Here is a 144,179-nt window from a genome sequence, read left to right on the forward strand (position 1 = left end):
TCCGGCTGGTCCTGCTATCTGCCTTTACCATCCTCCGGTCTCCACCAGTCTTCCAAGATGCTGAACCACTTCACACCTCCCCAGACCCGAGAGGCCCCTCCCGAGGCCTGTCTATTCTCTGGTCTCATGCTCTGGTTAGAAGGCTCTTTGGGGGCTTAGCCCCTCTGGCTGTCTCCCTCACTCCAGAGTGACTCACCTCTGGGTCCTCACACCCAACACAAGGCCTGGAGCACAGGGCAGGTGCAGAAAACCCCCCAACTCAATATAACCTGTTGGGTTTGGGAAGTTGTAGGGGGCTCCTCCTCTGTGATCTGGGAATAATAAAGAATGCCACCTACTTTACAGGATGGGTGACTTCGGATTCCTTATTCCCCTTATCTGAGCCTTGCTTCCCTCATCCGATACAGTGGGAATAACAGTACCTGCCCTATACACTAACAAGAGTGGTTTATGCAGAAGGTTTTGTCTGTAAAATCCTCAGCTCAGGCAGGGCCTGTCACTGAGAGGGACTCAACCACAGCAACGATGGCGGCGATATTACTAGTAAGCACAACTATTTAATGGACACGTACTACATGCCAGGCCTCAGGCCGGCTACATTCTAGACATTTATATTATCCCTGCTTCAGTCCTGTGAAGTAAGTTCTGGTATAATCCTTTCACAGATGAGGAAACACTGAGGCTTGGTGAAGGGAAAGCACTGACCTGGGGACCCACAGGTGGCAAAACCTCGGCCCACACCTGGGCCCTGGGCCCAGCACCCCTGAGCTCTCCAGAGCCCACGCAGGAACATCCTCTTCAACTGACTCCTCCAAAAACCAAAGTAGGCACCAGCTGGTGATCTCTTGCAGCCCACACCTCACCCAGGTTCACCTCTCATAACTTTTTAAAAAGTATATTTTACTTATTTATTTTTAGAGAGAGGGGAAGGGAAGGAGAAAGAGAGGGAGAGAAACATCACTGTGTGGTTGATGTGTCACCTACCGGGGACCTGGTCTACAACCCAGGCATGTGCCCTGACTGGGAATAGAACTGATGACCCTTTGCTTCACAGGCCCGTGCTCAATCCGCTAAGCTATACCAGCCAGGGTCACCTCTCATAACTTTTAATAAGAGGTAATAGCACCAGGCAGTGGACATCAGCTTCATTTTTAATTATCTAATTTACATTTAATTTTCCCCACCAATGTGATGCAGTGTATTAATGTTTTACCTAAGAGCATCTATTTATGGCCTGAAAATATGTCCACAAAAACTATGGGCAATGCTTGTCTTTTGGAGGCCCCTGGTTCAGAGTGTGGGACACCAGCTGGGGCCTCAGGTCATGAAATCCAGCAACACACATAGTTCAGGACACTAGAATAATTAATGAACAAATGTCCCAGAACCCTTTCAGATCATGCTCCTTCCCCGACAACTCCATAAAGAATGATTATTGAGTACTTGCATGGCCAGACACTCCATAGGAGAATCTCATTTAATTCTTGCACCAATCCTTACAGACAGATACTACTAAATACCTGTTCCGCAGGTGGACAAACAGACATAGAAAGATAAAGTGTCTGTTCAGGGTCACATAGTAACTGAAAAGAAGAGCTGGCATTGCAAACTCAGGGTAAGTGACTCAAAGCCCACTCTCTGCACTGTGGGACTGGAGGCCCCCTCAGAAAATCTATGCTCTGGTTCTGCAGACACAGTTCTAAACTCTGAAACCAGTGTGAAAGTGTGTGTCCTGTAGTTCTCAGGATGTCAGCTGAATTGGGTGACAGGGCCAGCGGGGGGGAGTGGGACTCCCTGACTTTGGCTTCATAGCATTTGACCCCCTAGGAGTCCCTGAGATCCGGGTCTGGTTTTCCAGGCCGCTTAGTGCCCAAGGGATGTGGCTTCCATGGTGGATTCCATGGGCCCCAGGAGGGTCCTGGAAATAGCAGGGTCGCCCATCTTTCCTTCTCCCATTGGTCGTCAAATGAAACGGGGCTTCCTCTAAAGCAGAGCAGATGAGCAAACACTCCGGCTTCCAGGAAGGAAGGGAGACTAGGAAACCCTAAGTAAAGTCTGAGCTCAGGGCTGCTGCTAAGACACGGGGCCGGGGCAAATGGGCAGCGTGGGTGACCTCAGCCTCAGCCAGGACTGGGCAGGCAGGCCACCCCGGCCTTGGTCAGGCCCAAGGGGAAAGCAGAACAGATGGTGACTCCATACTTTGGCCAGGCCTTGGGCAGACAATGTGAACACTCTCCTGAACTTCAGCTGCATCCTGGGGGGGGGGGGGCAGGGTAGACTCTCTCCTCAAGCCAAAGCCAGGTGGAGGTGATCTGAACTGCTCCCCAGTCCCTGGCACACCCTCAAACCCAGGGACTCCTTTGAGAGATGTAAGGGTGCTGACCTCTGTACTACTGTGGGGCACAGACTTATTTTATTTCTTTTTAAATGTTATTTTTGATAAAATGTTTATCAATCAATTTCTATTTGTTTATTTATTTAGAGAGAGGAACACTGGTTTGCCGTCTCACTTGTTTATGCGTTCGTTGGCAACCTGACCAGGGCACACACAAAAGCACTCTTAGCTTATCAGGATGACGCTCTGATCAACAGAACTAACTCCCCGGACAGGACTCAGACTGTTTTCAACAAGTACCTACGGGTCCCAGGAACTCAACTTGCCATGCAGGACAAGAGAGGGCCACCCTGGAACCAAAGGCCTGGTTATCCTCCCTCAAGCCGTCCTTACCTCACCAGCCTCAGTGCCCTCAAATAGAAAAGGGGGATCATGACCCAGAGCCCTCCGCAGGGTGCGGCTGGGACGTCTGTGGGGGCTCATGGAGAAGGAGTGGCCGGGGCATGACCATCTACTCCATTCCTGAGCTTCTCCCCTTCTTGTCGCTCCCTCATTACAAAGGAAGGGAAACCAAGGAGCACAGAGGGCAAACGACCACTCCAAGATCACACAGCAAATTGGGGTCGGAGGTGGAAGAGGCACCCAGATCTGGGCTGCATGTGCGGGTGGGACTTCAGGAGGCCCTGGGACCGCAACGCTGGGTGGAATACGTGGCACCTCAGCACCTGGCCCAGGCTGTGTGTGTGTGTGTGCGTGTGTGTGTGTGTGTGTTGCTGGTGGGGGGCGGTGTGGCGGACAGGGTGTCAGGGGAGCTGCTGCTGCCGCCTCCCTGGTATTTTTAGCCTTGAGAATGAGCTGAGCTCAGGGCTCTGAGCAACCATAGTCAGTGAGGGAAATGGGAAGGTCCCTGCCACCCCTCCCTGTCGTTGCCAGCCAGCCTGGAGCTGATTTTGGGTAGGTGAGGGGGGCGCAGCCTGAAAAAGGGTAGAGACCTCAGGGACTGGCAGCAGTCCGGCCCTGAGACCCTGCACCCCAGCGCACCCCCGTCCAGGTCATCTTTCCAATGCTCCTTCCATGCAGTGCATCAGCACTCAGCCAAGCTGGCAGGGACAGGCACCCCCATCTCACCCCCTGCTACCCTCGGCTTCGCCTGCTACAAGCTCCAGGCCAGCTCTCTGCCTGCACCACCAGGTCAGAGCTGTGAGGTTCCCATGACAACGGATGACAGCAGCAGAGGCTGCTGGCCACAGGGTCAGGGGTGAGGGGGGTGTGGGTGGTGAAGCAGAAGAAGGGAGGAGGCCCAGCACAAGGGTGGTGGGAGGGAGTGGAGCTAAGGACCCCGAAATTACAGCTTCCTCCTGAGGGCTGAATGCCCAGAAAGGCCTGGGACTTTGGCTGATTGATGTTGGAAGGGACCCCATTACAGTGAATGGGAAAGCTGGCACAGGAAGGGCTGGCTACACCTTTGGTGGTGATATCATGAAGCCAGCCAGGGTGTAGGGCTTGGATGGAAGTCCTGGACCCTCGCTTCCCCAGTCCAGGACTTTGCAGCCTCTGGGTTAGGGTCTTGGGGGGCAAGAGGTGGAGCCCACATGTCTCCTTATCCCTATCTCTAGGAAGTGAACAGGTCCAGAAGCCCTCCACCCAGCCTGGCCTTTTTGTAACTTGGACTCCCTATCCTGATATACGTGGTCACGTCCCCCAAACCGATAGGTCACTTCTTGTCAAGCCTAGTCCCCCACTTTCTAACACAGTATAGGTTGTGGTTCTTCTGGAATGGGACCTGGCTCCTGCTGACTCCCCACCCCTGCCCCAGCAGCCCAGGGTGAGGTTGGGGATTTGCCCCACATACCCAGGTTGATTGGAAGCTTCATTCCAGACTCAAACCCCTCCCAAAGCTGCCCAGGTTCCAGAACCATCTTTGTTTCCGACTGTCCCCAAGACAAAATAAATCCCTTATCTTGGAACTTGAGGTTGACGCCACAGTCCTCTGAGCTCTCTCCAGTATGGCCTCCTCGCTGTCCCAGAAGTACCAGTCTCCAGGTCTCCTAGATAAGCAGCATAGTCTTTTGAGGCTTAGCTCCACTCACGTCTCCTTCCAGAGGTCGTCTTCGCTCTTCTCGTCCACTCAGATCTCTTGCTCACCAGGGAGTATGAGGCTTGAGGGCTCGCATGGACCTTTCACACAGGCTTTCCCATGCCACCCTCATAGTTTCTCCACGAAGTAATGTTTCTTGCTGGTAAGTAAACCAGAGACCAGAGAGGAAAACCCTTTGCAGAAAGTCACACAACTCGCGAGTGTCAACTTGGCGCCCAGCTGCAGGTCCCACTTTCTCTTGAGGCCCTGCTCTTGGTAGTCACCGGCCTGTGGCGCTACAGTTAAGGGTCCTCAAGCTCACACCCAACAGTTTCTTTCTCTAGCTCCTGACACACAGAGGGCCAACCCAAGCCCTCTACCTTTAATTCATCCGTTTATTTAACATTATTGAGCACCTAATGTGCCAGGTAGACCATCTCCTCCCCCTTGGAGCTCACCTTCTAGCTGAGAAGACCAGCGAGTGAACAGGAGGATTCATCTGCTGTGACCCCAGCAAGGCTGTACTGGGGGCACCTGAGGCCCTGGGTGTCCTGGAGAGGGGCCTCCATCCAGACCTGCAGAGTCAAGGCGAACTGCAACCACAGACTCAGCCTTTCTTCGGTCCTGCCTCCCAGGGGCACTTTTCTCGCACGTCCACCCTCAGTCCAACTGCAACCCCCAAAAGACTTTGTGAGCAGGTGGCTGACTGAGACGGTCAGTACACAGGACCGTGAGCCCAGTGCTTTATCAACCAGCACCTTTTATGCTATAGCTACCCAGGACCCCTCTTCTCTGCCATCTCCACGGGCCCCCCAGGATGGTTGGACGGAGCTGGCTGGACAGCAGGCCCGCCAGGCCTGGAGCCAACAGATCCAATGCACACCTCTTTGCACCTCCCAAACCCCAGCTCTGCTTTAGAGAACTGGCAGGCCAGTGGGACCAGTGATACCAGTGGGACCAGCAGGAGGGAGGGAGGCAGGCAAGGGTAAAAGCCTCCCCCTCCCAAAGGTGCTGAGTCAACCTGAGATCAGGGGGCAGAAAGAGGCCACCGAATTGCTGCTTGATCCTCAGGGTCCCTGAGCACCGAGGATCCGGACAGAGAATAAGAAAGTAACTCAGTCTTGATTCCCAAAATCTTCCCACCAGTTGGGCTGGGGGCCACAGGGGCTGCAGGAGGCAGGGCAGGCTCCTGACATGGGACCCAGCGCTCCTCCTGGGTGTGTGTGTGTGGTGGGGGGGGGATAGCAGCACTGGGTACCCTCGTGATGAAGCGGCGGCAGGGTGATTAATCTTGTGAGGACTGTGCGTCAGCCCCCAACCCCTCGCCCTCCCATGGCCAGCCCCGCCCGCTGCCCTGGGAGTTAATCTCCGCTCCGGGACTTCTCTCAGCCGCCGTCACGGCTGCATTAATTCTGAGGCAGAGCGAGGCAGGAAGGAGGACACTGATGGGGGTGAGGGGTGGCCTCCTCAGGAAGGTTTCCTGGTCGGCAGCTGGTGAGGAGGGGTCCCAAAGGGTGGGGCCTAGGTACCCTTTTGGGGTCATCCTTATTATCCCCCTCAGGCCATAGGAGCTCTTGCACCCCCAGCCTCTAGCCCTAGCTGCCAGCTGAGCCCCAAATGCAGTTTGCAGTTTTGACAGCAGATGTCTCTGCTATTATGATTTATCAAAATGCTTAAGGTAAATAATGCACACATATTTATACAAAAGGGGGGGTGGGAGAAAGTGGAGGGACTGAATGGGGTCAGGGAGCTTTGGGGCCAAGGACTCCAAGCACCCTGGCCTGCGTCCTCAGCCCTCCCCTCTCAGACCCAAGGCGTGACCCAAGTCTGGCCCTGGGGAAAGTGAGCTAGGGTGACATCAAGCCTGCCCAGTGCCTGCCCAAGCCTGGCAGGAGGTCAGGGAGTGGGTGGACCTGTCTTGCTGGGTCCCCGCCAGGCCTGGGAGGCAGCCACCTGGGGGAAGCAGCTGAGCCAGCCTCACACCTTGGCCGCGTTTCCATGGCTTCACTGCGTCCTGGCTCCCGAAGGCTCCGTCGCCTTATCAACAGCAGGCAATGCCCTTGCCCTCACTCTCAAAGCCACATCCCCCAGACCCCTGCAGCTGCCTGCGGATCCCGCTGTGGCAGAGCCAAAACTCAGCCACAGGCGGTGCCCCTCTCGGCAGGCCTGAGCTAGGTGAGGGGCTGGGAGGCTGGCGGGAGTGCCCCAGGAGGGTGGAGGGGGGGAGGCCTTGGTAGAGTCAGGCTGCACCTGCTCTGGGCCCCCAAATACCCAAACCCTGTCTGTCATCTCAGGGGAGGTGGCACTGATCACGGGCTACCCTCTTATCCCCCACCTCCACTCCATACAGTCTTCTTTGTTTCCAAACCTTTCCAGACTTAAGAACGTTTGGTTAACTATATTGGGTTTTCTGATTTGAAAAGCAGTATGTGTTTACTAAAAGAGAGAGAGAGAGAGGAAGGAAATGTAAAACACAAAAAATCAGAAAGTGCAGAAAAGTTCAAGGAAGTCAAGCTTGAGCCTCGTCCCAGATCTGGGCAGGCTCGCAGGCAGGGTGTGGGATGGGGGTGGAGGTTCGTTCCCTCCAGGCAAAGCCTGAAGCAAAACCAGGTGCTTGAAGGCCAGCTCCTGAAACTAGAGGAACCCGGCTGTGTGACCCCGTATCTACTTCTACCTCTCTGAACCTCAACTTTCTCACCTATAAAATGGGGTAACTGATGAATGTCCTCCTTGTGGGACTGTGAGGGTTAAGTGAGCTAGCATGTGCAGTGGACTGGCCCGCGTGGCACATGGCCCCGTGCCCGGTGAGGCAGGGGGAGACTGTTAGCACCTCTAACCAAGGGCAGAGATACCGAGTAGGAACACCCAGGGGCCAAGGAAAGGGGCTCTTTCTCGTGAGCCTTCTCTCACCAGCAGACAGCACTCCAAATGGGGTTGGAAACGCATTGGAAAAATTGGCCAGAAAGAGGAGGTAAGGCGTTCACTCAGCCCACAGCGGTTTTCTGGTGCCGGTGGTGCAGACCGCACCCCAGAAGTCAGGTTATGTCACCCAGAGTGATCGGCGTAGTAATGGGGGTGGCACAGGGACACTAAACCTGGCCCGCAGGGGTTGAGGAGTCTCCCGAGGAAACAGCTCACACCGCATCGCCTCTGACCGGGTAGCCTGCCACCGGAACCCACAGACCAGGTCCCCTGCCCCCAAGCCCAAGGGTCCAGCTCTCCTCCCCGAGACCTGCCCCATCTTCACGCCCTGCTGCCTGGAATCTGAGGCGGCCCTTGTTCTCTGGCAGGAGGGGAATTTAATGCCGCTGAGGGATGGCAGGTCGACAGGCAAAGAGATGAAAGTGTCCTCTCTGGCAGCTGGGTCAGCGGCCTCAGGGAACCCTCATGTTCCCTCTCCGTCCTTCCCAGCCATCTCCTTTCAGCGCTAGGAAGAGCCTTCAGAGGGCCCTCAGGGGGCTGTGGACCTCCGGGACAGGGCTCCCTGCAGGGCGGGGTGACCTCTGGGGGAGGGGCAGCTGGGCCTCTCCATGCGTGTTACCTGCCTGCAGGGTGCCTGGGCCAAGGTCTGTATTATTAACATGCCGGTGCCTGCCCCATCCCTCCCCCAGCTCGGCTGTCGTCAGCATCGCCTGTCGGCAAAGGGCTGTGGGTGGGCGGCGGGGGGCTGTGGCTGGCTGCACAGTGACCTCCATCCACACATCCATCTCTAGCACCTGGGAGGGAGTGGGAGCTGATGTTGCAATCAGGTCAGGCTGAAGCAGCCTTGACTACAGCAGTCGTGGCCATTACCACCTCCTTTATTCCCACAGCAGAGCTAGGCTCGGCCTGGGAATAAAGACTGGGACCCCGAGCCAGAATCCAGCACTTGGGCCACCAACTCCATGTCCCCACTGGAGATGCTGTTAAGTCTTGGCACTGCGAGGTGACCTTGTCCTGTGAAGTACCCTGTCAAGTGCCCCACCCCACAACCTCTGGTTGTTGCCCTTCTCGGGAAGAGAGGCAAGGGCATCAAGGGCACCAGCACGCACGTGTGCATGCACACGCAATGTGACTTTGACACATGGTGACCAAGAAGAGGACCAATGTGCCTAGATTCCCAGACCGCCGTTCCCTTCTCCCTGAGGACACTGACCCTTCCAAAGCAGCCTGATGCAGGGGCCGGACAGCCAGGAGCCACGTTCTAATCGGGGCTCTGCTACCCTCTTGCTCTGTGGCTTGGACATGTCACATACTCTCTCTGGGCTTCAGTTTCTCCTCTGGAAAACAGGTGGTAATCCCTACCCTGATGACTTTCTGGAGCCAAAGAAGCAAACTTATTCAACAAATTAAAACTATCCCAGGCTGAAGACATTCTCCAACTAGCCTGCGGCCACAGGGAAGTACCCACACAGAGAGCTTAGCTCCGCCCCACAATCACCCAGTACACTGCAGGAGCCGTCGCTTCCTTCTTCCTGCACAACATGACTGACCTCAGCAAGCTCATAGCAGAGGGTCAAAGGCCCAGTCTGGTGTGTTGAGTCAGGCTCAGGGCATGAGACAGGGGCCCCAGTCCAGGCGGGGCGATAAGGGCAGCAAGGGACTAGGTCAGGCCGATCACCGCTGCTGTGGGGAGGAGGGGGTGCCTGGTAGACACTGGGCAGGCTGGGGTGGGGGAGGCCTTTGGCGGTCACAGAGAACAAAGAGGCTGGGGTTGCCAGGATATTCTGTGGAGCTGAAGCCCTGTGGTGGGGCTGAAAGAGGGGCCATGGTAGCCGTGGGAACTGTGTCTGCTACCCCCACGCCAGCTCTCCCACCCAGACTGGGCCTCAGGGCGAGGCTGGGGTAACAGGGGCTGTCGGAGCCCCGGCTCTGTCCTCAGAGTTGCATGGCTGTAAGGGACGAGAGCCAGGAAATGCTGTAGACAAAGATACACAAGGCATATAGTGTCAGCTTCACTGAGGGTCCCAGGTGCACACCAACATACAATGTCATGAGCACACACCCAGAGTTAGATGGGCAATGTCACAGGATCACAAGCCAGCATCACACAATCACAAAGAATACTTAATGGCAGTCCCAGACAGTGTCACAGACCACATAGAGTCATCCAGTGTCTGTCATAGGGATAGGGTCTTGCACACCATGCGTTGTCGATGCTGCATATCCCATGTCACATGTAGAATCACTCAGTGTCACACATTCTGTTGCATCACACTCGGTCTGTTACAGAAGTGTACACCGTCCCAGGATTACACGTGCAATGTCACAGAACATCCTGGTGTGGCCACTGACATCATATACTAACCCGGGGCCCCAGGAGGTCTCACATCATAGTCTACCACACATTGTCACAGACCCATTTTCATGTCACAGTCACATTGCTGCACAAGGCCTCGCATGGTTGTCAGGGCCTTGAAGCATCTCTCTCTCTGACACACTCACACACGAGGCTGCGCAGAGGCTGGGTTGTCTCCAGTCACATGTGTGCTTCCAACCTATCACACCGCTCCCTGCCGCCCAGGTGAGGGCTCCTGGGTCACTAGGTCAGGCTCCTAGTGAAGCCGAGTGGTGCTGAGGGCCCCTCCCAGGGAAGGGAACTGGGCACGCTTCCCCACGGGGGAGCCCTCCTCTAAGTCCTTCTCTGCCAGACAGGAGAGCAGCAGGGCTGAGTCTGCAACAGAAAGGTGCAGAGGTGCAGGACACAGAGAGGAAGCGGCGTGAGAGGCGTGGAGACTCAGAGACACAGAGGAGTCAGAGACCATCAGGAGAGACGGCTTTAGACCCCGTGAGCCGGAGGACCGGGCAGAGGCAGACAGGGCTGGGGAGGGGGTGGAGCTGGGGCGGCTGGGTTTTTAGGGAAGACGCGCACCCTGGGCAGAGGGTGGGGGACATCTTAGTAAGACTCAGGTGAATTGTTTTAAAACAGCTGCTATTGACCAAGCACTTAAGATGAGCCCGGCCCCTCCCTAGAGTGATCTCATGTCATCCTCAGGCAACTTCATGGGAGAAAGACTATTATTGTCCCCGTTTCCCAGTTGAGGTAACTGAGGTCTCATCATGTGTTTCGTTCAGCCTCAGAGCTATCCCCACCTCTGCCGGGCCTCCTCCGGACAGAGGGACATGTCTAACTTTTGCACAAAGCAGAGCCCAGGAGGCTGAAGTTGGAAGAGGTGCGGGGCTTCAAGCTTAGAGCTTCTCTGTATCGGGGTGTGGGGTGGGCCCAGGAGCTGTATGGCTGGGCTGCAAGTTGGCACACTACAAGGTACAGACTGGCTGAGTCACGGCACACCCCGCCTTGGGGCTGGCACCGGAGCCGTCCACCCCACACCTGCAGGCATGCCAACAAGGGCTGGCCGAGGCCATCTGCAGCCTGTGTGTTGCCAGCAACCAAGTGGGGGCAGGCAGGGGCCTCCTGCCTAGGTGCTCCCAGCTGGCCAGGCTTCCACCCCCATACCCCCAAGGAGGACCCTCTCTGCCCCCTGGAGGTTCTGAGGTGCTTCAGTTTGCCTTCTAAAGGGGATGAGGGTGCCCCCCCCACCCCGGCTTCAACACCTCCCCCTACTTCCCGCTGGACGCCCCGTTCGGCAGAGCCGCCTGGAGAGATCACAGGCAGCCACATGAAAGGGAATTTTTCCCAGGCAGAGATGGAGTTGAAAGCTGCCTCCCACCGCCCCCTCCTGCCCCTGCTGTGTCAGGCCAAGCTGCTGAGCTCCTGGTGCTGGAAAGGAGCTTGTGACACAGGGGAAGGGGTTGAGGGTCAGAACCCCCACCCAACATGGCTGCTTCCTCTCCTCCCAGAAACAATGACAAAGACGTCCTGACTGCACACCTCTCTGCCCACTCAGCTTCCGAAGTTGCCCCTCCTCTCATCCCGAAAGCCCTCGCCCACCTGAAGCCAGGCCCAACATCTTCAGGAAGTACCTCCTCAAGTCTAGCCTCTGTCTCAACCAGACTCAAAGCAGCTGGGTAGGAAGAAGGCCTCCCTATCAAGCAGATGATAGGCCTTACCCTTCAGGCCAGCCTCTGCCACGCAGGGGGCTACCCTGGCCAGACCACGTGGCTCTGTGGGTGCCTTCCCCAGTCCTCTGAGGTCCCAGACAACCTTGTGCCAACAGACTTTCTTAGGGTTGGGATAGTCACAAGAGACAAAGCCAGGAATAGCCTGGGCCCCACTCCAAGAGCCCTCAGGCCTAGAGAGGGGTATATGGGGGTCTCTGTGTCCATGCTGGGTACAGCCAGGTCCTGGTGAACCTGAGCTAAAACTGTTCCCTGGGGACTCACTTCAGTGATTGGGGGAGCTCTAGATCCCTGCCAGGAAGGAGAGATAAGAACCTGAACAGGCAGCCCAGGCCCCACCCTGCTGGCTGCTCTGCACTGATCAAGTGCTGTTGGTTTTAGGTGAAGAAAAAGTGGCCCCAGGTGAATGAAGGTCCCCCAGGGTCTGAGGTGGAGGTACAGACAGGCAGGTGAGGTGCTGTAGCAACAGCCACTGCCCAAGTAACAAGCGTCTCTGTGCTGCTGTTCGGGCAGGCTGCTGTTGCTTGCCCCCCTTGTGGATCCAGACGGTGTAATTTCTCAAGAGATCCCCCCTCTGAATGTCCCTGGGTGATTCTTCCTCCTCCCCAAAGTGGTCCCAGACAACCCCTGCCCAGTAACAGCCCCCAAAACCGGAGCGCAAGAAGCCAGCAGTGCTTCGTGACACAAACATGCATTTGTTTTATTCACAAAACAGCCTGGTTTCCTAAAACAATACAAACAGCATGTTCATCAGCAGGAAGCTGGCCGCGGGCAGGGAGGCCCAGGCCGAGAGGGACCCCCTGGGCACCCACCCCCACTGGCAGGGGACCACCCAAAGAAGCCCTTTCTTCTGTTGCCACCAGCCACGTGGGAAAAGAAGGGACTTGTTTTCTCTAAGGGAAGTAGCCAGGATCAGGACTGTCCAGACCTGGCTCCCCAGATCTCAGTGGATAAACAAACAGAACTTCCATTTTTGCAGAATCACTGTTGGGGTGGGGGGGGTCCCATTGCGGGGACTGTGGGTGTAGCACACCTGGCCTGGGCCCGGGGGGCCGGGGGGTCTGCTCCCTCCCCTTCCGTGAGCTCCTCGAGGCAGCTCTGCCCACGTGGATGGATACAGAGGGGCTTCAACACGGCGCCATCGACATTCTCTTTATAAACGTGAGTGGGTTCTCCAGGCAAACTATGCACTATTTCATGGTCAGAAAGAATCAAAGGAAGTTTAAATGAGGGTGGAGTTAAACTGTGCTAAATTACAGTAGTGCTTATTAGTAACTAGATTTCAAAAGGTTACAGAAAATTTACATTCTCTACACAAAACTGCATCTCCTGCACAGACAACATCAACATCGACACGGGAAGGAAACTGATTGTCCATTCTTTGCCCAGGAAGTCTCGGTACTTTATAGATTCGTCTTTACCTCTCTTTTTGTTGTTCTTCCGAAAAAGCAGTTAAATTTTTTTTTCTTTTTCTTTTTATACTAGGGACGTGGAGATGTTAAAACGACAACAAAAAATATATATAAAAACAGGAATGAAATCTGTGAGAGAATATTTTTGGTTCTAAAGACGGGTGCAGCCGTTTGTCTTCGCCCGAATCCCTTGCCGGAGACCACGCGAGCAGTGACATTGCACGGAGAGGGCAGCTTTGGGTTCCCGCCGCCGTCACTGAAACCACCGGAAGGCGGCTCCTGTCGGAAGCATTACCTTCTGGCGGGGGCGGGAGACAAAAACAAGGAGAGAGTTCAGTCAGGGTCCGGCTGAGCCTGGTGCAAAGACGTTCCCCGTGGCCGGTCTCATGGTGGAGGGATGGGCATGGAGTAAAGGCAGCCAGCCACCCTGTGGAGTTCCGCCATCCTGGCCAGGCCAGAGAAGGAGCCTTGACCTACTGGGTCGCTGAAGGGCCTGGAGTTCCCTGAGGCCCCCTGAGCCACTGTGCCCAGGAGCCCTGCTTCCAGACAGGAATACCCTTTCCCTTGGTCCAAAGGCCACAAGCGCCAGGCAGTTGTGGGGCATCTGGGAGCTGTTTGCACGTTTCTGTCGAATGAGCGTGTAAGCACGTGCACTGGACACGTTTTTGGATGTACGTCTTGAGCTCCACTACAGTGTACGATGTGTTTGGAGCTGTGGTGGGTGGGAAGGATACCTGCTGTTTATTAAGAGGCTACGTCTCTGTGCGCTGGGCAGGGTGCGTCTGCGCCAGACCAGAGTGGGTGCCTTTGTGTGCGTACAGGTGTGTCCTCTGGGCAGGAGAGCAGATGTGTGAGGTCTGGGGCTCGGGGGCGGAGAGCCACGGCTGGGATGCCATTAATTGTTTTCCAACAATTCTGGACATTTGCATCAAGCCCACTCATAGAGGGGTGGGGACAGGGCAGTGACAGCAGGCTGAAAAGATGCTTTTGTACCCAGGCCTGGCACTACAACTAGGCTGCCACAGCTGGGGGCACGGGGACAGGCCCAGCCACGAGGTGGAGGGAAAGCCACGTGGGAACCAGCTGGCCTTCTCTAAGCCAATCCCAGAGTGAACAGGCTTTGCCCACATCCCGGGTTCACCCCCTAACTCCAGGCCCATAGGATCCCGAGCCATTAGCTGTGCAACCAGACTGATCTTGGGGCCCCCGGACGCCCCAAATCTGTCAGCTAGGTGCCTAGACCCAGGGTTTTCCAGGCCTCAGAGCAGAGCTGTCAGCACTGGAGCTGCTTTCGCCTTGGGCAGCCTTGGAAAAGGCTGGGCTCTGAAGCGACGAGTCGAAGGGTTACCTCTCAAAGCCGCAGGGCCCACAGAAGAACCGTCAAACAGGACGGGGGAAGAGTCCCAGAACCTTAGGTCACGGAGAGGAAGCTTTAGGACATGTGTGAAAGCTGGAGACTTGGGATGTGTATGGGAATCTCAACACCTGACCTGGAGTTCCAGAAGGGTGTTCAGAATGCTAGGGTCCCGGCTGGGATGCTAGGCCTCTGCCTGGAGTTTTATGCCTGCCTTGCAAACTACAACGTAACAGGATGTCAGGATGTGGCTCTGATTTGGGGGGCAGTGAGCCGGTGTCTCAAAGGCTGGCCTACAACCCCAGAGCCCAAGGTTTGGCTGGGTTTCCCCCAGACCCACGCGCAGGCAGGAAAGGTGGGGCTGGGGGTGGGTTTGGACTGCCAGACAGACACAAGAGCCCACACACCTCCCTCTAAGGCGCCGTTACCTCCAGAGCAGCGGAAGGCTTCTTTTTGAGTTCCTCACATTTTCTGAATTTGCAAATCTGATGGCCAGTCTTTCGGTTCCTACAACTGCTGCACTGCTCGCAGTTGATGCGCCGCCGGCAGGGCGGGCACATGCCGCAGCGTTTCCTCTTCTTCTTGCCCGAGCTGATAGCTGAGGCCAGCTCACCCTGCATGGGGTACTCGGCCAGGCCCGCCATGTGCAGCGCGCTCTCGGCCAGGAACACACCTGCCGGGGTCATGATGAAGAGGCCTGGGTTGATGGGGAAGGCGCCCAGGTAGGGGAAGTCGGACTGGCCATTGAGGGCTTCAGCACCCGCCACAGCCTCCATGTCGGGCAGGCCTGCGCCAGCCTCGCTCATCAGCGGTAGGTGCTCCTGCACCACGCGCTTCAGCATCTCCGTGGACTGTGCGAACTGCTGCAGCGTCAGCTGTCCCTCGGCTGCCAGCTCCGTGGCCCGCTCAGCCTTGCTCAGCAGGCTGGCCACAGCACCACTTTTGTGCTTTGAGGTAGGGTTGCTTTTGTCCAGAGCCATGGCTGCCGCCAGGTCGTGCCCATTGGCCAACAGGGAGGCAGCGGCTGCAGCCGCAGCAGCCTTTTCGGCAGACTCCCCGCCCATCATGCTGCCACCGCCACTGCCCCCGCTGCCTCCAAAGGAAGAGTAATGGGAGAGAGGGCGGGAGCGACGCAGGCTCTTGTTGAGGGGTTCACTGATGATGCCACTTTTGTTCCGACGTTCGGGGGGCGGTGCGTCATCTGCCACTGAGGCTGGTGCAGCAGCAGCCACCGCTGCACTCTTGTCAGCCACTCCGGCCTTGGAGCCACTGCCACTGCCACTGCCGCCATTGGCATTGTTGCTACTGCTACTGCCGCTGGTGTCCTGGGAGCCACTGCTGAGGCTCGACATGGTGGGGCCGAGGCCCAGACCCCGCTGCTGGGGGAACCTGCCAACTACTGAGGGTCCTCAGGCAAGCACTGGGCCCTGCTGCCCACAACAGAGATGCCTGGTGGTCCTTGATGCTCAGGGCAGGCACATGGTCCGGCGTCCACGTGGAAGTGTCTTCACTCTGTCAGGACAAGAGGACACAGGGTCAGGGCAGTAGTGAACACTGCCTCCTCTACCACCAACCATATTGCCACTGTAACCACCACAAGCCCGACTAGTTAGTTTTTTAGTATGTGCCGGCCCCTACCCGCCACCCCTCCTCATTAGGAATTCTTCGTTTGTACTATCTCAGTTGAGACTCACAAGAACCCTGAGAAGCGCTGGCCAGTGACACCCTACGATTTTATAGATGAGGGAGAAATGACTAGCTCATGGCTACACCACGTGGCTCTGTTTGCTCGCCACAGCCAGAACTGCCCTTGAGGTAGGTTTACTTTTGTCCACAGCCATGGCTGCCGCTAGGTCATGCCCACTGACCTGATGGAGGCAGGCAGTTCTTCCTGGGCTAAGAGGAGAGAGCTGGAGATGTTTGCTAATCTTGCTTCCCTGACCCAGCTACGGAGAAGAGGAGTTGGAAAAGCCTCTGGAGGGAAGATCAACAGAAGGTGTCGACCATGAAGCACGGAAAGCTGCCCCTGGATCCTCATTGGCTATTCCTATCCCACATCAATGGTCTCAAGGCTCTGGGAAGTCCTGCAGGTAAAGGAAATTTTAGATTTGTTTTTGTTTAAGAGTCTGCCATTCGTTTTTGTTTAAGAGTCTGCCAAACAGCTCACAAATCTCATTTCAAGGAGCTTGAACCCTGCTGCTAGAGGGCAGGTGGGATATGGTGCCAGAGGACAAGCCTTTGCCTGCAAGCGTGGGGGACACACTTGTGCACACATCGGCGTGCATTTCCTTCTCACTCCGACCTCGGACTCCACTCTTCTCTCTATTCAGGCCTCACTGCTGTGCTTCTGCTTGGCTCCCAGACGGACCCGGGTGTGGGTAGGAGAAACCTCTGGCTGGTGCAAGTTGGAGCTGAGAGTAGATGTGACCCTTCCCAGGAGAGAGCCTGTTCTGCTCGGGCCCCAAAGCGAAGGCACGTGAGCAGCCAGGCTGCTTGGCCGGGAGCTCTGGGAGGAACTTCCAGATGCAGCGGAGTGGCAGTTTCCTCATCAGCCCTGGCTCTCTAGCACTCCTTCCCTGTCTGCTTGCCTTGGCCCAGCAACCCCCAGGAGAGAGGCGGGAGGACAGGGCCCGGCCCAAGCAGCTGGCCGCTCAAGGAGGAGGCACACATCTGGCTGGGCCTGTCCCGCCCTGGGCTTGGGGGCAGCACACACTGCATCTTTGTCCCCAGGCAACCCCACCACCCCCCAGTCACAGGACTCAGCCTGTCCTGGAAGGTCATCTAGTCCAACCCTCTGCACTTACCGAGGGGGGCATTGAGGCCCCAGGCAGGCAGAGTCCCTGCCTCAAGACTGCTAAGGAGTGGGAACAAGGGGGAGAGAGTGTAGGCAAGGGAAACACTCTGTCTCCAGGATGAGGCGAGTGGCACGCGTCAGCAGAAAACCACTCCTTGCCCTGCCCTAGCGAAAGCAGATGAATGGTGAGAAGGAGCTGGGCACGCTGGCAGATTCCACCGGGACAAACCAAGGAAGGCCTCTCCTGGCTAGGCTTCAGACACCATGGACATCAGGGTTGTTGTAGTAAGAGGAAGCAGGTCATGCATCCCCAAGGACAGCTGTGCTCCACCCTACCTCCTAATGGCCAAGACCAGGCTGGCTCTGTGGCTTTTCTCCTCAGAGATCAGAATTCCCCTCCAGGCAGCAGTGACCCTGGTTGGGTGCTGGGGACAAGGGCAGCTGAGATCAGGCCCAGAGACCACAGCTCCAAGTCAACTCACCCAACCCTGCCTATGTGAGCTCAGCGACCCAGCCCCAGGCTACATTCCTAGCAGCCCCAGACAGGAGAAGGCAGGCGCCCTAGGGTTGGAGAGCTGGGGAGGGGAGCAGTCTGCGCCCCAGCCCCTGTGCGTGTCCCCCGCCTCTGCGGCCTGCTGGCTGGTGGCAGAAATCGATAGCGGCATTAACTCTGCTCTTGCTCAACTCCCCCTCCCTCTTCCCAGCTCCAGGATCTGGCTCTGTGTGCGGGGCTGGCAGGTCAATTAGAAGTCAGCTCCCTCCGACACAGCCCGGCCTGCGTTCAGGGCTAGCGCTCTGGCTGAACCTCTCTGCTTTTGTCTCCTTCCTGAGTCTCTCATGGTGGGGACCAAACCTCACGTTCTGTTCAGCTCAGGCCCATTCTTTGAATCTCTATGATCTTCCATTTTTCTGTCCTTCCTCAGGAACGACCCTCTCCCAGCCCTCCAGGTCCTGGGACACGCTGAGCTCAGGACCAGAGGACGTGATGTGTCATTGAACAGGTGCTGCAGACAGAACACTGCAGTTCGTCAGCCACAGACACTGAAGGTGGGGGGTATACACAAGGGGGACTGGCATCCAGGGCAACTGTCCTCAAACGAACATCTTGGTCCCCAAGGCCCTGTCCCTAGGATGTTCCAAATACGTCCGTGTACCTGACTCATCTTCTCCCCCAGACCCTGGAAAAAGCCGATGCCCTGGTCCCAGTGGACCCCTGACCGCAGGACCCATTTGCCCGAGTGATGGAACAGGAAGACATAAAAAGAAGACCATCTCCCAGGCCTCAGCCTTCTATTACAGGGCACACAGCAACCCTTCCCAGGCCAGGAAGGGCCTGGCAGTGCCAAGGCAGCAGGGGAGGAGCTGGGGCTGCGTTGAAGCGGAGCGGGAATGAGCGGGAGGGAAAGCTGGCGGGCAGGCGGGCGGCGGCGGGCGCATCCATCATCGGCCCTGCCAGGAACGCATCCAGCCCCCAAAAAGAAATACTGCGCCTGAGGAGGGACAACAAAGGGCTCCGTTTCATCAGCAATGTGGAGCCAGCGCCCCGCCGCCCCGCCAGGCGCGGTCAGGCCACAAAGGACCCCTTTGTCCGTGCAGGAGCCGGGCGGCGGGAGCTGGGACCAGGGGTTGACGGGCGGGGGGGGGGGGCGGGAGTGGGGGCGACCACTCTTAGAGAGTTGGGGGGCAGAGGGGGATATGGGAGCAGAAGGAGACAGGTGGTGGGGGCCAGAGGATCATGAAACAGAACCGGAGGGGTGGGTCAGAGAAGAGGATGTGGATAGAACAGGGCAAAGGGTCAAGGATGGAGGACACAACATCATGGGAAGCAGACACTGGGGGGCCGGGTTCAAAGAGACCTAGGGCACTAACTTCAGTCCGGGAGACATGAAACCAGAGCCCTGGGGGGAGAATCCCAGATTCAGGGACCTGGGGACCAAAAGACATACCCCACAGGTGAGGGAGGCAGAGGGGGAGGTTTGGGGGACACCGGATGGGACCCACCTCCCTAGGGCCCCATTCTGGCCTGAGGCCCCAGGGCCTGGTCACGGGGCCCAACTTCCTGCGGGCTCCAGCTCACTGGCCGAGCGAGGCACAGAGGGAGAGTCAGAGCTGGGGCCACTTTCCCGACGGTGGGGTCGTGCTCTGCCCCTAGCTCCAGCCCTGGTCAGCAGCCAAAGGCGCAGACCCTGCCCTCCTCCAACCAGTTCCTGCCCCCGAGTGACACGCTGGCTCCCTTAACTGGCTGACGGCCGCTATGAGCTAGCATTTACTGAGCACCTGCTGCGGCCCAGGCTCCGTGCTCTTCTGCTCTACTCATCCCCTCTCGTTTCTTGACTCCTTCCCAGAACCTGGGAAACAGGAACCATTAACCGATTTTGGAGAAGACAAAATGGCAGCGTGGAGAGGTTCACGCTGCCTGGACAAGGTTAAATAGCTAGTGCTCTTTGAGGTGGCACTTGAACCCAGAGCTCAAGTGTTAGCTGCCACCCTGCCCTGGTGACCACCTCTGCTCACCTTGGCAACTGACTAGCCCAGGGCAAGGTGACCCAGCCACCCTGAGACTGACTGCCCCCAACCCCTAGAGTTGTTACCGTGCCTGTCACCTTTACATGGTCGGGGGCAGGCTGTCACAGACCCCAGGGGAGGACCCCCACCTGGGGGAGTTGGAAATATCCAGGTAGGAACCCAGAATGCTGGGCCAGTGACATCATAATGACAGTGAGGTCAGGAGAGGTGGCAGCCTTCACTTACCTCCACTCCACCCTCAGCCCCAGACGAGCCGGGATTCACCCCCAGTAGGGCTCTGTCTTGAGACCCTGGAGCAAGCATGGGGGTGGGGCACTGTGGGGTGGGATGGTGCTGTGAGCACGTAGACATGCAGACTGTGGCCCACGGAGAGATGTGGTCCCATGACCTGGGTCACACACAGCCCCAGAGCCACGCAACAGCAGCCCCAGGCCCTAAGCAACTGGGAGACCGAGTCGGACACAGGTCCTCCTGGAGGGGTACACAGGAACCGGGCCACCTGATGTGCAACAACAGCAGGAAGGGAACCAAGGAGGGCATGGGGTGAAGGACTGTCTTGAAGGAAGGGACCACCAGCCTGAGAGTTAAAGAGTGAGGAGAGGTTCCCAGAGGGGACACCAGCCGAAAAGGGTCCCTAAGAAATGGAGAAGTAGGTGCAAGGTGTGCATGCAAGCCTGGCAGGGTCTTAACAGAGCAGGGCTTTGAGACCAAGGGCAGCAATTTTTTAAACAGCTTTACTGAGATATAGTTCACCTACTATAAAATTCAGCCATTTTTAAGTGGCTGAATAATTCAACAATTTTTAGTAAATTTACAGAGTTGGAGAACCATTACTACTACCAAGGGCACAGTGTAAGCAAGGGGCCAGCCCCTACCCCCTCCTTCTTTTGTGGGCTGGAGCAATCTCCCAGCCGTCCCTCCTGCTGAGGGGAGGCCCCCTGGAGGAAGCTGCGTTTCCGGGGAATCTTCCAGACCCTGAGGCACTAGTGCAGGGGAGCAGGAGCTGCCACAGCCTGGGCAGACCAGCTGTGCAGACCCGCACACCCTGGCTCATGGGACCCTTCCTCCGCAGTTCCATGTTCACTCCCAACATCCCTCCTCCACCCACTTACACTCCTCCACCCACCTTGGTGGGCTGGTCTCCCTGGCTTCCAAGGGCGGCAAGATGGACAGACGGATTAATGGCAGGCTGGCCAGTGGTGGCAGGGAGGGTAGACCACAGGTTATAGTGGTTGAACCAAGCTGAGCAACTGATGTGTGTGTGTGTGTGTGTCTGGGGGTGTTTCCATCTCTGATTTCCATGATTCAGCCTGGGGAGTTTCCAGAGGGAACAAAGCCCCACTCAGACCCAAGGAGATGCACATGGGACACTGGCCTTGGAGGCTGGGGGACTGCAAACCTGGCCACAGAGCACGTATCCAGCTATGGATGGACACACATACACGCTACGCACACAGCAGGTGGCCTGGGGTGGGATGTGTCCTCAATACCACTAGGGTCTCCCCAAGACCACTACCCTAAAGGTGACTGCCAAAGACAGAAACTGGGGCTGCTGGGGGGCCTGCGTCATGTCTCCTGGACTCCATACCCTGTGACGCTCTCACACCCCTTTGCCCAGGGCAGGCACCACCCCCTTGCCTGGGACTGAAACATGCTGCTGGGAAAACCCCAAGAGTACGTGGGGCTCTGTCAGTCCTCAGAAAACTCCCAAAACAGCTGGAAGGGGGGGAAGCTCATCTGAGGCACAGGAACTGCGGCAGGTGGTGTGCCCTGACCTGGGGCTCTAGGGAGTGAGATGCAGAGCCAGGGACACCTCTGATAAAGACAAGGCTTTCCTCAACAGCCCGGTTTCTTCTCTGGAAAAGCCGAAGAATGAGAAGGGCCATTCCTTGCTGCGTGACCTTGGCATATGGCCTCTGAGCCAGCTTCCCAACCTGTAAGGATAAGAGCTAACGTGTACGGAGGCCCCACTGTGTGCCAAACGCCATTCACGCCTCATCTCACTGACTCCTCATCTGCATTTTCCGAAGTACTATTATTGCCCCTTTTAGGGCAGGCAATTTGAGAGGCGGTTTTGATATAGAGAAAATGATGCCCTCCCCACTCAAAAGCCCCTGGATCTTAGCTAACGTGCCTCAAAGTGGGGATGTCTGAGCCGACACCAACATGGGATCGGGGCCCACACACTTACTTAGGACCTCCGCCCTGTTGGGCCTCACCACTGGGCAAGCCGGGAAAGGCCAGCTCGGAGATGCTAGGGACAAGGAATCGGGGGGCGGGGGTGTCTGTCCTTATGGGGCTTGGGGTTGAGTGTCACGACTGGCTAGGGCGCTGGAGTCCTGAGGTCTAGGTTCGTGCCACCATCCATTCCCTTCCTGACGACTGACTGACCAAGACTCACCCCCACTCCACTCCATCCCTCACTGAGCCTGTTTCCCATTGTAAAATGGTTCTTGCTCCTCACCCCAAACTGCAGGAGTCACTATCCCAGAGGGGCTCATGCAGAAAGAGGTAGAGAGATACTGAAAAGACTCCAGATAGTAACCCCTCCCACTCTCCAAACCGTGGGAGGGCCCCACAGGGTTTAATTGGCCCTTGATGTGATTTGCGGCTTGCAAAACTGAGGTCTCAGAGAGAAGGGTTGGGGGCAGCTCACATGGTGGGGACCAAGCCCCAGCTGACGTGAGGCTTACTGGGGTGGGGAGCATCTGGCCCCCACCGCCTCCATCTTCCCAGATGTCCTGATGATGGCAGGCCCTAATAATGAGTGTTTACTCTCTGCCAGGTGCTAAGCATTTTACATGCATTGTTTTTTTCACCGAATTCCCTATAACTCGAGTATTATCCCCATTTACAGGTGAGGCAACTGAGGTTCAGGGAAGTAAAGTCACCTGCCTACGGTCACAAGATCTGCCTGAGGTCACAAGGTCAATTGGTGGCAGAGCTGGGACTTGAAACGAGGTCTCTGCAACTCCAGGGCCTGGCTCTCCAACACTGGCCAGAGGCTCTGAGGCAGACAGAGGGAGGAATTCTGGCTACTCAGCCCTCATTCCAGGGGAACCCCCTGAGTTTCCCATGGGTCTGGGCTCTCAGGCTCTGGTCAGAACATGTTAGGGCACTGGTGCAGAAAAGTCTGCAGCTGCACCCTAAGGCCCAGGAAAAGACAGGGGAAGGGGCTGCGGGTGGGCCGGACGGGCCAGGCTGGGCCAGAGCTCCGGGCATTCCGGCGGCCTCCGCAGGAAGCAGAATGGGACGGAAACTGGCTCCTGCCTCCTCCCCCAGAATCCTGTGGGCAGCCCAGCCGGGCCGCACAGAGGCCCTCTTTGTGCCTGCCCCAACCCGCCACCCGCGGCTGGCCCAGGGTTTTGAGTTTCCTGGGGGGGGTGGGGGCCCTGCCCTGCTAAACCTCCAGCTACCTCCCCCTCTCAGGGGCGGTCACAGCAGGCCACAGCTGGAGGAGGAAGTGAGAAGATGGCCAGGGATACCCCAGAGACCCTGGGGGACCTGGAGTCTGCCCACATCTCATCTCCTGAACACTTACACACCCTTATTTGGAGCTGGGGGCAGGCAGAAGGACCCAGACACAGCGCCTGAGAAGACAACCCCAAGCCTGCCCTCTCTCCCAGCAGTCACCACGTCCATGGTGACCCACCTGGAACCCGCCCCCCCCTCCATCTCCGTGCTCTTGGGCTCGGGGGTGGGGCACATAGAGAGGCTGGCCAGGTGGGCAGGGCAGCCATCTATCAGCTGCCATTTCGCCCTGTCCAGGGGCTCTCTGGAAACACAGAGCACATCAGGGGGAGGCATCAAGATCACTTCAGCATTTCAGGGGACAAAAGCCCTTAGGTGGTGTGACTGTGCTCCAGGAACACTAAGCCCCAGGGAGTGAGCTCAGGCTGCCGTGTGCATCGTGAGGAGCAGCACTATGGACCAGTGTATCTGGGTGTACATGTCTGGGAGGTGTGTCAGACCCCTGTGAACGCTGCGTGCGTAAGAGTGTCTGGGGGCTGTGGATGCTCCAGGGGGCTGTAGGTGTGCCCAGGTGCACGCGTACAGTCTCAGGTGTCATTCTGTATGGGTGTGAGCACTGATGTAGACATGGCGCTTACATATCAGTGTAGGCAGAGGTCTTTGTGTGACCCGTGTACAAGTGAAGTGTGTGCTACCTACAACAGTGATGTGTCTGTGTGTCCCACAGTGAGTATGTACCAGCACATAGTATATGCACGGTTTACCGGCGGACAGGCAGGCTGTATATTTGTGGGTTCTTTTGGCTTGTGAGTGTCAACACATCTCTGACATGTGTATACCAGTCTGTGTGTGTGCACGTGTGGTATTGTGTGTGTGCTATGAGTAGTACCAGGGCCTCTGAGGGGTCCGGGAGTCTGAGGCCCGCCTGGGATGGGGATGATGTACACAGGAACTGATGACAGGTGCTGGGGCCCCTGTGGAAACAGGAAGCTGCCCACAGGTGCTCTGGGGCTGTGGTGGGGCTGGGCTCCGCCCAGGTTCAGTTTGTGGCCCTGAGAAACCAACTCAGTGTTTCACTAGCCTGCCCTAGTCATGGGGGTGGCACCTGCCTCATCTGCACTCAAAACCCAACAGCCCTGGCCAGTGTCTACCAGACTGCCTGGCCTGAGCGTGGAAAAAACTGGAAAACAAAAGCCCCCAGATCGCAGGCCCTCCCTGCAGAGGCGTGGGGGAGGCAGGCAAGAGGCGGGAGACTGGGGAGGAGGGAGGGAGGGAGGTGTCGCCGCAGCCCCGGAACACAAAAATAATGAGGCGAGAGGGGCCGTGGGGCCCAGCCGGCTGGTTCCGGAGTTGCTATCTGACCTTGACAGATGCCACAGCTGGGCGCCTGGAGAGGAGCCGCCGCCACAGTGCTGCAGCGCACCCCCCAACCCCCTGCTACCTCCCCCAGGCCAGGTTGACGGAGGTTCAAGCAGGCCCCAGCCACAGGAAGCCACCCCACCAGGTGGGAGCAGGGAGACCTGAGTGTTCCTAGTCAGAGGTGGGGGTGGGAGGGTGTGGAGACAGGGGAGTGGGGGCAGGGCCACTACAGGGCAGGAAAGACAGCAGGGGTCTCCAGAGGGTGCCCTGGCCCCCAGGTGTGGCTCTGTGTAGAGAACACAGAGTGTGATGTTGGCTGTGTGACTGTGAGACCGAGTGTGTGGGGAAAAGGGAAGCGAAATGTGTGAGTGTGACAGAGACAAAGATCATACTTTTGTGTGTGTCTCTGGGTCACACAAGGCTGGAGAGATGGGCTGGTGTCCCTGAAATGGGTGTGGCCACGTCACTGAGGGGCGGGCACCAGTAACTCCCCGACCCCTTCCAAAGCCATGGCTGTCCTAGCTGGTGCAAGCCATGCTGGGGCCAGGGTTGGGGGCCACAGAGAGCCACAGCACCCCCCCCAAAGTTCTTCCACTTGCAGCTGAAGAGGTGCCCCTTCAGCCCTTCCGGGCCTACCCTCTCTCCTGCTGTGCTGTGGTCTGGGCATGGACATCAATGATGGGTGTGGGGTGGGGCACCACCACTCTGGGGACACCAGCGAGGGGCTGGGGTGTGAGCTGCAGGAGGGGATGCTGGGCTGGAGGTGGATTAGCAATTCCGAGCACTGGCTGCATAATTAAAAAATCATTACGGGCGGGCGGGCGGGCAGGCAGGCAGGCGGGCAGAGCCGTGTGAGCTCACGCTCAGAGCGGGCGGGGGACACTGCCATGGTGCTCCCCCTCCCACCGCTTCCCCGAGGAAAAATCCCACCTGCTAATATAATTATGGAAAAACACAAGCACAGAAATTCGGTTTCAGCAAACAACGTGCCTGAGTGCCCAGGGCCTGCCTGGCCTTCAGCACAGTGAGCAGGCTGGTCATTGGTGCCCAGGGCTCTTGGCAGTGGGGCAGGCCCTGCTGGGTCCATACACCAGCCCCAGGCCTCCACCCCTTCCACAGCCCCCAAGACAGGGGAACAGGGGGCAAAAAAACCTAGCTCTTCAAGTCCCAAGTCCAGAAGAAAACTAGTCAGTCCTAACAGTTTACAAATGGGGAAACTGAGACTAAGCAATCTGCATAAGATCACTGTGTTTGTGGCAAAACTGAGAAAGAAATGGATCCTGTGCACAAAGGCAGTGCCTCAGGAGCTTGGCCCACCCCATCCTACCCCCGCCCGTGTCCCGCAGCTTCCATCTCATCAGCCATTCTACCAGCCGCTCCCTGGGACGAGCATCTCTCTCCCTGAGACTGAATGGGATTATCCAAGTCATCTTCCCCAGCGCGGCCCAGAGCTGACACAAGCCTGAACCCCGTGCTGGGGGCGCAGGGAGCCCCAACCTCCCAGTTCAAGGACAGGGCGTCCTGGGCTTGTCTGGGTTAAGCCAGGCAAGCAGAGCTGGCTCCCGCCTGGAGAAACGCAGCCAGCTCTGGGTCACGGGCCCCAGAAGGGCAGGAACAGCCGCCATCACCTCGGGCCTGGAGCGGGCGGCGCGGGGAGGGAAGCCGGCCCTAATTAGTCGGCCTGGGACCCGGGCGGGCGCCGGAGCGGCAGACGCAGCAGACGCAGCCGCCGCCGGAGCCGGAGCCGCGCAGGCACATCCGCGGCCGGCCGGGAGGCGGCGGGGAGCCGTGGCGCCCTGCGCCGCGGTGGGACAGCAGGCCTGGGAAGGCCGGGCCAAGGAGATTCCACACCGGGCTAGCTTGCCTCCCCTCATTCCTTGGTGCCACCAGGCACAGCAATTAGAGGCTTTCAAAGTTTGTCCTTAATTGGTTTCATTTTTGCCTCATAAATGATTCATGGCCCTGGAGGTCTGCGAGTGGAGGGAGTGGCAGGGGAAATTTGGGGAGGCTTTTGCCTGGAGCCAGGCCCCCTACCCCGGGCTGGAGAGGGGTCACAGCCTTAGCGCAGTGGATGACAGGCTGGGGAAGCCTTGGGCAGGTGGGATCCTCTAGCAAAAATAAAGAACCCAGGCCCTCTCCTTGGGCCACGGCCTAATTAGAAACTGCAACTTCTCTGCAGACCAGAGTTCTGCCCAGGCCCAGAGCCACTGCAGCTGCTGGGGCCCAGAGAGCATGAATAATAATGTGGTGGTAAAAAAAAAAAAAAAAAGTGTTAGTAATAATAACGACAGGGAACACCACTCAAGGAGTTTGTACTAAGTTCTAGGCGTCCATTATTTGTTTTAATCACCTCCCCACCAAGCACAAGCAGGAAGAGGCATCAGCGTCCCCAATTTTACAGATAAAGAAACTGATGCTGGGAGATGCCAGAACTCCTTACTCCCAAACCTCTCAGGGGCACAAGGCTCAAGGCTGGACACCCAGAACACTGCCTGCCAGGTGGACCAGGAGCTGCAGGCCCCAAAGAAGTCTGGGAAGACCCTGAGGTCTGTAGGGAGACACCGGAGGGCACCAGCAGCCCCCATTACCCACCTGGGGCCAAGTTAGCCCTGCCCCTCAAAAAGCTGTGACCTTGGCTGAGCAACATCCTCACAGGGCCGTATGTAAAACAGGAAAAGAGGAGCCCTATAATCCAAGTCCTGCACTAACTCTGTGCTGGGCATGGGAGAGAGATGCCATGGACCCCCACCCTCAGGGAGCTTCCAGGGCAGGGAATGAACAGACACACACAGAGAAGGGTTTAAAAGTCTATGCAGAGGACCCCAAGCATTCAGCCAATGGCCTAATGGGTTGGGGGGGGGGCACTGGCGGTGAAAGGTGGCATCAAGGAGGGCTTTTTGAAGGAGGTGGGGTGAACAGAGGAAGTTTCTTCTCTCTGACCCCATAACCTAGCCCACACAGGATGCTCAAGGAGTGGGTGTGGCCCACTTAAATCCAAGACTAGGGGTCAGTCCTTGAAGAAACTCAGAACTAATGACCACATCAGGGTGATATGGAACACAAAGTGCTCAGCTCAGCCTGTCCATGACGGTCACTTTCATCTGAACCTCTATAAAAGGTAAGGCCTACACCATTCACTGCAGGGCCCACTTGGAGCCTGGAGGTGAGGCAATGCTCTGAACAAATCCAGGAGCGCATGCTGTATGGACCGACTCCCCCTAAGAGGCCCGGGGACTCTGGGTTCCTAGCTGTGGCTCTTGGGTGCCTCACAAATATCACCTCCTCTTGTGTCCTCCAGCTCCTGTCCCAACCACATGCACCAGGTTCCCCCCGCAAACCTGCTGGTCTTCTCAGGCCCTGGAGCCAGCCCAGTCCCATTGGCTTCCTGCTCTCCCACCTAGCCTGGTGCCAAGGTCAGACACTTCAAGCAGTTACCTCCCCGCACTCCACCACAGCCCTCTGAGTGGTACATATGACCACCTCCGTTTTCCAGACAAGGAAAACGAGGCTCAGAGAATCTAAGGGACCTGCCCAAGGCCACACAACATCTTGAAAGCCCGTGTTCCTCACCTTGCTGGCCCTCTTCAATCAGTATCCCTTAACTGTCCCTGGCCTCGCCACCTCTTGCCCCAGCCTTAATCCTTCTTCTGTCTGGGTAAGACTGTACTGAGCCCCACTCCTCCAGAAACTAGAACTTGGTTGGGCTGCTGCCATCAGGGGCCCTAGAACCCTGGGGCATGGGGCCTCCTGTCTCAGCCCAGCTGGGTCACCCTGAGAACTGGGTGGGGTGGTGAGGGAAGCCCCTACATGCACACACAAATGTCCCAGGTGGGGTTTGGTGGGGAGAAGGAGGCGCAATAGTTCCAGGGGTGCCAGGGTGAAAGGGCTGGCCACGTTCCCTGGCCTTCTGCTTGGGAAAGAGTCAATTTCTAGGCTCCTGTCACCTACACTTGGGAGCAGCTGCCTGTGGGAGTGTTCTGCCCTTGGGAAGAAGACTAAGCTTTATACGACCCCTACTCCATCCTGCTGGAGGATACAGCTCAATGACTTGGCCGAGTCACATCCTCTCTGAGCCTCAGTTGTTTCATCTGCACAATGGGCCCAGCAATGCCCCCTGAGCCCTCTGGAAAACCTTTGGGTATAGGTTGAGAGATTTTCCTTGAGAAAAGGGATTCAGAAGAATTGGACAAAACATTCAGTGGTCTGTGTTGACTCGGGGCACTCGAGACACCGGGGTCAGCGCCCAGGAGGAGCCTGACACGGCCTGTTGACTATACGGGCAAGCGGCCGAGTCCTCGGGGTGCCAAGCGATCTCAGCAGGTCCAGCCGACAGACCCTTTCGGGGCACCTACGCTGGGTCGCAACACTGGCCCAAACTTTCCACCTTACTGCGCATCTGCTGCCCGTCCTCGGGCTACCCGGCAGGGTCACTGGGGTCCCTCTCTCCGGCCTGCCCCCACAAGCCACGTAGCTCAGGCAGGTCAGCACTAACGTCGGTAGGACCAGCTGGGCGTGGAATCTGCCACCTCCGGAACTGCCAATTAATTAACTTTTTTTGAATTAATTTCCCAAGCAGAATTCTACAATTGCACGTCCCCATCAGTCCAAGCTGGGCAGGCGAGGGGACCCCACAATGAGAAAGAATGGGGGGTGAGAAGGTGACCGTACCAGCCCCAGGTCAAAGAGGCAATGGGAGTTGGGTTTTACCCCAGTGGGGCAGTTGCTTGGATCCTTATGGATCCTGTCTGGCAGGGGAGGGGGCTCAGAAGCCAGAGTCCTCCTTCTACCAGCCAGGAGGTAGGGGGCTAAGAGAGAGCCGTGCCTGGGCAGCCTGTCCTGCCACCCCCACCCCCGACCCCGTGCCCCTAAACCACAGTGGGTCTCAGCAGGGCCCAGGAGCAGCACAGGCACTGAGGCCGAGGAGGCTGAGGCTGCCGCGTTCTAATTTCCCAAAGGGGCTGAGATTAATTAGCTCACACACAGGCACAGAGAGGGAGAGGAGAGTGGGAGCAGGGGAGGGCAGTGTCAGGCGAGGAACTGGCTGACGCTCCCCGCTGCCATTCGCCTGCCCGCCCAGCAGGCAGTCAGGTGGCCTTGACAGCCTGGGTGCTCTGAAGGTCAGCGGCCAAGCCAGCTGAGCCAGCAGACTGGCACTGTCTCCTTCCCAGAATCCCTGCGACCAAGGCTGGGGGTACCGCAATACTGTCACCACCATTGCGGTGCCAGGTGCTCTGTCCACACGGTCCTAGAGAGGTAGGCCCCATGACCCACCCATTTTACAGAGGAAGACACTGAGGTTCAGAGCTGTGTGGGGCAGTGACTGGTCAAAGTGGACCAAGCTGTGGATGGTGGAGGGGGGACTAAAACTCACGTTGGCCCAACTCTAGAGCCCACCCAGCACCCCCTGGATCCTGTGCTAGCATGAGGGGACTGCAGAAACCTAGAGGACCTGGGGACACCAGGTGAAAGGCATGCGGGCGTGTCTGACTGAGACTCACCCCTGCCTCAAAGAGTATGCAGAGCAGACTCAGTCATTTCACAGATGTAGAAACTGAGACCAGAAAGTCGAAGTGACTTGCCACACGGCACAAGGCCCCAAACCCAGAGTCTGCTCCTCCGCTTGAGGCCGGCCCTACTTCCAGCAACATAAGCTCAACTCAGTGACCTTTCGTGAGCCCCAACCCGGGGCCACATTGTGTCTGTCGTCTGGCTAACCAGCTCACTGCTGGGGGCGAGGGTGGGGTCACTGTGACTGTCCCTGTACCGAAAGGAAGCTATTTTCAGCTCAAGGGCACTCTCTCAGAGACTCCCTGCAAGGCTCCCCAGAGGGCAAAAGAGCCCCCAGGAAGGTGGAAGGTTAAGGGGTGGGGCGGTGTGTGACCCTGACCAGGCCCTAGGCTGCTGTCACAATGGAGTTTCCCGGAATCTGTCTGCAAGGAAATCCCTGAGGGCAGGAAGCTGCTCCCTGGAGCATCCCCTACCCCACTCTCAGCGAACCACTTCCCCTGCAGAAGCCAAGGCAACAGGGCGCACCCTCCCAAGGCCTTTCCATTCAAACCTGGGGAGTGCCACAGCGGAGGTCCCTAAGAGAGTCTCGGGCCTGGGCACAGGTGGGTGGGGGGCTGGCCCAACCAGGACCACCACTCATAGTGCGTGATCGTGGCGGGTGGGTGGGAGCCTCCAGAGGCAGAGATGCAGGACGTGGGCTCTGAGTTAACGCTTCTCTTCCACTCCATCCTAGGTGACCTCGGGCAAGTTGCTTGACCCTGCTGAGCCCATTCCCTGATTTGTGAAATGGACACAGTAACAGCCCCACTCCCATCAGGGTCCTAGAGAGAGCCAGCATGCAGAACGAGTTCAATAAATAACAGCTCAGTTATCATTTTTACTGTCTTCATCAGCCAGCATAAGATGAATGTCAAGGACAGCTCAAGCCAGGAGTGTCAGGGAACCTAGGCTGTAGCCCCGGCCTGGCCACTGTTTGCCTTTGAGTCTGACAATCCCTTGTGCCTCAGTTTCCCCAGCCCCAAATAAATAGAGAGTACCTCCCCTTCCCTGCTTACCTGCAGGAACATGGGGAGATGAGCATACAGTAGAGGTCTGAAGGCTACAGGGAGGGCAGCACTCAGCTGTCCAGGCTTACTCTTCCTTTTCTGGCCACGGGAAGAACACGCCTTACTTCCTGCCACCTTTCCTTTTCCCTCCTTCGCACCCCAGCCCTGCCTGCTCTAGGTCAGCACTCCTTCAGGCTCCTACAGCCCCAGCAGCTCTTCCACACTGGCACGTGCCAGGCTCCTCACCACACTGCAAAGGCCCCATGTGCCACCTGGAAGTCCCTACCTGAGACTAATGTATGGCCTGCCTGTGTGTTGGTGGGTAGCGGCCAGAGAGAGCCTTGGCCCTTTCTGTTTTGTCCTATTGTGAAGTCGCCAAGAATGTCCAGACACTCAAGAAGCCCAGGTCCTTCTGCCCTAGGTCCAACCCATTCCCACCCCTCCCTCTCCCTGTGACCCAAAAGTCAGCCTCCTTACTCCTATACCTCAGCATTCCCATCTGAGACCAACTTCAGAGAAGGCCAAATCCAAGACATTCTAATTAAAGAGTCCATGTTGTGGGGACACCACTCCCAGGAAAATGCCAGCTTTGCTGGAGCAGACAGGTGGGGGGGTGGGGGCAAAGGCTGGAGATCCAGGTGTGACATGATAAGAACCACGCCCCACCACCTACTTCCAACCCTATGGCTTTGAGACACAGAGATAAGGCTCGGATCCATTTCACAGGTGGCAAAAGTGAGGTCAGAGAGGTCGGCAGACTGGTCCATGATTACATAGCAGGCAGTGACCAAGCCTGTCCAACTCCAGGGTCCATGGCTCAGGGTCATGGACCATGACCACGGTCATTTTTTCCCCCTCAGAATGCTTGGGCCCCTATTTCCTCCCTGGCCATTGTCCAGGCCTTTATGGGAGAAACCCCTATGGCCAGAGAGTGGAAGCCAGCCTGGGCTGAGGCCTTAAGCTACCTGCCCCTTGACCCCTGTTAGGCTATCTCAATCCCATGGGCCCAGAATAATCTGTAATCTGGGTGTTAGATGACCAAGAAGCCATCCCCATTGGACTCAATTCTCTCATCTGAAAAATGGTGTATTTTCCAGTACATGAAAAATGGGTATGCCCCCAGTTCTGCCTCATCCAGGCAAGGCAGGTCCCAGCCCCACGGGCAGCAGAAGCTTAGAGGCATCCCTCCAATTCAGCGGCCCGGGCCCTCCTTGTACTCAGGCCAACTCTACATCCATTTTGCAGGCCAGCAGACTACCAACTAGGGGGAAATAATGAGAGGCTTGGGAACCAAGGGGACAGAGGAAAGCAGGTGCCAAGGTGAGCAGAGAGGATGGGCAGACACACTCCTGGGTCACAACTCACTAGATAGGGGGTCTCATTCCTCCCCGAACCTCTGGCACCCCCCAGTCTCCCAAGGATTGCACTCCAAGCTGGGGAGGCAGCTGACTACTTGGCGCTCCCGGAAAAATTGATTGTCCATGGCTTTCCTTCTCCAGCCTGTCCTCTTCCTAGCTCCTCTACATCCCTCCCTACCCACCCACAACCCCGGGCTCTGCCATGGCCAGAGCACCCCATCCTGGAGGCAGGGTCAGTTTAACAGTGCCACGCCTGATATTTGCGCCTCCTCCTGAGAGGGCCAGCAGGTCTGGAAGGCTGGGGGGAAATGTCTCCCTTTTCATGCCCACCGTACAGAATTCAGCTGCCTGTACGTGGCCGAGGGCTGGGCCTCCTTTGAGCGAGCCGAAACCAGGGGCATCTGGGTGACAGGAGCCCCAGCCAGCCATGTGCGTGCCCCAGGCTCTACTGTGTCTGTGCTCCTGACCCAACTCTGGGGGACCATCTGCATGGGAGCTATGGCCTGAGGACGGCTGCCTGAGCCTGTGACAGGACGGGGCACGCACACGACCGCCTCAGGGACCAGTGTGTGGGATCCCCCCGAGGCATGTCACGCACATGTGTGACTGTGCATGTCCATTTGCTGATATATGTGCCCGTGTATGCATGCATCAGAAGCTGGGGCCACGAGTGTAACAGCGAGTGTGCTTCTGCAGTGTCTACAGCATAGGGAATCAAGCCTGTGCCATGTGTGTCAATTGTGTGTGCAGGTCATGTGGAACTGCGTGAGCGGAGTGACTGTGTCTGTCCCAAGCGTGTGCCCCAGGGTGTGCCGCATGGGGCCTGCATGAGTCTGTTCTGCCTGCCAGGCCGCAGGGCCTCCTGAGGCTGCTGGGGATGGGGTGACTCACGTCTCCTGAGCTCATCCCGAGGCCCGCCCGCCCAGCTCACCCTGCTCTGCTGGGCTCATGGCTGCCAGACGCGGCAGGGAGGCTGGCTTGATAAATAACCTGCTGCTTCCCCAGGCCTCTGAGAAGGAGAGGCTGCATCGTGGGGAGAAGGGGGAGGTGCGGGGGAGGCGGCCCTGGCCCCCAGGCTCTGGCTGCCCTGGCCCCCACAGCCCAGGCTGCGGCTCCGGTTCCTGTTTCATCGAAACCTGAGCTGGGAAAAGCCTATCGGGTCATCTTGCCTGTCCCGCCAGCCGCCAGGCCCAGGCAAGCTGCCCCTCAGGGGACAAGCCCGCAGCTTGGCCACCGAGCCAGTGGGTGGGTGGGTGGGGGGAGGATATTTCTGTCCAGACTAAATGCAGCTTCAGGCCTCTGTCTGCACCCCCACCACCACCAACAGCTGCTCCCAGGGGCCCTCTGGCTCTGCGAGATTGACTAAATATAGCCCCCATCCCCAGTGTTCACCTCTACCCATTGGCTCCACCCACAAGGGTAGGAAGAAGGCTGGGGAGCACGCTGTGTGACCTTGGGCTAGTGTTTGGCCTCTCTGGGCTCTCAGTTATGATATGCCAAGTGTTACTAAGCTCTAGGCCCCGACCTGCCTCACAGGCACTACTGGAGAGACCATAAAGGTTACTAAATTGGGGTCTTCGTCCTGGGAGATAAGGGTCTGGTCTCCTCCTCAAAGCGATTCCAACCTGCTTCAAGCAAAATAACTGGAGGAGCCCCTACCCAGCAGCCCAAGTACTTTTGGGCTTATCAACATGACCGCCTCCACCATGCCTGTTCCTTACCCAGGCTGGGCAATACCAGGCTCCTCCAATCTGCCCCAGCCAGACCCTGGCCAGGAAACAAGTTGTGCCAGGCTTGGTTGGGGGGGGGGCACGCTGAGGGGGACTTGGGAGCATGACAGCTGCTATTTCCTGGAGGCCGCAGTTGGGCACAACCCGGATTCCAGGCTGGCTCCATACTCTACCAGACAGCCTCTCCCAAGATCAGGCCCTCAACAGGGCACTCCCTTCCCCAATGTCAGCTCTGTCATCAGACCTCTGCCAGAGTCACAGTCCCACTCCCCTCACCATACTGGTACAGTCAGAGAGAAGGGGCTGGATATACCTTCTGGTCTGGGCTGGGAGAATGGTGGTCTCTGCAGGGTTGCAGGCGGGGGAGGCAGCCCCGGCTTCCCAGCTTCCCACCTCCTGCCTGCCTGCCCACCCGGCTGCTTCCCCCAGCCCCACACGCACCAAATTCCCCACATGCCTGTCTGTCTCTGACAGCTCGCGCAAATACTTGGCTGCGCGGGCACCCGCTGTTCTGAGCCCGCTGCGCCTCCTCCCCTGCCTTCCCCGGGGGGCTCTGCAGACACAGCCAGGGATGGGAGGGGGCCAGAGCCGAAAAGCTCAGTGGGCAGTGGGGGTAGCAAAGGCAGGAGGGACAAGTCTCAATTCTGAGGCACCGCCACCCACCCCCAAGCCTGGGGGACTAAGGGACCTGGGGAGGCCACTTGAGCCAGCTCACTGGGAGGCAGCTGCCAACACCCCTGCTGCCCCCCGGAACCTCCCAGGAGGACCTTCCGGAGGCCTCCCACTCGCCTCAGCGATGAAATAGCATCTGCCACCCCCGCTATGGCAGCTCGGGACAGGGCAGGACAGGGTGGGGGCTGCCAAGAAGCCCCTGGGGAAGGCTCTGAGATATGGACAATGGCCCAGCCCCTCCTGGCAGCCCCGGCCCCCCACCAGAGGCCCAGCCTCAGAGCCTGGGGGAAGGAGATGTGTTCCAGCCCCACAGCGTAAGGGGCACACCCACCCAGCTGCCAGACCCAGGATGTCTCCACTTGGACTGGCTGGGGGGACTGGCTGGGGGGCCTTATTTTCGCCCGGCTCCCCTCCTTCCTGCTTGCCTTGCCTCCCTTCCAGGAGACCAATGGAGGAAACACGTCCTGAGATCAGCTGGGATTTTCCGCTAGACATTGCCTAACTGACCAGCTCCTTATCTCCCCCACCTCATTCCTTCTTCCAGAGTCACTCCTTCAGCCAAATCACACTCCCACCCCAGGTTTGCAGCCAAGGAGCCCTCCTCCCGGTCCCACCACTTGCCCTGACATCCCCAGCACCCACAGCACGTATCCATGCAGAGTGAACCCTGAATGAATGACCTCATGAAACAACACCCTCCCATTGTACAGACAGGTACACTAAGGTCAGGAGACAGCCTGGTAACCTAGCCCTCCCATTCACCGCTCTGTCTTCCCGAAGGAGAGAGACTGACTGCGGGACCCTTCTCCATCCATTAACCCTACACCAACACTTTCTGCCCCAGGAGTCCACTCAGCCCTTCCAAGCAACTGGAAGCATTACAGTGACTCCAAGAAGGATTTCTGAGTGCTTTAGATCCAAAAGTCCAGCTGGCTAGTTGGGACGACTCTCCCACGGCCTGAGGGTGGTCTTGAAAAGAATCCCAACTGTATTGTCTTTGTGACGGTAGGTTGTGGGATAGAGCCTCCTCTCCCATTGCACAGATGGGGCTGCTGAGGCCCCCAGGGGAGGGGGGAGCTGCACGCAGCCATGAATCACAGGGGAGCTGGGAAGCCGCCCGGCCCTGCCGGCTGTCGCTGGAAGCAACAGCCTGCATTTCCTCCTCACACTGGTGCCTCGGGAAGCGTGGGCAGCGGGCGGGTGGGCACCACCAAGAGGACCCCTCCTGTGCCTGCAGGCCAGCCACATCCCCTTGCTGCCATACAACCCTCTCTCCACATTTGGCTAGATCTCTGAAGAGCAGTGGGTCAGAGACAGAACTGGGTTTCTGCCTCAGGTATACGCTCAAGTCACCTAAGGGGCACCACAGGGGAGCCCCTCCCTTCATATTCTCAATGCCCCATAGCATCAAACAAGATTGAAACACCACCATTCACACTTTCCTCTAGCAGTAAAACCCATGGTTCTGTGATTCTAGAATCTCAACAGGCCAGGAATCCTGACTGGAGAATTCTCCTGCTCCAAGCACTCTCTGATTCTAGACTCCTGTGAGTGGCCTAAAAATTCTAGGCCACCAAGATCTGACATTCAGGAGGTCCAGCTAACCAATTTACCATCTAGCTTTAGGGGGAACTAAGAGGCTGGGTCTCTCCCAACAGGGTCAACAGAAGCGGACGTGAGGTGGGGTGGGGAGCTGTGGGCCTGTGGATATGGCTGGTCTAGTCCAGGAAAACAGACCAGCTCCTCAAGGCACACACGGCCATAGATGGCAAAGATGTCAGGAAGCTCAGCCCTCAATAGAGCAAGAGTGGGTAGCTAGAGGCTTGTGAGCCTGCACCCCCACCCTGCAGCTCAGGGGGAGGACGGGCGTCAGGTCAGAGTTGGTCTCCGTGCTTCTCAGGTTCCAAGCCAAGCTCCACGCTTCACCTTCCTGTCTTCACCACCCACTACTTCCTCCCCCCACCAGTCCCCTCGCCTCTTAGCCTCCCAGGCCAGCCCCAGCTCAGGCCAGCAGGCCGCTGCAATTACGAAAGCTCCCAAGCCCACTTGATAGATGGGAAAACTGAGGTCCAGGGAGAAGATGTGACCTGCCCAAAGGGCTCAGCCCCAGCAGCCTACCGGTCTCTGTCTGCACCTCTTAGCCCAATCCGCCACCTCATTTCCCATGATTCTCTGTAGGGCCAGTGATCTCTACACATTAATTTGATCACAAGCACACCTCCCATCCCAATGTCTGCTGCGAGCACTCATTCCCACAAGTAATCATCTGGTCATTAATTCATTCTTTCATTCACCCAACTGGTCCATCAGCCCTTCTCCCCACTACATGCCAGGATCCTTGACAGGGATATGGGGATCTCAAGAAGGAGAGTAAAGCCTGTAGTCAGCAAGCACTTAGGGAGTCCCTGCTGTGTGCCAGGCAGTGTGGAAGGTGCAGGAAAAACCACATGCAGATCAACCCTGGCTGTCCTGACAGTGTTTACAGACAGACATGGAAGAGCTCTACCAGGTCCTAATTCTCCTGGAGAGTTTGTCCTGGGCAAGTCACAAACTCTCCAGCCTCAGTGGATGCAGATGCTAACAGCACCAACTCAATGGGCTACTGTGAAAGATTAAAGAAAGTGAAGGCTAGAAACAGTGCCAGTTAGCCACTACCATTACCATTGTTACAAATTATTATTATTATATTATTATTATTATTATTATTACTATTATTATTATTGGGACAGCAATTGATTAGAGCAGCAGCTAGAGCTCTGCAAACACTCAGCTGGTGCCAGGCACTGGGGGAACGGGAAGAAATCACTGCCACAACCCACTGCATGGCTGGCAAGGAGCAGGCTCCAAGTCCCATACGCATCTGATGAATGACGGAATCAGTGACAGGAGGCATGGCCCTGCCTCCAAGGGTAGGCAGCACGGTACGATCCAGCATGTGTCCATGCATGTTGCACACACATATATGAACACTTAGTAGATATGCACACAAATGTCCACATGAGGAGTTCCAGCAGAGGGCAAATGATCTGGGAGTAGAGCAGCAGAACAGGGAACACAGCTGCTCTCGCTGGGTCAGGTCCCCCCAACCCCACCGCACCCATGCACCCCTGCCAGTGATCATGGGTGTGGCAAGAGCAAGGACCAGGACTGGTGGGGAGAGGCCCCAGAAAGATGCTTTACATAGTTCTGGCCACCAGATTACAGGACCGGGCTAGGCCCCTGGGTGGGGCGGGGGGCGCTGCCAGGTAGGTGTTGGCCCACACGAATCAGGCCCTAGAGCCCCCACTTTATGGCCGGACTGGCACCAACGACAAGTGTTCCTGCTGGCGGGCCAGGAAAGTCCTAGGAGGTCAGCGGAGGTCACAGAGAAGGGAGGGCACAGTGGGCCCGAGGGCCATGTGGGGTCTGCTAGACTGGGGAGGGTGGGTATGAGGCTCCCCCCGGGGCCACCAGGCAGGCCTGGCTTTGCCCTGCTGGGGCCGGCAGCTGGAGGGGAGTAAATATAGCGCGGGGCGTCCCGGCCACATTCCTGGGAGGCCAGCGCAGCCGGCCTGCCCGCTGCTCTAGGCAGAACACAGCAGCCAGGGCCCAAAACTGCCACTGCCCTCTTCCCAAACAAACAGAAAAATAAATAAAACCAGCTCTCACGGCCAGCATGGCTGGGGGGGAGGGGGCAGGAAGGGGTGGACCCAGGAGGGGTGAGGCAGGCAAGCGGACCAGTTGCTGAGGTTTCTGTTCTGCCGAGAGGAGGAGGCCAACAAAAGAGAAAAATGGAGAAAAAGGGCACAGAAATGGTCAGAGATGTGAGAGAAGGGGAGAGGATGAGTGTGGGAGATGGAGGGTGTGACAACCAGAGGTGTCAGGGAGGCAGGTCAGGAGGGACAGGGAAGGTGTCAGGGCCAGCTGGGGGAAGGCAGAGGCAGCCTCGGGTCAGTAATTCAGCAATTCAGCAGCAGGCAGACAAAGGGGGCCTGTGAGCTGGGGCAGGGGGCTGACTCCAAGGGCCATGAAATATTAAAGAGCCTAGGCCAATGAGTGACAGAGGTCATAGAAATAAGGGGACTAGCGTGTGAGATACGCCCCCCCCCACTGGCCCCCCCCCCCACCGCCTGTCCCTTTCCACCACCACCAGCAGAGCCAGTCTCCCCAGCTTTCGTCCTGCTGTGGCTCCTTTCAGTCTTTCTACCCGCAGAGAGGACAGGCTGAGGGTGGGAGGGGCCACGGGGATTAGCGATGGCAGGGGACCGCGGCGGTTCCCTCTTCCCTCTCGCTGGTCTGTGTGCAGCCGGCCTTCCAGAGCTGCCAGCCATCCTAGCAAGAAGGCCAAAAGACCTGTCAGCACAGCCGCTGCCTGCCACAGTGCCTCCTGGGGGAGGAGGGGGTAGACTTCCAGCTTCTACTTTACGGAAAAAAATCAACCAAGCCACCACTTTCCACAGAGACCAGCGAGGAGGGAAGGCCATGCCTCAAAGCTCAGCTTTGAGCCAGCAAGCAAACCAGCTAGAAAACCAGGTAGCGAGCCAGCAGGTCACCCCTTAGCCCTCCCACCCCACCCAGGTCCCATTACCAGCCTCATGACCTTGGTCAGTCCCCTCATCCTTGAGCCTGTGTCTGCACCAGCCCCACCCGCCCAGGCGTGATGTGAGAGAAGGTAGAAGCAAGCAAGTAATACGCTGAAAACCTGCTGGGGCAGCTGGGGCCAAGCATCTGCACGCAGACAACCCTCCCAAGCCTCTGTGAAATCAGGCCTAGTATCAGTCCCATTTTAGAGTTGGGGAAGAGAAACTCAGGGAAGGCAGGGTGACGTGCCCAAGGTCACACACCTGATGGTTAGCAGAACGGAGACCGAAACACTAAGAGGGAGCCATGTGTCCTTTTCCTCCTTTTCAGTGGGGGAGAGGAAGTCCTCTTCACTATAAAAGCCAACTTTAACTGAATGCCAACTGTAAGTTAGCCACTGGTGCTGGGTACTGCACAACCGCCTCGTGTCCATCTGTAAATGGTCCTGTGGACCAAGTACTCCTGTTATCCCATTCCAGGGATAAGGAATCTGAGGATCACAGAACACAAAAGGTCATACAGCCACCGAGACAGCGATACGATCAGGATTCGGGACTAGGTCTGACTCCAGAGCCAGAGCTCCAACACACTTGTCTGGGTGAGGTCAAGGGAGGGGGATAGGAGGGCTCAGCAGAGGGGAGCTCAGTGGTCCCACTGAGTGATCCCACTGGCCCCCCGAATGGACACCATGAAAAGGACGAAAACAAGGTAACAATCCCTGTGCGAAGGGCTGGCCAGCAACTGCCCTGGGAGCACCAAATGGGCAGAACATGCAGGGGCGGGGGGTGAGGACACTGCCCAGGGGCCTGGCCAGAGTGTTCTGCCTCCTCTGCCCAGAGCCTGTGTACCAGAAGACAGAAGTCCCCTCCCCAAACATGGGGATACTGAGGCTAGTCCAAAAAGGGCCAGCAGAGCCCTGTCCTGTTGACTGCCAAGGTTCCAGCCTGCACCCCCGGGGCCCATGTGCCAGGAACTAATCTCACCACCACCCCAAGAGCCCCTAGTGCTGGCGGAAGGAGGGCAGGATCCCCTCCCTCCCTTCTAGGCCCTTCAAGCCCAGAGGGAGGGCAGCATCAGAGGCAGGAAATGAAGAAGAATTTGCGATCTAATTGAGCTGGCGGGGGATTAGGCGGCAGAATGCAATTACAGGGGCTGGAGCAGGGCCAGGGGCACTGACACCCCTAGATGTGGCCTGGTCCAGGTGACACCCTACTGGGAGGGCTGGGGAAGATGCGTAGAGAACTGCAGGGCTCCAGACCCATTTAACACCCAGAAGCAAGAAGTTTTCCTGGGAATTCTCCCCCAGGAAACAGGCAGATAGGAAACACATGCTCTCACAGGCTCTACTCATGCATGTACATACATGTGTTCAAATTCCCAGGAAGCCCCCCCATATCCATGTTCCCTTGCATGGGAATAGATTCCCAACCAGCAGACACCAAGCTCTGGCCCTTTGTTGCCACTGGCTTCACCAAAGGCAGGGGGCTCAAAAAAAAAAACCACCCATGACCTTAAAATCCTTTTATTCCTGTAATCACAGGCTGCCATCGACGTGGATACGCACTGTCACCCCGGCCCCAGCCTGTCTCCCTCCACAGCTTCCAAAACTCCCAGCAGGCAGGCAGACGGGGAAGCTGCCCAGTTACTGCCAGGGAGGGGAGGGGAGGGGAGAGGAGGGGAGGGGCAGGGTGAGAAGAGGTTCAGTGCTACACACAATCATACTCAGGGTCCCAACCAGGGAGGGAGGGACTCAAAGACAGGCTGGACAGAGATACAGAAAGAGAAAGGAACACAGACACCAGCCACCAAAGACAGGCACAGACCAATGCCCACAACAGCTCAGATATGCCCAGGTTCACACTTTCCCTATTCAGATACACCACTCTGAGAGCATCAGACACTCCCAGATTTACAAGTATTATACAAACACACAGATATACACAAAACACAAACATACACTCTACAAAATTCCCAGCATATATAACTCAGATTATACATATTCCCACATTCACAGGGACAAATGCAGTGCACACACAAACAATTCCTAGACCCATAGATTCCTATGCTCAGACTCCCAGACCCCAAGACAGACACACATTCAACAGAGAGATTCACAGATATACGTGTCCTTAGTCATCGGCACACACGGCGCCTAGATTCCCACACCCCAGGCCAACGGACTAGATCCACACAGCCTCATCTAGCAGCTCACACTGGCTTTGGCTTTAGGGGGCAGGTGGAATGGGGGCCAGTTCTTTCTCACTGTCTGCAGCCTGGGAGGTGGGCTCAAAGTTGGGGGGAATAAAGAGGGAAGCAAGAGAAAGAAAAAAAAACTTGAGTGGGATATTCTTGTTGGGCAGTAGCGCGTGAGTAACTGGGGAGGTTTTTTGTGGTCTGGTGAGTTCCAGCTATGAGTGAGAGTTTAACTATTAATACACTTAATCAAGTAGCGCGCACACACACACACACACACACACACACACACACACACACACAGCGCTAGGAGCTAGAATGAGACCAGGTGATGAGGCTAAGAGAGGGAGAGCCCAGAAAAAAAAATGGAAAAGCTCCAATCAGGGCCTCAGGAGGTGGGGAAAGAGGGTGGAGCTTCCACCCTGGCCCTGCCTCCAGAGTAGGGGCAGAGTCAGTGATTAATTTCTGCACCCCTAGAAGGATGGGGCTTTGACACACAGTAGGTGATCAATAAACACACATTGGATCAATGAATAAGTGAATTACATATAAAGATCAGCAATAATAACAGTAATAAAAAGTGAACCCCACCTCATTCTTGGCCAATTAAGGCATGCTCTGGAGCTCCATGCTCGGGAAGTTCTGACTTCATGATCAGGCCCTCCAGACAGGGGCTCTAGGAAAGCAGGCCTGGGTCTGGCTCATCAGTGTCCCCCCCATTATTCTACCTACTCTGCACTCTGGAAAGTCAGCTGACCTCGGCCCAGCCCACACTCCTCTCTCCCAAGGAGAACCCCATCTCCATTCCACCCTCCGGAAATAATTAGGTGGAGTTCTCAAGAAGGTGGGATATTTAATTCCTAAAGATTTGGTTCTTTATCCAGATGCAACCCTGCCCACCCCATACCCACACTCCTATGAGCCTCAGTTTCAACACTTGCCAAATGGGTAGGAGGCAAGCAAAAAAGTTGGGTAGAGGCAGCAAGAGCTGGGGGTCACAGTGGGAGCCCAGAGAACATAGGCTTGCACTGGCCTGGGCCCTGGATGCAGAATCCTCCCCTCCCCTTCCCTTCCCCCACCCAACCCAGCCCAACCCAGCCGGGTGGACATTCCAGGCCTCACGTGATAAAGACGAGGCCGCTGGCCCACGGATAAGTCAACAGGCTCTGTCGGGGGAGAGATAGGAGGCCCGGGCCAGGGTCACCTGCTGAGCCGAGAAAACAGCCGGGCCCAAATACACACACATAAATAAGGCGCCAACGGACAGCCAGCCAGCCAGCCAGCTAGCCAGCCAAGGGTCTGTCTTCTGCAGAGGAACGTTGGGAAAGGAGGTGGCAGGGGTAGGGAGGTGCAAGGCTGGCTAGGGGCTTCCCTGGGAGAGCTTCAGCTTCTGCCAGGATGGGAGCCTGGGGGGGCTTCCACATCGATCTCCAGAGAGCAGCCTCCCTCAGTAGTTCCCACCCCTTCCCAGAGCAAAAATCACCCCCTCTCCCTCCTCCCCAAGGAGAGAGAACAATTTCCGTTCTGGGAGGGGGGGGGTGACAGCTGCAGAGCGAGCCACTGCCCCCCCACCCCCAGCTCTTGCTCTCATCCAGGGAAACTGCTAAATCAACACTACGCAGTAGTAGGTAACGCCGGCCTCAGTCTCTCCGCAGCGCTCTCAAAAAGGGGTTTGGAAGGAGGTTTCGTTCGGGTCCCAGTTTCTGGGTTTCCCACGGCGGTTGAAACCTAAGGTATGGGGTCTTTCGAGAGGGGGGCCAAAGCAAGTTGAGGCTAACACATCCCTAAAAACGTCTTATTTGAATGCTCTCAATGGCACGGAGGACACCCCCCCCCCCGCCTCCGCGGGCCGGGGCAGCTGAGGTGGCGCCGGGCGTTCAAATAGCGCTCCAAACAAGCCCGCAGCGACCGCGCACGCAGCCCCCGCCAGGCGGCCCCAGCGGAAAACTTGAAAGGGACTCTGCCGGCCGCCCTGGGGCAGCTCGGGCGGGGGCGAGGGCTGAACCATCACACATGCCCCCCTCCCTAGCGCTTCCTGCGCAAAAGCCGGGGGTGGGGGTGGGCTAGCCACAAAACCGAACAGAACCCGCGGCGCAGAGAAGGACGTAGGTCAGGAGGCTGGCTCTCCGGAGCCCCCTGCAGCCCCCCCCAATCTGAAAACGCGACTCAGACCACCCAGGGTCCGGGGGCAAAGTAGGGCGCGGCGGCCAACCCTACAGACCCCCGTCGCAGGACACAAGAGAGAGTGGGTCTTTCCAGATGAGTGTCTATTGAACCGCCCTCCCCAAATCTGCTGGTGCCTTCTTGAAGACTATGGCACCAGCCCAACTCCGCGCACCCCTTCCGATTTCTGAGAGGAAAAACCAAAACGCAGTCTTGCTCTCCCACTGGGCGCTTCACCTCTTCTGACAGGTCCCGGAGGCGGCCCCCCATTTAAAAGCTGGGGTCACTCACTTGCTGTCGATCCTACAAATAAACAAAGCCAGGCGCACCCCGCGCTCCCCGCCGGAAAGCAGCTCATTCCGGGAGAGGACAACTTCCCCCAGCAAGAAAATTAACACATTCTTCCCGCGGCGGTTCAGCCCCTCGCTCTAGGGAACACAAGGGGAGGGGGGCCTCGGGGCCGAACTTCACGGGTAAATGTGGGGCCAGAAACGCGAGCCGGGCGACTGGGACACCCGCCTCCCACAGCTCCGCAGAGAGAGGAGCACCCCCATTCTCCCTCCGTGGCTTTTCGAGCTGCTTGGCCACGAGGGGCTCGGGAGACAGCCTGAAAGACACCCCCCCTCATGCTGAAGAGGAAGGGAGGGAGAGGCCGCGGGGCGCTGGGGGGGGGGGGCGTGATACTTTGACGGAAAAAAAAGGTCAAACTTGATCAGCCCGCCAGGCACCCTGCAGGCAACCGGGGAGAGGAGCCGGAGGGGAAAATGTGGCCGCCGCCCGCTCCAAGTGGAGGGGGTCGACTCAGCCACGCGCGGTCCAGGGTCTGAGCGGTTACCGTCGCCCTCAAAACACAGGGCTGCGAGTGGGGTCTGATGGGGGGGTGCGCGCGGGGACCTCCAATCAGCCGCCCCCGCAGGCGCTCCGCCCGCTCCACCGGGTGAGGTAGGGACCTGGGCTCCCGCCACCCCAACGCCCTCCAGCTCGAGTGTTTAGGGAGAGGACAGTACCCCACAGGGAGAGCCCCAGCCCCAATCCACGACGCCCAGCCCGCAGTCCCCGACCCTAAAACCTCTCTTTTTGTCTGAACTCAGTGATCTGCGACCGCGCCGACTGCGGCTCGGGAGGCTTGGGTACAGCGGCGGCCACCAAACGATCACAGGCGCTACGACTCTCAGCCTCTGGGGCTCCGGGATTCAGGCTGCGGGCGTCCCCCGCCCCTCCCAAACGCGGACCCTTCCTTCCCTGTCCCTGGCTCTCCGCACCTGAACTTCGGGGGAGCCCGCGCCGCCAAACTTTCCGCCGACTTGCAGCGAACTCCGGCCCCGGCCGCGCACCGGGCCCCGGGGGAGGAGAGGGAGGTAGGCGGGGAAGGGGAGGGGGCCGGCCTCCGGGGGGGTCGGGGGAGGGCCGTGGCCCGACACCTACCGGCTCTCTGAGTCGTCCAAGCCGCCACCGCCGCCGCCGCGGGGACGAGGGGGAGGGGCGGGGCGGTGAGCCGCGCTCCGCTCTAGGCACCGCCGCCGCCGTGCGCTCCGCTCCAGCTCCGCCGGCCGCTGAGCCCGGGTCCGGAGCCGGAGTCAAGCTGCCTCGGCTGGCCCGAGGCGGGGAGGGGGGGGGAGCCTGCAGCACCTGCCCCTCCTCCCCCTCCCCGCGGCCCAAATTAAAAAACAACAAAAAGCAACTAATCACCCCAGAGCGGAGCGCGGCGCGGCGGGCGGAGGGCGCAGGGTGAGGCGCCCGGACTCAGCAGGCGGCGCGCATGGCTGGGCGCGGGCTGGGCAGGGCTGGGACGCGGGGCCCGGCTTCGGGGGGCAAGGTTCGGCCGCTCTTCTTGCTGAGCTCGGACGCCTGCTCTCGCTGCCGCCGCCGCCGCCTCTGCTGCCGCCGGTGCCGCCGCCGCCTCTACATCCCCGCTCAGGCTCCGCCGCCTCAGCCGCCGCCGCCGCGCGCCCGCCCGGGCAGAAGCTCTGAACGCTGCCCGGGGGCTGCCGGCAAAACCCGGACCGGACTCGCCGCTCCCTCCTCACCCCCCCCGCCCCCGCCCCGCTCGGCTCCCCTCCCTCCTCCCTCCTCCCAGCGCAGCTCTGGCCACTTCGACGCCGCAGGCTCTGAGGCCGGAGCCGCAGCCACTGCGCCTGGAGCTCCCTGCGCTCTGACGACGTCCACCCAAGCTCAGCGCCCCGGCGCGTCCCGTCTTCACCTCTTTTTCCACAACTTTACAAAAAATAGGAGGACCTCCTCCATTAGTGAGGGGTGAACACGCTTGGACACCCACCGTACGTTGAAATCCGCCGTCCCTCTGCCCCCTCTCTCCTGCCGGCCGCAGAGCTGCCAGGACCAATTGGGAGGGTTCAGCCGCGCCCCGCGGCTCAGGTGGTTGTAGGTCCCGAACCTCCTCGCTGAGGGCTCGGAGCTGGACGCGGCTCAAACAGCGCGCCACCCAGAGAGCTTTCCCGGACTGGGTGGGCTCTTCTCCCGGAGAAAGGGGGCGGAGATTCCTGTCCCCATTTCACAGATGAAGAGACTGATACAAGAAAGGACGTTTTGCATCCTACACCGGCGCCAGCCCAAGCCCTGAGTCCTGGGGCCATGGCACTCAATTGTGCTACTCTGGGACCCAGGCCCACGAACTCCCGAGAAGTCCCAGCCTGAAATGGTGCCTGAATTAAAGCGGCGTTCAGCAGACACTGTTTCAAAGAGATAACAAAAGCCCAGTGGGTACAGATTTTAGGCCCACCGTCATATCCTCCTCGTTCTCATCGCCCCCTCCATCTGCCCAGCCTGGGCTAATGATATGGCAGGAGCACTTTTTGGCCATCTCAGGGACCCACAGAGTAAGCCCCAGGCTCCTATAAGCCCCAAACTGCAGATTATCCCAAAGTGGAAAGCTTCTGCAATTCTGTGGAATTCACGGGGGTGGGTTAGGGTTCCTTCTGCCAGGTGAAGCAATCCCAGGCCCTAGACCCTGGCTGAGGAAGGGGGAGGACAGCGGTTGGGGAAGCCTGCCTAGAGTTAAACAGTTGCAGCTCTAGATCAACTGGGGCCCAGATAACAGGGAGTTAACTGTGGCCACTGGGCTGCCTCCAGCCACAGGCCTGCCTGGCCTCCATGGGAGAAGCGAAACCAGCTCCCACCTCCTTGCTTCCTCTCCTCTCCTCTGTGCAGCCTGCCTATCTCTAAGAAGGAGACAGTGGAGGGCCTTGACATGCGGGTTTCTGGGGGAGCAGACGCCTGTCCACCCGGCAAGTCTTCTAAATTTGGCTGTGGGACTGTGACCTAGCCAGGGGGTAGGGGAGTGAAGGAAGTGTAAAGGGCAGAGCTCACTTAGAATGTTTGTTGCCTCCCTACCTGGTCCAGACCTAGGCGATAGGGATTGGCCCTTCCCCAGACATCGTGGAAACCTCCTCCCTTCTTTCCACAAATTTGGAGAAGTGTCCTCCCTTAACCATTTTCAAGGAATGGCTCCCGAGGGGGTGTGTTTAGCCTTTCCTCTCCTCTCCAGTACCTTTCCTCAAAGTCAACCTAAGCAAACATCGTACTATGTGAATGAAAGCAAGCTACGCGCTCTGGGAACAGTTTTTCACCTTGAACTGCTTAAAGAGTCATTCTGTGCCCCACACTAAGTGTCGGGTATCCTGTTGGCACTGACTATATAAAGAAAAAGGAGGGAAGGTCCCAGTTCTAGATGTTCCAAGATCTCTAAACACTTAACCCACCTCCATCTACCTCTTCTGGGGAGGCTGAAGCACAGACTGTGAGGAGGCACCTGTTCCCCAAGAGTTAGCAGCAAGGCCTCAGAGGGCTAGGACCCAAGAAATGAAGCTCAATCAATCCTGCAGAGCTCTTGAAGCTGAGGGTCAGTGCAGAGTCAGGCCTGCACACCTGAAAGAAGCTTCATGCTGGCATTCCAGGGGGAGGGTGTACAGTAGCTTCCACCTTAAGGAATCACTATTAATTATCCACTTTGGGGGGGAGACTCCTGCCCCACAACTGAGAAGAGCAAAGCCAAGGGGCTGCAGGCTGCAGTGGAGATGAGTCAGGTGATCCCAGTGGTGACTTTCTCAGAAAAAGGGTTTTGTTGTACGCCCGGCCCAGGTCAGAGGATGGATCTAGGAGTCTGCCCCTGCTCCTGGAAATTAAGAACTGGACCCTCCCCTATCCAACCCAGGTAGGAACCAGAAGGGGAAGGGGCAGAATTATCCACAAGGAAAATGCAACATGAACAATAAATGTCGTGGGCAAACCATCCACAGGAGTCTCTACCATAATAAGAGAGATGAGTGGGTATGAGGTCTGGCATCGTGGGAGACTCTCCCCAGCCCAGTTCCTTTCCATAAGTGAAGCCACCCTGGTTCACTATTTCCCTCCTTTCTCCCTGCCTCCAAAGACGAATAAGTTTTCATATTGTTATTCAGTCAATCAGCTTAGATTCCGGAAGCAAGTTCCTTTAAGTGTCCAGCATCTTTGGGGGAGAGAAGGGCCTGTTTTCTAGGTAGTAGAATGTCATTCCATCACCCTGCACCCAGCTCTCCTGTACCTTGGTGATAATATCCATGGCTGGCATTTATGAAGCCAATACCCTGGACAGAAAGAACATTGTGCTAAACAGCTAAGGTGTATTGTCTCATTTAATCCTTACATCAGCCCCAGCAGTAGTACCATCCCCATTTTTCAGATGAGCACACTGAAGTGAAACTGGCACCAAAGTTGTTCTCTTCGCCCCTGAGATTGGCTGTCCTAGTGAGACTCACATACAGATCTGCCCTGGGGCTCACCTGCTGCTCATCCTTGTAGTGATTCCTAAGAGCCCAGAGGGCTCAGCCCAGCAACCCCCCTCGCCTAGCTCCCCTAGCCAACCCTATATACCTCCTTGCATTCCCTGGGCACTGCTAACCAACACTAGTGGATCCCTCAGACACTCCAAAACTCCCCCTTCAAGTCCCCATTGGCTCCGCATGCTCCCTTTGCCCAGAAGGGCCTTCGTGAAAGCTCACCTCATGAACTCCTCACTGAAGACCGACAACATGTCACCTCCACTGGGAACCGCTGGCTCCCGGTCTCAGTTTGGCCCATATCTCCAGAACCGCCATTAGCATTCGTGCAAATTAGAACAAATTGCCCCCCTTGGGGCAGAGGCAGGTACCCCTTTTGGCTGCATGTCATGAACTGTCTTTCGGTCTCCGCAGCTTCCTTCACCAGGGGGCCTTTTTGCAGTGCATGCACCGAACAACTGTACTCTGTGGCCAGGCCCCTGTACTCGAGGCCCCTCATCTGTTCCCTCCTATGGCCACAGTGACCATACTGCACAAAAATAGCTTTTATTTGCTCTTTTGTCTCCCCCTCCCCTCACTACTACCACCCACGAAGATTCTTTGAGGGTAAGGGAAAATCTATCTGCTCTCTGGGCCTGAGGCCTGGTGCTGAGTGGGTACCAGTGATCTCAACGGGAGCCAACATCTTCCTGAGCACTCGCTATATGTCAGGCACCACATTAATTGCTCTGTGTGCCTATGCTTATTTAATCATCAGGCTCAGACACCTGCTCACGGTTACAAATAGCAAAACCAGGATTTTTAAATCCACGTCTTGTCTGAGGGATCTGCCTTTTCCACGACTGCCATTTATCAGCCAATGTCAGTCATTGATTAAACATCCAATGACTGGGAAATAGCTGCATGGAAAGAGGAGTGTAGGAGTTATGGTCTCCAATAAAGATGGCCAACCCAGAACCTAGCCTAATGTCTACTCCTTTTGGGCCATGACCTGCACCCCCCCCCCCCCCCCCCATGTATCACAGAGGATGGGAGCAGGGTCATTTGGAGCCCTGACTCAGGTCAGTTTTCTGTGGGGTCACACTGAACTGTGTGACCTCAACCAAAATCCTGGGGCAGGCGTGGGGGCATAAATACGGGCAGGGGAAGAGACACAGGTCCAGGCCTTTGAGGTCTGTCTTCACACACAGACCATTGGTCTTTAGATCTCCCCACCCCTGCCCGAATGACCTTTGAAGGGATAAGAGAGCTGTGAAACACGAGGGGAAATCAGAAAAGCCAGGCCTGTCTCTTGGCAGGGCACGGCCTGCCCGCGCATGAGGAGCTGGTTTGGTGGTCTGAGCCTGGCCCCGAGCTGTGTAAACGAAGGGAGGAAGGAGGGCTGAGGGGGACTCCAGTTCTAGAACCAAGTGAGTGAGTGAGGTTGGGAGGGAATGGAGAACAGGCCGACACACACACTCACACTCCGTGTTTCTCCTTGCCCAGGCACAGCTACACACAGACCACAGACAACCAGACACGGTGCCATTCTCTGCCAGGCACAGGGAACTCCGCCTGGATGTGCGGTGAGGACAGTTTGGCAGGGTTGTGTTTCGCCCCTGACAGTACCCTTAACTTTTCTAGGGATAATGCTGGTTCAGCTGCCTCTCCTGTGGCAGTGGGAGTGCATGTTCCAGAGGCCGGAGCTGTAGCTCCAGGGCCCTGCCCCTCCCTGTCAGGAAGAGGGAGGGCCTGGAGGTGAAAGAACGGGGTCTGCAAGAGGGGCAGGACACGCCGTCCCCAACCTGGAGGCCCCAGACCAGGCCCACAGGGAGGGGTGCCTTGGGCGTCCAGAAGCCAGCTTGGCCTGAAAGTGCCCCGCCCTAGACCTGCAGGCTAAGGTGGGGTGGTACGGGGAAGGCTTGCTGAAGTCGGAAGGGTGGGGCGACTCAGCCTCCCCTCACAGACTGGAAGGGAGAAGGCAGAGGAGGCTGTTAAATGCCCCTCATACTGGACTTTCGAAAGCAGGACCAAGCTCCTCTCCTCGGAACAGGGGACGGACCCCACCAGCCTCTACTTTGCCTTCCCCTTCGGATTCCTGAGAATGGGGTGCTCAGACAGTGCCTGGGGGTGGGCCGGGAAGAACTGCTCTTTGAACTGGCGGGACTGGTTCTGTGTCTAGCCGCCTGGGAAGTCACGGGTTGCCTGCCAGGCCTGGGAGGAGGGAGGCCTCAGGAAGGGGCCCCTCGTAAATCGTAAATCGTTAACTCCCACAGCTGCCACCTCCACCGCCACCACTGCTGGTCCCCAGGGGCCCCACCCCCCCCAGTCATGACTCTGGCCCTCACAGAGCCCACCCCCAGGCCAGAAGTCAGAGGTTAGAGGTCAGAGCCAGAGGTCCCAGCACCTGGGCAAGTCTCTCCCCCAGCTATGAGGGGGGAGGTACGTGGGGAAGGCACTTCTAAGTTCAGGTTTCTCGCCCTAGTTACCCTCCAGCCTTCCTGCTGCAACCCCAACCTTTGCTTCTTTGGGGAGAGGGTCTGGAAGTCTGGGTGGGGCGGGGGTGGGGGGTGCCTCCTGGGGCAGCCTTTAGGCAAGTCCCAACCATATCAGACCTCTACTCTCCTCAGGGAGATAATTATGCCAGTCTCATCCACTCTGCCTCAAGGAGTATCACCAGGACTGGATAATGAACGGGTTAAGAACTAGATACTGGTCAGAACTGGGATAGGACCCTCAGCACTGCTCCAGCCCTGCTTCCTGGTGCCGGGGCCTCCCGGGGAAATAATAAAGGCTGCCTCTCAGGAGGAATTGTGCTCAGTGAACCTTTTACCTGCTTGGTAATCTGTTCAGCAATCACATTCCCATTTTGCAAATCAGGCAACTGAGGCTCTGAGAAGAGAGGTGACTTACTCAGGCCCAGGCTGTGGCAGCTGTACAGGGACAAGGCCAGGGTCTGAACCAGTTTTGTGCTCTCAAGGAGAATCCTTGAAGGGTTCTCTCTCTCCTCAAATTCCTAAGCTACTGGTGAAGAGACACCTTAGAGGCAAAATGGGCTGTATAATCCCCCCAGTAGGATATGTGTGTGTGTGTGTGGGGGGGGTGCTGATATGGGGCAGATAGGGGAGTAGATGTGGGAAGGAGACTGGCAATGTCCCCCATGACCTCTGCGACCCCTCCTCCAGGCCATCTCCCCCTCAGGTCACATACCCCCAGGGGCTACCACGGGGAGGCGTGGCGGCTGCTCCCCCCAGACCCCAGGAAGAACTCTCCTGTCCCGGACAAGCTAATGAGGGAGGATTGATGGTGGTGCTACCACCCTTTTCACTAGGGAGGCATCTCAGAAGGGAGGAGACAGACACACACAAAAAAATCAACTTTTAATCAAGATTGCAGATTCAGAAAGATTCATAAGTGAAATGATTCCCTGAGGAAATATAAAAAGTTACTTACGGCATGGCTAAATTGGGCATGCTTCAATCAGAGGCCGTTGAAAGATCATTAAGATATATACAAGACGCTTTTAAAGATATATGTGAGCTCTGTCAGGAGGACTGGCCACTGTTCCAGTTAAGAGATTGGGGCCCTGAGCTGGCTCGGCCTCCAGGGTCACCTCCTCCCACGCAGGTCCACGGCTGGGGAAGGAAAGTGGGGAGGAGCCCTGCCTGCCAGGCCCCAGAGACGCTCTAGCAGGGGAGAGGGGGATAGAAGGGACTGGGCCCGGGCGGAACTTCTTAGTGTGGCTTGTTCCCGTTTCCAACAGCATAATAGGGTGGCACAGGGCAAGAACTACATACTTACCCTGAAAAACTAACGAGGGGACCCCTTTTCATTTCCCATGATACCTTTCCCTAATCCTTGGGTCACCCTGAGGAAGTGGGCACCCTACTTGGACACAGAAGGACCGGAATGCCCTTTCAAGTTTGTGTCTTAAGCTTTGCCTTGGGGAAGGGGGAAGACCAGTCCGTTTGGTCCCTCTCTCCAGGGAACACTTAGGGGAGCGAACCACCCCTGGGGGTGGGAGGCCCGTTTTCCAGGACGACCACTAACTTTTCGGAGAATATTCTCCCCTCTTCATTTCTCTGGTGGCAGGCATGTTATCTGAGGTCTAACCTTCCTAGTCTGTAGCTGTAGGGATTGTTCTGCTCCTGGCCTTCCCCCAGGCCTAGGGCTTTCGGGGTGAGGCTAGGATATTAGTGAAACATGGAGGGCTCTGCTAAATACTGATCATTCTCCAGTTCTGTGAGGTCCTGGGACCTGAACTCCTAAGACAAGGTTAAGGTCTCCATTCTTGGTTAAGGCCTGGTACCCAGTTAGTGGTTTTGTTGTTTTTTATTTTAAAAGATTTTATGTATTTATTTTTAGAGGGAGAGAAAGAGAGGGAGAGAAACATCAATGTGTAGTTGCTTCTTATGTGCCCCCTACTGGGGACCTGGCCTGCAATCCAGGCATGTGCCCTAGACTGGGAATCGAATCCACAACCCTTTGGTTTGCAGGACCACTCTCAATCCACTGAGCTACACCAGCCAGGGCCCAGTTGGTGTTAAATAAATGTTTACTAAAGAACAGGGAGGGAATCAGGCGCAGCAGGCAATCTGCCCCATGGGAGTGGGTCTGAAGAGGGGAGACAGACCGGAGCTTGGTCAGTGGACTGCAGTGGCAGTACCTGGGCCCTTTTCCTAGGCCAATGGGCTTGGACAGCCCCCTCCTCCATCAAATCATCAACAAAGGCAAGAAACTTGAGCTGGATGGTGGCAGCCATGCTGCCTTGTGGGTGACCCGAACCCGATCCTGGCCAGGCCAAGGTGCTCTTTTAAACCCCAGCCCCAAACTGCCACCTCAGCCAACCTGGCCCATCTCAGGTTACAAAGTCGCTGCCCACCTCCCCGCACATTTCCTCCTCCCCACCAGGGACCCCCTAGGCTGGTGCTGGGTTCATTGTATTTTGGGGCAACCCTGCTCTCTGTAGGCCTTAAGTCTATCAACTGGCACCAATGTCCCTTTCTCCTTCCTCAGCCTTGCCCACTTAGGCACTCATCCCTTTACCCACAGTGCAAGCCACTGACCTGTATTCTGACTGAACCTCCCCCGTGGATGAGGGTTCTCTTTCCCCAGAATAAGGGCTCGCCCTGCCCACAGAACCTGAAATGCTGGGCCCTGACTCTTCAGGGGCCAAAGCATGCAGGCCAGGGTAGGGTGGATATCATATGGGGAATGGAAGCAGGTTATACCTAAGGAGGACTTCCCAGCAGTGAGACTGGACACAGGAAAACTCCCTCACCTCAGTGCCTGCCTGCCTGCCTGCCTGCCTGCCTGCCTGCCTGCTAGGGCAGGGAGAAGATGACTCTGGAGGGAGTCTGGCTCAAGGGCTTGTGGGATGGGGGACTTGGGCACCATTTAACCAGCCCACAGTGCCTTTCTCCCTCCCCTTCTTGGAGGGGACAGCTTGGCACTCAGGTAGCCCAGCTGTCAGCTGGCTGAGCCTGCTGGACTTGTGTCCACAATCCTTCTCCTACTTTGGGCAGTAGCCCCCACTGGCTCTGAGGCCTGCCAGCCCTGCCAGCCCAACACCAGCACAGAGGGGGGCAGCAGACATTGCCAGGGCACCAAGGGAAGTGAGGAGGCTGATCATCCACACTAGTTCCCGCCACCCCAAGCTGGCCGGACAGAAGGCCATGCAGGCAGCCTGAGTATCCCCCACAGCTACACCAGCTCCCGCACCCCCATGCTGTGTAGTCCAGCAGCAAGCTGTTGGCACCAAGCCTGGCGCAGCTGAGCAGTGACACCAAGACTCCTGCCATCACAAGCAAGCAGGGTTCCCTCCAACCTGGCAGCTGAGGCCATGGGGGCTGAGGGGAAAGGGCGCCTCCCATCCTCCTGAGCCTGAGATAGCTGGGGACAGGACTGTTACGAAGACTTCTGGACCTTCCCTGGCTACCCCTCCAACCCAGGGGGCTGGTCCTCAAGAAGACCAGTGGTTTCCAACTATGGCTGATTTTGCCTCTCAGGAGACATTGGGCCATGTCTGGAGACACTTTTGGTTGCCACAACTGTTGCTACTAGCATCTAATGGGTAGAGACCAAGGATGCTGCTAAACATCCTACAATGCACAGAACAAAGAATTAAATAACCCAGATGTCAATAGTGCCGAGATCGAAAACCCTTGGGAATAACTTCCCTGACTAATCGGAGTAGGAGGCAGGAGGTATTCCACACACATACACAAGGGCCAAGGCTCATCATTTCTCAGCCCCACAGGCAGAGAGGGTCCTTTTACCACTCTGGCTTCAAAGGCCCCTTGTGGCCTGAGAAATGAGGTATGCAGCCTGCCTGCTTACCTACCTACCCACCAGCCTCTGAGCTTGTTAGAAAAAGTGTGCCCACGAAGCGGGGGCTGGGGGTGGGTGGGAGGGAAGGGCTGTCAAAACACTTCACCTGCCGCGGAGGGAGACTCAGGCATATCCCACTTACCAGGCAAGCTCTACAGAGCACTCTTCCCAGAGGGTTCTCCCCTAGGGGCTGCCCTGCCCCTCCAGATCCATTCCCAGAGGGCTGTCCCAGCCTGTAGCTGGTTGGAAGTTCTGGCCTCCTCCTCCTCCTCATTTCCCCACCACCTCCTATTTCTATTTAGGAGGCAGCCATGGTGGCTCGGCTCCTGTCTCTGGTTTCCTAGGGAGCTCTGCTGAAGCAGCCCAGCCTCCGTGGGTCCATCTGTCAGGGAGGCTGTTCCGCCCCATCGATTGCTATTCCCAGGGGGCTGTGCTGCTTGAGGGACCCAATGTGTTGGCCAGATAGGAGGGAACCACACCGATAAGAGGGAGTGGAGGCAGCTTGGCAACAGGCAGAGCTGAGGGGGACTGACACTTCAATGAGAAGGAACAAAGCTAGCCAGGCATGAGAAATACAGAGGGCCAGCAGCAGCAAGGCAGGAGGCTGGCTGGAATGACCCCTGGAACCAGCTGGTACCCTGGGACCCAGTTTTACCGAACTCCCACCTGCAAAAACAGCAGCAGTAATAGCTGGCATTTGTTGAGCAGGAACAGAGTGCCCAGCACAGGACTGGGGGCTTTGCACACCTTTGGTTTCATTTGAAGTGAACACCCATCCAAAGCAGGTGCTATCATTTTCCTCACTGGGGAGAAAGAAGCCCAGAGAGGTTGCAACACTTGCCAGCAGCCACACAGAAGGGCTGAGCTAGATTTGGAGGCAGGTCAGCCTGGCCCATGGCTGTGTCCCAGCCCCAGACAGACAGCCAGCCAGGCCTAGGGGGAGGAGGTGTGTCTACCCAGGCGAGAGGCCCTGCCCATCCTCCCCATGGAGCCACCTCCTCCCCTGGGCACTGTGACATCTGCCCTGCTTCCCGGCACCAGACAGCTGCCCAGAGCCACGTCAGCACTTCCACTGGGGAGCCTGGAAACTGACTCTGGCCCTGGGCAATGGGGGACCAGTCGGGGTTACCGGTCCCTGACTGGGTGGCTCTAAAATGAGAGGGTGACCCACTCAGCAGAGCAGGCAAAGGATCTTGTGACCCTGGGCCACACCTCTCTGAGCCTCAGTTTCTTCTGCTTGCCTGTATGTGAGTAGGTGGTTGGTAGCTGCAGCTTTGGGAAGGGGTTTAAAAGAGGATACAGTAGCATCCTGGGCAGACAGAGAACAAGCAAACATCCCCATGCAGCCGGGGTGGTGGGATGAACTGGCTGAGTAGTAGTGTGACCGACTGTACGGTTGTGTGGGACTACCCTGGGCAGCCTATAACTTGCACTGTCCACTGGGGCCAGTTGGTCATGGGCCGGGCTGCTCAAGGGAGTGAGGGGGAGGGTGGGGAAGTGTCGGTGCTACCCAGGCCACACACTGCAGGCCGAGGCCAGAGATAACCGGGCCTCCCAGAAAATCATTAGCATCTGTTTGGGACGCACTAGAGTTGATGGCCCAGCGCCTCCCCTTAGGCTCCCTGGGCTCCCAGGGCCCAGCTCAAACTGGTGTGGTGACAACAAACACCCACCTAGAGAAGGAGGGGCCTGGGTGTCGGGCAGGCTGTAGGAGTTGGGGGTGGGGGTGGGGGCATCCTGGCACTGTGTTGGTGCTCCAGTCCATGCCCTGGCCAATCCAGGCCGGCTCTTGGCGGCACCCGCGCTGGCAGCAGCCCAGGGAGTGTGTGGAAATGACACCGCCAGGGCGGCAGAGATCCCCCCTCCTGACATTGGCTGGAAAGTGGAGCAGCTCGTCAGGGACAATCAATGGCGATCGATTGCTGCACGGCTCAGGCGGATGGTGTGGGGGAGGGGTAGTGGGGGCTGAGGTCAAACAACACGCAGACCCGAAAAGGGGAACAACAGCAAGAGGGGTCACATGGATACACAATCTATACAGGGAAACACAACTGTGGGCCACCACCACCCCAAAGGAAGCACACTCACTGCGCGTTACACCACGCCACAACCGTGGGACACAGCGGATCAAACAAATGGTTCACAGGGATACATTTCATAGGGTCTCACACACACACACACAATGATACAGCTGGTCACACCATCACACAACCAGTTAATTTCACTACAACAGGGCCTCATACCGCAAGGGATGACCCTATGCTAGACACCACATCACCAGGACACAAAATGAGTCATACATTCCACCAGCTGGTCTCAACCACACAACAGTAGGGAGGTATATACTATGGCTGCACAAGAAAGTCACACAACAAAGCAAAAAACCCATGCAGCCAAATTATACATCATCAACACTATCTCAAAGAACATTGTCAAATGGGTATCACACTCTACAAGACAATTGTGCCCCATGTTGGCAACATAATGAGATCAGGAGCCCAAGTATACAACAGAGACACAATTCAAGTTGTACCCCAGCAACTAAAACATAGATGCAGCCGTCACATCCCCAACACGAATATAATGTGGCACAATAAACACTGTGGCACAGGCAAACCCGCACTAACTCACAGAGCCAGATACCTAGTGAGTGCTCAGGACAGAGGGTCTTGGGCTTATTACTGGCCGCATATTAGTAAGTCATATCACTCTGACTACCATTATTATATATATCATAATAATCTACCATTACAAACACCTTGGAAATACAAGTATCACAAACAGCACTCACACTGCCACACTCACCCACATAGTGGCCAAGCACTATCACTTCCCCTAGTCAACAGCCATAACGGCCACACATACACACTCTGGGACTTGGTGGGGAACCCCCCCAATCTCTCTCACCAGGTGCATAGCTAGTGACCCTATTTCCTGCCACTCTCGAAAAGTTGTAGAACACAAAGCACCTTCCACCCAACAGTGATCCAGTCACACAGGGTCCCAGAGCCTCCCATGTAAACTCCTTCAGGACCACCCCTACTCAGTCCCTCTCTATTCCACTACTTCCCCACACATAAACTGAGGCATCAGTTCTAAAGCCTAAGCCCTCCCTAGCTCAAATCCAAAGCAGAAAACAGGACTAGCTCCTGATCTCAGCCATTGCCTCCCACCCCATTCCCAGAGTACATGTGCAAGGGAGCAGGGCCAGACTGTCATTCCATCAACACATCCTTACAGGCCACTCCTGTGGTTCCAGCATAGGGCCAGCTGGGCTGTAGCCCTTTCTTCTTCCAGTGAAGGCCTGGGTCCTCTCAGGGGTTTCCAGGAATCCCGTGCAGCCAGGAGCTCCCCCTGAAGGTTTCACCTGGGAAGACTTCCAACATTCCCTAGTTTTGCCAGGCTGGGTGACCTTGGCTAATTCCCCAGACTCTGTGTTCCCAGGCCCCAAATCCTGCCTGCTGATCCAAGACTCCAATACCCCTCACCGTGCACACATGCACATACACAGAGGCACTCTTTGGTAAGTAGAGGACCACTAGGTGGCCTGTGGCCTATGATGTGGGAAGCAAGGATACTGGGCTGTGGGCAATGCTACAAATCACTCATGGCTCATCCCTTATCTTCATCCTTCAGGTAGAGCTGGGAAATAAATGGGGGACGTCTGGCCTCCCTTCGCATGATCCCCCCAAGAGTTGCCCACAGCTGGAGGCCACTCTTCCTATCACCAGCTCCAGGCTTTTATTTACCAGATAGGGTAGGTAGACTCCCCTTTTGCCCCCTTCCCAGAGAAGCAGACGGACAGACAGGACCTGGGCAAGGACACACAGGCTGGCTAGGCATGTTTATCCAAATGCCTACCCATTCTGTTTGTGGATATACTTCCAAGCCTTGCCAAGCAGTTCCCAAAGGGGCCTGGACAACCTGCTGAGTCCCTGGTTATCTCAGGAGCTGGTCCTGCTCCAAGAGAAGCAAATCTCTGGCTTGTAGAGAAGTAACCCAGAAAAGATGTCCCACTGTCCATGACTATCTCCTTGAACCTGTAAGCACCCATAGCCACAACCCTCAAATGTGATAAGGACATTTTCCACTAAGCATTACCTATGGGCTAAGAAGGGAGGGTGGCATTTCCTACAGGAGAAAACCAAGTAAAGAAAAATAAATTGGTTGCCCAAGAATATACAACTGAAAAGTCATGGGCCTGTGATTCAAACTCAGACTTGACTTTTTTCCTCAAAGGCTATACAGCTTAGGCTCACACCCATATGCATAAACACTAAGGAATGTTCATGCTCACAATTCTCACACTCTCACAAGTTCCTGTACACATGGGCAGCCCCTCCTGCAAGCACACACACACACACACACACACACACACACACACACACACACACACACAGTCCTACACTCTCCCACGCCTGAGGCCTGTCAGCCACATTCTCCACGGCTCCCTCCCTCCAACAGGGACAGGGGCAGGCAGGAGTCCACATTCCCAGGTTTCCGCCCTGACCCTGACCCCCCCCTCCCCACTCAGAGCACACATTCCTCCTGCTGCAGCCAGATAACCAGCCCCAGGGGGAGGCCTGGAGGAAAGCAAGGCATTCTGGGGGCCAGGCCGCTGGCCCTACTCTGGGCTGCCTAAGCCCAGCTCTACTACTGCCTGCGTCTGTCAGGGTATGAGCCAGCTTTCCCCACAAGGAGCCCCTACTCCTCTAGCCAGGCTAGACTGAATGCTGCCCTCCTTATTCCAGAGACTTTCTTAGGTCCAGAGCTTCACGCTACAGAAAGGGCCCCCAAGAAGTTTTCCAATTCACCCTTTGGATACAAAATCTCTCACAAAATTAGGAACTAGAACAGGACCTGGGGTGCCCCTAGGACCCCTTTCTAGCCTGGGTTCCAGGCACCAACAGCCCAAGGCAGCTTTCTCCATCCGGGGGCGTCGGGGTTAGTTCTCTTGGCTCTGGCTGGGGTACAGCCACTTGGTGAACTCAGCAGATCTGGAGCTATTTGCATACCCAGATGGCCAAGTCTGGAATTTCAAAGAATTCCCCAAGAAGAGGCAACTGGCTTAGGGGTAGTGGCTCTGGAGGCTCACAGCTGTTGGGACAGAAGACTGAGGAGCCTGAGACCCCAAATCACAAGATAGATTGAGAAGGATAAGAGAAGAACATTTCCCAGGCTTTATCACTAGCCCCCAGGCCTCCATCCCTCATGGTATGAGAAGCCATGTTTCCCAGAGTAGGTGGGCAGGCAAATGAAATTGGGTTAGTTGGCTGGGGTCACAGGGACTGCCTGCTTCTGGGGGAAATGCAACAGTGGGTACCAGGCAGAGAACTGCCAGAAATATGAGATCCCCTTGTTCACATAAAACAATGAAGAAATCTTTGCCCCCATGGCAAAGTGGGCAAAGGCCCTGGCCTGGACCCTCCTGACCTGTCCACACACAGGACTATGGCTGCTATACTAACTGGGGGCAGGGGGGGCTGGTGGCTTGAAATTTCTGGCAGGCCTTAGGCTGGAATACTAATGTTTCCCACCTGTGAGTAAGGTTATGATGGAGCCTCACTGAACTAGCCACTGGTCCATCCGGTTCTGGATAAACTGTAAACAAAGCCAAGCCCAAACAGGCCTGCACACCCCAACAAAAGCCCTCTCAGGTTCTATCCAAGCAGCTTTACTGACCACCCACCTCATGGTTGTTACAGTTGTGGGTCACCACTGCCCTCTGCTGGCCACTCAGGCACTAGCATCCACTCCAAGCAAACGCACTTCAGATACTGTCCATCAATGGACACAGAAAATTCAACCCATTTGCCCTGGCTGTTGTGGCTCAGTGGATTGAGCACCACCGGCCTGTGAACTAAAGGGTCACCAGTTTGATTCTCAGTGAGGACACATGCCTGGATTGAGGGCTGGACCCCCAGTAGGGGGTGTTCAAGAGGAAACCACACATTGATGTTTACACATTGATGTTTCTTTCCCTCTCTCCCCTTTCTCCTTCCCTTCTCCTCTAAAAACGTCTTAAAATATGCTTAAAAAATTGGGGCAGGAAAAGCAACCCATGGACAGTGTCAGAGTAGTAACCATTAATAAACTCAGCACCCCTCACCAAAATTTATACCTGAGCTCAGTGGAGTGAGGGCCTGCAAACCAAAGGGTTGATGGTTTGATTCCCAGTCAGGGCACATGCCTGGGTTGTGGGCGAGGCAGGAAGAGGCAAGATGCAACCACACAATGAGGTTTCTCTTCCTCTCTCCCTCCTTTCTCTAAAAATAAATCTTTTAAATAAATAAATATTAAAAAGTTTATACCTGAAACTTCAAAAGGAAGTGCCCTTTCTATCCAGCTTGGAGGTTGATTTGATCTCACCCTCAAGAAAATAGTACCTGACCCCATAACGTCCCCATACCCCTTTTTTATGCCCTGTCTGTTCTCAAAGGAAGCCAGACTGAGATGACCTGGAGCCATCCTTCCAAAAAACATGAGAAAGCTTTGGTCTCCTCGGTTCTTTCTGTCACCGCATCAGCTGACTGGAAGTCTTGCATGCCCTCTGAAACAGGGTTAGCTCTCCCCAACTCTTAGTGTGACAACACCCTGCAAGCCCCTATACCTTAAATTTTTTTTTTCTTTTATTGGTTCTAGAGAGGGGAAGGGAGAAAGAGAGGGAGACAAACATCGACTGGCTGCCTTCTGGACATGCCCCGACTGGACACCAAACCCGCAACCCAGTCATGTATCCTGACCAGAAATCAAACTGGCAACCTTTAAGTTTGCAGGATGAGGCCCAAACCACTGAGCCATACCAGCGAGGGCAAGCACTCATACCTTTCAAAGATAGCAGTGATGTTGACTGGAGGTAGGGAAAATCGCTGAGAAAGACCTAACCAGTATAGCCTTTAATTAGCTGGGGGAAGTCCAGCTGCCCCTGCTGTCAGATGGTGCTAGGTCAGGGTGTATTTGTGAGCTGTTTCTAGAAACCAAGGGGCCCCTAAGCTTTGGGGCTTCCAAAGCTACCTTAATTTCCTATGGAAAACTTCAAAGCCGAGAAAGCTGGCAATTTGTGAAGTGGCTGGTCCTGAGGTCAACAAAACCTAACCCTTCCCACTCATTCTCCATCTTTAGGGGCCCTACAATTTAGGGCGGGGGTGTGACCTTTATCAAGTTACAAGATTTTTCAGGACTCTGGAAGAAATTCAAATAGGAGAACAAGTAGTTCAGGTCAATGAGAGACTGGTGCCTGAAAAAATGGTAGCTACCACACCTCGTACCCTCAGAAGTCTGAAAGAACGCACCCACATTTACCAAGGCTGGCACTGACCTTCCCTGGACAGCAGTTGCTGGTGGCTGGCTCGGCCCTTAGTGGCTTCTTCTTGGCCTTTCCAAACATAATCACCCATTTGCTTTCAGAGTACACTGTGTACGGCAATCATGAGCCCTAGCCCTGGAAAAGGCCATTCTACCAATAACAATTTATACAGGAGGTTAAAAACAAAAACCCCACTGAGTTGAAAACTGTTAAGCTACTGTGTTGATGCTAAGATATTTATACAGATCTACATCTGCTAAGAGGCAGATTACACTTTTCCTCTGATCAGGTGCAGTTCCACAAACACTTCAAAGATGAAAAGTGTTCTCTTTTAACAAAAATGTCTACCTCTGCCTCAACTGGCCAGGGAGCAGACATTGAGAAAGGACAAAGCTGATTTGGTGACTGTTATATATTCAGCCACTGAGGCCCCCAAGGCCTTAAAGGCTTTAGTAGTCAGTCCCAACCTTTGAACTTTCCTGTTTATATTGACTAAGATAAAATGATCTCATGGCCAGTTTTCATATTTTAAGCCCATCTCAGGAATTGGCCTGGAAATATTCAAAGGGGCCTGATTACTAATCATTTAACACCAGCTGGGGCTATGTATGGTTAGGAAAAGGATTTAAAGGAAGGCTTCTGTAGGGTAGAGAACTCAGAGCCACTTTTCATTTAAGTGTATTCATAATGTAAGGAAAAATTAAATAGGGAATGGGCTCCAGGAGTGTCCCCAAGGAAGTCTATTTTCTCCCCATAGATGTGTATGAATGTATATTTGATAGCTTAGTACCTTCAGTTATTTTCATATTAAAAATCTGCCTTCTCATATAACACCATACCCACCAAAATAACCCATCACTTAAAATAGACTATTCACAAATGGAATCAAAAGGAGATAATGGGACTGGTGACGATTTTCTGCAGAGGTAATAAAGATGCTTATTCCAGAGTGGGAAGAAAAAGTATGTTCATAATCCTGAAGACCCAGGAACTAAAGAAAGTCCTTCTATTAAAACCTAGCCATTGAGTGTTAAGGGTTACTATACAACAGACTGAGACAAAACCCAGTTTCACCTTAATTGCAAACAAGGGACAGTTTATAGGCATTCCAACTGTAATTTAGAAATAATTCATTTCTCCTGACAATCGAACTAGGGATCAAAATAACTTGTTGAAGCAAAGAATTACTGAAAAAGTGGAATACTGGAGCGGGAGTATAAAGACTGCTTCTACTACTCAGGGCAGAGAACATGGGATCCCTCTCTCTGACCACCACCATATCCCTCTCTCTGCAGACTTCCCTGCCACCCCTCACACCCCACCAGCCCCCCTTCCAAGGGGGGTTTGTGGAGGTTTCTTGCACCTCCACAAAGTGCAGAAACCAGCAGGACAATGCTATCGTCGACCACTGGCCAATAACAGAGCATGCAAGTACCTGAAATCATGTAGTTTTACCAAAAAAACCTACTTCAACTATAACCAAGCACTCCACGTAATTAAGAAGCAAAGCAAAGCGAAGCGAAGCAAACCCATACAATAGACATTCCCTTGTAACCACTGCCTCACCAAAATAATCAGGGTTACTGCAAAGGAGCTTTCACATGTGATAAAGCCAAGATAATCCTGTAAAAAGCAATGCGATCCCAGCTGAGAACTATCCTGAGTGACACTTTTTTGTGTGAGCGGGAAAGGTGGCCTCCCTGACTGAGTCTTCATTCTAAGGCATATGTACATAGACTGGACCAAGTTTGCTCCACACTCAAATGAGCAAAACCAAACTGCATTCAAGAGTCTAATGTTTGTGACCATGTAAGCCCTTTCATTAGGCACTCGTGCACCAGGATAATGGCTTTTACTTAGCACTTAAAAAATACTTAAGAGCACTTTTGAAAAAATATTTAAATTATGACCTAACAAAATGGTAATTAACTGGCTTTAAGATGACAAAGAACTGGTCTTCAGGGTCTGTGCAACTGACCCACAGTCAACAATACAGTTAACAGTATGTCAAAAATTGGTGAATTCCTACCTCCCCATGACACTGAGACAGGATAATTTTAGTCTAGAGCTCAAACCTTTGCAAGGTCAACAATGCTAGAAATACTAGTAAGTAGCCAGCTGCCAAAATGCAACACTTGTAAGAATATTCAGGTTATGTTACACTTTAGTCCAAGATGGAGAAGTAGTGGACACTGAGAGATAAGACAAGTTGAACAAGTTTAAAACCAAAAGCAGTGGACATTTATTCCTCAATTTTTGTGCAAGAGTGTAAAGATGCATTTTGAAAGAACCTGATGGCTAGTGAGCACCAGCCATGGCCTTCAGGCTGGCCTGGTTTACAATTAGATTAGGAGGAGAGGGGAGAAAAGGAACTTGCCTAGTTCACATGAATGATGTTTCTGGCAAACACAGCTGTTTACAAAGTTTTAAACTACATTTTACTAGAGTCAAAGGACGAGTTCAAAAAGCTACATACAGTACAATTTGAAACCGAATGCACATCCTACAATGTTAGTGCAAAGTAATTATGTAGACTATCCGATACAAGATTGTGCTCATGTTTCCCAGGTTTGGTAAATGTTGCTCTTTTACAATCACAGAAGCTTAACTTACCGAAAGCAATGCCTTTGTTTTATGTTCTGTGTACCAAGGGAATGCCACAAGGTTTTGGTGAAATGCAGCTTAGTTTCATTAATGAAGCAAATTTCTTATTTAGTTTAACAGTCATGTTCCTGGAATACTGCAACATATAGGTTTCATGGCAAAGCTTTTAAGCTTATGCCCTTATCTTGTTCAGTAAAATTACTTTCAAGATATCTTTTTTACTATGTAAACTAGAACTGTTTCATGATTTTGAAATGCAACCAGTATAAATGAAAATATTTCAGGGGTGGGGGAAAATCCACCACTAATCTCACCTAGATAAAATTCTTAAAATCAAAAAGCCTATTCACACAAAATTATATGTAATGACTGTAGTAATCAGTTTATTACACAGATTAATCATTCTTGAACGTACAAGCTCCAGAGGAGCAACTGGGTCTTTAAATATACACAAGTATTTCCATCAAATGAATTTTACCCTTTTCCAGAGAGATCTAAGCAGTTAAAAACATAAGAAAAATAAGAGCTATTAGCTATGTATTAACTGAGAAACCACATACAAACCAAAGAATATGGAAGAGAAAAAGAGGGGTTGAAAGGAGGAGGGTTAAAGGGTGGGGAGATGTAAGAGGTGGGAACAAAGCCCATCACACTTTATGTACTAATAGCTCCAATCCAGTTAAACTTAGACCTTAAAATGGTAGGTTTTAATCTGGTTGGTTATAACTTTCACCTAAGACGTAGGTCCTTCAGCATAAAATGAGTATAGAAACAGCTTCGTGTTCTTCGCTTTGCTTTTCATATCTGTTTTGAGTTTAAAAGGATTCCACTTAAAAACCATCTGCTGTAAGTCAGTAGAGCTTTTCTTCCCCATCCAAGCACATACCATACCCACCACCCCTCACCTTGCCGTTATCCAAATTTAAGTCAATAAGAAAGCTTTTAGTCTCACACCTAGGTTATGCCCGAAGAACTGGCTTGTCACACACACACTTCTCTGCTAGGAGGCAATGTTGGTACAGAAGTACAGTATTTCTAGTTTGTTGTTCCAAGTATGTACAACACGCAGAACTGCTGTATCAGGTAAACATGTGCACAGGGGAAGATGAGGCGTGGGCTCATAGAAAGCAGTCAAATGGAAATCAAAAGGACTTTCTCTTTCAGAGTTCCCCTATCTTTATTTGTAGAGGTTATCCAATAATTTCTTTAATTACATCGCATACTTCTGAGTCCATTCTCGAGCTATTCTGTTGTACCTGTATGCACAAAGAAAAGCTTAGCTTAACACAGGTGAGGAGTCAGAAGGCAACAGATTTCATTCATTATCCCATCTAGTAACCCCCCCCCCATGTTGTTCCTTTATTAAAAATCCGTATAATAACTTGAGGGGGAAAATGCATCATACATTCAGGCAAAGCTGTCTTTTCACCCCAAATTTCTAATAAGCATTTATTCAGTGACAGTGGAAAAAGGCTGTGAAATGAAAAACAAGCCCTGTAAATGCTACTAATAGAGGATTATGATTAAATTTTAGCATTGGCTATTATACCCTTGTTCTATACTTGACTGACCTTATTTCTAAGGAAGATCTTACACCCATGTTCATTTATTTGGAATTCTTTAAACTTCTACAATGTATGATTCTTGAAATCATATAGTAATAGTGACTGAATTGATATAATACTTTCCTGTCTTAATAAAATAACTAGTCCTGGTAAAATGTATTTTAACAATTTGGTTTCTAAAATGAAAGAGTCTATTGCTCCAGAAGAACATTCTAGCAGTAAAATAAGCAGGGCAAAGTGTTCTACAATTCTTTGATTCAGAAAGGGATACAGGCAAGTTCTTCTGAACATTATCACCACAATGGCTTAGAAAATGCCTTTTGGTCGGCACTCATGCCCACAGTTCTAGGTATTTGACAAAATGGTATGCCAATAAAAAAATTTTATTTGAATAAAATAACAAACAGAAAAAAACCCCACGAGATCTAATTTTATTCTAAATGCAGCCAAAAATACATGACTAAAGATATTATTCATACCTAAACACAGAAAAAACTAAACTAAGAAGCAACTGTTGTCACAATCCCTCACTGCCCCATTTAAAAATACTGTATGTAGCCCTGGCTGGTGTTACTCAGTGGACTGAGCACCAGTCTGTGTGAACTGAAAGGTCACTGGTTCTTCCGCATCAGGGCACATGCCTGGGTTGCCCACCAGATTCCCAGCTGGGGGTGTGCCAGAGGCAACTGGTCAATATTTCTCTCCCTCTCCCTAAAAATAAATAAAATAAAACCTTTTTTTTTAAATAAAAATATTATATCTATATGCCTCTCTCTTCCAAAAGAATTCAAATAATTCTTTAATCCTTTTAAAAAAGTTAAAATCCTAACTTAAACTTTAGAACAGTATCCAGTCTTTCCCACTTATTTCGTATTTTACTGAATATACGACATGAATAAAAAAGATTAGGACACTTTTAGTTACTATTTCTTTTGCTATTCTGACTACTTTTTTAAAAAAGTATTTATTTATTTATTTTTAGAGAGAAGGGAGGGAGAAAGAGAGGGAGAGAAATATCAATGTGTGGTTGCCTCTCACATGCCCCCTACTGGGGGACTTGACCTGGCCCACAACTCAGGCATGTACCCTGACTGGGAATTGGACCAGTAACCCTTTGGTTTGCAGATCGGCACTCAATCCACTGAGCCACACCAGCCAGGGCCTGACCATTTTTAGTATTTTCATAGAATTCCAAAATATGTAAATACTCATATTTTATTTTTGAAGGAAATTTGGGGGTTTTATGTCTTGTGGCACTTACTTTCTTTTCTAGATTATACCAAATGGTAGAAAAACAATGTCCTTTTCCCATAAATTTTCAATAATCTAAGACAAATAAGCTTTTTTTCATCCCCCCACCCCTACAAATAAGCTCTTGATGCAATATGCTTTATGTGTCAAGCCATGCTTTATATAAAGCCAAGATATAAAACTGTTTTTTATGTCTTTGACAAAAAAATATACTGTAGAAAAGTTTTACTAGATGGTAGGAGTCATATGACATAACTGAGATAATACTGCATCATCTACATATAATGATACTCAATGCAAATACCTCTCTTTCCCAGCCCCAGGACTTCATTTTAAGTACCTGACCCATACCTACCCCTTAGTTAAGAAAAACTTGAGTCACAAACTTCTCCTCTGTACCCAGACACTCTTCTGTCTGAAGGCCATACTTACTTTTCTCTATCTGTTTTGTAGATCCGAGCAATCTCAGGCACTAAGGGATCATCTGGATTAGGATCACACAACAGAGAACAGATGGACAAGAGTACTAGAATGATAAAAAAAAAACAACCCTACAAATTAGCACAGAATAAAAGCAAAGGATTCAAAGAATCCTTTGAATGGCATGAGATGCCAACACATTAAAAAAACTCTAAGAATCTATTTGTATTGCAGTGCCTAGCAGCTTTGTAAGCTCTTCCTAACTTTACAGGAACAGTAATCAACAAAAATTCTAAGATTTCTCTACACTTAACTCCTTAAGGAAACTGGCTCAGGCTGGTGAATGAAGTGACTTGCTCAATGTCCCAAGTTAGTGAGTAATTAGAGTGGAATTAGAATCAGGTCTTCCAAATCCCAGATCAATAACACTTTTCATAGCCCATAATGTTCAATTTTTAGAAGCCCACATTTAGGACTAAATAGCTTTCAAAATTCCAAAGACAACCATACTATTGTGAATGTTCTTAGCAATGAAAACCATGAAATCCAAGAATCACTGCTTTCTCAAGGGCAGGTATTACATTCAGATGCAATGGATCTGTTTCATTTTTAGTTGAAAACAATTTAGTCTAAGACCGTATAGGCTAGTACTTGCCCCCAAATGGGGCTGACCACACTTATTACAGAGGGTACAACATACTTCTACTAAGGTCTCAACTTCTTTTCAGTGATGGTTTAGAATTTTACGTAAGCCATTTCCTCAGTGACAACCTGGAATATATAGCACATGAATCTCAAAAGCACAATTTCCTCTGTAAAATCTGTTGTTAATTTATGTACTCCTCACTGAATGTAAAAAGGAAGCCAAGGCCACTAATTACATTAAATCCAGTGGTCTCTGATATACTGAAATAAATTCTAATCCTTCTATGCTGATGCTAACAGAACTCAGCTCTAATGTTCTCTAACAAGAGACAATGAATGACTCTAATCCCACTTTACTCCCAGAACATCAAATGCAGCAGGAAAAGGATTTATTCATTTTCCTATCAAATCTGTTCTATAGAGATCAAGGGCTTCTGAGAGGTAAAGAAAAAGTTTATTTGCCCTTTATTATTTGGTTTGTTAACAAAAAAGCTATTTCCTTGCCTTAAGAGTGTATGAAAAATAAAAAACATCGGGTAAGATATTTTCTCTGACTCTTCATTCCTGTTGCCCACAATTCTGGCAGATGACATTCCCCAAACATCTTCTCTTCCCATTGTTAGGTGTATCACCTGATGCCCTCTTCAAGCACAGAACATTCTAACAACAATTAGGAATGATTTCATGTATATCCTGGAAATGACAGCAGGGAGTTATAGATTTTTGAATGTTCATGAAATTACTACAGAAAGAAGAAACTTGTCCAGTCTATCAAAATGGCAAGAGTACTATTGATTCTTCACCTAAAATTAGACATACTACCTAATTAGTATCATTTATTTATAATTCTATTTCAATAAAGCTACTTTTAAAAGATAAATTTTAAAGAAATAACTTGTCTTACTTTCTTTCCAGGAAAGTAAGTTGGGGTAAGTGGTTATCTGGACCTAGTGAAAGAATTCTTAGTATACTATTTAGTTCCTTTAATTTGTAGAAAATTGATTTTGGCTTATAATGTACTACACCTTCTTTTGCTGTATAGAGAGTAACTCCTGTTTCTACAACCTGCAGAGACTCTTCACTTTCATTAGTGTCATATAACCCACAGACATTTCAATTCTAAAAATACAACCAAGGGGCTTTATGGCACACTTGTCTTTCTGTTAGGCTTTACTGCTTAAATTTCCTGTATATTTAGCTATATAACATATATACTCAAAGTGAAGGGAATTTTAGAGTCAAAATTATTGCCCTTGAAAATATAATATGTTAAAGGAATAATTAATATTACACACAGAATTCAGGCTTTTCACAGAACTGCTTGCCCATATATTCAATTTACCAAAGAAGACTCATTAAAACATTAAACCTAGATACTCTCATAAATAGACAGTTACACAAATAGAGAGAACATAAGTCAAACTAACAGCACTTATAATTTAGAATAACCGAAAAAGCAACACTAGGCACAGAAGCAAAGGGAAAAAAATCTGTGCTAACAATTTCAGCAATCTAGCCCCTCCACCCTCCAAAATATTCCACCTCTCTTGGTCCCATTACTTTACTAGATTTATTTCTACTGCTAACTGCTATTTTGTGAAGGAAGAACAAGCAGGCCAAGAAATCACAAGAAGTATATGAACACTTCCACAAGTAGCCCATGAATTGCTTGGGGCCTACAAAAAGAAAAGGGGCCACTTATCTGAAACGATTTCAGTCACAATTTTTAAAAAGGTAGTCCTCTGGTTTTTTGTTTTTATTTTTGCCTAGGATCCCAGAAATTTTAATTTAATGCCCCAGAGTTATTATTTCCTTTAAAAAAGTTAATGTCAGAGTATACAAATCTTATAATAGTTACAACAGGACAAACATACAACACTTTTCAATATCTCTATCCCAGTTATTTGAGTGTCTACAAGTAACCAGTTAACTGTGTATTTTTGTTTTACCTTCATAACAATGAAATAATTATTATTATCCCTATTCTACAAATAAAAAAGAGGAACAGAAGCTAATTTGTCTTAAATATCATTCAGTAAAGAGGTAAAGCTGAGATCTGAATACAGGTAATTAGAACCAGAATCTATGCTCTTTAGCATGAAACTATACTGCCTCCTATCTACGTGTACCCATTAAAGGAATGATAAAATATAAGAAAAATATTACCACTCACCAAAGTTCACCACCCAAATAGCCAAACTATTTCTTTTTAGTTATTTAACATACTTTTATATATAACTCGCGTTACAATGTACTTTAATTTTATCTTTTTTCTTTTGTTTTGGAGCTTTTTATTTTACTTTTTTTAATTAAAAAAAATTGTTCAAGTACAGTGTCTCCATTTCCCCCCACCCTATTTTTTTCAAACATAGTATTTTTCCACTTTCCACAATATTTGTAAGGATCAATATTCTAAATGCATGCACTACAACTGATTTATTTCTTCCTCTATGGTTGGCTCTGTAATTTTTGAAGAAAATTACTCATGTAATTAGGTCTTATTTAGAAGAACTGGATCTTTCATCACAAAATTAGCAACTAACTTTCTCTACACATTTTCAAACAAACACACATGCACATAACCATATGCCAAAGATTGTTAAGATGCTCAAAAATTTATTTTCCAACCTATACCTGAATAGCAAAATGGACACAATCTTAACACAAAGCAATACATGTGCTTGAAAATTCAACTCTCTCCAGTGGTCTCAAAATCTATTCAAGAATAAGGGAGATTGTTACCTCCTCATGAAAAGAATATAAGTAATCTTTTAAAAAATAACCTTAAGAAGACTTTTAAAACATAGCTGCTTTATCTTTTACATTGATACCCATTCCATTACCTTTTGAAATAGTTAGTGCTGGAGACCACTGTGACCGTAGAATATCAAGACAAATGCTGCCGTTACTGTTAATATTTGGATGATAAATTCTTGTTGTAAATGCAACCTATAGAAAAAAAATATTTTTTTTGTAAACTGGTTTATTAGTATCATAGAAAGCACATTAAAAACAATTGACATATTCCAATTACCTTAGGTGGTTTGAAGGGGTAATCTGTTGGGAAATGAATTGTCAAGAAAAATACTCCACCCTGATAGGGACTGTCGTTCTGTTAATAACAAGAAAAATGGGATTAAAATGAGTGAATTACATAAACTATTTATTTTGAAATTAATCTGAGTACTTACTGGCCCCATTATTGTAGCTTGCCAATGGAACACTGAAAAAGAAAAAAACATCACCATGAAGCAATATTCACACTGTACCTACATCATAACAAGGTATCATTCCCCATCCAATACCAGTTCACTTACAAGCAATATGATGAATCCTGGGCAGAGTGAGAAATCTAAATTAAGTTTGAGTCTGAAGAGAAAAATGACTAGCATGGGCTGAAACACTGAGAAGATGCTCAGTGAAAAAGTATTTGGACTAAAACATTTGGACTAAAATTCATGACAGGGAGACAGAATTCTTGACAAGTGTCAAAGTTCCACTTTTAATCAGGTTTTCCTCACCTCAAAGAGTAAAAAAAAACCCAAAAACTTCACCTCTTTGATGTGTTACATCATTTCCCCAACACAATTATATTTAATTTACTCCTTTTATAATACTGGCATAGAGCAGAAATGTGAAGTCCAAGTAGATAATACTCAAATTAGGAAAAAATGGTTTTTACAATGAGAACAAATTTCTAAGAGCTCTCTCCTGTGTGGGTCTTTAGAAACACTGGCTCCTCAATTAAGAATACATTAGCTGAAAGCTGAAAGCTTGATTATAAGCTTTAAGGATTATCCAAATAAATTATAAAGTTGTTTAATAAGGAAATCTCTTCAAACTGCAAAAAATGCTTGTTCCATTTCAAAGGTGGTATAACTAAGTACAATACAGAGACCAAAAAGCCAGAGTTTTCTTACAAGCAAGCTACTCAGCACTTAACATTCATACTAGGATCTTGGCAAACTAAGGAAACTTGTCAATGAGATTATATGCCAAAAACCCAAACCAGCTAACTTTTGTCAGGAGGAAATGTGAATAATAAGAAGCCATATGAAAATTCACTGGAACATCAGTCCAAATCTTTCTGACGAAAGAAGGATTGCATAAGCCCTGGCTGGTGTAGCTCAGTGGATTGAGCGTGGGCCTGTGAACCAGAGTCACCAGTTCGATTCCCAGTCAGGGCACATGCCTGGGTTGCAGGCCAGTTCCCAGCAGGGGACGCATGAGAGGCAACCACACATTGATAGTTCTCTCCTTCTCTCTCCTTCTCTTCCCCTCTCTAAAAATGAATAAATAAAATCTTTTTAAAAATCTTTAAAAAAAATAAAAGAGAGAGAGAGAGAGAGAGAGAGAGAAGGATTGCATATGAAGCTGTCCCCATGGCTGTTTGGCTCCTCCCTGAGGTCCAAACCAGCAAATAGCACCCTGTTCATTAGGAATTAATAAAGGATAGGTATTGTTGAGGCTCACAGGTATTGTTGAGGCTCCCTTCTTAGAGTACCCAATGTTTGCCAATCTACTTTTTACTGGATTAAGTAGCTAAGGAGAAAGTTACTTTGAGCTACAATGATTGCAAAGATCCTATAAAAGACCACTAATGTCCAATTATTTCATTGTTGTTATGAAGGTAAAACAAAAATACACAGTTAACTGGTTACTTGTAGACACTCAAATAACTGGGATAGAGATATTGAAAAGTGTTGTATGTTTGTCCTGTTGTAACTATTATAAGATTTGTATACTCTGACATTAACTTTTTTAAAGGAAATAATAACTCTGGGGCATTCAATTAAAATTTCTGGGATCCCAGGCAAAAATAAAAACAAAAAACCAGAGGACTACCTTTTTAAAAATTGTGACTGAAATAGTTTCAGATAAGTGGCCCCTTTTCTTTTTGTAGAAAGAAACAAGAGAGTCTCACTGTTTTTTAATACAAACACAATTTGAGTAAACAAAGCATACTGGGATCTGGACTAAACAACCCCCAAAACAAGGCTGAAAACCATGTTACACAAAAGGATGACCAAACTACAGGTCAAAGAACCCTGTTTTAAAACATGTCTTGTATGTGTGGTCAGGTAGCTCAATTAGTGCAGGGGTGTCAAACTCATTTTCACCTGGGGCCATGTCAGCCTTGTCGTTGCCTTCAAATGTCAGGATGTAATTTTAGGACTGTGTAAATGTAACTACTCTTTAACTAGGGGCAAGGAGCTTGGCGCTGCTGCCAGGTAGAAACAAGGTGCTGGGCTGGATTCGGCCTGTAGGCCTTGTATTTGCCACCTGTGGGGTAGAGCTTCATCCTATGTTCCATACCTGGTAAGGGCACAAATGAAAAATCAACAAATGAGTTCATAAATGTCTCTAAAAAAATCAATAAATAAAAATAAAAATAAAAACAGGTATAGTTCTTCCATTTAATCCTTTCATATTATTTAAATTTGTGGCTATAAATGGGAGGCCATAATATACCTGCATTCTTGCTCAAGATTGCAAGAGTCAAAAAAGTAAAGGAATAAGAAAGCACTTGGATAATAAAATATACAAATACCAAGACATGTTAAAAAATTAAATTACATTTTCCATTACCTATTTAGAAGCCCTACTTTTTTCTTGTGAGTCTTTCCAAGATCAACTCTTTTCTTGTTAAAAACACTACCAGATTTAAGAGGTTACTAGCAAAATTTAAATTGGAACGAATTTTTTTCTAAAGGTAAAATACTATTTTTTTTGTGATTTCCCATTCTTCCTTTGCAGAAAACAAAGCATATTTTATGGTCTATGATTAAAATCCCCTACAGTTTCAACAACACAGAGACCCCAAGAAGTTTGGAGCAGAAAGTCTTGCAAGCCGACAACCAGAACGTTTATGATCAATATCTTCAAGTAACACTGCAATCTCTTTCATATTTGGCACACCAGGAAGTTGAAGACATTCTAGTGTATCTAAGTAAGGTTCTTATATTGAGAACTTTCTCAAGTAACATCAATATACTATTTCATATGTATTTAGTTAATAAATCCTATCTGTTTAATATTCCACAACAGAACTAAATGAACAGTTGGCATTTAAAACTCTAAGTAAAAGCCTATTAACATTCAAGTGCTAACCTTTATTTAATGATTAACTATTTGTCTTCACCCTCGTAAACAAAGGCTTAATTACTGTCTCCAGAAAAAAGAAAATACACATACATAGGGGCTACATCTCTACAATAGGTGGGAAAAGAATGAACAAAAACCTGCTAATGGGCCCTGGCTGGTATAGCTCAGTGGATTAAGCACAGGTCTGCGAACCAGAGAATCGCAGTTCAATTCCCAGTCAGGGCACATGCCTGGGTTGCAGGCTGATTCCCTGTGGGCCAGTTCCCAGCAGGGGATGCATGAAAGGCAACCATACATTGATGTTTCTCTCCTTCTCTCCTTCCCCTCTAAAGATAAATAAATAAAATCTAAAAAAAAAAAACCTGCTAATGTAACAACTGAGATCAATAATATTTATCCCTGCTGAAATAACCTAGATCCAAAAAAGGGAGGGAAAAACAAACTAGAAACACATTAGGATGAACTGAATTTGAAGATCTACCATTTAAATCTTAATTGAGTATTCTGCCACACTGGTTAAAAATAAGTGTATCTATTGGAATCATTGACTTAGGTCTGCCTCTAGAACTCCCCTAGACTCCTAGCTCTCCTAAATGGAAGTATAGTATAAAAAGGAAAAGAGAGTGAGAGAATATCTAACCTGCCTCAAATTACAATGATTTTGTAAACAGTTCAAGAATATCTAACCTGCCTCAAATTACAATGATTTTGTAAACAGTTCAAGAATCACTACAGGTTCCAAGTAGAAGGAACTCCAGAAATAGTTTCTGGGTGAAATAGTTGGACATAAGCATAAAATACTGTAACATTTCATATAAAAACTTTCAAACACCTTTCATTTAAGGATCAATTTCAGGGGCTGCTCAAAATAAAATTTTATGGTACTGAATTTAAAGTCTTGACAGTCAAAAAACAAAAAATTCCCACTACCACCTTGGTTTGCTGTTGTCAAATCAAATTACACATCTGAAAGCTATACTCTCTCTTATGAGAGTTTAAATGTGAAGTTTAAATCTCAATGATTACTCTTCAGTACCCTCAAGGATGAAGCCTCAATGCTAAAAAGGATAGATTATTTGTTACATTCTGAGACTAAATCTCAAGAGATTTACATTTGAATTCAAGTAAGATCTGTGGAGTTACATTCACAAAGTGTTCAAAAGAGAAAATGAAGTAGAGTATATGACCAATAAATCTTCAGCTTACTTCTTTTCAGAAAACACAATTTTTCCTGCTTACCAGATCTTTGCAGAAAGAGGGAAAAAATGTAATGGTACTTTAAAATCTGAATATTTAAAAACAGTCTTTTATTATGAAATACATTATTAAATATATATTATTTTAACATAAAATAAAGACTACTCTATTTATTTATTTTTTTAAGAGAGGGGAAGGGATGGAGGAAGAGAGGGAGAGAAACATCAATGTGTGGTTGCTTCTCACGTGGCTCCCACTGGAAACCTGGTCCGTAACCTAGGCATGTGCCCTGACTGGGAATCGAACCAGTGACCCTCTGGATTGCGGCCTGTGCTCAGTCCATTGAGCCATACCAGCCAGGGCAAGACTACTTTATTCTTACACTAAATATTAGTAACATGGTGCTGAGGAATTTAGACTTAGAATAGTCATTAGGAACTTGGCTCAAAAAATTTCATTTTGGCCAAGTTTCTCTCTTCCTAGGATTAAATTCTGCCTCCTTATGACAAAAGATGATGAAAGTACATTTAGCTATCTAATTACACTTTGTTTTATCTTTATGTGGTTCATCAGGAAGACTTAAGGCTTTTTAACAGTAACTCATCCTCAAATGGTCTCAAACACCCACAAAAAATTTAACTATAACATCAGCAAACATGATCTAGATGACCAAATATTAAGAAAGTTATTTTATCCCCCAGGAGATTTTCTTTACTCTCTTTTAGAAGACAGGTACTGTTGACAGTTTAGTGGTATGTGACCCAAGACATTCAAAGTTGAATAGTAAGGCTAGGAGTTCAGGAAGAGGTTATTATTTTTTAAACAGCTTTACTGAGAGAGAAACCACACACCATACAATTCATCCATTGAAACTGTGCAGTTCAATGGTGTTTAGTACATTCAGAGTTGTACAAGGATCAATAATTTTAGAACATTTTCATCATCCTCAAAAGAAACTCCATATCCATTAGCAGTCATTCTCCATTCCCCTCCAAATCTTCAGTCCTGTGCAGTCATTATCTGTTCTGTCTCTATGAATTTGTCTATTCTAGATATTTCAGGTAAATGAAATCAAATATATGTGGCCTTTTGTATATGATTTCTTTCACTCAGCATATTTTTAAGGCTCACTCATGTTTTAGTATATATCGGTACTTCATTCTTTTTACTGCCAAATAATAAATATTCCATTGTGCGCATACACCACATTTTATTTATCCCTCCACCAGTTGTTGGGTATTTGGGTTATTTATATTTTTTGGCTATTATAAATAAGGCTTCTAGGAAAAGTCATGCAAAAGTTTTTGTGTGGACATATCCTTTCATTTCACTTAGATATATACCTAAGAAGTACACTCACTGGGTCATATCTTTAACTTTTTGAGGACCTGTCAGACTGTTTTCCAAACTGGTTGTACTATTTTGTGTTCTTATCAGGAAATACGAGGGTTCCAATTTCTCCATGTGTTCATCAATACTTGGTTATTATTTAACACTTGGATTCTAGCCATTGTAGTGGATGCAAAGTGGAAGCTCTATATGATTTTGACTTGCATTTCTCTAATGACTAATGATGTTGAGCATTTTACCATGTGCTTATTGGTCATTTGTTTATCTTCTTTGGAGAAATACCCATTCATCCTTTGCCCATCTTAAAATGGGGTTGTTTATATTGTTCATTTGTCATTTCTATAAATATATTTTGCATAAATATTCCTTATCAGAAATTACAACCTGCAATTTTTCTCCCATTCTACATGTCTTTTGCTTAAAGGTATCATTTGCAGCACCTGGATTTAAAATTCTGATGGATTCTAATTTGTCTATTTTTAATTTATTGCTTATACTTCAGGGGAGTTTCATTTAACTCTCCAGGGTAACAACTTTTCTGTATGAGAAAGAAATGTGATAGTATTAATTATAGAAGCAAAGGCAAATTACTTTAGCACACTGAAGAGAACTTTAAAAATGAAATCTAATCCTCAGACTTCAAACATTTAATATTAGCTACTCTCAACGTTAAGAAATTTGCTTGAAATAAAACCACTCTTTCAATTCAAAGCGTATATGAATACAGGTACACTATATAATACTGTGGAATGACAAAACCTGAATATAAGTCCACTTTGGGAACTTCCATAAGTTTCTCACTGTATCTTCCTCTAAAATAGTTTACAACTTCTACTCCACTCACCTAAAATAATTGTTACTGTGAAGCTTTAATGACACAATGTTGTTTAGTAGTTGGCCTGGCCTAGTTGGCATCAAATACTATAATTACTCATACTGGACAGGTCTGAATGTAATAATGTAAATGGAATTTTTCATCACATGTATTTAAGTCTTATAATTTATAAAATCTGTTTTATATGTAAACCAACCCTTATAATAGGCCCTTCTTTGACTCCTAAACATTTAGCAAATTGAAAACACTATTCTTAAGAAATATCAGGAAAATATAACTTTTAATATAAGCTAATATAACCTCATGTTTACTTTTCTTAATCTATATATACTTCTTTTACACAAAGATTTCCAAGTACGCTCATTTTTTTCTATTTGCTAAATGTTATATTTTTAAAATTAGCTTGTGTAAAAAAATCAGTTTTATTAAAATATCTTCCCTTTTTAAAAAGCTAGAAAAATAGTATAAGGGGTAAAAGCTATGTTGAAACAAAAAAGAACAAAAGGAAATTATCCAACATGTGCATTAAGATTTAATAAATTACTTTAGACAGGATTAAACAGATAAATTGGACATTAAAAGTAAGCAAATCATACCTGCCTTCATCACAAGTTATGAGCCAGTAGATAGACAGGCACACACACATGCAAGACCGTCCTTACTATTACCTTACTTAATGATACCTAGTTGTAGGTAAAAGTTCAAATATTCTACCCCAAAGTTCCCAGACTGGGTGAAGGATAGGTAGGAAGGGGCCAGGATAATTGCACAGACAATGTCTGGCAAAAGAGGTTCAAAATATAATGAGCAAGACAGAAGAGCAAGACAGGGATACACAGAGAACTGCACCTTTCATGGACAAGTAAGGGTAAACACTGCCTCTGTCCTACAGCAAAACAATCTTAGGAGTATTTATTCATCATTTCCATAGTTCCCCGGAGGCAGATTGTTACCCTGTTTAACTCCATTACTCCTTTTAAATACTTACTATCATCTCCAACAGGACCTGCTGAACACTGTGCGGGGGGATCCCGTGCCAGGTCATTCAATTCCTTAAGAGAAAGAAGAAATGTATTCAACATAAATCTAATTGTTTACCCATTAATACAATTTTCACTGTTATCAATATTCTCTGTCTCATCAGTACAGGTTTTTCAGAAATACTCCTTCACACTCAGAGAAGGATAGGTTAAAGTACTTTAGATTCTTGAACACAAATGTATGTTTTAAATAGTGGACCATTTTTGCTTACAGTTTAATAAGTAAATATAAGGAAGGTAAACAGAATTATGTACTAAAGCGCCATGAAAACTGTTTTAAAGTAAAAACTGCATTTATTAGTTTTTAAAAAAAGATTCATGGCCAGTTTTTGTATCTCAAAATAATTAGGTTACACGCAAGACAACCTCTTGAAGTCATAAATATTCCAAATTATAAAGGATCATCTAACGAAATGTTGACATGTTTTTAGATGATATCTACTACCAGGGTCTCAAAGGTAGTAGAAAAAAACTAAAAAACAAAAACAAATACAAAACCATTCAAAAGGCTGGCTGAAGTAATAAATCCCATCATAAAGTTTTATAATCAGAAGTGGGTCTACCTGTAGTAATCTTCTACAACCAGATGCCAGCAGCTTAGCTATTTTAACATAACAGCCCACAAACTTGAGATTTGCTCCTGGGTGGGGATGTCTGAAAAACCCAAGGCAGGAAGTCATATTCCCTCTCCCCTTAACTTGGCATTTGAGATAAAAATCAAGCTCTGGGGAAGGACTAGTTTTAGATTTTATTTTACAACTAAAACAGTAAAACCTACTATTTTTAAAGTATAATAAAAACTACTTAGAATCTTACTGAGTTGATAAAGACAGGGTTTTACTATTCCAAATATATACTTTTTAATTTGCAGTACCATAGTTAACTCTAAGTCTTTTCCTCTGAGTTAACTTATTCAACTAGTCATTTTGGTACATTAAATTATTCTGTTTTGCCCTGGCTGGTGTAGCTCAGTGGATTGAGCACAGGCCTGCAAACCAAAGGATCAAGGTTTGATTCCCAGTTAGGGCACATGCCTGGGTTGCAGACCAATTCCCAGCAGGGGATGCATAAGAGGCAACCATACATTGATATTCTCTCCCTCTCTCCTTCCTTTCCCCTCTAAAAGATAAATAAATAAATAAATAAAATTATTCTGTTTTATCCATCTGTAAGCTTAGAGGACAAAACATAAAAGTACAGAAGTTTGCCTTTTTAAAGTGTTAAAACTGAGATAAAGATTTAACATATTTACTTTCTCTACTACTACAATTTTTGGATTTTGTACCTCTCTACAACAGAGATTCCTTGCTCATCTCAAGAAAAAAATCACCTATATACAATGCCTATTCCCAAATGTCTTAATTCAGTTCAGTGCAACTAATCATGCTTGCTTGATTTAAAATGCAAAAGTTATCTATTTCTTAAGGTTTTATTTATTTATTTTAGACAGAAGGGAAGGCAGGGAGAAAGAGAGGGAAACATCTATGTGCGGTTGTCTCTTACATGACCTCTAATGGGGACCTGCCCTGCAACCAGGCATGTGCCCTGACTGGGAATCGAACTGGTGACTCTTTAGTTCATAGGCCAGCACTCAATCCACTGAGCCACACCAGCCAGGGGAGTTACCTACTTCTTTTGACCAATACAGCAACAGATTGCTACTGAAATATAATCTGAATTAAATAAGCTATGCTGAAGTTTTGACATGTTCATTAAATGAAATTTCACTTGTGATTTATCCCTAACATCTTGCTTCTTTCAAGTTGAGTCATGGTGCCCTGGCTGGTGTGGCTCAGTGGTTGAGCGCCAGCCTGCAAGGTCGCTGGTTTGATCCTGGTCAGGGCACATCACATGCCTGGGTTGCAGGCCAGACCCCACTTGGGGGCATGTGATCAGTGTTTCTCTCATACACTGATGTTTCTCTCCTTCTCTTTCCCGTCCCTAAAAATAAATAAAACCTTTTCTTTTTAAAAAGGCATCATTCAAATTAAGTCACCATTTTCCATGCTGAATGACATCAAGGTTTAACAATGAGAGCTAAATTTACTTAAGCTGAATATAAGATCCAGGAGTCCATTTCATGAGTCACTATAATATAATTAATGTTAAAAATCTAACCCAAACTTAGGCTAATAGACATTTAACATACTTATTCAACATTTCCTTGGTTCAAGGCCTGGATATGGATTAATCTCATAAGCATAATACTAAGTAAAAGAAATCAGACATAAAGACTACGTTCTGGGGGGAAAAAAGATTATGTTCTATATGATTTTACTAATAATGACACTCTAGAAAAGGCAAAGTTATATTGACAGAAAACATCAATAGTAAACTCCAGGGGAGGGAGGGAATTGGAGGATGGGACTGACTACAAAAGAACATAATAAAAAATGTGAGGGGTGATAGAAATGTTCTAAATCGTGACTTTGGTATAGATTGCACAACTGTGTATATATTTATCAAAACTCAAACTGATACTTATAATTGTGGAATTTTACTGCATATTATGTATTTCAAAGTTGTTTATTTTAAAAAAGCATATATCCATCCATCTTTGTATATGCAGAAAGATCTCTGAAGAATATGCAAGAACTTGTTAACAGAAACTAGTTAACAACACTAGTTAACAGTACTTGTCTTCAGGAAGAAAAGATTGCTTTGGGGTGAAAATGGGAACTGTATATATTCTCTTATACTTTAAATTTTTAAATTTTTTTCAAAAGAATTTATGTATGTATGTATGTATGTATGTATGTATTTTTAGAGAGAGGGGAAGGGAAAGAGAAAGAGAGCAAGAGAAGTATCATTGTGTGATTGCCTCTCACACAACCCTGACTGGGAATTGAACCAGTGACCATTTGGTTCGCAGCCCACGCTCAGTCCACTGACTACACCAGCCAGGGCAAATTTTTAAAATTCTTTTAACAATTTTATTCATTTTATTTTTAGAGAGAGGGGAAAGAAGGGAGAAAGGAGGGAGAGGAAGATCAATGTGTGGTTGCCTTTCACACATGCCTAACTGGGGACCCGGGCCACAACCCAGGCATGTGCCCTGAGAATTGAACCAGAGACCATTTGGTTTTTAGGCCAGCATTCAATCCACTGAGTCATACCAGCCAGGGCTATACCCTCTAAATTCTTCCCTTGCCCCCCCCACCACGCCCCCAATATCTTCTAAATTCTATAACAAGTCTATTTACCTAATTTTTGAAAAACAAATACCAGTTCTTGGCTATAAATTTGGATTAAAATAAAATACCTATTAAAAGTAGTAACCATCTGTAGGATAATCGAAATAATGAAAACACAGAATAAACACAAAATCTGATGTCTCGGCATGAAGATGAAAAGTGAGGCTGAATCTTAAACTTTAATAAAGGCACTGACCTAGACAGATCACTTGGGCAGAAAAAAATGTATCAGTACTTTAACAGTTGGTTTTATCAATTGGCTTTATATCTATATATTAATTTATTTAACTTTTTACTCTAAAAAATTACTAGAATTGAGATTAGGGACTATAAAATAAAAAAAAATCAAAGAACTGTTCTATTTATTTAAAAACCTTCCCATAGAAAGAGCAAGAGAAATAAAGCATATATAATTAAACTTAGAAAAGAGGGACAATTAAGGTAAAGAATCCTCCATTTTTAAAAAAACATTTTATTTACTTTTTAGAGAAAGGGGTAGGGAGAGAAATATCAATGTGTGAGAGATTCATTGGTAGGTTGCCTCTCACACACACCCCATCTAGGAAACCCAGGCGTGTGTCCTAATTGGGAATCACACCAGCGACCTTCTGGTTCACAGATCACTCAATCCACTGAGCCACACCAGCTAGGGCTCTATGAACTTTTTTATATGTTTCCTACTACTATCTTTTTGGCTTAGGAATATGACTTCCAATAAAGAGATATGCAGGGATAATAACAATGCCTTACATTATTATTCCTTAAGAACACCTATTTTCCAAAGGATCAGCCTGTATTTAAAATGAACCACTACTGCCCTAACCTATGTAGCTCAGTCCAGTCCATTGGGCGTCACCACCCAAAGTGAAAGGTCTTGTTTGATTCCTAGTCAGGGCACATTCCTACATTGCAGACTGTGTTCCCAGTCAAGGCATGTAGTAGAGGTGACCTAGCAATGTTTCTCTCTCTCTCCCTCTCTCAAAGAAATGAAAAAATGTCCTTGGAAGAACACTAACAGCTCCAAAAACCTTACATGCTTCTGTATTATAGCATTACTGCAGAAAGAAAGAAGACTTTCTAATTCTCTGAGGGGAGCGCATCCTACAAAGGGTATACAGTAATACTTTTATTAGCTATTTTTAAATAACCCTCTTTCCCCATCTTAACAATCACAAAACAAAATACAGATGGCATGGAATAGAGATCTGTCTTTATCCTATTGCATAAACTGAAAAGGAACAAGATGGGAAAATGAGGTTATAGTTAATTTCATAGAAAAATGGCTCTGAAGCTCTAATATTCCTGGATATTGCTATATAAATATTTATATCTTTGGTGGTGATAACAAATCTCAGAATGAGAAGATTTAAGCAGATTATTACTCAGAGAATTGTAATTTCAAAGTCAGAAGAAATCACTGAGACCAAAGTATCTAACCCAAGGAAGATATCAGTAATTAGCAGAGTAAGGATGTGGTGTTCTATAATACTATACAATGTTCTATTAGATCATGCTTCTTTAGTCTGGATCTAAAATACTAGCAATGTACAAGTTAGAATGTCTGAGAACCTTTATGTTGCCCAGGAAATTAAGCTAAACCTACTTTAAGAAGGTTGAACTGTAAAGAAAGAATAGCTAGACCATTAGTAGTTCTCAAAAAATGAGGTCCTGCACAGCAGCATCAATATCACAAGAAAACATTAGAAATGCAAATTCTCAGGCTCCAACCTGACTTACCGAATCAGAAACTGTAGAGTTTAGCCTAACAATGTGTATTTTATTTAACAAGCCCCCCAGGAAATCATTATGCATACTAAATCTTAATAACCATTATGTTTGACAAATTAAACATCAGAGACAAAAGACAATGGCAGAAAACTCACTACAGCAAGATGGAAAGGGAAAAGAAGTTGTGAAGGGTAAAATGGTAGTACAGATGGCGATTTCAACAAAGGGGTGAGACCTAGAAAAGTAAAGACATATTCCACATTTTCATGACACAAGTGTAGGGAAGTAGTCCAACATTACCACACTACTGCAATCTCCCTGCCCCAATTCTGTCAGTTGCAACAAATATTAACTTAATTTTTACCGCTCGCTTATGTGTCCTTATACTACTTGAAGCTAAAATTTGAAAAAAATTGCTAGAGTATTTAAAATTATAAATGTTTAAAATTTGGGAACTATTAGTAATTCGTAATTATCATAATGAATTTGAGAGAAACAGTATATTTGACAATATCAAACTACCTGCCACTGATAGACTTAATATCTTGGCACTCTCACATATTTTTAAAGATTTTTTTCTTTATTTATCTTTAGAGGGGAAGGGAAAGAGAGAGGGAGAGAAATATCAATGTATGGTTGCCTCTTGTGTGTCCCCTGCTGGGAACTGGCCTGCAACCCAGGCATGTGCCCACACTGGGAATCGAACCACAGTTGGTTTGCAGGCCTGTGCTCAATCCACTGAGCTACAGCAGCAAGGGTGGCACTCTCACATATTTGCTATTTCTTTCTTAGTAATGCTGCCTTCTATTATAAAGCCAAATTAATGGAAACATGTATCAATATTAATCTTTCCCTGATAAGTATAAGCAGAATACTCAGTATTCTGAGTATAAGCAAAATAAGGTAACCTTATTCAAGGTTAGTCTATACTCCCTTCAAAAATTTCAAGTCAATCAAAAGTATAGAATACACCCACCACAAAATTTACCACCCAGCCTTGCAAAATCTTAACACTATTATATTAACTTTGGATCTTTAAGGAGTCCCCTGGTTATCTTTCCTGAAGTAATAATTACCCCAAATTTAGTGTATATCATTCCCTTACATTCTTTTATTCCTTCCTATATTCATAAACAATATAGTCTTATTATGTTCTTTTAACTTTTGTTTTAAAAGTGCTACATGGCATGTATTCTTCTATATTTTGCTCCTCCCTCAACCTACTGAGATATTTTCCATGAAGATGCACAAGTAAATCTGGGTTATTCCTTTTTGTTACTGTTTTATTTTGCTACTCAATGTCTAAACCACAATGGATCCTTTTTTTTTTTACCCTTAGTAAAATTTTACCCAAGAAACAGGATACATATAGCTTTTAAAACATGAACCATTAGATAATAAAATAAGAAATTAAGCCCTGGCTGTGAGGCTCAATTGATTAAGCACCAGACTGTGAACTGAAGGGTCACTGGTTTGATTCGCAGTCAGGGCACATGCCCGGGTTGCAGGCCAAGTCCCCAGTGGGGACTCTTGAGAGGCAACCACACATTGATGTTTCTCTCCCTCTCTCCCTCCCTTCCCCTCTGTCTAGAAATGGATAAATAAAAAAATAAAATAAAATAAAAAATAAGAAGTTAAACAAAATTTAAGTTTTAGAGGTTGTTTTTATTTTTATTTATTTTTTAATTCCTTAAAGGTTAGAGCAGAACAAAAGAGTTACTGGCTTTGAATTTCTTTATAACAAGTGATAAAATTAAACAAACAAACAAAAATACAGACTTCTGTCAAGATGGAGGCGTAGGTGGAAACACTGTACTTTCTTGCACAACAAAGTTTTAGCAACAAAAAATGCAGCCAAACCACAGAAAATTGAACTATACGGAAGTCCGACAACAACGAACCATTCAGCCAGACTGGTAAGAGGGGTGGAGCCAGCAGCAGAGCGGGTCGGGCAAAAAAGACCCCCCACCCAGGTGCACAGACAGTGGAGGGTGGATCCCAGGCATGGGGTAGCAACGGGCGGACCCAGTGAAGGTGCAAGGCAGCAGGCTGACCGCGTTCACACATTCTTGTGCAGATAAACCAGCGAAGGAGCAAGCAGTGAGACAGACCGTGCAGGCCCAGTGGCATGAAGCAGAAGAGGGAACCCCTATTGCTCCCTCTCTGACCCCGCCCCCACATACAGCATCACAAACCAGCGACCTGGGTAGCCCCACCTTGGTGAACACCCAAGGCTCCACTTCTCACACCTAACAGGCTGGAACAGACCAAAACATGGCTCAAGAAGAACTCAAACCCCTGGAGCCGATAACTCTAGGCGGCTAAGAAATTGCCAACCTATCAGATGCACAGTTCAAAACACTGGTGATCAGGATACTCATAGAAATGGTTGATTTTAGTCATAAATTAGAGGAACAAATGAAGGCTAAACTAAGTGAAATGAAGGGAAATGCACAGGAAACCAACAGTGATGGAAAGGAAACTGGGACTCAAATCAAGAGAGTGGACCAGAAGGAGGAAAAAAATGACCAGACAGAAAAGGATGAAGAAACAAGAATTCAGAAAAATGAGGAGAGGCTTAGGAACCTCCAGGACATCTTTAAATGCTCCAACATCTGAATTATAGGGGTACCAGAGGGGAAGAGAAAGAGCAAGTGGAAAACTTATGTGAACAAATAATAAAAGAGAACTCCCCCAATCTGGCAAAGGCAATAGACTTCCAGAAAATTCAGGAAGCTCGGAGTCCCAAAGAAGTTGAACCCAAGAAGGAACACACCAAGGCACATCATCATTACATTAGCCAAGATTAAAATGAAGGAGAGAATCTTAGAAGCAGCAAGAGATAAGGGGACAGTCACCTACAAAGGAGTTCCCACCAGACTGTCAGCTGATTTCTCAAAAGAGACCTTCTAGGCAAGAAGGGGCTGGAAAGAAGTATTCCAAGTCGTGAAATCCAAAGACCTACAACCAAAATTGCTCTATCCAGCAAAGCTTTCATTTAGAATGGAAGGACAGATAAAGTGTTTCTCAGATAAGATCAAATTCAAGGAGTTCATCATCACCAAGCCCTTATTATATGAAATGTTAAAGGGACTTATCTAAAAAAAGGAAGATAAAAAAGATGAACAGTGAAAGGGCAGCAAACTCACAGTTATTAACAACCACACCTAAAACAAAAGCAAACTAAGAGGACAGCTAGATCAGGAGTAAACCATAGAAATGAAGATCACATGGGGGGTTAGCAACAGGGGAGTGGGAGGAGGAGGAAGGAGAAGGTACAGAGAATAAGTAGCATAGACTGTAGATAGAAAATAGATAGAGGGGAGGGCAAGTATAGTAGGGGAAATATAGAATCTAAAGAACTTGAGACACGTGGACATAAATTAAAGGGGGGGAATGGTAGGGGAAGGGTGTGCAGGGTGCAGGGGATGAAGGGCGGGAAATAGAACAACTGTAATGGCATAATCAATAAAATATATTTTAAAAAAAACATACCCTCAAACAAGGGCAGGTAACCTGCTCCCTGCCCTTCCCCCATGGTAAAAAAATAAACTTGTACTAGATAACAATTGATTTTTTAAAAAGTCCAAGTACAGAAAGAAGCAATCATTTTTAACTAAAACTCTTCAATGTTTTTTTGATTACGGCTCAACTTGCTACTGTTTAGCAAAAAGCAACATTTCCATAGTGTTCATCTCAAATCTTATTATTTTACAACTGTGGTATACCATTCATTAAAAAATAAAAAGATGAAGCAGTCAATCCAGTGATTAATTTGACGTGGCTCTCATTGAAAAAGCCAGGGAAGAGAGGGTGGTGGCAAAGAAAAGACCAATAGACAAAAAGGTAAATTAAACATGCGATGGTTTTAATTTAAAAAAATTTTTTAAGAGAAAATGCTATTTTCAACAAGAGGAAAAAAAAGCATTGAAAGCCCATGAGTCAAGCCTTTGCCAAAACTGTTTTATCTTACATAGGTTTCCTTCCCCCCACCCTTATTTATTTATTTATTTATTTCCTTAAATAAAATCTCTTGCAAACCACCGTGACTTCTAATCCTGCCCAGACTACAATGGATCCTTTCTTTAGTTGATGGACATTTAATGTACTTCGTGCATTTTCCACTATTACAATGTTTTAATACAAACTTGCATTTATTCTTGTATATTTAAGTTCTAGATAAATACTTCAATTTAACTAAAACTATACGCCCCCCCCCTTCTTTTAAACCATGCAACAATGCCTTTTATTTATTAAGTATGGGTTTTTAGAATTATTTCCTCAATCCATCCACACAGGTAAAAATAAACTATTGAGTACACTGGAACTTACAAACTTGAGCATTGCCTAGAGAAGGGAAAATTATCCCTAAAACAGGCTTAACCACGAGGCCAATTCATGTGCCAAACTCCAAAAACATGGAGATAACAAGACAATGCCCATTTTTTTTGAAGATTTTCTTTATTTATCTTTAGAGGGGAAGGGAAGGAGAGAGGGAGAAAAATATCAATGTATGGTTGCCTCTTGTGTGTCCCATGCTGGGAACTGGCCTGCAACCCAGGTATGTGCCTTGACTGGGAATCGAACCGTGGGTGCCTGATTCCCAGGCCCGCACTCAATCCACTGAGCTACACCAGCCAGGGCAAGACAATGCCCATTTGAACCTTTATTCATACCATTTGATAAGCCTCCTTCGAGCCCAGATCCACAGCACATTTCTTGCCAACAATCATTAAATGTCTGAGATGAATTTCATCATCTAATACTACAGAAATCTGAAATATGTTTCCTGGGTACCACCAGAAAATGTGTTGGTGCTTGAGGGGAACCCATTTAGTTAAAATTTTCTCATCAATGATATAGTTAATGTTTCACATAACTTATCTGCTATTTATTGAACTGAAATACTTCCACTATTAAAGAGAAATTTTCTTCTAAATGTGTAAGTGGATGGCTATTTTCTAAGTTTATAAAAACCCTAAATGTCCTTCACACTTTAATAACTGGTTCTACAAAAAAACTGCATGGAGATCTTTAGGTTGCAAATATTGAAAACTAAACATTTGATCTGTAAGTATATTCATGAAAATAAGTCTCCATGAGGATTTTAATGGTTATTCTATAATCTGTTCATGTTTTCGCTGCTATCGGTAGGGGGTAACAGGCAGAATTCAGGTTTTCTAAATCTTAATATTCTTTGATGTTTTCACATTAGTTTACTCTTAGGTAACTTTAAGCAAGTCATTCAACTTCTCCAGATCATAGTTTTCACACCTGTAAAACAAGTAAAACTAAAACGGACACTTACACAGCATAGTTTAGGTACAGGTTTAGGGGTCAAGTAAGCTTGAGAAATATTATAATCCACAGCCTTGTAAGAATATTCAAGGTTCTGAAGAAGTCAAATATAAAGAAAATATTGTTTGGACTCAGAACCAGGATTTGCTTTTTCCCCTGGTCCAGTCTTTGTACACCACCTTCCTAATCCAAAATTTTATCTTCTCAAAAGGCCTACAGTCTATAGGAAAGTCAGAAATAAGTCTGAAAGAGACAAAAAACAAACAAACAAACAAAAAACAACAACAAAAAACCCTTTTAAAACCCTAAACAAAGAAATGTTACTGTTTTACAATGAAAGTCTTTCAAACATGACACAGAGAAATCTTCACGACATGGTTGAAATTCTATAGTTATTTCTTATTATCTGTATCTTATCTTTCCATTTAGACGATAAATTAATTCAATGTGATTTTAAAAAAATTTTAGGCCCTGGCTGGTGTAGCTCAGTGGATTGAGCACGGGCCTGCGAATCAAAGGATCGCGGTTCGATTCCCAGTCAGGGCATATACCTGGGTTGCAGGCTGGTTCCCTGCAGGCCAGTTCCCAGCAGGGGATGCACAAAAGGCAACCATACATTGATGTTTCTCTCCCTCTCTCCTTCCCTTCCCCTTTAAAGATAAATAAATAAAATCTTAAAAAAATTTTATAGTGGTAAAAAACACATACATAAAACTTAGCAACTTATGTTTTTAAATATAAAGGCTAGTGATATTAAATACATTCATAATGTATTAAAAGTGTTTTAAAAGAATGTGGAAGAGAAAACACATGTGAGTAGCTTTTCAGACATGGTTAATACAATATAAATTCCCTTTCCAAAGCAGAATACAGGGAGGGATTTTAAAAAAGATTTTATTATTTATAAGGAAGTGGGAAAAAGAGAGAAAAACATCAATGTGTAAAAGAAACACTGATCAGCTGCCTCTTGCATGCCCCCAACTGGGGACCTGGCCTACAACCCAGGTATGTTCCCCGACTGGGAATTGAACTGGTGACATTTCAGTTTGCAGGCCAGCGCTTCATCTACTGAGCCACACCAGTCAGGGTAGTATGTTTTAAAAATCAGTTTTGTCAAGTTCCTGGAAATCCTTACAAATGCTATTTATATGATAATGTTAATAGCTTCCAGTAGTGATCAAATATATAGTTGATGTGTCTCTGGCTTGAAACGGTTTTTCTAGAAAAACAGGGGAAGACCAGTTTTCTTATGAAGCACATACCTTTTTACTTATTTGTTTTACATTACTATTAACATTAATAAGATACACATATACACACATACATTTTTTTCTGCAGTTTACAATCTAGCCAGATGGAAAAGACAAGCTTACTAATAATATGAGTGCAAAGAAATATCTAAGTGCCCTGAGACACAAAGGCCCAAAAGAAGTAACTTCAGGATAGAAAGGACTTATGAAAGAGGTGGCTTTTGAGTGGACAATGAAGCATGAGTAGGGTTTCAACAGGCACAGGTTTTAAGCAGGGGCATTTCAAGGGTCTGGGACAGCATGAGTAAAGAAATGGAGATGAGCCCTGGCTTGGTGGCTCAGTTGGTTGGAGCACTGTCTTGTCTGTACACCAAAAAGTTGCAGATTCAATTCCTGGTAAGGATACCCACCTAGATTGTGGGTTCAACCCCTAATCAAATGATGTTTCTCTTGCTGTCTGAAAATCAATTAAAAACATATCCTCGGATGAAGGTTAAAAAAAAGAAAAAAGCCCCGGCTAGTGTGGCTCAGTGGATTGAATGCTGGCCTGTGAACCAAAGGATCACCGACTCAATTCCTAGTCAGGGCACACGGCCTGGGTTGTGGGTGAGGTCCCCAGTAGGGGGGCGTGTGAGAGGCAACCACACATTGATATTTCTTCCGCTTTCTCTCTCCCTTCCCCCCTCTCTAAAAATAAGTAAATAAAATCTTTTTAAAAAATGGAGATGAGAAGAGGAACAATGTTTTGGAAGAAAGCAGTACAGACTCATTTAGTTGAGCAAAAAGAAGACAGTTTGTTTCTTGTGATTTTTGATCCCAGAAGTTTATCCATCAAACTATCTCTACTTCTCAGAAAAGCCCCATCACATTCATTGCCAAATTATGACCAATACTTCATAGTGGCTAAGATCATTATTCACTTTGTGACTGTTATAAACCCAGTGCTTTTATTTTTGACTCATTTCAGTGGTGTGCTGGGATTAGGCAAGTACAGCTTAGATTTATTACATAAGTGATTATTATACCCTAAGACTAAATGCCCTGCACCTTTTCAGCTTAATTTGTCGCTGGACTTGAGTTTACAGATATTCTAAGATCATTAATGCAGGGACATCCTTCCCCCTTCTTCATAATATCCCAGACCCACAGAAATGGACATTGCTTCCAACGAGCAAAAGGAACGAAAGCATTCTATCTTCATTTCTGTGGAAATTCTACTGGAGAAAATCAACACAGTTATCAAAGCAGGCCTCCCATCCAATCTTTCTGCCATCTGCATCACATGAGCAGTGGTTTCTTTGGGCTTTTTCGAGATTTTATTTATTTATTTTTAGAGAGAGGGGAAGGGAGGGAGAAAGAGAGGGAGAAACATCAATGTGTGGTTGCCTGCAGCACGCCCTCAACTGGGGACCTGATCTGTGACCCAGGCATGTGCCCTGAAAGCTTCTACAATCCAGAAAGTCAAGCTTGTTTATGAAATAAGTATGATCTAAAATTCTGTATAGCAGAGGAGATCCTGATTAACTTTAGGTAAAACAGGAATTCAAAGAATTATAAAGTCATAAAAAATCCTTTCTCTAGACTCCTATTGACCTTAATTATACAACCAGGTTTACACTTTAATAAAGGGGGGGAGGCTCAGGAAGCCAGAGAATAATGAGGTCTGTCACTATTTAGCAAGTGGGAAAAAGTCAACGATAGAAAATAAAGTTTTAAGTAAAAATTAATGGGTTCAGATTTACAAGATTTTTCTATAAAATAAAGTACAGCTGAATTATAAGATATTCAAATTAGCTTGGCACATTTTAAGTTTCACAAAGAAGAAACCAATATGAAATTCTGACAATGCATCTAATTAACCCAATTACGAACCTGAGGTTATTAAAAGGCTGCAGCCCAGTTTGTTTTTTATCTATCTTCACAATACCACAGTTATGGTTTATACACACACACATCCATATATACATGTAGGTATACACATATACACATGTGTGTATACATATGCATAAACATATATGCATATGTATATACATATATGCATATATACACACATAGATATATAAAAGAGATATATCTTACACGCACACACGAAAGACAGGGAGAGAAACATCAATAGGTTGTCTATCACATGCCCCCAGCCAGGGACCTGGCCCAAAACCTAGGCACATGCTCTCACTGGGAACCAAACTGGTAACCCTTCAGTTCACAGGCCAGCACTCAATCCACTGAGCCACACCAGCCATGGCATTGCACAGTTATGGTTCTAAAACACAACATAAATACTTCCAATTAAAAAAAATTAGTGTTTACATACCACTTTCTAAAGATGAAAACAATCTTTTTTATTCCCCATGGACATCCTTCTTTCTCCAAGCAGCTACTGTATTTATTAATACACAAATCTAGTATCATATATGATACTGAATAGCACTATTTCATGTTCAATTTTCTGTCCTCAACTATCAGAAGTTAACTTTTGTATGCCCTTACCTCCCCTGCTTAAATGCTTAATTATCGATTCCTTGAGTGAGAGACAAAGTGTATCATATTCTCTATCGCATTTCCCAGAGACCAGAACTAGAAATGTAAGAGGCACTCAGATGCCTGAATGAACAGATAAAATTCCTTTTCCTTTCAGTCAATGTTCTTCAACATTCTATGTCCAAATGGGGGTGGCACAAAGCCAGGTACATGAGGAGAGTCTATATGCTAACAGATAGATGATGAAGCACCTATGCTAAAAGATTTTACCACTCACTAAGTAAACTCCTAAGAAAATACTGCAACTCTAGGAAAAGAGCTCTCTTCCTGACATGTGAACAACTATCTGGGTAACCAGCATCTTTACACCAGCTGACTCCTTAAGTTAACTACAGTTGACCCCTGAGCAACACAGAAATTAGTATAACTTCTGACTCCCCAAACCTTAATTACTAATAGACTACTGCTGACTGGAAACATTACCTAACATAAACAGTTGATAACACATATTTTGTGTGTTGTATATATTATATACTGTTTCTTATAATAAAGTCAGCTAGTGAAAAGACAAATGTTATTAAGAAAACTGTAAGCCCTGGCTGGTACAGCTCAGTGGATTGAGCATGGGCCTGCGAATCAGACGATTGTGGTTCGATTCCCAGTCAGGGCACATGCCTGGGTTGTGGGCCAGTTCCCAGCAGGGGATGCACGAGAGGCAACCAAACAATGATATTTCTCTCCTGTCATTCCCTTCCCCTCTAAAGATAAATAAAATCTTAAAAAAAACTGTAAGGAAATATGGTTTTCCGTATTTCCCAATTTCCTCATTTATAGTACTTTATGTAGTTACTAGTAAAAATCCACATATAAGTGAACCGCCCCCCGTTCAAACCTGTGCTGCTCAAGGGTCAACTGTAAGAACTAGAAACCTAAAGAACTTATTTTATCAACAGTCACTGTCACACTCCCCTATAACACTAATTGCCACGTACCTCATGAAAATGAAATAAATGAAGTCTAATATTATCTTCCTGTGCTTCTGTGCTATTTACAGTGGCAAGACAATGGGGACCTCAAAAAGAGGTAAAAATAACATCCTATTTCCCACTGTACCCCATAAAACTGTACCTCTACCCCCCTAAAAAATCACACATCCTGTTTTTAGTAAGTAGCACATAAAATTAAGTTTTGGTACTCTGATGTTTTGAAATATATGAAAACTGTTAAATTATAACTGTAAATCCTTGAAACTTAGAAGTAATACTTCTCATGGACTTCACTCTTCCAAAACACAGTCAGCTTCTGTGTCACAAGTTCTCTAACACTAACCTGGGGAGTTCAAAATAATGAATCTTCCCACAGTTACATCAGTCTTCCTATAGACCAAGGGTGTCAAACTCATTTTCACCAGAGGCCACATCAGCCTTGCGGTTGCCTTCACAGGGCTGAATGTAATTTTAGGGCAGTAGAAATGTAACTGCTCCTTATCTAGGGGCAAGGAGCTCGGCGATGCCACTGGATAAAACAAGGTGCCAGGCTGGGTAAAACAAGGTGGAGGGCCAGATTCGGCCCATGGGCCTTGTGATTGCCACCTGTGCTATAGACCAACAATCTCTACAACAGAACGATAGGTAGGTGACCAACAGTCAAGAAAGCCATTAAATTTTACTACGCTAGAAGACTGGCTACACATTTGCAAAGCTGTTTCATATATGAGTCAAAGCACACACACACAAAAAACAATTCAAGTTACAAAAAAAAAAAGCCTGAACCAAGTCTCAGGTCCGAGATTGTATTCTAGAATAATTATTCAAAACACCACCTGACTTTAGAAAAAGATTTCTGCATCTCCCTAGAACAGTCCACTCTCTAAAACTAGACACTAGATAAGAATAACAGAAGTGTGAATAGGTAAAGCTTAAGAAATGCCTTTTCAAAATTACCTTTTATGTAAGCTTAGAGATAGGAGCTCTTTGTCCATGTTGAAACCACTTGAGATGCTATCTAATCAAGTATCTTCTGCAAAGTAATAGAAGCATTTACTACTGTCTTGGGGGTGGATATTACAGTACCATGACAATAAGAAAAATGAACAGTTTCTGTTTTCCTAGGATAAAATTTACAATCTAAACGGATTTCCATTTTATTTGCAGCAAGAGCTGGGAGGGGATTAGACAGAAAATTCAAGTCCACAGTTAGGGTGGTGAAAGGTTTGGTATCACAAATAGCATTATCTGTTTCAAAAACATTTACAATTTTTAATATATTTTAAAAGATTTTGCCCTGGCTGGTATAGCTCAGTGGATTGAGCACGGGCCTGTGAAGCAGACGATCACGGTTCAATTCCCAGTCAGGGCACATGCCCGGGTTGCGGGCCAGTTCCCAGGAGGGGACACATAAGAGGCAACCATACATTGATATTTCTCTCCCACTCTTTCTCCTTCCCTTCCCCTCTTTCAAAAAATAAATAAATAAAATATTTTTAAAAAAGAACAAAGTAAAGCACTTGTAAGCAGTTTTATTTTATTTTATATTTATTTGTTTGTTTGTTTGTTTTTAGAGAGAAGGGACATGAAGGAGAAAGAGAAACATCTTTGTGTGGTTGCCTCTACCAGGTCCCTCACTGGAGACCTGGCCTGCAACCCAGGCATGTGCCCTGATTGGGAACTGAATCAGTGACCCTTTGCTTCAAAGTCCAGCATTCAATCTACTGAGCTGCATCAGCTAGGGCTGTAAGCAGTTTTTAATATGGTAAATCTGACCAATTAACTTACGGGGAATGCTTACCTCAGAATTCTGAGATTTTTGACATTAACAAAGAGGAGGTGGCAAGCAGAGTTCTTTGGTATAAAAATATTCTGAATCAAGTTAAAGAAAAAAGTACAACCCAGTCAGCTTCAAGTTTCCTAATACATGTGTGCTATCAATAAAACAAGTTAAGCTAGAGTCTTAGTAGGAACAAGGCTGACAGTAAGAAATCCTTTCCTCCTGTTACTCAATTTTATCTGACATTTTCCAGAATAGACAGACATGCAAGAAGAGGACCACCTACCTCCCTGGTCATTAGGCTGGTAATCTTACAGGAAAAACTTATATAACACAAGGTAAAAACTCAAAGAGACTAGTGATTACATTTTAATGCTACAAGAAACAATTTAATCCATGTACATATATGGCTTTTTAGAACACTTAGATCCTAAGATCTTTCATTGTTTTAATACCTTATCCTTAGTCTCCTGGCAGTAGCCTGCCTGTACAAAGTAACTTGGGGGCAGGAGGGATTTGGGGAAAAGGGGCAATGCTGGTCAAAGACTACAATTTTCCAGTTATAAAACAAATACATTCTGAGGATCTACTGTACAGCACGGTGATTATAGTTAGTAATACTGTATTATATACTTGAAACTTGCTGAGAATAGATCTTAAAACACACACACCAAAAAATGGTAATTATGCACAGCAATGGAGGTATTAGCTAACACTGTAGTGGTAATTGTTCTGCAATGTGTAAATGTATCAAATCAACACTGTATACCTTAAGCTTAGACAATATTACATATCATTTATCTTTCAATGAAGCAGGAAAAATAAAGCAATTTAATAAGTTATTCCGACAGGAAAAGACCAAGCTGCAAGTAAACGGCTAGACTTCCTAGAACAATCGCGCTTTTGGGTTTCACATCCAACAAGCCTTTCTTTTCCCCTCTACTCTTTCCTTTTCCCTTCTCCTACTGACTGGCCAAACAAATCTTAAGTAAAACTTTTTTTGAAATTAACATTTTGAAAATGTTAATTTAGTATTACCTAACCATTAGAATTGTTTTTTTTTTTTAAAGATTTTATTTATCTTTAAAGGGGAAGGGGGGAAGGAGACAGGGAGAGAAACATCAATGTATGGTTGCCTTTCGCGCGTCCCCTGCTGGGAACTGGCCTGCAGGGAACTGGCCTGCAACCCCAGCATGTGCCCTGACTGGGAATCGAACCGCGATTGTCTGGTTCGCAGGCCCACGCTCAATCCACTGAGCTACACCAGCCAGGGCCTAGAATTGTTTTTAATGAATCCAAAGAAGCAAAATTCTGCCAGATAATTAAGTTTACAACACATGACCTTATCCAAGAAGAAAATACGTTTTATTAAGACAACATTTACTACATTTTCCCTTATAACAAATCATCTCCAAATACAGTTGCCAACAATTTCTATCCTCCCTGCAAGAACATACCATTCCTCTTATCAAGAAGTAGTTTAGCCCTGGCCAGTGTGCTCATTTGATTGGGGAGAAGTCCTATAAATCAAAAGGTCACAGGTTCAATTCCTGGTCAGGACATGTGCCTAGGCTTCAGGTTCAGTCTCTGGGGACCTGTACAAGAAAGCAATGTTTCTCTCCCCCGCCCCCTCTCTCTAAAGTCAATAAGCGTGTTTTTGGTGAGGATTAAAAAAAGTAGTCTAGCCCTGGCTGGTGTAGCTCAGTGGATTGAGCATGGGCCTGCGAACCACACGATCGTGGTTCAATTCCCAGTCAGGGCACATGCCTGGGTTGCAGGCCAGTTCCCAACAGGGAACACACAAGAGGCAACCATACATTGATATTTCTCTCCTTCTCTCCTTCCCTTCCCCTCTAAAAATAAATAAATAAAATCTTAAAAGCAGTCCTACTTCTCTTCCAATTGAATCCAGGCTGGACATGCATCTTGCAAAGTAAACATGGCACTGTATCAGTTACAAGTACAGTTTTTATTCTTTTGCTCTCTCAGAGCTCTGAGCCACCAATGAGCCACCACACAGAGAAGGTACACATTATCTTGTTGGAAAGGCCATTCAGGAGCAGGAGGCACACATTCTAACCAACAGTCAACATCAAGGCCCAGACATGTGGGAAGGGTCTTCCTAGATCTTCTAACCCTGATGCCAGCAGAACACACCCACAGGAATGACTCTGACTGGCAACACATGAAGCAAAACTGCCTGTCAATCCACAGAATCGTGTGACATAATAAATCATTTTTAAGGCACTAAATTTTGCGGTCATTTGTTATACAGCAAAGCTAACTGATAAATCCCCCTATTTATCTCTAAAGATGACAGGACTCTGAATAAACAGATGCTCCCAACGATTACCACCATAGCAGTTTCTCAGCAAAACAACAACCAATTTCTAATTCTGTTAAATACTAAAACAAAAAATCTACCGTTACTGAAAGCTATTAGCCCAAGAGAAATTGTTTTAATATTTTAAAATGCTGTTAAGGAGGGAAAATCATAATAAAAGTAGTTTATTTCAAGTGATCCATGTTCCTTCAAATTTAACGTTCTAACATATTGCCCAAGGTTCCTTATAACAATAAACAATATTTAATTTTAGCAGGTATAAATATTTACCTAAAAGCTCAAATGAAGTAAATAAGTTACCCAACTAAACTAAATTTAAAGACAGTCATTTTTAAATGTTATTATTAATGTATGAGAAGAATATTACTATTTCTATAATATTTAATGTCCAAAACTCTTGTCAACTACATATAAGTAAATAGATCTGGAGGTTCTATATTTTATGACTTTTGAAGTACCTATTTCTTTAAAGCTGGAATTCCTAGAAACATAAATTTTGATGTAACACTATAGCATGTGTTAAAAAATATATACAGGAAGAACCATTGAAAGTGTCTCAGACTTCCAAGTAGAGCAACAATTACTTTTACTCGCTCTCAAAATCCTATAACAGTAAGAGGAAATAGATTTTTTAAAGGTTTAACCCACCAGTACAAAAATGAGAGAGGAGACAATAGCAGCAAAACTTTTGGAACCTAAAAAGCAGATTGATAACTGATAGTGGCTCATTAGCAGTCACAAAAAGGTGAATCCTAGTTCATGGGAAAAACTCAAGAAGGAACCAAGGCCCTGGCTGGTGTAGCTCAGCGGATTGAGCACAGGCCTGCGAACCAGACAATCGTGGTTCAATTCTCAGTCAGGGCACATGCCTGGGTTGCAGACCAGTTCCCTGCAGGCCAGTTCCCAGCAGGGGACGCACGAAAGGCAACCATACATTGATGCTTCTCTCCCTCTCTCCTTCCCCTCCCCTCTAAAGATAAATAAATAAAATATTAAAAAAAAAAAAAAAAAAAAAAAAAGAAGGAACCAAACGTAACTTATAATGGCTCAGAAACTGACTGGGCAAGCAACTCCTGGAAGTAGAGCTAAGAACAGGAGGACTGCTTGCAAGTCTAAGTAAACGAGGATACAATCAGCAGAATCTACAGAATGTGGGACAGTATAAGGAATATGGAACCTGTTTTATTCAACAACAACAACAAAGTGTATGAAAAAAGGAATAACTATATATTAACAAAGACTTAAAAGACATCAACCAATTAATTCACCTTGTTTATATATTGATTCAAACAAATCAAATGTAAAAAAATCAAATTTGAAACAAAAATTTAACTGGACATTTGCTATTAAGGAGTTGTTTATATTTTTATTTTTATTTTTTTTATTTTTTATTTAATTTTTTTAAAGATTTTTATTTATTTATCTTTAGAGGGGAAGGGAAGGAGAGAGGGAGAGAAATATCAATGTATGGTTGCCTTTCATGCGTCTCCCGCTGGGAACTGGCCTGCAGGGAACCTGTCTGCAACCCCAGTATGTGCCCTGACTGGGAATCAAACCGCAATTGTCTGGTTCGCAGGCCCACGCTCAATCCACTGAGCTACACCAGCCAGGGCTGTTTATATTTTTAGATGTAGTAATAGAATTGCTTGTGTAATTTAAAGAGTCCCTTCCTCCGGGTTTTTCAATCTGGGTACTTACTGGCATTTTAGGCCAGAAAATTGCTTTTTTTTGTTTTTTAAATATCTTATTTATTTATTTTTAGGGAAAGGAGAAGGGACGGAGAAAGAGAGGGAGAGAAACAGTGATCAAGTGCCTTTCTCACTTCCTCAACAGGGAACCTGGCCAACAACCCAGGCAAGTGCCTTGACTGGGAATCAAATGTGACCTTTCGGTTCGCAAGACGACACCCAACCCACTGTGTCACATCAGTCAGAGTGGATAATTCTTTGCATTGTAGGATGTTTAGCAGCTTGCTAACCTCTACCTACTAGGTGCCAGTAGCCTTCCAGTTGCAAAAACCAAAAACATCTATAACAATGCCAAATGTCACCTGGTGGGCAAAATTGCCCCCAGCTGAGAACCACTGCCTTATCTTTTAGTCATACCTTCTGAATCAGTTACATATAAAAGATCATATGACATTTGAAATTGGCTTCAAAATAATCAAGTAAGGGTGGAAGAGAATCAAGAATTAACACTGGGAATTATTGATTATTAATTAATCAATAATCAATAATTCAAGTGAAGTAAGCTGAAGGATGGGTGATGGGGCACATGGAAATTTTCATAGAACACTCAATGTTCGTATGTGTTTGAAAATTTCACTTAAGTTAATTAGACATCTATTTTGTGTCTTTTCCTACAGTGTGTTATATTTGTCATAAGAGCTTTTTAAAAAGTCAGTTACGAATTCTCATATCCTGTAGCTGACTGCCTAAAAATTTTGGAAAACAATTTGCCAGTATCTTACAAAAAATAAAAGGCTCACAATCCAGAACCAAACAATGCTACTTACTATATGGGCACTAAGAGACATGTATGAGGAATAATGAAGCTTAAATGTCTGCAGTAGCAAAATCTTGGAAACAAGTATCTATCATAGGGGAATACGTTTTTAAAAATGTATCTCTGGTATATTTGCATTCACTGAAAATGCATGTTATTTAAAACGTATACACATAATCCCTAACTTGAAATAGTTTGACTTACAATTTTTTGACTTCACAGTGGTACAAAAGTGATACAAATTCGGGAGAAACTGCAATTTGAATTTTGATCTTTTCCTTGGGCTAGCAATATTTAGTATGATAGTCTTGAGATGCTAGGCAGTGGCAGTAAGCTACATGATCATGAGGGTGAAGAAACAAGATCTACAGTGCACTGTGTTGTCAGCATTTTCTGAATATTGTGTATTGGGTTTTCATATCCCACCATGTCTAAAAAATGCCCGTCTGTGTCTCCTGCTTCAAGGACTGGGAAGGAAATTATTCTTGAGATAAAATTCAAGATAACTGCCTAACTGTAGGCTAATGGAAGTGTTCTGAGCACATATGAGGTAGGTGAGGCTAAAGTAGGCTATGATATTCATTTCAGTAGACCAGATGTATTACATGCCTTTTTGACAAGATATCTTCAGTTCACAATGGGTTTATCAGAATATAATCCCACTGTAAGTCAGAAGCATCTGCACATTTCTACATCTATGTCAATTTTGACAACCAAAAGAATGCTATATGTTGTGTATTGATAAAAATCTTAAAACTCTACTCCCTGACTGGTAAGACCAGTGAGTTGGGTGTCATTCTGCAAACTGAAAGGTTACTGGTTCAATTCCCAGTCAGGACACATGCCTGGGTTACAGGCCAGGTCCCTGATTGGGGGCGTTCAAGAGGCAAGTAACTGATTGATGTTTCTCTCACTCATCAATCAATGTTCCTCTCACACATCCAAGTTTCTCTCCCTTTCTCCCTCCCTTCTCCTCTCTCTAAAAATAAATCCTTTAAAAAAATCTTAAAACTTTAAAATCTAAAACTAATAAAGTGATGTTTAGGGTACTTCCCTGACTCTGGACTCCTCCAGTGAATGTCCTGTGCTCCCAAGCAACAGGCTGGAGGTTTCTTCTCTGGAGAGGATAAAACAGAAGGTCTCAGGCCTGAGAGAGAGTAGGTACAGTCAAGGGCATGGATGATACATGGAAAACAGGAAAGTTAAGTGAACACTTCTATACATACTTTGTTCCCAGTGGTTCTGAGAACACTGGAAGCCTGTGCCTGCCAGGCAGGAAACTAGTAGATCCTCAGGAAAACCTGACCAACACAATGTAAAGAGCTGTACAATTCAGTGGCACTAGTGGTTTATCTGGAGAAATAGCCAGCCCAAAGCATATTGCCAAACCTTACCCCCATATGCTCAGACCTTTTAATCAGCTTTTTAGTGCCCTTCTCTTAAATTTAAAAGGATAGGCAACTGACAATGAAGGAATCCGCCCTATGATTCGCCTACAACACGAATGACCAAAATAATGTGGAGAATGAAAGCAGAAGAAAACAAAGACCATACAAGAAGACAAAAAAGTCAAAACAAAGGAAAAACCATCATAAATACCCTTAAAGAGAAGCTATTGCTTCCATGAAACAAGAATAAAATCCTTAAAACAAACAAACACAGTTTCTGAGAATGAGAAAGTCTTTCAGAAAGTAGATGAAAGACTTGTAGCATTATTTACAACAGCCCAGATATAGAAACAACCCAAGTACCCAGCAATAGATGAATAGGTAAGAAAGCTGTGGCACAGCCCTGGCCAGGTGGCTCAGTTGGTTCAAACGTCATCCTGTACACCAAAAAGTTGTAGGTTCAAAGTCTGGTCAGGGCACACAACCTAGTTGAGGGTTCGATCCCCTAACTGAGGCAAATGCAGGGAGGCAACTGATCAATATTTCTTTTTCACATCAATGTTTCTCTCTCTTCCTCTTCCCCTCTCTCTTAAAAAAAAATCAATAAACATATCCTCAGGTGAGGATTCAAATATACAACAGCTGTGGTACATATACAATAAAATATTACTTGGCCATTAAGAAAAAAAAAAAAGAATGACCCTGGTTGGTGTGGCTGAGTGGACTGAGTGCCAGCCTGTGAATCAAAGGGTGGCCAATTCAATCCCAGTCAGGGTACATGCCTAGGTTGCAGGCCAGATTCCCAGTAGAGGGCGTGAGAGAGGCAACCATACACTGATGTTTATCTTCCTCTCTTTCTCCTTCCCTTCCCTAAAAATAAATAAATAAAACCTAAAAAAAAAAAAAAAAGATTGACATCTTACCATATACAACAACATGGATAGACCTAAAGGGTATTACACTAAGTGAAATAAGTCAGACAGAGAAAGATAAATACATGATTTCACTTATATGTGGAGTATAAAGAGCAAAATAAACAAATGCCACAGAAACAGATTCAGATACAGAGATAAGACTCATGGTTGCCAGAGGGGAGGGGCGTTGGGAGGCTGAATGAAAAAGGTAAAGGAATTAAGTAACACAGATTGCTAGTAATAAAATAGTCACAGGGATGTAAATAAGAACACAGGGAATATAGTCAATAACTACGTATGGTGCCAGGTGGGCACTTAAAATATCAGGGGGACCGCTTTGTAAAGTATGACTGCCTAACCACTATGCCATACACCTGAAACTAATATAAAATAATACTGAATGTAAATTGTAATTGAAAATTTATTTTAAAGTTTTAAAGAAAGTAGAAAAAAGATAAACATGGAAAGTAGAAAATATAGGAGGTCTAGTCCAAATTCATGCAATCTTTCTAAAAATTCCAACTGTTTTGTTTTTTGTTTTTACAGAAATGGCAAGCTGATCCTGAAGTTCATGTGAGAATACAGGGAACCCAAACGCCAAAACAATTTTAGAAGGAACAGGGTTGGAAGTCTAGCACTTCTTGATTTCAAAACTTAATACAAAGCTACAGTATTCAAGACAGTGTGGTAATAGCATAAGAACAGACATATAGATCAACAGAAGAGAATCAAGAGTCCAGAAATAAATCCATTTATCAATGGCCAATTGGTTCTTGACACAGCTACCAGAACAATTCAATGGAGGAAGGAATAGTCTTTTCAACAAATGCTAGGAGAACTAGATATTCATATGCAAAAGATGAACTGAGACTCCTCCTACTTCACACCATATACAAAAGTTAACAACAACAAAAAAAAACCTACCGTCTTACACCTATCAAGATAGCTATTATCCGAAAAAACAAACAAACAAACAAACAAAAACGGTAAGTGTTGGTGAGAATTTGGAGAAATTGGAACCTTGTACATTGTTAGTGGGAATGTAAAATGATACAGCCACTGTGCAAAACAGTATGGCAATTCCTCAAAAAATTAAAAATTACCATATGGTCTAGCAATTCTACTTCTAGGTATACACTCAAAATAATTGATAGAAGGGTCTCAAAGAGAATTTGCACACCAATGTTCAAAGCAGCATTATTCAGAATACTTAAAAAGTGTAAGCAATCCAAGTGTCCACCAGCAGAGAAATGAGCAAAATAGGGTATATACATAAAATGGAATACTATTTAGCCTTAAAAAAGGAAATTCTCCCAACATGGAATGAACCTTGAGGACACTATGCTCAATGAAGTCACAAAAAGATAAACATTGTATGATTACACTTACAAGAAACCTAGTCAAAATGGAGACAGAAAATAGAACAGTGGTTGTCAAGGTCTGAGGAGTGAGAAAATGAGAAGTTATTATTCAATGGGTATACAGTTTCACTGGGTTCAACTTCCTGTTTTAAGTTATATTCTATATAACTAGCGCTATTTTTTTAAGACTTTATTTTCAGAGGGAGGGAAAAAGAGAGGGAGAGTAACACTGACCAATCGCCTCTTGTACCCCACCCACAACCGGGGACCCCATCCATAACTCAGGCATGTGTCCTGAGTGGGAATTAAAACAGTGATCCTTCAGTTCACAGGCTGGCGCCCAGTCCACTGAGCCACACCAGCCAGGGCAGTATAATTGTTTTAAATAGTTTTTATCGAATAATTTATGTTAAATAAGTCCTGTATTTTACTTTTTAAAAAAATATTTTATTTATTTTTAGAAAGGGGAAGGGAGAAAGAGATGGAGAGAAACATCAATGTATGGCTGCCTCTTGCACATCCTCTACTGGGGATCTGGCCCATAACCCAGGCATGTGCCTTGACTGGGAATCAAACCAGTGACTGTTTGCTTCATGGGCTGGCACTCAATCCACTGAGCTACACCAGCCAGGACTTACTTTGTTTCCTTAAAATGATGAGGACATCCACAGAGGGATGGGCACAACCCAGTATAGGATTGTCCTAGTCAGGGCAGAGTTAAGGGCATCCCCAGGAGAGTGGGAGAGAAAGAATGGTATCTATGAAGGTCAGCCAAAACAGTGGGAGGTTGATTACATACAGGGAACTGATCAAATGAGTAAATATATTAAGAACAATAGAAGCTAGGTTTCTCACTGTCAGAAAAAGAATGCCGATACTGAAAATATTGTTCCTGATCTTCAGAATTAAATAAATCACTTACTGATTATAGAGGGAAAAGGAATGCTCGTAGACATCACTTTAGTCAAGTAATGACTAAAAAATTCTCAGTAAGGGGGTCAAAGTGAAACTGCATACTACCTGATAGGAAGTAATGAAAAGAATTCAATCAAAGCCAGACCCCACCTGACAGGATGCAGAGTGGGATACAACACTGCTACTGTGACATTCCTGCCTAAGGTGTATGGCCTAAATCTGATCTCAAGAAAACATCAGACAAATCTAAGTGGAAGGACATTCTCCAAAATAACTGGACTCTAATTTTCAAAGAGTATCGAGGTCACAGAGCCAAGGAAAAACTAAGCAACTGAAAGAGACTAAAGAAAGATAACTAAATGCAAGGTAACTCTGGACTGGATCCTTTCCTATCTAGAACATTATCAGAATGACTAGCAAAACCTGAATGGGGTCTAAAGATTAGACGGCAGTAAGATCTCAATGAATTTCCTAATTCTGATGATTGTATTGTGATTGTGTAGCAGCAAGTCCTTGTTTGTAAGAAATACACATTAAGGTATTTAGGGTTGATGAGGAATCATGGTGACAACTTACTCTAAAATGGTTAAAGAAGAAATGTTCTATGTATTATATTTGCGCCTTTTCTGTAGATTTGAGATTGTTTCAAAATTTTAGAAAGTTTAAAAAAAATCAGAAAAGCCCAAAGGCAATTACAGCAGTCACTTTATTAGAATGTGATTAGAGAGCATATTGGATTGAATAGTTCCCCAAAAGATATGTGGCACATCTTAATTCTTGGGACCTGTGAATATTATTTTATTTGAAAAAAATGTCTTTGTAGATGTAATTAAGGATCTTGACAAGACCATCCTGAATGATGTTGTGGGCCCTAAATTTAATATGAAGTGTCCTTGTAAGAGACAAAAAAAGAGGAAGATGCAGAGAGAGGCAAAGGTAACAAAGATAAAAGCAGAGACTGGAGTGATGTGACCACAAATCTAGGAAGCCAGCTGACAACCAGCCACCATAAGCTGAGAACAGGCAAAGGACTCTACTCCCACAGAGCCTCCAAAGGGAGTGTGTACCTACTAACATACTAACTTTGGACTTCTGGGCTCCAGAACTATGAGAGAATAAATTTCTACTGTTTTAAGCCACTCAGGGTTTGTTTGGCGTTTTTTATTATAGCAGCCCTATGAAACTAATACAGATGTTGTACGTACAAATAAGGGGACATTTAATCTAAAGAAAACCAATCACTTCCTTTAATATATTATTACTTTAAGGAATCTATTTCTTTTTTTAAAATATTTTTTAAAGATTTCTTTTATTTCCAGACAGAGGGAAAGGGAGGGAGGGGGAGGGACGGGGAGAGAGAGAGAGAAAGAGAAACATCAACCACAAACATGTGGTTGCCTCTCATGTGCCCCTAAATGGGGACCTGGCCTGCAACCCAGGCATGTGCCCCGACTGGGAATCATATTGGAGACTCTTTGGTTCACAGGCCTGCACTTGATCCACTGAGCCACACCAGCCAGGGCTACTTCTAAAGTGATATCATTATGGCTTCTGTAAAACAACTCTGATTTCAAAAATGTCATCCTATGTAAAACTTTAGGAAGTTGGCAAAGGAGTGCTCTCACTTATACTGGCATGATGCTCTACACATGGTAGGGGACGTGCTCAAAGGACACCAGCAGATGCTTCTACTACCAGATAACGCTAAAGAGAATTGTTTTCACTTCCAGACCAACAAAAATACCACATGGATTAGAACCTTCAGGTGACGATATTCTGAAGTTGTTGAAGAAAAAATGTGGAATTCAGTCCTCTTCTCTACTTAGAAATATTGTAAGACATTACTTTTACAATACCATGGTGTATGTTTGTTGTTGTTTTGGATTTGGGGGCTTTTGTTGGGGTGGCAATGAAGTAAAATGCTGAACAGACAACACTGACACCCAAGATTTCATGATTCTACCCATTTCATGGGGTCAACATTACTGGACAGTTAAGCCACAGTGAAAATATTAAAAACTACTACCTATTATGTGTCCATATTTTTTTTCAACTGGTTACCCACAGGCTTGCAGGGTAGGTAACACTATCCCCATTCTATTGACAAGGGAGCTGAGGCTGAAGAAAATCAGTTAAGTGACTTCCCTAAGGCACAGTAAGTTAGAAACTGACTCAGTAGGCATGATTCTTCAAAATCCTATTATCTTCCCCCACCACATCACTTGCTGTTGGCATTTCCTGAACATTGTTGGCAAAAACTGAATGCCTACTATGCATCAGGCATTCAGTGATATTCAGGGAATATAATGAATAAGATGAGAACTTTGACCAGGAGAGCTCAGTCTAGGGGAAAGAGTCAACCACGTCCACACACTAAGAAACAGTTTTATAATGGAACCCTACTTAACTACCTACACGCCTGGGACATACTTCATAGAGAAACCTTTTCTGCAGGGTCTCCAAGGATGAATAAAGAATTCAGAAGGAGGGGGAGTTAGGGTGGAAAGACATTCTCTAGATAAGGAAAAGTAGAAAGACTACAGAAAAATGATTCTGAGTAGGATCAATTAGAACTGTTTCAATTGTAATATTTCTCTTGAAGTACTAATATATAGTATAGGAATAAAAGTGGCAGTATTTTTGTCTTAAACTTTGTCCACTTTTAATGTGTTTTTAAGAAATACTACATATTTCTGGAGATTTAAAGCAATAATTTACTTCAAGAAACTTACACATGCAAAGCAAATGATAACCACTGTGTCTGATACACAAATAGCATTTAACCACAGGCAATATTATCTGTTTGACTCCACTGATCTCTCCCATTTCTTGTTACTTCATACATCTGAGAAGGTATTTAATCAAAGATTATTACATATTAAATATTCCTACTATACTAACCTATTCCCCATGGAGTTATAGCTAGACTACAAAAGTTTTAAATAAAAATCAAAGTCCTTTGATTCTTAACCCCCCAAGTCATATTATTTTAAAACAAACATGAGCACAAACTTTTTAAAAAATTAGGTGACCTGTTCATGAGACAATAATGTTGGTACTAGCCTATATGCATGAATATTGAAAATGTGCAGTTTGTATTTCTTTGCTACAATGCTACTGTGTGAAACAAATTTTTATATGTAATGAAAATATAAAATCACATATTTAATGCAACACTTGAGGACCCTTTTATTACAGAAGAAAAATACTGTTTTTGGGGGGGTTTCGAATTTATTTGTTTTTAATTTAATTATTTAGAAAAATACTATTCTGGGACTTCCGCCAAGATGGGAGGTTTAGCTGGATGTGCCTGCCTCCTCACACAACCAAGTTTAGGGACAACTAAATATTAGCATCACAAAACACAACCAGAACACGGAAAACTGAACTTTTCGGAAGTCCGCTAACAACAAATTCTTCAGCCTTACCGGTAAGGGGCGAAACTGGCGTCCGGTGAGGACTTACAAAGGAGGGCTCGGTCGGACCGGGCGCGGAATCCAGACGCGCGAATCCAGTCGCGCGGGTTCCAAACCCAGGATTGGACCTAGTGAGCCACCGAGCAGCCCACTGGGGGAGCGACACAGTGGGGAGGCGGTGGCAACGAGTTGACTGTGGTTGCCTGGTTGCGCGCGAGTGAGGGAGTGAGCGGTTGGACCGGCCGGCGGAGGTAGCAGCTGCCGGCGGCGCGCCATTTCCCGCTCTGACCACGCCCCCACATACAGCGTCACAACCCAGCGACCTGGGACTCCAAGGCGCCGCTTGTCCCACTTAAAGGGCCAGAACAGACCAAAAATGTCGCAGGCAGAACTCAAAGCCCCAGAGATAAATCTAAATGACGAAGAAATAGCAAAACTCTCAGACGCACAGTTTAAAACACTGGTCATCACCTTCCTCACAGATCTGGTGGATTACAGCCACAAATTAGAGAAACATATGGAGGCTAAATTAAGGGAAATGAATGGAATTCCACAGGAATCCCATAGAGATGAAAAGGAAACTGGGACTCAAATCAATGCAGTGGACCAGAAGAAAGCAAATAATGGACAAACAGAAAAGAGTCAAGGAGCAAGAATTCAAAGAAATGAGGAGAGTCTTAGGAACCTCCAGGACATCTTTAAACGCTCCAATATCCGAATTATAGGGGTACCAGAAGGGGGAAAGACACAACCACCAGTGGAAAAACTATTTGAACAAATAATAAAAGAAAATTTCCCCAATCTGGCAAAGGAAATAGACTTCCAAGAAATCCAAGAAGCCCAGAGAGTACCAAAAAAGTTGGACTCAAGAAGAAACACACCAAGGCATATCATAATTACATTAGCCAAAATTAAAATGAAGGAAAGAATCCTGGAAGCAGCAAGAGCTAAGGGGACAATCACCTACAAAGGAGTCCCCATCAGGCTGTCAGCAGATTTCTCAAAAGAGACCTTACAGGCAAGAAGGGGCTGGAAAGAAATATTCCAAGTCATGAAATCTAAAGACCTACAACCAAGATTGCTCTACCCAGCAAAACTTTCATTTAGAACGGAAGGACAGATAAGGTGCTTCTCAGATAAGACCAAATTCAAGGAGTTCATCATCACCAAGCCCTTATTATATGAAATGTTAAAGGGACTTATCTAAGAAAAAGAAGTTAAAGAAACATGAACAGTGAAAGGACAACAAACTCACAGTTATTAACAACCACACCTAAAACGAAAGCAAACTAAAAGGACAGCTAGAACAGGAGTGGAAACATAGAAATGAAGATCTCAAGGAGGGTTAGCAACAGGGGAGTGGGAGGAGGAGATGGGGGGAGAAGGTACAGAAAACAGGTAGCATAGACAGTAGATAGAAAATAGATGGGGGGGGGCGAGAATAGTTTGGGAAATATAGAACCTAAAGGACTTGAGACACATGGACATAAACTAAAGGGGGGTAATGGTGGGGTTGGGGGGGCAGGGTGGAGGGGAATGGAGGGGGGAATAGAACATCTGTAACAGCATAATCAATTCAAAAAAATAAATAAATTTAATAAAAAAAATAAAATAAAATATTTAGATGTAAAAAAGAAAAATACTATTCTTAAAGTGTTTGTTACTACATAACAAAATAACAATGAATGATGTATCATCTGAATGTTTTACTTTAATTCTGTACTTGTGATATTTTGATTATATACTTTAATTAACTATATACCATCTGTGCTGTCAATTTTAATCCAAGTGTGCATTATTTCATAAACTTGTTTGTATCCATCAACAATGTTAGTCACTTGAAAGTCTTCTGCTCTGGCTGGTGTGGTTCAGTGGATTGAGTGCCAGTCTGCAAATAGAAAGGTCATCGGTTCAATTCCCACTCAGGGCACATGCCCGGGTTGCAGGCCAGGTGCCTGGTCGATGTATTTCTCCCACATCAACATTTTTCTCCTTCTGTTTCTCCTTCCTTTCCCCACTCTCTAAAAAGATATAGATAAAAGTCTTTAAAAAAACTTTTAAAAAATGTTCTAATAAAGTTGGGAAACACTAGCTATAAGGAAGGAGGAGACAGTTTATCAAAGCTAAGGGAGCCCTGGCCAGGCGACTCCGCCGACTGGAGCACTGTATGGTATATACCAAAAGGGTGCGGGTTTGATTCTCAGTTAAATTAAGGAACATACCTAGGTTGCAAGTTTCATACCTGGTCAGGGCACATGTAGGAGGCAAGCCATAGATGTGTCTCTCTCATATCAATGTTTCTCTCTGTCTAACCCCCTCAACCCTAGTCTCTCTAAAACCAGTAATAAAATATCCTCAGGTGAAGACAGAAAAAAAAAGGCTAAGGGAAATTAGTGATAACCATGTTAACTGTTACAAAAGTTAGATAAAAACTTAGGTATCCACTGAATTTGATAATTAAGTATCAATGGCCTTACGAAACAGTCCCAGAACAGTGAACAGACTATTCTTTCATAACTATGGCACTGAAATGCCAGACATGGAAGGAATGAAGAGGAAGGCATTGGCTCTAGTGAGGGAAGGGAGTAAAGGGGTTTTTTTGTTTGTTTAGGATGAGGGAAATCCTGGATAATTTTGCATGCTGAAGGGAATTAATAAAGAGGAAACTAGAACTAGGAGGGCTGGGACAATTACTAGAGAGCAAGGATCTGGCAGAAAAAAAAAGATGGAAAGCAAAAGTTATCCTGGCAAAGGAAAAAGTATAGCTTCTCCAGAGAAAAGAGGAGAGATGTTAAGGTAATTTGGAGCAATGGCTGGCTCTGTAGTTAAGAATGCATGTTTTTAAAATAAGCTCTTTATAAAATTTTGGATATTAACTGTTTATCACATATATCTGCAAATATGTTCTCCCATTAAGTGGGTTGTTTTTTTTGTCCTGTTGATGGTTTTCTTTGCTGAGCAAAAACTTTTTAGTTTGATGTAGTCCTATTTATTTTTTTGTTTCCCCTTCCTGAGATGTATCAGAAAAAAATATTGCTACGAGCAATGTCTAAGATTTTACACCTATGTCTTCTTCTAGGATTTTTATGGGTTTGGGTCTAACATTTAAGTCTTTAATCCATTTTGAGTTTATTCTTATGTATGGTGTTAGAAGGTGATCTAGTTTCATTTCTCTGCATGTATCTGTCCAATATTCCCAATACCATTTATTGAATAAACTATCTTTAGCCTATTATATGTGCTTGCTTCCTCTGTCAAATATTAACTGACTATAAAGGTGTAGCTTTATGCCCTGGCTGGTGTGGGTCAGTGGACTGAGCACTAGCATGTGAACCAAAAGATCACTGGTTCGATCCCCAGTCTGGGCATATGCCTGGATTATTGGCCAGGTCCCCAGTGGGGGGTGCTTGAAAGCCAGCCACACACTGATGTTTCTCTCCCTTTCTTCCCCTCTCTAAAGATAAATATATAAAATCTTAAAAAAAAAAAAGTGTGGGTTTATTTCTGGGCTTTCTATCCTGTTCTATTAAAAAACAGGCTAACAACCTGAATATACTTCTCTAAAGAGGACATACAGATGGCCAACAGACATATTAAAAGATGCACACAGCGTCACTCATCATCAGAGAAATGCAAATTGAAACCACAGTGAGCTATTACCTCATACCAGTCAGAATGGCTACTATCAATAAATCAATGAACAAGTGCTAGTAAGAACGTGGAGAAAGGGGAACCCTTCTGCATTGCTGGTGGGAATGTAGACTGGTGTAGCCACAGTGGAAAGCAGTATGGAGTTATCTCAAACATTAAAAATAGAACTGCCACTGGGCCTGGTTTCTCAGTCAATTTAGACTATCATCCTGATACCCCAAGGTTGCTGATTTAATCCCAGTCAGGACACATACAAGAATCAACCAATGAATGCATAAATAAGTGGAACAACAAATTGGATGTTTCTCTTTCTCTCTCCTCTAAGATCAATAAAAATAAATTTTTTAAATAAAGAACTGCCTTATGACCCAGTGATTCCACTTTTGGGAACTTATCCAAAGAAACCCAAAACACTATTTTGAAAGAATATAAACACCCCTACATTAGTTGCAGTGACACTTATAATCCCAAGATTTGGAAGCAGCCCAAGTGCCCATCAGTAGATGAGTGGATAAAACGACTGTTGTACATTTAGAGAATGGAATACTACTTGGCTATTAAAAGCCAAGCCTGAGCCCTGGCTGGTGTGGCTCAGTGGATTGAGCCCCGGCCTGTGAACCAGAGGGTTGCTGGTTCAATTCCCAGTCAGGGCACATGCCTGGGTTGCAGGCCAGGTTCCCTGTACAGGGGCGCTCAAGAGGCAACCATACACTGATGTTTCTCTCCCTCTCTTCTCCACTCTCTAAAAATAAATAAATAAAATCTTTAAAGAAAAGAAGAAAATTTTACCATTTGTGACAGTATGGATGGGCCCAGAGAATATTAATAAGCCAGAGTAAGACAAATATATTATGACTTCACTCATATGTAGAATCTAATGAACAAACTGAACCAATAACCAAAGTAGAGACAGACAGAGATTCATAGATAGAGAGCAGGCTGACAGCTCTCGGAGGCAGGACGGTTGCGTGGGGGAGAGATCAAGCAAAAAAAAAAAAAAAGGGGGGGGGGAGGCTCATGGACACAGACAATAGTGTGGTGATTGTGGGGGGGGAAGAGAATATAAAGGGAATAAATGATAATGCAAAAAGTACAACAAAAAAATAAAAGAATACATACACACAATAGAATTCAATGCAGCAGAAAGAAAGGAGTTCCTACCCTTTGCAACAGCATGGATGGAACTGGAAAGCATTACGCTGAGTGAACTAAGCCAGGTGTTGAAAGACAAATACCACACGATCTCACCTTTAATAGGAAGCTAAACAACAAAACAAATAAGCAAGCAAAATAAAAACAAAGACACTGAAATAGAGAACAGGGGGACAGTGATCAGAAGGGAGAGGGGAGGGAATTTCAGGGGAAAAAGGGGAAGGATTTATAGGAACTAGTATAAAGGACACATGGACAACAACTAAGGGGGGTAGAAATAGGAGAGAGGTGGGGAGCACTGGGGGGATGGACTGGGATGGGAGTAAAAGACAGAAAACTGTACTTGAACAATAATTCAATTTTAAAAATAATAAAAATAAGATAAAAATATAAAATAAATTTACAAAAAAAAAGAATCAACCATTACAAATAAAAAGTCCTGGCTGGTGTAGCTCAGTGGATTGAGCATGAGCCTGCGAACCAAATAGTCACCAGTTCGATTCCCAGTCAGGGCACATGCCTGGGTTTCAGGCCAGTTCCCAGCAGGGGACACACTAGAAGCAACCATACATTTATCTTTCTCTCCCTCTCTCCCTCCCTTCCCCTCTAAAAATGAATGAATGAATGCCTTTAAAAAATAAATAAATAAAAAGAATTGCTTGCATCTAAATCCTGGCCTGGCCCTGGCTGGTGTAGCTCAGTGGATTGAGCATGGGCCTGTGAAGCAAAGGATTGCCGGTTCGATTGCCAGTCACGGCACATGCCTGAATTGCAGGCCAGGTCCCCGGTAGGGGACACATGAGAGACAACCACACATTGATGTTTCTCTCCCACTCTTTCTCCTTCCCTTCCCCTCTCTCTAAAAATAAATAAGTAAAATATTTTAAAAAATAAAATAAATCCTGGCCTGTCCTACCATAACCATATCATCATAGGCAAGTTTGCTTACTTCTCCAAGTCTCCATTTTCTCATCTAACCAGGGAGAACAGAACTCTACTAGGGATGTTCACAAGATTCAGTAATTCGACAGAGTACTTTGGAGATGGTGGCTGTGAGGTTTTGTTTTGTTTTGAAAGGCTTCAAAGAAAAACTTTTTTAAATTCACACATAAGATTTCTATTTTCTCTGTAAAAGAGGTACTTAGGACACCTACTGAGATTAGAACAGTTTAAGGAGGTAGGAAACCGATTCTTAATCTTTTGAAGAGATTAAAAAACTCAGCTGACTCTAATGAATATGGTATATAGACGACACACACCCCAAATTTGCATAGTTTTAAAGGAGTTAAAGACACCTACAACATAAAGAGACTGTTGAGGAAAAGATCTTCCAGTTCCAGGGCATAGTTTTAAATACACAATTGTTTGAATAAAAGAAAACCACTGCATACATAATAGCTCCATAAGGGTACAGGGCCTGCCAGAAAGACAGGACACAGTCAAGAAATCCTGGTTTTTGATCTAATCCTAGTTAGTCACATGACCTTTTCAGAAAATAGCTTTGAGATGTGTTGCAGTGCTAAAATTTTTATGATTCTTGTATTTAGAATTTCAATTGACTCCACAGACAAAAAAAATACTTTATTCTTCTATGTCATTGTTTATTATGATTTTGAAGGTTAGCCCAGGAACCTAACCAGCAAAGCTGTATTTCTACAGAAAAAAGAGGTGTGCTTCTGCATTTCTGGGATGAGGCTGCAGAGGTTCCTGGCAGCATCAGGCATGAGTCAGGTATTCCTGTCCTGGAAACTGCCTAGGATATTTTAGCAGCACTCTCTCTCTGGACTAAAATATTGAAAATTGGACTTTGTCGACAGTTTCTCTGTCCGTAAACAGTACAGTAATACTCACAAGGACACTTTAAAGAAAACCTGGGTTTACTAAGAGTTAATGTTCAATAATGGCTGTTTAAATTACATTTAAATAGCAAACTTGAAGAGGCAAAGAAAGTTTCTCAATTCAATGAATCTTTTATAAAGTAAAGCATCCTTTTCTTTAAAAAAACAAAGCAAAACAAAGCAAAACAAAACAAAAAAACCACTCTTCTTGAAGATTTCAACAAGCTTATCTTTTTGAGTAAGACCAGACCAAGTATTCACTTTCCAAGACAGAACTAATTCAGGCATCTTCGGCCAACCATTAATTACATTAAAGTTCTCAGTACTCCACAGGGCTATTTCTAAATGTGTTTCCTCATTTTGACTGGAAATCACTCAATGTTTACCTCTGATTTGGTAAGGTTTGGTAAAATATATGGCATCACACTTCTAGTATAGTATTTTCAAGCAATCTTTTTTTAAATTTAGTAAATTTGTTAGTGTTTCACCTCCTTTCCCATATCTTTAAGAATCATTCTTTGGGAGAAGGGAGTAGCAGGGGACTCAAGATGGAACTAGCGGGGACTGAGGATGGAACTAGGAGGACTCAAGATGGGAACTAGGGTCTGCGCTCCGGAGTGAGGAGTGCCTGTGTGGGAGCTTGGAAAAGACTGGATCCAAGACATGAAGGGCCCCCGCTTGGCCAGATGAAGAGAGAGCCACGCGGTTTCAGCAGAGTGAGGACCCCCTCTTGGTGAGGTGAAAGAGGGAGCCACGTGGTTTTGGCAGGGTGTGGACCCCCTCTTTCCCAGGAGAAAGGGAAGAACCACGCAGCTTTGCCAGAATGGAGATCCCTGCAGCCAGGTGAAGAAGAAAGCCACATGCTTTTGGTGGAGTGCGGACTCCTGCAGCTTTGGTAGAAGAGGCCCACGCGGCTTTGGGGTGCCCCCTTTGGCCACGGGGCCTGAAAAGCAACAGAGACTTTGACTGGAACTGGGTACAAAGAACTCTTGCCAGTGGACCATGAGAGGGTACCACAGTACTTTGGATTCGAGATCCTGCACAGTGACAAAGCTGACGGTGCCAGCAGCCTGCAATACAGACGTGTGCTCTTTTCCTGATTTACGGTACCCAGAGTTGGGACAGTGGGAGAAGGGAGCGCTGTGTGGGTGTAGGTGTATACATAAAGGACTTTGATATTTTAGTGGTGGCATTAGGCCTGAATAACATTAAATAAACATTTTGTTTCCTTTTCACAAAAAACAAAAAACAAAACAAAAAACAAACAAACAAACAAACAAAAGAATCATTCTTCGGTAATTTCCCAGTCTTAGACATTTTAAAAGTATGTAGTCTATTGAAAGAGAAATCATAATATAAGCACATTATAAGTTAACATGTAAATTTCTACAATGGGATCAATGCAACTACTAAATTTGCTTTCCCTATAACCATACACATAACCATATAGAACCTCAGCACAGAATAAGTTTATGTAAACTGCCTAATCTTGTCCATCTACCTAAAGCAATACTTTGAAACTTTTAAAAAGATAGTAAATATGGTTTAAATGATTTAATCCTTACACTCCTGATTACTCATTAAACCTCAATGTTTTGCTATTTCTAATTTACATATTAAATTGGTACCTACCAAAAAAGTACGGTAGTTACTTTAAAATTTGAATTGGCTGCCAAAAATCTGGATTTGTGGCTAGGAAGGAAGGAGGGGGAGGGAGGGAGAGAGAGGAAGGGGGAAAGGGGGAGGGAGGGAGGGGGAGGGGGGAGAGAGAGAGAGAGAGAGAGAGAGAGAGAGGGAGGGAGGGAGAGATCGACTGATCGATCTTGATCTTGCAACCCGGGGTCCACAGATTCTGGCCATAGCAACATTTGGAGAAAACTAGGTAGCAGCTGCCCTCTTCTGATAGCACAAGCAATTTCTAGCTCTTCTGCCCTGCCCCCGCCACCCCATTCTCTTAGCTCACTTTGGTTGCATGCCTGGCCTTCACAGCCATCAGAGTTTGAAATCTCTATTTTACTGAGAAATAAATTTATTTATTCATTTAGTTAGTTAGTTATTGTCTCTTAAAGGGCCTTAAAAGAAGCTAGCCATAAAAATCTTTATCATAGTGGAGAACAAATTGATGGTCGCTGGGAAGGGCATTGGGGGCAAATGGGTGAAAAAAAGGTTAAAGGGATTAAGAAATACAAATTGCCAGTTATAAAAATAGTCTCGAAGATGTGAAGTACAGCATAGAGAATACAGACAATAATATTGTAATAACTATGTTTGGTGTCAGATACGTACTAGAGTTATCAGTTTATATGTCTAGTCACTATGTTATACACCTAACAAAAATATTGTATGTCAACTGTAACTGGAATTTTTTAAACAAATCTTTATCATAGAAATAGACTAAATCAAGTGATGATCCTAGCATTAAAGCTGTGTATAACAAATGTTAACTATAACTAGCAGGATACCATTAAAATGTACAAGACACTATTACTGTTAAGAGTTTCTAGTATCCTAACCGGTCTGTCTTCAACTCCTCAAAGAATCAAGATATCCAGCCTTTTAGTGTCCCCAAGAATAAAGGAATTAACCCTGTATTTCAATATTATGATACTGTAAGAGCACCAAAAAGCCTCCTGCATCTAACAAAAGTAAAGAAGAAAAACAGGAAGCGAGTTTAAAAGGTCTCTGATCAGCCAAAGAGACCACACAGTTCACAAAACACATGAAGCTCTCCCTCTTCACTCAAGAGCCTACTGGATCTTATTTTAGACATAATTTTAATAAGCTCCATGATCTGGTTTCCCAGCCCACGACAGATGAGATGCAGCCAACTGGAAAAAGACTGGGGGTGGTGCTGCTACAGGCAAACACTGAAAGCATCAAAATCAAAGCTCAAGACCTATGAAGTCAGCAGAAAACCTCAAAATATAGCAGGGTGGGACCATTTGACATACATACAAACAACCCCAGAGGGTCCCAATCCCTGTAAGCACTACACTGGATATTCATAATGACCCTCTTTGCTACACTGTTAAAGCATAGGTCAGGAGACTTTAAAGTGTATATAAAAATGAAGTCCAGGCCTTGGCTGGTATAGCTCAGTGGATTGAGTGCAGGCCTGCGAACCAAAGCATCGCCAGTTTGATTCCCAGTCAGGGCACATGCCTGGGTTGCAGGCCATATTCCCAGATGGAGTGTGCTAGAGGCAACCACACATGATGTTTCACTCCCTCTCTTTCTCCCTCCCTTCCCCATCTCTCTAAAATAAATAAACAAAATCTTTATTTAAAAAAATGAAGTCCATCAAAAGATTTTTCAAAAAAATACATGGCACTGTCAAATTCAAAGAACACTATTTCCCTCTGTCAAAGAAAAAAGATATTGAATTCCTTAAGACGTCACATGTCAAATGTACTTTTTCTTAGCAAAATCATATTAAAACCCAGGTACAACAGTTCATGATAGTTGAAAGTGTATTTAAGTAGAACTATTTTTTTTTAGAGAATGGTAATTGGGAAGGCTCAAGACCTATGTCAATTATATAAGCCACTTAAGTCTTTTGGGGATTCCACTGTGAGTACATTAACAGGACTGAGGATAAGAAAGGATTGATCTCATCCATACCTAGGTAAGACTGCAACTTAAAACTGGTGTCATATATAAAGTTTGGGGAGAAAAAAATCTCCATTTTGTTTCCACAATCTTACCGACAAGTGTACCAAAAATAAATGTTATTTTTCTAATCCCTGGCAGTGTCAGAAGTTGAGCCAGACTGAAGGAAGGTTCTAGGTAATAAACCAGAGAGGTGGGGAGAAGGTTAATACTGAGTTTCAAAAGTTCAACTTACCTTTGTCTAAACTTGATTTTCCTTATTAAAATGTTCATAAGGGCATATTTCAGAGAAAAACCCGGAGTGGGTAACTCAAAAGAAACCATATTACTGGGGGCAAGTATATTTAAAAATTAAAATGGGTGTTTTGAATGCTATTATTCCCCTCTGAAAAAAATAACACATGTATCAATCAATGTAGAGATTAAAGGCTACATTTCTTGCCTGAATTATCATATTATACAGACTCCTCTTCAGGTTTTAAAATAAGAGCACAATTTTCTACAGCATAATCTCTCAACTTCCCAATTAGTCTCTATAAGAACCTAGTAACTCCTAAAAGCCTTAAAAATGCATACATATTTTTACTTGGATTACCATTCTGCAGTGTGCTGCTGCTCCCTGAATTGTTCTTTTGAGATCTCTGCTTATTCAGGCTTCTTTTAACAAATAACTTGCTTCACTTCAGTACAAGATTTACCCTTTCTAAAGTCTGCCCTTTTTGATTTGTTATAATTCAAAGGAGTTAAAAGCATTTGGTAAAGATCTAACCTAATTTTCAGTAACCATTGGGATTAATTTCACATTAAAGGTCTTTCAACAAGAATGAAATGAGAACTAACTGCTGACCTTAAGTGTTTAAACTGTCCAACAATCTGCATTTTGATTTAGTTTAAGGCAACGTGGAAATGGGTTCTCTTCCCCTTGCATCTCCACCCCATCTTTCAGGGCAGATAGACAATCCCACCATCTACTTCCAAGTGACTAGGTTTAATATAGCCAGGGAAACACCAAACAAAAATCACCGGTGACACTTCCCCACTTCTAAAAAAAAAAATTATAGTAAAAGGCTCCAGGAAGTTACAATTCTGGGGGAGGGGAACCCTAAATTTTAAGAGAAGCCTGTATTCTAGAAGCAGTATTAGGAAAACCTCCGTATAAATAACTAAAATAACTCTGTCTTAAAAGGTAAAGAAGTCTTTTCTAATGGAAAAAACTAACAAAATCCCTTCTAAATTAAATGGGTATCTCTGAACATGTCGCCTAATTTAAGCTGTAAAAGGAAATTGTGCGATTTCTCCAGTGGTTTACAATGTTCTGGATTCTACCTCTACCCTCGCCGATTTAATAGCTTTTATATTAGATTCATTCCTTAAAAAATGAAGTGTTAGTTTCTGACTACATTTGGCAACCTCAAGGAATAAATTGCTTCTCCCTCTACTTCCCTCCTCCCTCAAAAGACTCATGTGGTTGTTTTTTTTTCCTTCTGAACTTCCTACTCTAACAGTTTCTGGGCAAGTAGAGTGAGATGAAGTGTGCAGCCGCCAAGAGGTAAGAGAACTCAAGAAATACTTGTGGATCGGACAAAAAAGGCGTCCTCCGTCTGTCTGAGATAAGGGTAGCTCAGGCGGTTCGGTGGAAAGAGCAGGGAAAGGGGGGTGGGGATGGAGAAGATGCAGTGATGGGGCGAGCCCTCTCGACCTCTGTCGAAGTGGCCGCCCAATATCCCGGTCCCAGCCCCCACTCCCGGCAGGCCAGGACAATGGCCCACTAGCGCAGCAGTCCCAGGCCAGAGAGCGGCCCTGGGACTCCATACCACGCAGAGACCAGGAAGGAGGCCGGGGAGGAACGCTGAGCGGACTAGCGCACCTCGGGCCTAGGTGCGGACTGCGCACCGGGGCCTCCACGGGCGCCATCACTGGGAGTGGAGTGTGTGAAGGCCGCCCGGCGAGGACACGGCCCGCAGGTGAGTCCGAAGAGGCTGCAAGCCCGGCGGAGGCGACGGCAGAAAGTGCAGGCCGCAGCCTGCTCAGCTGGCCCGCCCAGCGGCCCAAACGCGCAGCCGACCTCCTGCCGCTTACCTTGTGGATTCTCTTTAGAGCCATCGTGGGAGGCGGGTGGCGGCAGCCCCCAGGGCGGGGACGGGGACAGGGGAGGGATGGGGAAGGGGCGAGGGGGCGCGAAGCCGCCTCGGTGACCGCGGGTTGACCGGAGAAGATGGAGAGCTCGGAAGCGCGCGTTCAGCGGGACCTATAGAGGGCCGAGGCCCACTGGGCTTCTGCGCCTGCCGCAGCGGTCACCGCATCACCCGGCGGCGGCTCCTTTATGCGCTGCGGTCAGAGCAGCAGCAGCCGCCGCCACGGTAGTGGCCTCTTCCTCTTTAACTCAGCACCTCCTCCTCAGCCGTCGCGAATCCCTCCGCCGGGGAGCAGGAGCGCAGGCCTCAGGATGGGCGGCCGCCTCTGGGTCGGACAGCTGGAGGGACGGACTGCCTGCTGCAGGTGGACCGAGGGACGCGCGGGCGGACAAGCGGGCGGCGCCGCCGGGGTGGGGCCGCCCGAGCGCGGGGTGGGCCCAGGCCGAGGGGCACGTCGGGAGGCGCGGGGATTGGCGGACCAGAGGAAGGAGGGTTGGGCAGCGTCAGCGGCGGAAGGATACATCCACTCCTGCGAACTCTTAAGCACCCCGTCGCCGCGTCGGCTGCTGAGAAGATAACGCCGCGAAGCTTGTAGAGGACTTCTCGCGAGAGCTGTGGTGCGGGTGGAGGGTACACTGGCGTCAGCACCCTTACCTTGAGTCCTTTGCTTACCGTGGTCCCCCACGCGAGTGTCATTGGAGGTCAAGAACGTTCGAAGGGAAATATTTTCCAGGTCATTTTACCGTCCCCATAGCGTAGACCAACCCAGTAGAAGGCATTTAGGCCCACTGCAACGTTCTCGAAGGAGGAAGGGACTTGTCCAAGGTCACACAGGTCCACATTGGCAAAGCTGGGACTCGCCAGATCCCTTTCCCGAAGCTGCGTGGTAACACCCTGGGCACCTACGGGAAGTGTGTTCTGTCGTATAAAGCAGGGAGTCCTGCGATCGCTTTTCAAGTCAAGGCCTCAGCTGGATAACAGCTTGAATGTCCTCAGCCGTAGAAGTGTGCGGACCTCACTCTGCTACATGAATTGTTACAAACAAGCACTGTACCAATTACCTGGGGGCCGGAGGATTGGAGGGAAGGACTTGCACAGTGTGTGCTCCAGTAGTTAAACACATCCTTGTGGTTCAGCTCATCATCAGGAGCAGGCCTAGAACACCTATTCTGGAATTGTCTTTTAGGAAGTGAAAGCAAAGAGCTAATTTACCTAACAACTATTCTGTCCATCCCTACACCAAGATCAGTGAGAGAAATAAGGCCAGACCTGGGCTGGGAGGTGCTTACTATCTGGCTGGAGATACTCACACAGGAGATTAGTAAGGAATATTTTCCTGGGAGTTGATGCCCACATTTTCAGGTGCACCCCGAGGTTTTCTGTGTTTTCTCCTTTGTCTGATAGAGAACTTGAAGATCATTGGTTCTAACGTAAGAATTTTAAGAGGAGAAACTGGAGCCCCTAAAGCAAAGATCTTGTCAAAAGTCACACGGGGCAGTTGGAAAATTTATACTGCTTCATCTGAGTAGAGAAGGTTAGGCCAATAGGCAGGGCCACTGTGGACTCAGTGAGTCAGAGAAGGGAAAAACTATCCAGTCCTCCACTGCGGGTGTGTTCAAGGTTACAGGTAAAAAAGGAACATTCCACAGCCCCAGATCTTTTCTTCTTAATAAACGTGAAGATAAAACAGGAAAAATGTCCATTGGTAATACTTTAGACTTTTTTCTGCAACAATTTATATTGGAAAAGCATCATATATTTGCGCAAGAAATACAGATAAGCAAAAGGAAGGAAATAAAAGTCAACCATACTCTCATCACCCAATGATAATTTTTGACATTTGGTTTATGTCCTTCCAATCTTTTTTCCTAACATATACATATTTTTCTTTGAAAAGCATCATAACATAATACTATTTGGTAATCCACCTTTATTTAAAAATAAAAGTTGTATATATTTAAGGTGTACAACATGATGACTCGATATGCATAAACACAGTGAAGTGATTTACCATAGTCAAGGTAACATATCCATCTCACTTTGGAAGAGGGATGTGAGCACCTGTAATCTTTGGAATCTACTTCTTTTTTTTTCCCCTGAAGGTATGGTGGCTTGATGCTGAGATTTTTTTTATACTTGATTTATGAGAGAGAGAAACATCAATTTGTTGTTGTACTTATGTATGCATTTATTGGTTGATTCTTGTAGGTTCCTGAATCCCCCAACCTTGGGATATTGGGAGGACTCTCACCAACTGAGCAATGCACTCAGGGTCTTAGAATCTACTTTTAAAATAAACAATATAGAGTGAGTTTTTCTTTTTTAATGTATGTTTCTATCATATTTTAATAGTGACATTCTATCACAATAATGTACCATATTTACTTAACTGGCCACACACTTTGGGGACATTTTAAGTTGTTTCCAATTTTTCCTATTAAATATATTACTATAGACTTCTGGCCAAGATGGAGGCATAGATGGATATACGGTACCTCCTCACACAAACAAATTTAAGGACAACAAAGATTTAAAAACAAAAAACACAACCAGAACAGACATAAAATTGAACTGTACCAAAGTCCGACAACAATGACCAATTCATCCAGACTGGTAAGAGGTGCACAGTTGGTGGCCGGCAGAGAGGGGTCCCTGCAGAAAAAGGTGGTAGTTAGCAGACAGGGCGCAGGGAGAAAACGAGCAAACCCAGTAAGGCATGCAAGGTGGTTGGCTGACTGCGGTCACACATTCATGCACAGATAAACCAGGTGAAAAAAAGGACAGTGAGACACACAGCTCAACCCAGGGCCCCAGCAATGGGAAATAAAGCCGAAAAGCACTGATTGGAAAAACTTTTGGGGGTCAAGGTACCGGGAGATGCTCCCAGCCTCACAGGAGAGTTCATTGGAGAGACCCACAGGGTTCTGGAGGGTGCACAAGCCCACACACCTGGGAACCAGCACCAGTAGGGCCCAATTTGCTTGTGGAAAGCGGCAGAGGGAACAGAAATCTGAGAGAGAGTGGAACAAACGCCATTGCCTCTCTCTGACCCTGACCCCACATACAGCATCACAACCCAGCAACTGGGTCACCCTGCCCTGGTAAACACCTAAGGCTCTGCCTCTCATACATAACAGGTGCGAACAGACCAAAACATTATGGCTCAAGAACAGCTCAAAGCCCCAGAGCCAATACTTCTAAGCAACCAAGAGATAGCCAACCTATCAGATGCACAGTTCAAAACACTGGTGATCAGGATGCTCACTGAACTGGTTGATTTTAGTCACAAATTAGAGGAACATATGAAGGCTAAACTAATTGAAATGAATGGAAATGCACAGGGAACCAATAGTGATGGGAAGGAAACTGGGACTCAAATCAATGGGGTGGACCGGAAGGAAGAAAGAAACAACCAAACAGAAAAGAATGAAGAAACAAGAACTCAAGAAAAGAAGGCGAGGCTTAGGAACCTCCAGGACATCTTTAAACGTTCCAACATCCGAATTATAGGGCTACCAGAAGGGGAAGAGGAACAGCCATGAGTGGAAAACTTATTTGAACAAATAATAAAAGAGAACTTTCCCAAGCTGGCAAAAGAAATAAACTTCCAGGAAGTCCAGGAAGCTCAGAGAGTTTCAAAGAAGGTGCACCCAAGGAGGAACACACCAAGGCACGTCATAATTTCATTAGCCAAGATTAAAATGAAGGAGAGAATTCTAGAAGCAGCAAGAGATAAGGGGACAGTCACCTAGAAAGGAGTTCCCATCAGACTGTCAGCTGATTTCTCAGAAGAGACCTTACAGGCAAGAAGGGGCTGGAAAGAAGTATTCCAAGTCATAAAATGCAACGACCTACATCCAAGATTGTTCTATCCAGCAAAGCTTTCATTTAGAATGGAAGGACAGATAAAGCGCTTCTCAGTTAAGGTCAACTTCAAGGAGTTCATCATCACCAAGTGCTTCTTATATGAAATGTTAAAGGGACTTACCTAAGAAAAAGAAGATAAAAAACATGAACAGTGAAAGGACAGCAAACTCACAGTTATTAACAACCACACCTAAAACAAAAGTAAACTAAGCAGACAGCTAGATCAGGAGCAGAACCACAGAAATGGAGATCACATGGAGGGTTAGCAACAGGGGAGTGGGAGGAGGAGAGGGGGAGAAGGTACAGAGAATAAGTAGCATAGATGGTAGGTAGAAAATAGACAGGTGGAGGGTAAGAATAGTATGGGAAATGTAGATGCTAAAAGAACTTGAGACACGTAGTCATAAACGGAAGGGGGGAAATGTGGGGGGAGGGCGAGTGCAGAGTGGAGGGGAATCAAGGGGGGAGATGGGACAACCGTAATGGCATAATCAATAAAATATATTTTAAAATAATAAACAATCAAATAAACATATAATACTATAGTGGATATCCTGTAGTTAATCTTTGTAAAATTTCAAGGGTGTTTCTTTAGGGTAAACTCTAGAAATGATATTGCTTCATCAAAGAGTGATCAGATTTTTGCATCTATGTTCATGAAGAATATCAGTTTTTAGTTTTCTGTATTATCTTTATCAAATTTTTATGTCAAGGTTATTCTGGCCTCACAATAAATGGGGAAGGCCCTAGTTGGGTGACTCAGTTGGTTAGTATGTCAAAAGGTTGTGAGTTCAATTCCCAATCAGGGCATATACCTAGGTTGCAGGTTTAACCCCCAGCTGGAGTGCGTAGGGGAGGTAATCAATTAATGTTTCTCACAGTGAGGTTTCTCTTTCTCTCCCTTCCTCTCAAAAACCAATAATATACCATCAAGTGAGAATTTTTTTAAAAAGTAATAATAAATTGGAAAGTATTTCCTCCTCTGTGCTCTGAACGACTTTGTATATGATTTTTTTTTCTTCCTTAAATATGTGGTAGAGTTCACCAGTGAAGACTCTGGCCCTGTAGTTTTCTTTTCTTTAAATTTTCCATGCCACCAAATGTGCTCAATTAATTTATTTTCATTTTTTAAATATATCTTATTGATTATGCCATTACAGTTGTCCCATTTCCCCCTTCATTCCCCTCACTCTGCATACCCCCTCCCCCCACCATTCCCCCCTTTAGTTTATGACCATGTGTCTCCAGTCCTTTAGATTCTATATTTCCCATACTATTCTTACCCTCCCCCTGTCTATTTTCTACCTACCGTCTATGCTACTTATTCTCTGTACCTTCTCCCCCTCTCTCCTCCTCCCACTCCCCTGTTGCTAACCCTCCAAGTGATCTCCATTTCTGTGGTTCTGCTCCTGATCTAGCTGTCTGCTTAGTTTACTTTTGCTTTAGGTGTGGTTATTAATAACTGTGAGTTTGCTGTCCTTTCACTGTTCATGTTTTTTATCTTCTTTTTCTTAGGTAAGTCCCTTTAACATTTCATATAATAAGGGCTAGGTGGTGATGAACTCCTTGAACTTGATCTGAGAAGTGCTTTATCTGCCCTTCCATTCTAAATGAAAGCTTTGCTGGATAGATCAGTCTTGGATGTAGGTCCTTGCATTTCATAACTTGGAATACTTCTTTCCAGCCCCTTCTTGCCTGTAAGGTCTCTTCTGAGAAATCAGCTGACAGTCTGATGGGAACTCCTTTCTAGGTGACTGTCCCCTTATCTCTTGCTGCTTCTAGGATTCTCTCCTTCATTTTCATCTTGCCTAATGTAATGATGATGTGCCTTGATGTGTTCCTTCTTAAGTCCAACTTCTTTGGGACTCTCTGAGCTTCCTGGATTTCCTGGAAGTCTATTTCCTTTGCCAGCTTGGGGAAGTTCTCTTTTATTATTTGTTCAAATAAGGTTTCCACTCGTGGCTGTTCCTCTTCTTCTTCTGGTAGCCCTATAATTCAGATGTTGGAACGTTTAAAGATGTCCTGGAGGTTCCTAAGCCTCGCCTTCTTTTTTTGAATTCTTGTTTCTTCATCCTTTTCTGTTTGGTCATTTTTTTCCTCCTTCTAGTCCACTCCCTTGATTTGAGTCCCAGTTTCCTTTCCATCACTATTGGTTTCCTGTGTATTTTCCTTCATTTCACTTAGTTTAGCCTTCATATGTTCCTCTAATTTGTGACTAAAATCAACCAGTTCTGTGAGCATCCTGATGATCAGTGTTTTGAACTGTGCATCTGAAAGTTTGGCTATTTCTTTATCGCTTAGATTTATTGGCTCTGGGGCTCTGAGTTGTTCTTGAGCCATGTTTTGATCTGTTTGTGCCTGTTCTGTATGAGGAGTGAAGCCTTAGGTGTTCACCAGGGTGGGCCACCAGGTCGATGGGTTGTGATGCTGTATGTGGGGGCGGGGTCAGAGAGGGGCAATGGCGGTCTCCTCTGCCACTTCCCACTGCTGGGGCGTGTGCGGTTCGTCTCACTGCTGGCTCCTTCACTGGTTTATCTGTGCGCAAATATGTGACCACTGTCAGCTCTCAGTGGGACCACCGACTTGCACCCTCAGTGGGTCCGCCCACTACTCCACACCTGGGATCCCCCCACAGCTGCTGGCGCACCTGGGTCACATGCCCAGGTCAGTTCGGTGGATCTTTCCTGCCTGACCCCACTCTGCTGCTGGCTCTGCCCCTCTTATCAGTTTGGCTGAAGGGTTCGTTGTTGTCAGACTTCCGTATAGTTCAATTTTCTGTGGTTTGGCTGTGTTTTTGTTGCTAAAACTTTGTTTTTAAACTTGGTTGTTCGAGAAGGCACAGTGCTTCCACCTATGCCTCCATTTTGGCAGAAGTCCTCTGTCCCCTTAGCTCTTGCTGCTTCTAGAATTTTCTCCTTTATTTTAATCTTGGCTAATGAAATTATGATGTGCCTTGGTGTATTCCTCCTTGGGTGCACCTTCTTTGAAACTCTCTGAGCTTCCTGGACTTCCTGGAAGTTTATTTCTTTTGCCAGCTTGGGAAAGTTCTCCTTTATTATTTGTTCAAATAAGTTTTCCACTCATGGCTGTTCCTCTTCCCCTTCTGGTAGCCCTATAATTCGGATGTTGGAACATTTAAAGATGTCCTGGAGGTTCCTAAGCCTCGCCTTCTTTTCTTGAATTCTTGTTTCTTCATTCTTTTCTGTTTGGTTGTTTCTTTCTTCCTTCCGGTCCACCCCATTGATTTGAGTCCCAGTTTCCTTCCCATCACTATTGGTTCCCTGTGCATTTCCATTCATTTCAATTAGTTTAGCCTTCATATTGTCCTCTAATTTGTGACTAAAATCAACCAGTTCAGTGAGCATCCTGATCACCAGTGTTTTGAACTGTGCATCCGATAGGTTGGCTATCTCTTGGTTGCTTAGAAGTATTGGCTCTGGGGCTTTGAGCTGTTCTTCTGCTTGAGCCATAATGTTTTGGTTTGTTCACGCCTGTTAACGTGAGGGGCGGAACCCTAGGTGTTTACCAGGGCAGGGTGACCCAGTTGCTGGGTTGTGATGCTGTATGTGGGGTCAGGGTCAGAGAGAGGCAATGGCGTTTGTTCCACACTGTCTCAGATTTCTGTCCCCTCTGCCGCTTTCCACAAGCAAATTGGGCCCTACTGGTGCTGGTTCCCAGGTGTGTGGGCTTGTGCACCCTCCAGAACCCTGTGGGTCTCTCCAATGAACTCTCCTGTGAGGCTGGGAGCATCTCCCGGTACCTTGACCCCCAAAAGTTTTTCCAATCAGTGCTTTTAGGCTTTATTTCCCATTGCTGGGGCCCTGGGTTGAGCTGTGTGTCTCACTGTCCTTTTTTTCACCTGGTTTATCTGTGCATGAATGTGTGACCGCAGTCAGCCAGCCACCTTGCACCCTCACTGGGTCCGCTGGTTGTCACCCCTCGCCTGGGATCTGCCAACTGAGGCCTGTGCACCTGGGTCGGTCTGGCCACTTTTTCCTGCGCGACCCGCTCCGCCAGACACTGACTCTGCCCCTCTTACCAGTCTGGAAGAATGGTTCGTTGTTGTTGGACTTCCACACAATTCAATTTTCTGTCTGTTTTCGTTGTATTTTTGGTTACTAAATCTTTGTTGTCCTTAAATTTGTGTGAGGAGGCACAGTGTTTCCACCTATACCTCCATCTTGGCTGGAAGTCCCTCAATTTATTTTTTTAACTTTTTTTTTTTCTTTTCAGAGAGAGGGAGTGGGAGTGAGAAAGAGAGGGAGACATTGATGTAAGAGAGAAACAGCAATTGGTTCGTCTTGAACTGGCCCCTACTGGGATCAAACCTTCCATTCAGGCACATGCCCTGACCTAAGATCCAACCAGCAATCTTTTGCTTTGAGGGAAGATGCACAACCAACTGAGCCACACAGATCAGGGCTACAGTTTTCTTTATGGAAAGTATTAGATAATAAGTTCAATTTTAAAAATAAATATGAGGTATTTAGATTTTTCTTTTTGCTTCCTGTGCCCATTCTGATACTTTGTGTTTTTAAAGGAATTTCTCCATTTCATTTAAGTTGTTGATTTACTAGAATAAACTTACTCATAATATCTTCTTATTTTTCCTCTTACCATCTATAGCATATAATGATGTCTCTTTTTGTATCTCTGATATTGGTTATTTGTGTTTTCTCTATTTTTCCTTGATAAATCTTGCTAGAGATTTATCAATTTTGTTAATCCTCCAAGGAACCAAATTTTACCTTGTATTTTCTCTATTTTCTATTTTATTGATTTCTGCTCTCATTTTTATTATTTTCTCTCTGCTACTTATTTTGGATATAATTTGTTCTTTTTTTCTTTAGCTTCTTCAAGTAGGATCTTAGATCACCAATTTTACAATTTTTTATTTTTTCTAACATATGCATTTTCTTTTTTTTTTAAGATTTTATTTATTTATCTTTAGAGGGGAAGGGGGGAAGGAGAGAGGGAGAGAAACATCAATGTATGGTTGCCTCTAATGCATCCCCTGCTGGGAACGGGCCTGAAACCCAGGCATGTGCCCTGACTGGGAATCAAACCACGATCGTGTGTTTTGCAGGCCCGCACTCAATCCACTGAGCTACAGCAGCCAGGGCTCTAATATATGCATTTTCTAGTAAAGCTTTAAAAAGCATACTGCTTTGGCTACATACCACAATTTTATGTTTTGTTTTTATTTTCATTCAGTTTAAAATAGTCATATTCTTCCTGTGATCTATTCTTTGACCAAAGGTTACTTCCAAATACTTTGGAATTTGTTAGTCATCAGGGAAATGCAAATTAAAATTATACATTTACTGGAATGGCTAAAATAAAAGACATTAACAATAATAAGTGATAGCAAGGAAATTCAGCAACTGGAACTCTCATACATTCCAGGTGAGAGCATGAAATGGGATAGCAATTTGGAAAACCGTTTGGTAATTTCTAATAAAATTAAACATATACCTACCATATAACCCAGCGATTCTACTCTTCTTTACTTACTTAAGAAAATTGAAAACATGTCCATAAAATGACTTGTACACATATGTTTATATAAACAGCCTTATTCACATACAGCCCCAAAGTGGAGACAATCCAAATGTTCATCCACAGAAGAATAGAATAACAAATTATGATATAGCCATACAATGGAATTCTACAACAAAAAGGATGAACTATTGATACACTCAACAACACAGTTGAGTCTCAAAACAGTTATGTTAAGCAAAAGAAGAAAGACACAAAAGAATATGAAGTATATGATTTCATTTATATGAAGCTAAGAAATAGACAAAACTAATTTTTGGTGTTTGAAGTGGTTGCTGTTGTTGGGGAGATCATTTGTCCAGAAAGGGATCAAGAAAATTTTCTGGGATAATGAAATGGTTTATATATTGTTTTGTGTGGATGTTATAAAAATATGAATATGATCTATGAAAGCATACCAGAACTTTCTGTACAATTCTTGCTGCTTCCTGTGAATCTATAAATATTTTTTAAAAGTAAAATTTAAAACAGTTCATTTAAAGAAATTTTATGTAGTAAGAGTCCATACAAGTAAAAAAATAGCAGTCATTACTGATACTCATTTTGTATTTGAGAAAACTGATGTCCAAGTTAAACATTGATTGTGAAAGCTATCCTGGATTCCTAACCACTATGTCATACCATATGAATCCTATGGATAGTTATATATACAATATTTACAATAAAATGTTTGGAGGGACACACATTGTTTGCTATGGTGGTTATTCCTGGAAAGTTAGAATTAAGGGAGGGAGCTTGAACTTTTAGCACTATAGGTTTCTGTATTGTTTGACTCCTTTACAACAAACACGTCTTTTATAATCAGAGTAAAAATATTTTAAAATTTTTCATTTAAAGGAGGAAGGTAAAGTGAGACTTTCTTAACCCACACAAAAAGAATTATATCAAGCACATTTCACTGCAGTTGCTTTTTAAAAATTTTTTAAAAGATTTATTATTGATTTGAAAGAGATAAAGTGGGGAAGAGAGAGAGAGAAATGTCGATTTGTTGTACCACTCATTGGTGCATTCATTGGTTAATTCTTGTATTTGCCCTGACCGGGGATTGAACCTATGGCCCTGGTTGGAATGACATTCTAAACAACTGAGACATCCAGTCAGGGCTTGCAGTTGTTCGTTTGTTTGTTTTTTAATATTTTTATTTTTTAATTACAGTTGACATACAATATTATATTAGTTTCATGTGTACAGCTCCTTTTTTTTAACTGCAGTAATATTGTGGTGGTTCTTCCACAGTAGTACACGTGGATCTCATTCTTTTCATGATGCCACAGTGTTCCGTAGTGTGAATTACAGTGTCCTCTGTCCTCTCCCTATTGATGAGTAGACTCTGTCCAATTTTTTGCCATTACATGTAATTGGATTTTAAAACTTTAAAAATTTATTTTTTATTGATATGAAAATAATAGCTCAGGCTGGTGTGGCCCAGTGAATTGAGCACTGGCCTGCAGACTGAAAGGTCACTGGTTCGGTTCCTGGTCAGGGCCATGCCTAGGTTGCTGGCCAGGCCCAGTTGGGGGCGTGCAAGAGGCAACCAATTGATGTTTATGTCCCTCTCTTTCTCCTTACTGCCCCCTCTCTCTAAAAATAAATACGATCTAGCCCTGGTTGGTGTAGCTCAGTGGATTGAGCGCGGGCCTGTGAACCAAAGGATCACGGTTTGATTCCCAGTCAGGGCACATTGCCTGGATTGCAGGCCAGTTCCCAGCAGGGGACTCACAAGAGGCAACCATACACTGATGTTTCTCTCCTCTCCTTCTCTCCTTCCCCTCTAAAGATAAATAAATAAAATACTTTAAAAAAATAAATAAAAATAAATACGATCTTTAACAAAAAATTTAAAATACGGTGTTCCCTTAAAAAGAAAAAAATAATACATATTCAGTATAAAACTTTCAACATTCAGAAATGTGTGGTTTAGGAAGCAAAAGTCCTTCATAGTCCCTCTCATACAGCCACCAAAATACAGATGTCATTCTATGCTTATACCACATATATCATTTATATTGTCTAGTCTCTATACACTATTGAAAATACAAATGTGTTGTACATTTTGTTTGCTGCTGCATTGGGTTTTAAATTCTGAGTCCTCATACCTTTCCTGGTAGTGAAGAGGCTGGGCCCTTGTAAGCTCTACACTGTGAGAACCACCAGCCCCTCAGAAATAAGGGCTTTGCTGTCTGCACTGCTCTGCCACCTCCTTGTCCTTGGACAGACCCTGCCTTTCCCCCTGCAGGGCGACATTCCTGTCTTTCTCTCCAAAGGTCCCCTACTCCCCTGGGACTTGAAGTTCTTTTCTGTTCTTTCTTTTTCAATTAATTTTTTGAGAGAGAGGGGGAGGGAGAGACGAAAACATTGATTTGTTGTTCTACTTACTACTTACATCTGCATTCATTGGTTCATCGTATGTGCCCTGACCAGGGACCAAGTCCACAGCCTCAGTGCAGTGGGACAGTGCTCTAACCGACTGAGCTACCCACCCAGGGCTCCTTTTCTCTTCCTGTCTTTACAGATTCTACCCTCCCCCCCCCACTCACGATAAATACAGGACTTGTCTTCATCCTTTGCTACGTAAGCCACTTTTACAGATAGGTAAATTCTTTCAAGCAGTAGGGTTAATAACTAACAGAACCACATTTTAAAATTGTTTAAACTTCCCCTTTGAATAATACCAAATAATAGTAATAGATTTGGTGAACAACTTGTATATGCACAGCCTTCCACTCAAGTGTTTCTCGTCTTCCCACTTCTTCTCCAGGATCTAGAGGGAGATGGGGGGCTATCTTTAGGTTGAGTAGCCAGACTGTTTGTTTTCCAGGCTGAAAGCCCCCAAGATTTCTGCCACATGGTGTGTGGGCTGAGCCTGCAGTAAAAGATCTGCTCTTTTGCTGAGGCACTCTCATCCCAGCCACAAGGTCCATGGGAAAGAGCAGTGGTTGAGGGCTCTGAAAATCCAAGCAAAACACCATTCCTAGCTTCACAGGGACTGATGTGGTAGACTTCTTTCAAGGGCAAACAGTTGGCTGGGACCAGTCTTTTCTAATAGAAAAATATCACCATCATCATCATAGCTAATATTTGATGAGTGCTTCCTTCAGGCCAGGAACATTTTACATAGATTTTGTTAATCTCACAGTCCTATGAAGATGCTACATTATCCCTGTTTTACTGCTGAGAAAAACCTAGTCTTAAGAGGTCAAGTAACTTATGCAAACTTTACACTATAAATAGTAGAATAGGGCTCAAACCCACTGACTGCAAAGCCCCAGTGCTAAACCACAATGTCACTTATCACATTACCTCTCAGCCCTACTGACTTCAATAAGAGAAGAGGCACAAGTGTGCACAAACATCTCCTTCTCCTTTGCAATTATTTCACCAGGAGGAAGTCCACATTTGCACAATGATATCTTCCCCAAGGACAGAGTAGAAGATGGTATTTCTACTTTCTACTAGGTTTTGAACCCCTCTACTGGATTGAGACTGTAGTTCTGTGACATAAAGTCTTGGAATCCCATAGAGTGGGGTTGTTTGTTTTAAAGATTTTATTTATTTTTGGAGAGAGGGGAAGGGAAGGAGAAAGGTAAAGAAACAACAATGTTTGGTTGCCTCTCGCACACCCCATACTGGGGACCTAGCTCACAACTCAGGCATGTGCCCTGACTGGGAATCAAACCAGCGACCCTTTGGTTCACAGGCTGCACCAGCCAGGGCTGTTTGTTTTTAAGGGAACTTCTGTCTTCATCAATAATTTGTGAGTATGAAGGTTTTCTAGAACTGCTCATTATTCAGCCAGTCACTTATGAATTTGTTCAACAAGTATCCTTGATATGCCAGACATTGGGGATTCAAAGGAGGAACAAAAGAGGCAACATCTCTGCTCTCCAGAAACTGACAGTCTATTGAATGAGCCATTTGTGCAACCATTACAATAAAGTGTGATCCCTCTCTGATGGCAGGACCCTGATCTAAAGGAACCTGACCTAATCTGGGTGACTGGCAAGGAAAGTTTCCTGAAAGATGACTTTTAGGATAAAGTCAGGATGCCCACAAATATAAGAGTCAGGTGGCAAAGCTCATGTCATTTCTTTACTTAGCAATTCCTGTAAAGTAGGGCACGGATATGGGACCAGGCATCCAAAGCAGAATAAAGGATGGTAGGCAGAACACACCCCAAATTGTATATAATGAGAGAGAGTGGCTGGACAAAAACAATGTAAAATTGAGCACTATATTCCTTTGGTAAACTACTGTTTCTGATTTTTGACCATAAAAAAAAAAAAGAGCTACTTTAAACTCACAAAGTCTGGCTTTCTACAGAACTAGATTAGCCTCCAACAAATATTGTATCTTAAATGTGCACCTTTTGCCCAAATTTTTGAGGAAAAAATAAGGATACATTGTACATGGGTATACTGATTGCATACCATGGGCATAATAATCCACATATAATGCACACAGAAACACAGATGCAAGTTATACATGGCAAATCTGGTAACCTCTAACAGCCTTTAATGGTGGTTCTATCTTAAAGAGAGTGGAATGTTTGGGGACATTTTTATGTTTTACAGTACAATTTACAAATAAAATGCATAGACTTTTAAATGTTCAGTTCCATGAGTTTTGACAATTCTGTATATATACACGAGGTCTGTCCGGAAAAAGTTCAGTCATTGCTAATATAACAAGAACAGTTTGCATAACATCAGTGTAACCTGGCAGCCAAGGAGAGTGGACTGAAATGGGTATACATGAACAATGACAACTTCACTGTACTTGTCAGTGGGAGGCAGCAGATGCTCTTGAGTGAGCATGGGTATAGTGTGGCAGTCACATTCAAAATGACTGAGTGAACAGAACAATAAATCTGCATCAAATTTTGCATTATGCTTGAACATTCCTCTGCAGAAACTATTCGGATGATTCAGAAGGCTTTTGGGGATAATGGAATAAAGTGCAGTGCAAATAAAAGCACGGTACCAATGCTTCAAAGATGGTCTAGAACCTGTTGAAAGTGATCCACATTCTGGAACATCTGCAACAAGCAGAACACCTGAGAATGTTGAAGGCTGCAATCAACAAAGCTTGGTGACCGACAGTCTGAGAACTAGAAGCTGATCTGGGGATTCCAAAAACTACTGTGTGCAAGATATTGACACAGGCTCTTGGCATGAAATGTGTCATGGCAAAATTCGTTCCACATCTTCTGCTACCAGAGCAGAAGGAACATCATGCTGCAGTTGCTAATGACTTGATTCAAACCTCTACCAATGAACCAGATTTCCTCATGAAGGTCATAACTGGAAGTGAATTGTGGGTCTACAGCTATGATCCAGAAATGAAGGCCCAGTCGTCCTGAAGAAGACACCTGGTTCTCAACACCTGAAGAAGAAGTGGCAAAGTCACAGCAAGATCAAGACCATGTTAACTGTGCTTTTTGATCGGGAAGGCGTATGCCCATCGTGAGTACACCCCTCCAGGCCAAACAATTAGGAGTACTACCTCAATGTTCTTTGTCCTTTGAGAGATGCAATACGACAAAAATGGTTGCAGTTATGGGCAACTGGCGATTGGCAGTTCATCAGGACAACGCACCCACTAATGCATCAGATCTCCTGCAGAGTTTTTTTAATAAAACATCAAATCACCCAGGTGATTCAGCCCTCACCCACCATAGTCCAGATTTGGACTGCAACTTCCGACTTTTCCCCAAACTAAAAACACCTATGAAAGGGAAGAGATTTCAGGCTATTGATGACATTCAGGAAAATATGGTAGAGCCCCTGATGCTGGTTGGGAGAATGGTGTGAGGTCTCAAGGTGCCTCCTCTGAAGGGGACCAAGGCATCAATGCCCTGTGTACAATGTTTCTTATATCTTGTATCTTCTTCAATATCTCTTTTTCATATTACATGGTTGGATAACTTCTGGACCGACCTCATATATTTTTTAATATAAAATATATGTTACACATATATAAAGCTGTACACTTAAGATTTTCACAGTTTATTCTAAGTTATACCTCAATAAAAGCGTTTTTCTTTTCATGAAATTCCAGTTGTGTGTTGTCTGTGCATGTATGTGTGTTAGAATGTGCATAGAAAAAGATCTAGACAAATGAAGACCAAATTTATAATAGTTTACTTAGTTATCCCTGGAGAATTTGATGAGAAAAGTGAGGAAATGTTCTTTCACATTTTGCTTTAGATACTCCTACAGTATTGACAGAGTAAAATAATAAGCATGATTTGCTTTTGTTATGAAAAAATCAGCAAAAAACCAATTCCCCCTCTCTCCTCCCTCCCCTCTAAGAAAAAATTTTTTAAAAATCAGCAAAAAATAGAAAAAATATATATACTCTAACGGGGAATTGGTTAATAAACACGTGAGACTATGACTGTATTATTTGCCTTCTGTGGGGTTTCCCTAAATCACTCCATTGTTTCAAGGGCATTCTGCTGTCTTCCCTTCCTTTTCATGGGTGAAGAAGATGAAGTGAAAATATTAAAAATGCTTCAGGCAAATTGTGTCCAGTCCAGATCATGGTATTGCTGATTTTCCTCTAATTTACATTAAGAAAATTAAACCTTTAGTTGAAGTTGATCCTGTTCATGCGAGAGAGCCAACGAACTTTAATGCTGTGTCTCACGACCCTGTAACATTTCCACTGAAATTAGGATTTGGTGGCGAAGCTCCGAGTGAACGTTATCACTTTTTAAACATCTATTTTTACCGATGCCCTAGAAGCGTTCCTTGGGAAGGGTTCCTGTTCCAGTAAAAGTGAGCCAATGGGAAACAGGCGGAGGGGACCTGAGAGGTGGGGCTGGCTGGGGGAAGTGTCAGTCGAGGGCGGGAAAGGGGCCCTGACGCCCCGCCCCTCCCCACCGCTATCAGCTCCGCTGGGCCTGGCCGGCAGGGTGTCCACTTCTCTAGCGCGTGGAGTAGGGCGCGCCTCACTAGCTTTACTTTCCCCGCCTCCTCAAATGAAAAATAATTTAAATATTTTTACTCCGATTATAAAAGGAATGTACTTTGTTGCAAATGAGTCAAACAATACAGAAACCTATAGTACTAAACCTTCAAGTTCCCTCCCTTAATTCTAACTTCCCAGGAATAACCGCCATAACAAATGATGTGTGTCCCTCCGAACTTATTAATGTAAATACTACACGTATAAATATCCATACAATACATATGGTATGACATAGTGGTTAAGAATCCAGGGTGACTTTGACAATCAACGCTTAACTCGGACATCAGTTTTCTCAAATATAAAATGAGCGTAATAAGTAATAACTGCGATTTTAATTTTTTATATATGTGGACTCTTACTATGTAGAAGGTTCTATGGGTGTACTGTTTTAAGCCTTTTTAAAAAGATATTTACATATTCACAGGAAGCAGCAAGAATTGGGGGAGGAGTTCCAGTGCGCCCTTCATCCAGCTGACTCCTGCGGTGGCATCACATGATTCCAGTACAACACCTTCAAGACCAGGAAGTTGGTGTCGAGACAATGTGTGTATACAGTTCAGTGCCATTTTATCCCATGAGCAGATTCTGGTAACCATGACCACAATCAAGATGCAGAACTGTTCCATCAGCACAGGAATTTCCTTCATGGTAGCTCTTTCCAGTCACATCCGCCACTCCTCCAATCCAGCATCGCTACCGTTGGCAACTGCTGGTATGTTTTCCACTTCCACAATTTTGTCACTTTGAGAATGCTATGTAAATGAAGTCAGACAGAATGTGACATTCTGAGATTGGCTTTTCTCACTCTGCATAATGCCCTTGACAGCCATCCAAGTTGTGTGCATCGACATTTGTTCTCTGCTGGCTAGTATTCCGCTCTGTGATGTACTTTTAAAATGTTTAAATTGTGGTAAAATGTACATGACAAAAAATCTCCCATTTTAGTCCTTTTTAAATGTAGAGTTGAGTGGTATTAAGGATGTTGTTGTATGGCCATCACCACCACCCATCCACAGAAATGGTTTCATCTTAGAAATCTGAAACTCAATACCCATTAAACACTACTTCCCATTCCCTTTACCCCAGCCCCTGACAACAGCCATTTCACTTCTGTCTCTATGAATTTGACTACTCTGGATAACCCAGATAAGTGGAATCATATAGTATGTGTTCTTTTGGGAACAATGTATTTCACACAACTTAATGTCCTCAAGGTTCATCCATGTTGTAGATGACTCAGAATTCCCTACCTTTTTAAGGTTGAAGAATATTCCATTAGGTATATTCATTCATATGTTGATGGACACTCAGGTGGCTTTTACCTTTCAGCTATTGTGAGTTATGTTGCTATGATCATGGATGTTCTCTAATGTATTTTTTTATCAAAACTATATCATGCCACTGGTTAACAAAATAGTAGGTAAGGAGAAGCTTCTCTTTATAGATTACTCCAGGTAATATTATAAGAAGGAATGATAGAATATCAGCATTTTGCAACCTCTAGTGAATTAATTGATTGAGAAATGGAGCATTATGTTGGACACTATGTGTCTTCTGGTAGCAGTCTACCACACCAACTTATGAAGCAGCCTTGCCATTAAATCTCTACATCTAACTATGAAGTAACAGGAAATGCAAAAGGAAAGCATGTCAAAACTACACTTTGAATATGCAAGCAGCAAAGTCCAGATTTGGAGAAACTACATGACAAGCAACAGTTTCTTCAGCAAACAGGTTGTAGTTAAGCTCTTGCTCTCACATTAACACTCATGTACACACACAAGCACAGACGGAGGAAACATAAACTAAAAGATACTTAAGAATCCACACCAAAAGCTTGTACCAAAATGTTCATAGCAGCATTATTCATATTAGTAAAAAAAAAAAAAAGGAAACAACTCAAATGTTTACCAACTGATGAATGGGTAAATAAAATGGGATATAGTTGTACAATGGATATTATTTGTTCATAAAAAATGAAGTACTGATACATGCCGCAACATGAATAAACCTTAAAAACATGCTCAGTAAAAGAAGCCAGTCACAAAGGACCACAAATGATGTGATTTTTATTTTTATGAAATGTCCAGAATAGTCAAATTCATAGAGACACAGAGACTAACTTAATTCATCAGTTAGTTGGAGTGTCATCTAGATACCAAGTTTGGGGGTTCAATCCCAGGTCAAGGTACATACAAGAATCAACGAATAAATGCATGAATAAGTGAAACAATGAGTTGATGTCTCTCTCTCTCCCCCAGCTTTCTGCCCCCTCTCTCTCTAAAATCAATAAATAAAAATAAAAAACTATGACTTCTTGACCAAGAGACTTTGCAGTCAATGACTCAAAAAAAAAAAAGCAGCTATAAAGGATGAGGGAATTGAAGGGGGTGATGCTTAAAGGGAGGGGGTCACTGTTAGGAGGATAAAAGTGTTCTAAAACTGGCGATGGATGCAAAGCTGCAAATACACTAAAATCTGTTAACTTGCTCCCTTTAAGTGAGTGAATTGTATGATATATGATTATATATAATTGTATGGTATATGATTAAATCTGATAAATATTTAAGAAGTATATCAACCACAATGTGTGGTCACTATTTATATTCTGAGTCAAACAATTACAAATTAAATTTATGATACAACTTAAAATTTGAACACTAACTAGAAATTTGAGGATACTTAAAGATTTATTACTATTTTTAAAGTGTATTTGGTTTTTTAAAATAGAATCTTTCTCTTTCAAATACACATACTGAAGTTTTTACAGGTGAAATTATGTCTTAGATTTGTTTCAAAATAACACAAGAGCCCTGGCTGGTGTAGTTCAGTGGATTGAGCACTGGCCTGTGAAGCAAAGGGTCGCTGGTTCAATTCCCAGTCAGGGCACATGCTTGGGTTGCAGGCCAGGTCCCCAGTAGGGGCCACATGAGAGGCAACCACACATTGATGTTTCTCTCCCTCTTTTTCTCCTTCCTGTCCCCTCTCTCTAAAAATAAATAAATAAAAATAACACAAGAAATTAGCAAGTAGAGCTACAAATAAAACAAGACTTCCCATGATAGTAATTATTGAAGCTGAGTAATGGATGTGTGAGGGCTCATATAATCTAAATTTCCATAATAATAAAAGTACATATTAATGAACATATTTCCATGTTAATAGATGGAGACCAACTTTACCCTCTTTTTAAAAGATTTTATTTATTTATTTTGAGAGAAAAAGGAAGGGAGGGAGAGAGTGGGAGAGACACATCACTGTGTGATTGGCTCTCGAGCACCCCCTACTGGGGACCTGGCCCTAAACCCAGGCATGTGCCCTGACTGGGAATCAAACCAGAAACCCTTTGGTTCACAAGGCTGGCACTCAATCCACTGAGCCACACCAGCCAGGGCTATGCTCCTTTTTAAAAGATTAAAAAATATATATTTATCTTTAGGGACTTCAGCCAAGATGGAGGCGTAGGTGGAAACATTGTGCCTCCTTACACAACCAAGTTTAAAGACAACAAAGTTTTAGTGACAAAAATGCAGCCAAAACAAAGAAAATTGAACTGTATGGAAGTCCAACAATAATGAACCATTCAGCCAGGTGGGTAAGAGGGGCGGAGTCAGCAGTGGAGCGAAGTCAGGCAGGAAAGACCCAGGAGCTCAGGAGCACAGGAGCGCAGGCCGCGGTTGGCAGATCCCAGGCATGAAGTGGCAATGGGCAGACCCAGTGAGGGTGCAAGGCGGCTGGCTGACCAAGGTCGTACATTTGCACACAGATAAACCAAGTGAAGGAGCGGGCAGTGAGCTCAAGCCAGGGCCCCAGCAACGGGAATTAGAGCCTGAAAGCACCAATTGGAAAGACTTTCGGGGTTGAGGTGCCGGGAGAGGCTCCCAGCCTCACAGGAGAGTTCATTGGAGAGACCCAAAGGGTCCTGGAGGGTGCACAAGCCCACACACCTGGGAACCAGCACCAGTAGGGCCCAATTTGCTTGTGGGAAGCGGAAGAGGGAACAGAAATCTGAGAGAGAGTGGAACAAACGCCATTGCCCCCTCTCTGACCCTGACCCCACATACAGCATCAGAACCCAGCAACTGGGTCACCCTGCCCTGGTAAACACCTAAGGCTCTGCCCCTCATACATAACAGGTGCGAACAGACTAAAACATTATGGCTCAAGAACAGCTCAAAGCCCCAGAGCCAATACTTCTAAGCAACCAAGAGATAGCTAACCTTTCAGATGCACAGTTCAAAACACTGGTGATCAGGATACTCACTGAACTGGTTGATTTTAGTCACAAATTAGAGGAACATATGAAGGCTAAACTAAGTGAAATAAAGGGAAATGCACAGGAAACCAATAGTGATGGAAAGGAAACTGGGACTCAAATCAATGGAGCAGACCAGAAGGAAAAAAGAAACAACCAAACAGAAAAGAATGAAGAAACAAGAATTCAAAAAAAGAAGGCGAGGCTTAGGAACCTCCAGGACATCTTTAAATGTTCCAACATCCGAATTATAGGGCTACCAGAAGGGGAAGAAGAACAGCCATGAGTGGGAAACTTATGTAAACAAATAATAAAGGAGAACTTTCCTAAGCTAGCAAAGGAAATAGACTTCCAGGAAGTCCAGGAAGCTCAGAGAGTTTCAAAGAAGGTGCACCCAAGGAGGAACACACCAAGGCACATCATAATTTCATTAGCCAAGATTAAAATGAAGGAGAGAATTCTAGAAGCAGCAAGAGATAAGGGGACAGTCAGCTACAAAGGAGTTCCCATCAGACTGTCAGCTGATTTCTCAGAAGAGACCTTACAGGCAAGAAGGGGCTGGAAAGAAGTATTCCAAGTCATAAAATGCAACGACCTACATCCAAGATTGTTCTATCCAGCAAAGCTTTCATTTAGAATGGAAGGACAGATAAAGTGCTTCTCAGATAAGGTCAAGTTCAAGGAGTTCATCATCACCAAGCCCTTATTATATGAAATGTTAATGGGACTTACCTAAGAAAAAGAAGATAAAAAAGATGAAAAGTGAAAGGGCAGCAAACTCACAGTTATTAATAACCACACCTAAAACAAAAGCAAACTAAGCAGACAGCTAGATCAGGAGCAGAACCATAGAAATGGAGATCACATGGAGGGTTAGCAACAGGGGAGTGGGAGGAAGAGAAGGGGGGAGAAGGTACAGAGAATAAGTAGCATAGACGGTAGGTAGAAAATAGACGGGGGAGGGTAAGAATAGTATGGGAAATGTAGATGCTAAAGAACTTGAGACACGTGGACATAAACTAAAGGGGGGAATGGTGGGGGAGGAGGTGTGCAGAGTGGAGGGGAATAAAGGAGGGGAAAGGGGACAACTGTAATGGCATAATCAATAAAATATATTTAAAAAATTATTTATCTTTAGAGATATGGGAAGGGAGGGAGAAAGACAGGGAAAGAAACATCAATGTGTGGTCGCCTCTTGCATGCCCCCAACTGGGGACCTGGCCCACAACCCAGGCATGTACCCTGGATGGGAATCAAACTGATGAGCTTTCAATTTGCAAGCTGGCACTCAGTCCACTGAGCCACACCGGGCAAGGCCCAACTTTATGCTCTTTAAGAATTTCACAGCCTTACATATTTATTAACCAAATCCCTGTAAGAATATATTGTATTATTTCCAAATATTCAAAATTCTAAACAATATGAAAGGAAATATCCTTGCACAAATATCTCTGCCCAATTAACTATTTCTTTAGAATAAATTCCTAGAAGTGAAAATGTTGGGTCAAAGGTTGTGCATGTTTTAGATTTCTGTGTATATGGAGAGGTTGTTCTCTAGGAAAATCCTTAGGATTAACTATTTTTCAAAACTTTGAACAATATACTGGTCATTCACAATCCTTTTCTTCCTTTTTAAAAAGATTTTATTTTTATTTTTTTAGAGAGAGGGGAAGGGAGAAAGAAAGAGAGGAAGAGAACTATATATTTTTTAATTTTTTAAAAGATTTTATTTATTTATCTTTTAGAGGGGAAGGGAAGGAGAGAGGAAGAGAAACATCAATGTATGGTTGCCTTTCATGCATCCCCTGCTGGGAATTGGCCTGCAGGGAACTGGTCTGCAACCCAGGCATGTGCCCTAACTGGGAATCGAACCGCGTTTGTCTGGTTCGCAGGCCCGTGCTCAATCCACTGAGCTACACCAGCCAGGGCCTTATTTTTAAAAATTTTTAATAGATTTTATTTGTTTATCTTTAGAGGGGAAAGGAAGGAGAGAGGGAGAGAAATATCAATGTATGGTTGTCTCTCATGTGTCCCCTGCTGGGAACTGGCCTGCAGCCCCGGCATGTGCCCTGACTGGGAATCAAACCAGCAACCTTTTCATTCACAGGCCAGCCCTTAGTCCACTGAGCCAGACCCACCAGGGCTCTTCCTTTAAAAAAAAAAGTTTTATTGCAATATAACTTATATGCCATCAAATTAACTCATTTCAAGGATACATGTCAATGATTTTTTTTGTATATTTAGAGCTATGCAGTCATCACCACAAACTAATTTTAGAATATCGTTACCATCCCATTTCCAGATCCTGAGTCCCACACCCCTCTGGGTAACCACTAATCTACCCCTTTCTCTACAAATTTTCATTTTCTGGACATTTCATAAAATGGAACCATACAATATTTGTTCTTTTGTGTCTGGAGTCCTTCACTGAGCATAATGTTTTTTAAGTTCATCAGTGTTGTAGTATGTATCAGTATTTTGTTCCTTTTTTAATCCCTTTTTATTGCTAAATAGCATTTTGTTTTGAAATGAATTTTCATGAGTTTGTTATGAAATGAAATTTCATGAACTTATCAGTTGATTGATAAATAACCCAAATGTTGTGTCTACTTTTTGGCTGTCGTG

The 144,179-nt window shown here is 46.5% G+C and overlaps 2 protein-coding genes and 1 long non-coding RNA gene across 6 annotated transcripts; 1 reads left to right on the plus strand and 2 right to left on the minus strand.

Annotated features, from left to right (window-relative positions):
• Positions 1–12,086: 12,086 nt before the first annotated feature.
• On the minus strand, positions 12,087–45,528 carry CXXC5 (CXXC finger protein 5). Of its 4 annotated transcripts, none has more exons than XM_037147525.2 (4): positions 44,983–45,528; positions 16,046–16,261; positions 14,606–15,689; positions 12,087–13,121 (listed from the first exon to the last, which is right to left on the minus strand). In XM_037147525.2, the coding sequence occupies exons 3-4, from the start codon at positions 15,527–15,529 to the stop codon at positions 13,077–13,079; spliced, it is 969 nt and encodes a 322-aa protein (XP_037003420.1). In that variant the 5' UTR covers positions 15,530–15,689; positions 16,046–16,261; positions 44,983–45,528; the 3' UTR covers positions 12,087–13,076. The 4 variants fall into 4 exon arrangements, with proteins under 4 accessions (XP_037003420.1, XP_037003421.1, XP_037003422.1 ...); XM_037147526.2 differs by lacking the exon at positions 44,983–45,528 and adding an exon at positions 44,820–44,916; XM_037147527.2 differs by lacking the exon at positions 16,046–16,261.
• LOC128627610 (uncharacterized) lies at positions 42,998–45,238 on the plus strand. The gene is made up of 2 exons (XR_008391851.1): positions 42,998–43,127; positions 44,649–45,238. It is a non-coding gene; the product is annotated as an uncharacterized LOC128627610 (long non-coding RNA).
• Positions 45,529–64,158: 18,630 nt separating the features above from the next.
• UBE2D2 (ubiquitin conjugating enzyme E2 D2) lies at positions 64,159–121,332 on the minus strand. The gene is made up of 7 exons (XM_037147524.2): positions 120,846–121,332; positions 78,905–78,968; positions 71,621–71,652; positions 71,464–71,541; positions 71,273–71,378; positions 67,797–67,890; positions 64,159–65,804 (listed from the first exon to the last, which is right to left on the minus strand). Exons 1-7 carry the CDS (start codon positions 120,867–120,869, stop codon positions 65,759–65,761), a joined length of 444 nt encoding a protein of 147 aa, XP_037003419.1. The 5' UTR covers positions 120,870–121,332; the 3' UTR covers positions 64,159–65,758.
• Positions 121,333–144,179: the final 22,847 nt, after the last annotated feature.

Source organism: Artibeus jamaicensis, unplaced genomic scaffold, assembly GCF_021234435.1.
Source record: "Artibeus jamaicensis isolate MK-2021 breed Jamaican fruit bat unplaced genomic scaffold, CSHL_Jam_final contig_456, whole genome shotgun sequence".
In the NCBI taxonomy this organism is placed as follows: domain Eukaryota; kingdom Metazoa; phylum Chordata; class Mammalia; order Chiroptera; family Phyllostomidae; genus Artibeus; species Artibeus jamaicensis.

Excerpts from the sequence above, each read along its gene's own strand:
- CXXC5 (XM_037147527.2), bottom strand. The coding sequence starts at position 15,529 with ATGTCGAGCCTCAGCAGTGGCTCCCAGGACACCAGCGGCAGTAGCAGT. Across the intron at positions 13,122-14,605 it reads AGCCTTCCGCTGCTCTGGAG|AAGGTAATGCTTCCGACAGG; the intron begins GTAACGGCGCCT and ends CGCCCCCGCCAG.
- UBE2D2 (XM_037147524.2), bottom strand. The coding sequence starts at position 120,869 with ATGGCTCTAAAGAGAATCCACAAG. Across the intron at positions 78,969-120,845 it reads CTCTAAAGAGAATCCACAAG|GAATTGAATGACCTGGCACG; the intron begins GTAAGCGGCAGG and ends CTTTCTCTTAAG. Across the intron at positions 71,542-71,620 it reads AAGCTACAATAATGGGGCCA|AACGACAGTCCCTATCAGGG; the intron begins GTAAGTACTCAG and ends TGTTATTAACAG.